This window comes from Coregonus clupeaformis, chromosome 17 (assembly GCF_020615455.1).
Source record: "Coregonus clupeaformis isolate EN_2021a chromosome 17, ASM2061545v1, whole genome shotgun sequence".
Lineage (NCBI taxonomy): Eukaryota > Metazoa > Chordata > Actinopteri > Salmoniformes > Salmonidae > Coregonus > Coregonus clupeaformis.
This window is the reverse complement of record NC_059208.1, coordinates 32675205-32796982: the sequence shown is the minus strand read 5'-3', so window position 1 is coordinate 32796982 and position 121778 is coordinate 32675205. Positions and strand designations below refer to the sequence as shown.

The 121778-nt window shown below is 42.9% G+C and overlaps 4 protein-coding genes across 10 annotated transcripts; 1 reads left to right on the top strand and 3 right to left on the bottom strand.

Annotated features, from left to right (window-relative positions):
* Positions 1 to 13261: 13261 nt before the first annotated feature.
* LOC121586265 (riboflavin transporter 2-like) lies at positions 13262 to 44901 on the bottom strand. 2 transcript variants are annotated; one of them, XM_041902833.2, is made up of 5 exons: positions 43796 to 44901; positions 41051 to 42091; positions 40744 to 40867; positions 36771 to 36923; positions 13262 to 13580 (listed from the first exon to the last, which is right to left on the bottom strand). In XM_041902833.2, the coding sequence occupies exons 2-5, from the start codon at positions 42046 to 42048 to the stop codon at positions 13548 to 13550; spliced, it is 1308 nt and encodes a 435-aa protein (XP_041758767.1). In that variant the 5' UTR covers positions 42049 to 42091; positions 43796 to 44901; the 3' UTR covers positions 13262 to 13547. The 2 variants fall into 2 exon arrangements, with proteins under 2 accessions (XP_041758767.1, XP_041758765.1); XM_041902831.2 differs by lacking the exon at positions 13262 to 13580 and having other exon boundaries at positions 35883 to 36923.
* A 1845-nt stretch (positions 44902 to 46746) lies between these two features.
* Positions 46747 to 52293, bottom strand: LOC121586266 (solute carrier family 52, riboflavin transporter, member 2). The gene is made up of 4 exons (XM_041902834.2): positions 52023 to 52293; positions 50951 to 51809; positions 50583 to 50706; positions 46747 to 47300 (listed from the first exon to the last, which is right to left on the bottom strand). The coding sequence occupies exons 1-4, from the start codon at positions 52150 to 52152 to the stop codon at positions 47091 to 47093; spliced, it is 1323 nt and encodes a 440-aa protein (XP_041758768.1). The 5' UTR covers positions 52153 to 52293; the 3' UTR covers positions 46747 to 47090.
* A 13016-nt stretch (positions 52294 to 65309) lies between these two features.
* LOC121586263 lies at positions 65310 to 74646 on the bottom strand. Of its 4 annotated transcripts, none has more exons than XM_041902823.1 (3): positions 74486 to 74646; positions 73997 to 74133; positions 65310 to 68228 (listed from the first exon to the last, which is right to left on the bottom strand). In XM_041902823.1, exons 2-3 carry the CDS (start codon positions 74061 to 74063, stop codon positions 65476 to 65478), a joined length of 2820 nt encoding a protein of 939 aa, XP_041758757.1. In that variant the 5' UTR covers positions 74064 to 74133; positions 74486 to 74646; the 3' UTR covers positions 65310 to 65475. The 4 variants fall into 4 exon arrangements, with proteins under 4 accessions (XP_041758757.1, XP_041758759.1, XP_041758760.1 ...); XM_041902825.1 differs by having other exon boundaries at positions 73997 to 74102; XM_041902826.2 differs by lacking the exon at positions 74486 to 74646 and adding an exon at positions 73763 to 73870 and having other exon boundaries at positions 73997 to 74085.
* On the top strand, positions 74054 to 111393 carry fbxl6 (F-box and leucine-rich repeat protein 6). 3 transcript variants are annotated; one of them, XM_045226281.1, is made up of 11 exons: positions 74054 to 74118; positions 91382 to 91951; positions 92165 to 92323; positions 92649 to 92712; positions 93026 to 93157; positions 94279 to 94386; positions 100704 to 100817; positions 101083 to 101314; positions 101553 to 101796; positions 102249 to 102264; positions 110994 to 111393. In XM_045226281.1, exons 2-11 carry the CDS (start codon positions 91452 to 91454, stop codon positions 111105 to 111107), a joined length of 1683 nt encoding a protein of 560 aa, XP_045082216.1. In that variant the 5' UTR covers positions 74054 to 74118; positions 91382 to 91451; the 3' UTR covers positions 111108 to 111393. The 3 variants fall into 3 exon arrangements, with proteins under 3 accessions (XP_045082216.1, XP_045082215.1, XP_045082217.1); XM_045226280.1 differs by lacking the exon at positions 74054 to 74118 and adding an exon at positions 90979 to 91044; XM_045226282.1 differs by lacking the exons at positions 74054 to 74118; positions 94279 to 94386 and adding an exon at positions 90979 to 91044.
* The last annotated feature ends 10385 nt before the right edge of the window (positions 111394 to 121778 follow it).

Sequence of the window (121778 nt, the reverse complement as noted above, 5' to 3'; positions counted from 1 at the left end):
TGATTCCTCACCGTTCTCATGATCATTGCAACTCCACGAGGGGAGATCTTGCATGGAGCCCCAGGCCGAGGGAGATTGACAGTTATTTTGTGTTTCTTCCATTTGCGAATAATCGCACCAACTGTTGTCACCTTCTCACCAAGCTGCTTGGCGATGGTCTTGTAACCCATTCCAGCCATGTGTAGGTCTACAATCTTGTCCCTGACATCCTTGGAGAGCTCTTTGGTCTTGGCCATGGTGGAGAGTTTGGAATCTGATTGATTGATTGCTTCTGTGGACAGGTGTCTTTTATACAGGTAACAAGCTGAGATTAGGAGTAAGAGTGTGCTCCTAATCTCAGCTCGTTACCTGTATAAAAGACACCTGGGAGCCAGAAATCTTTCTGATTGAGAGGGGGTCAAATACTTATTTCCCTCATTAAAATGCAAATCAATTCATAACATTTTTGACATGCGTTTTTCTGGATTTTTTTGTTGTAATTCTATCACTCACTGTTCAAATAAACCTACCATTAAAATGATAGACTGATCATTTCTTTGTCAGTGGGCAAATGTACAAAATCAGCAGGGGATCAAATACTTTTTTCCCTCACTGTATAATACACTACAATTTATAGTATTTTAAGATTCAGTTTGTAAAATGCACTATAGCTAGACTGAATACATGCGAAATAATCTTTGCTTGATTTTATTATTAGCTAGCACAAGTTCCCTTATTAGAACTGCATTTATTTATGTGTATTTATATTAAGTCTTAATCCATGAATTTAAAGGAAATGAACAAAGCCATAGAGCCATGTTTACTGAAAAGGTGACTATTATATTGTTCAGATATGCAGATTAATTGTTCAAATCTTATTTTGTGAGCTCCAATTCTGCTTCATGTATTGTCAATAATAAATACAGTTTATTTCGAATTCTACAGCTATCATCTCAGTTATTTGCATCGAATATTACGTTCACGTTGTTTAGCTTTTAGAGAGTTATATTTAGTTCATTAATAAAACACTCATAGTTAAATTAGTAAGATATATATATATATACAGTACCAGTCAAAAGTTTGGACACACCAACTCACTCCAGGGTTTTTCTTTATTTTACTATTTTCCACATTGTAGAATAGTAGTGAAGACATCAAAACTATGAATTAACACATATGGAATCATGTAGTAACCAAAAAAGTGTTAAACAAATCAAAATATATTTTATATTTGAGATTCTTCAAAGTAGCCACCCTTTGCCTTGATGACAGCTTTGCACACTCTTGACATTCTCTCAACCAGCTTCATGAGGTAGTGCATTTCAATTAACAGGTGTGCCTTCTTAAAAGTTAATTTGTGGAATTTCTTTCCTTCTTAATGCGTTTGAGCCAATCAGTTGTGTTGTGACAAGGTAGGGGTGGTATACAGAAGATAGCCCTATTTGGTAAAAGACCAAGTCCATATTATGGCAAGAACAGATCAAATAAGCAAAGAGAAACGACAGTCCATCATTACTTTAAGACATGAAGGTCAGTCAATACGGAACATTTCAAGAACTTTGACAGTTTCTTCAAGTGCAGTCGCAAAAACCATGAAGCGCTATGATGAAACTGGCTCTCATGAGAACCGCCACAGGAAAGGAAGACCCAGAGTTACCTCTGATGCAGAGGATAAGTCAATTAGAGTTACCAGCCTCAGAAATTGCAGCCCAAATAAGTATTCACAGAGTTCAAGTAACAGACACAGCTCAACATCAACTGTTTAGATGAGACTGTGTGAATCAGGCCTTCATGGTCGAATTGCTGCAAAGAAAACACTACTAAAGGACACCAATAATAATAAGAAACTTGCTTGGGCCAAGAAACACGAGCAATTAGACCGGTGGAAATGTGTCCTTTGGTCTGGAGTCCAAATTAGAGATTTTTGGTTCCAACCGCCGTGTCTTTGTGAGACGCGGTGTGGATGACTGGATGATATCCGCATTTGTATTTCCCAGCGTAAAGCATGGAGGAGGAGGTGTGGGGGTGCTTTGCTGGTGACACTGTCTGATTTATTTAGATTTCAAGGCACGCTTAAGCAGCATGGCTACCACAGCATTCTGCAGTGATACGCCATCCCATCTGGTTTGGGTTTAGTGGGATTATCATTTGTTTTTCAACAGGACAATGACCCAACACACCTCCAGGCTGTGTAAGGGCTATTTGACCAAGAAGGAGATTGATGTAGTGCTGCATCAGATGACATGACCTCCACAATCCCCCGACCTCAACCAAATTGAGATGGTTCGGGATGAGTTGGACCGCAGAGTGAAGGAAAAGCAGCCAACAAGTGCTCAGCATATGTGGGAACTCCTTTAAGACTGTTGGAAAAGCATTCCAGGTGAAGCTGGTTGAGAGAATGCCAAAAGTGTGCAAAGTTGTCATCAAGGCAAAGGGTGGCTATTTGAAGAATCTCAAATATAAAATGTATTTTGATTTGTTTAACACTTTTTTTGGTTACTACATGATTCCATATGTGTTATTTCATAGTGTTGTAGTCTTCACTATTACAGTGAGTGAAAAAAGTATTTGATTCGCTGCTGATTTTGTACGTTTGCCCACTGACAAAGAAATTATCAGTCTATCATTTTAATGGTAGGTTTATTTGAACAGTGAGAGACAGAATAGCAACAAAAAAATCCAGAAAAACGCATGTCAAAAATGTTATAAATTGATTTGCATTTTAATGAGGGAAATAAGTATTTGACCCCTCTGCAAAACATGACTTAGTATTTGGTGGCTGGCTAGGCCACTCCAGGACCTTAATGTGCTTCTTCTTGAGCCACTCCTTTGTTGCCTTGGCCGTGTGTTTTGGGTCATTGTCATGCTGGAATACCCATCCACGACCCATTTTCAATGCCCTGGCTGAGGGAAGGAGGTTCTCACCCAAGAAGGCCCCGTCCATCGTCCCTTTGATGTGGTGAAGTTGTCCTGTCCCCTTAGCAGAAAAACACCCCCAAAGCATAATGTTTCCACCTCCATGTTTGACGGTGGGGATGGTGTTCTTGGGGTCGTAGGCAGCATTCCTCCTCCTCCAAACACGGCGAGTTGAATTGATGGCAAAGAGCTCCATTTTGGTCTCATCTGACCACAACACTTTCACCCAGTTCTCCTCTGAATCATTCAGATGTCCATTGGCAAACTTCAGAAGGCCCTGTATATGTGCTTTCTTGAGCAGGGGGACCTTGCGGGCGCTGCAGAATTTCAGTCCTTCACGGCGTAGTGTGTTACCAATTGTTTTCTTGGTGACTATGGTCCCAGCTGCCTTGAGATCATTGACAAGATCCTCGCGTGTAGTTCTGGGCTGATTCTTCACCGTTCTCATGATCATTGCAACTCCACGAGGTGAGATCTTGCATGGAGCCCCAGGCCGAGGGAGATTGACAGTTATTTTGTGTTTCTTCCATTTGCGAATAATCGCACCAACTGTTGTCACCTTCTCACCAAGCTGCTTGGCGATGGTCTTGTAGCTCATTCCAGCCTTGTGTAGGTCTACAATCTTGTCCCTGACATCCTTGGAGAGCTCTTTGGTCTTGGCCATGGTGGAGAGTTTGGAATCTGATTGATTGATTGCTTCTGTGGACAGGTGTCTTTTATACAAGTAACAAACTGAGATTAGGAGTGTGCTCCTAATCTCAGCTCGTTACCTGTATAAAAGACACCTGGGAGCCAGAAATCTTTCTGATTGAGAGGGGGTCAAATACTTATTTCCCTCATTAAAATGCAAATCAATTTATAACATTTTGACATGCGTTTTCTGGATTTTTCTGTTGTTATTCTGTCTCTCACTGTTCAAATAAACCTACCATTAAAATTATAGACTGATCATTTCTTTGTCAGTGGGCAAACGTACAAAATCAGCAGGGGATCAAATACTTTTTTCCCCTCACTGTATATATATATATATATACAGTGGGGGAAAAAAGTATTTAGTCAGCCACCAATTGTGCATGTTCTCCCACTTAAAAAGATGAGAGAGGCCTGTAATTTTCATCATAGGTACACGTCAACTATGTCAGACAAAATGAGGAAAAAAAATCCACATACTCACATTGTAGGATTTTTAATTAATTTATTTGCAAATTATGATGGAAAATAAGTATTTGGTCAAAAACAAAAGTTTCTCAATACTTTGTTATATACCCTTTGTTGGCAATGACACAGGTCAAACGTTTTCTGTAAGTCTTCACAAGGTTTTCACACACTGTTGCTGGTATTTTGGCCCATTCCTCCATGCAGATCTCCTCTAGAGCAGTGATGTTTTGGGGCTGTCGCTGGGCAACACGGACTTTCAACTCCCTCCAACGATTTTCTATGGGGTTGAGATCTGGAGACTGGTTAGGCCACTCCAGGACCTTCAAATGCTTCTTACGAAGCCACTCCTTCGTTGCCCGGGCGGTGTGTTTGGGATCATTGTCATGCTGAAAGACCCAGCCACGTTTCATCTTCAATGCCCTTGCTGATGGAAGGAGGTTTTCACTCAAAATGTCACGATACATGGCCCCATTCATTCTTTCCTTTACACGGATCAGTCGTCCTGGTCCCTTTGCAGAAAAACAGCCCCAAAGCATGATGTTTCCACCCCCATGCTTCACAGTAGGTATGGTGTTCTTTGGATGCAACTCAGCATTCTTTGTCCTCCAAACACGACAAGTTGAGTTTTTACCAAAAAGTTCTATTTTGGTTTCATCTGACCATATGACATTCTCCCAATCCTCTTCTGGATCATCCAAATGCACTCTAGCAAACTTAAGACGGGCCTGGACATGTACTGGCTTAAGCAGGGGGACACGTCTGGCACTGCAGGATTTGAGTCCCTGGCGGCGTAGTGTGTTACTGATGGTAGGCTTTATTACTTTGGTCCCAGCTCTCTGCAGGTCATTCACTAGGTCCCCCCGTGTGGTTCTGGGATTTTTGCTCACCGTTCTTGTGATCATTTTGACCCCACGGGGTGAGATCTTGCCTTGAGCCCCAGATCGAGGGAGATTATCAGTGGTCTTGTATGTCTTCCATTTCCTAATAATTGCTCCCACAGTTGATTTCTTCAAACCAAGCTGCTTACCTATTGCAGATTCAGTCTTCCCAGCCTGGTGCAGGTCTACCATTTTGTTTCTGGTGTCGTTTGACAGCTCTTTGGTCTTGGCCATAGTGGAGTTTGGAGTGTGACTGTTTGAGGTTGTGGACAGGTGTCTTTTATACTGATAACAAGTTCAAACAGGTGCCATTAATACAGGTAACGAGTGGAGGACAGAGGAGCCTCTTAAAGAAGAAGTTACAGGTCTGTGAGAGCCAGAAATCTTGCTTGTTTGTAGTTGACCAAATACTTATTTTCCACCATAATTTGCAAATAAATTCATTAAAAATCCTACAATGTGATTTTCTGGAATTTTCTTTCTCAATTTGTCTGTCATAGTTGACGTGTACCTATGATGAAAATTACAGGCCTCTCTCATCTTTTTAAGTGGGAGAACTTGCACAATTGGTGGCTGACTAAATACTTTTTTCCCCCACTGTATATATATATATATATACACACACATATATATATTCATTGCTCTTACTGTAAAAAAGTTGGGGATGGAGGCTGATAGAAAGATCTGAGTTTGTTTTAATGAGGCCTCTTAAATCAATACAAAAATGATTTAGTCTTATTAGGGATTCTTAGGGAATGAGGGATGAAGCAACATCCTCTTGTCAGTCAGTCTTGTCACCTCTCTGCCAGTGCTTTGTCTGTACTATCACTCTGAGACAGAATCCTAACTGAATCATAACCATGGTAACAATATGGCTGGGCTGGGCTCTTCTGGCTCAGGATGGTCTGTCTAGTCAAGTCTTTAAAAAACATGGTTTCTTTCATGTCCATCCTCTCTTTCACTTGAAGTTAAATGGACACTTGAAGAGGTTTGTTCCAAAATGCTAAATACATTTTTCACATTTGTGTCTTTTCATCAGAAATCACCTCCATGTGTGTGTAAAATATTACTCTCAGATTCTTTATTCATAGATTTTAGAACGCTATATATCAATTGTTTAGCAGAATGGAATGTTTGTATCCTGTATATTTGACTGTCGTATGTGGTTGTCTGATGAATGCACAACTGTAAGTCGCTCTGAATAAGAGCACCTGCTAAATGACTAAAATGTCAAATGTAAATATTTTCAATACAGATCTCATATTACTGTCTTGATTAATAAATTATTAATAAAAATATTGATGTCAGAAATGTATCATTTATACAGCTCTTTATTAAACATGTAGTTATTTATCACATTTGACTGTGTAAACCCTAGCAGTACTAATTATTCCTCTGTCTGTAATAGCTAATGCAATTTTGTACTGCTACAGTGTTAAATATAAAAATAAATGCATATTCCAAATTCACCGAACACCCCCACCTCTCTGTCATGGTTTAAACCAGTGACAGTTGATTCAGGTTCTTTCAATCGCATTAATCTCTCTACTCCGCCTGTCTGCCTCTCTCTCTGTCGGTCTTGAGCTTTCGCTAGCGAACTTGCAACATTGTTTCAACTTAGCCCTCACAGTTTCCCACGCCGATGAGCTAGGGACGGACACGACTGTGTTTGCATCCCGTATTTCACCCCCTTTTCAGATGTCCCGACTTTTAACAAAATAGGTCAATTTGTCAGCAAGACACATCAATTACTTCAGACTACAAGAGTCTAGGCCTAATGACAATCGTCAAATGTCATTACACTTTTTGGTGTTTTGTAACAGATGTCTCCTTGCCTTCATCAAATGGCAGGTGCACTGTTTTGATGCTGGAAATGCCTGGAAGTATTTTGGAGAGGACGAACTTGCGCAGGTAGCCTACTTTTTTAAGTGATTTGTTTGACAATCAGATGAAAACATCACGACTGGTTGTGACATTTTCAACCTCTCCCTGACCCAGTCTGTAATACCTACATGTTTCAAGCAGACCCCCGTAGTCCCTGTGCCCAAGAACGGCAAGGTAACCTGTCTAAATGACTATTGCCCCGTAAGCTAAGTACCCTGGGCCTGAACACCTCCCTCTGCAACTGGATCCTGGACTTCCTGACGGACCGCCCCCAGGTGGTGAGGGTAGGCAACAACACATCCGCCACGCTGACACTCAACACTGAAACCCTTCAGGGGTGTGTGCTTAGTCCCCTCCTATACTCCCTGTTCACCCAAGACTGCGTGGCCGCACACGACACCAACACCATCATTAAGTTTGCAGAAGACACGACGGTGGTAGGCCTGATCACCGACGACGATGAGAAAGCCTATAGGGAGGAGAATAGAGACCTGGCAGTGTGGTGCCAGGACAACAACCTCTCCCTCAACATCAGTAAGAAAAAGGAGCTGATTGTGGACTACAAGAAACGGAGGGCAAAGCACGCCCCCATTCACATTGACGGGTCTGTAGTGGAGCGGGTCGAGAGCTTCAAGTTCCTCGGTGTCCACTATCCTGGTCCGAACACACCAACACAGTCGAGAAGAGGGCACGACAACGCCTCTTCCCCCTCAGGGGGCTGTAAAGATACTCCAAAAGTTACACAGCTGCACCATTGACAGCATCTTGACCGGCTGCATCAACGCTTGGTATGGCAACTATTTGGCATCCAACCGTAAGGCGCTAAAGAGGGTAGTGCGTATGGCCCAGTACATTACTGGGGCCGAGCTCCCTGCCATCCAGGATCTCTATACTAGGCGGTGTCAGAAGAAGGCCCTAGAAATTGTCAAAGACTCCAGCCACCCAAGTCATAGACTGTTCTCTCTGCTACCACACAGCAAGCAGGGACAAAAAGGCTACTGAACAGCTTCTACCCCCAAGCCATAAGAATGCTGAACAGTTAATCAAATGACTATCCGGACTATTTGCATTGACCCCCTTTTTTTTGTTGCAGTGACTCTCTTGCACTGGCTCTATGCACTGGCTCTATTCTACTTGCACACACACATTTTACACTGACACTCCAACACACACACACACACACACATTAATGCATATTGACGCCACACAAACTTTCACACTCTTCACATACGCTGCTGCTACTTTGTTTATTATCTATCCTGATTGCCTAGTCACTTTTACCCCTACCTACACTGAGTGTACAAAACATTCCATGAAATAGACTGACCAGATGAATCCAGGTGAAAGCAATGATTTTTAAGCCTAGAGACAATTAAGACATGGATTGTGTATGTGTGCCATTCATAGGGTGAATGGGCAAGACAAAATATTTAAGTGCCTTTGAACTGGGTATGGTAGATGCACTGGTTTGAGTGTGTCAAGAGCTGCTGGGTTTCATGCTCAACAGTTTCCCGTGTGTATCAAGAATGGTCCACCACCCAAAGGACATCCAGCCAACTTGACACAACTGTGGGAAGCATTGGAGTCAACATGGGCGACAAATTGTGGCTATTCTGAGGGAAAAAGGGGGTGCAACTCAATATTAGGAAGGTGTTATTTAAGCAAAAATGCCTGAGGTGGTGGTATATGGCCAATATACCACGGCTAAGAGCTGTTCTTATGCATGACGCAACATGGAGTGCCTGGATACACCCCTTAGCCATGGTATATTGGCAATATACCACAAACCCAGAGGTGCCTTATCGCTATTATAAACTGGTTACCAACGTAATTAGAGCAGTAAAAATAAATGTTGTCATACCCATGGTATATGGTCTGATATACCATGGCTTTCAAACAATCAGCATTCAGGGCTCGAACATCCCAAGTTTATAATAATGTTTTGTACACTAAGTCTTGTGTTACTATTTCCTTTGTTTATTTGGCACATTCTTCTTGCTTTTTAGCTCTGCATTGTTGGGATAGGCTTGTAAGTAAGCGTTTCAAGGTAAAGTCTACACATGTTGTATTCGGCGCATGTGACAAACACAATTTGATTTGATTTGTTCATGCCACAATAAAAAGTAATACATGTTTGCCGTAAATATACAGTGCATTCGGAAAGCATTCAGACCCCTTGACTTTTTCCACATTTTGTTACGTTACAGCCTTATTCTAAAATGTATTAAATTAATATTTTTCCTCAGCAATCTACACGCAATACCCCATAATGACAAAGAGAAAACAGGTTTTTAGAAATGTTTGCACATTTATATAAATAAAAAAACTGAAATACCTTATTTAAGTATTCAGACCTTTTGCTATGAGACTCGAAATTGGGCTCCGGTGCATCCTGTTTCCATTGATCATCCTTGAGATGTTTCTACAACTTGATTGGAGTCCACCTGTGGTAAGTTCAATTGATTGGACATGATTTGGAAAGGCACACACTCTTGACAGTGCATGTCAGAGTAAAAACAAAGCCATGAGGTTGAAGGAATTGTCCGTAGAGTTCCGAGACAGGATTGTGTCGAGGCACAGACCTCGGGAGGGTACCAAAAAATGTCTGCAGCATTGAAGGTCCCCAAGAACACAGTTTCCTCCATCATTCTTAAATGGAAGAAGTTTGGAACCACCAAGACTCTTCCTAGAGCTGGCCGCCCGGCCAAACTGAGCAATCGGGGGAGAAGGGCCTTGGTCAGAGAGGTGACTCTGACCGATGGTGACTCTGACAGAGCTCCAGAGTTCCTCTGTGGAGATGGGAGAACCTTCCAGAAGCCCAACCTTCTCTGCAGCACTCCACCAATCAGGCCTTTATGGTAGAGTGGCCAGACGGAAGCCACTCCTCAGTAAAAGGCACATGACAGCCCGCTTGGAGTTTGCCAAAAGGCACCTAAAGAATCTCAGAACATGAGAAACAAGATTCTCTGATCTGATGAATCCAAGATTGAACTCTTTGGTCTGAATGCCAAGCGTCACGTCTGGAGGAAAACTGGCACCGTCCCTACGGTGAAGCATGGTGGTGGCAGCATCATGCTGAGGGGATGTTTTTCAGCGGCAGGGACTGGGAGGCTAGTCAGGATCGAGGCAAAGATGAACGGAGCAAAGTACAGAGAGATCCTTGATGAAAACCTGCTTCAGAGACATCAGGACCTCAGACTGTGGCAAAGGTTCACCTTCCAACAGGACAACGACCCTAAGCACACAGCCAAGACAACACAGGAGTGACTACGGGACAAGTCTCTGAATGTCCTTGAGTGACCCAGCCAGAGCCCGGACTTGAATCTGATTGAACATCTCTGGAGAGACCTGAAAATAGCTGTGCAACATCCAACCTGACCGAGCTTGAGAGGATCTGCAGAGAAGAATGGGAGAAACTTCCCAAATACAGGTGTGCCAAGCTTGTAGCGTCATACCCAAGAAGACTCGAGGCTGTAACCGCTTCCAAAGGTGCTTCAACAAAAGTACTGAGCAAAGGGTCTAAATACTTCTTATTTGTAATACATTTGCAAAAATATCTAAAAACCTGTTTTTGCTTTGTTATTATGGGGTATTGTGTAACAAGTTAATCAATTTTAGAATAAGGCTGTAATGTAACAAAATGTGGAAAAAGTCAAGGGGTCGGAATATTTTCTGAATGCACTTTAGTAATTTACTCTCAACTGTTTTAATTGTCCTTAGAGTCCCTAACAACTCTCAATAAGTATTTCTGGTACTTTCACTTGCCATGTTGATCTTTTGATGGTTTGTTCTTCACTCTGGGCTGCTTGCGTCAGAGCTGTGCTTTTAGCCCCTTCAACAGTGTCTGTCATGACTGCCTGTTGCTGGTCCCCTTAGAACAGTGTTTCCCAAACTCAGTCCTGGGGACCCTAAGGGGTGAACCTTTTGGTTTTTGCCCTAACATTACACAGCTGATTCAGATCATCCAAGCTTGATGATTAATGGATGATTATTTCAGCTGTGTAGTGCTAGGGCAAAAACCAAAAACGTGCACCACTTGGGGTCCCAAGGACCGAGTTTGGGAAACCCTGCCTTAGAAGATCACAATGATTTATCCGTAGAACAGTGCCATCTTCTGTTTGTACGTTGTATGACCTTGGCTGTACTTCCGTGATCACTGTTCCTTTTTGTGTCCATATGTTTGTTTTGTCTTTGTACCTCACGTTGTCACCTGGTTGGAGTTCAGGTAGGTTTCTTGGCCCTCTGTAGTACTTTTGCTTTGTTTTCTGTTGTTCCTTGAACTTCCTCACTTTCTCTCCCTCTTTCAAATTATCAAGGAACCTACCAGGTACAACCCTAAATCTGTAAACATGGGCACCCTCATAGATATAATCCTGACTAATTTACCCTATAAATACACCTCCGCTGTCTTCAACCAGGATCTCAGCGATCACTGCCTCATTGCCTGCATCTGTAATGGGTCCGCGGTCAAACGACCACCCCTCATCACTGTCAAACGCTCCCTAAAACACTTCAGCGAGCAGGCCTTTCTAATTGACCTGGCCCGGGTATCCTGGATGGATATTGACCTCATTCCGTCAGTAGAGGATGCCTGGTTATTCTTTAAAAGTGCTTTCCTCTCCATCTTAAATAAGCATGCCCCATTCAAAAAATTCAGAACTAAGAACAGATATAGCCCCTGGTTCACCCCAGACTTGACTGCCCTTGACCAGCACAAATACATACTGTGACGTACTGCATTTGCATTGAACAGCCCCCACGATAAGCAACTTTTCAGGGAAGTCAGGAACCAATATACACAATCAGTTAGGAAAGCAAAGGCTAGCTTTTTCAAACAGAAATTTGCATCCTGTAGCACTAACTCAAAAAGTTTTGGGACACTGTAAAGTCCATGGAGAATAAGAGCACCTCCTCCCAGCTGCCCACTGCACTGAGGCTAGGAAACACTGTCACCACCGATAAATCTACGATAATCAAGAATTTCAACAAGCATTTTGCCATGGCTGGCCATGCTTTTCACCTGGCTACCCCTACCCCGGCCACCAGCTCTGCACCCTCCGCTGCAACTTGCCCCCTCCAGACAATCTGGACCCTTTCTTTCTAAAATTATACGCCGAGAGGGGCAGGAACAGGCCGGGCCGGGCTGGCAACGCGCACCATCAACTTAGTGCGGGGAGCAGGAACAGGCCGGGCCGGGCTGGCGACGCGCACCATTAGCTTGGTGCGGGGAGCAGGAACAGGCCGGGCCGGGCTGGCGACGCGCACCATTAGCTTGGTGCGGGGAGCAGGACCAGGCCGGGCCGGGCTGGCGACGCGCACCATTAGCTTGGTGCAGGGAGCAGGAACAGGCCGGGCCGGGCTGGCGACGCGCACCATTAGCTTGGTGCGGGGAGCAGGAACAGGCCGGGCCGGGCTGGCGACGCGCACCATTGGCTTGGTGCGGGGAGCAGGAACAGGCCAGGCCGGGCTGGCGACGCGCACCGTAGGCTTGGTGCGAGGGGCAGGAACAGGCCGGGCCGGGCCGGGCTGGCGACGCGCACCATCAACTTAGTGCGGGGAGCAGGAACGGGCCGGACCGGATTGGTGACGCACACCACTTGCTTGGTGTGAGGAGCGGGACTGGGTTTCTTCATAACCCTCCGCTCCCTCAGCTGCCTACACAGTTCCTCTCGCCGTGCCTCTACTCTCACCTTCTCCCTTATCGCCTCCAGTAGCTCCACCCTCTGAACCGCTAACTCCTCCTCCCTCTGGACCAATAGCCCCCTTAACCTGGTGGCCTCCTCACCCAACCTCCCAATACGCCCTGTAGCTGCCTCCTGCTTCCCCGTCGCCCATGCCGTGTGCCCCCCCCTAAAAAATGTTTGGGGTTGCCTCTCGTCCGTCCGACGACGACACTGTTGACGCCGTTGCTCCTCTCTCCGTCGCGCCTCCACCGTCTCCTTCCATGGACGGCGATCCATCCCGGCCTGGATTTCCTCCCAGGTCCAGGACCCCTGCCCGTCCAATATCTGCTCCCACGTCCAGGCTGCCTGCTCCTGGACACGCTGCTTGGTCCTGGTATGGTGGGATCTTCTGTCACGATCGTCGAAGGAGGAGGACCAAGGCGCAGCGTGATGAACGAACATACTTTATTATCAATAGTGATAACAAGAACAAAACAACAAACGATAACGACACGTGAAGTCCTTGGCTACAAAATACAACCAACACGGAACACGGAACAAGATCCCACAACTACTGTGGGAAAACAGCCTGTTTAAATGTGGTTCCCAATCAGAGAAAACCAGCAACAGCTGACACTCGTTGCCTCTGATTGAGAACCACTCTGGCCAACATAGAAAATACAACAACTAGATAACTCACATAGAACACAAACACATAGAATTTACACACCCTGGCTCAACATATAGAGTCCCCAGAGCCAGGGTGTGACAATTAGGAGGAAACTCACAAAAAAAAGAATTGTCTGCAAGACAATAATATTCAATTGTCCTGTTGGCAAGGTAATCATTCACAGAGTCCTTTAACAAATACATTTACATAATTTAGCAGTGACCAGCTGTTCCACACCGTTATATGTCTCACATAGATAACCACTAGAGAGTATGTTCTGACAGCCTGCCGGTAGTGAGGAATTCTTCTTCAGTTCCACTGGTTGATAAGGACGTCTCTAATGAACACTTCACCAGTGATCTTGTATCATTTCAGGTACAGGCATTTGGTCAAGGGATATTACTGCAGCTTCAGACGATAGATTCTCATAACCTGTAATGAAAGTAAACATGTCTGGTTTCAAGAGAAATTGATATTTCACTTAGATTTCCCTAACTAAGCATGTTTCCCGATTATCAGGAAAAAGTGGACATTTCACCTAGATATCATTAATATGATGACTGCGGTGTACAACAGAAGCTTATCAGGTTATGATCATCTTACTGTGCTTCTTCACCCGACATTGGCCCATGACTACTAATCAATCAGTTCTTTATTCTCCAGGCTCCACTTTGTCATCAAAATTGACAACCTTACAATGAGTGACATGTATCCACCGTGATTTTCCCTGAACTTTCACTGCTGACCTCGTTATGAGCAAAACTTGTTACGGACCTTCCCATTTTGGCCCTAATTTTGTGTCTGTTACGTATTTCTTTACCATCACCCACTACGTCATGTCCCCCCTCGGGACTTATGCCCCACACCTCTTTTACTTGGCTGTCTGCTTCCCAAACTGCATTAGAAAGTTGTATGCAATAGTTAAGCATTGTGTCACTCATAAAGTGTACGTCTGCCTTTCTTAAATCTAATGTGCCTGGTAGTGACATGGGTCGACCTGTGACGACCTCAAACGGACTTAACCCTGTAGTTTTGTTATGTGTTGGCCGTATACTACAGAAGACCGTAGGCAATGCATCCGGCCTTGCTATCCCTTCTTGATGCATCTTCGAAAGTCTCTCTTTCACCACTCTATTTGTGTGTTCTACCTGACCACTCGATCGAGGATGGTAAGGGCAGTGTAGTTGCCAGTCTATGTTCAGAAGAGGAGCTACCTCCTGACACACTTTTCCTGTGAAATGAGTGACTTGGTCGGAATCTAATTGTTCCGGAAATCCCCATCTGGGAATGATTTCTCTAATCAGAATTTTAGCTGTGTGTTGTGCGGTTCCTTTGTTGGTAGGGTAGGCTTCAACCCATCGTGAGAAATGATCAACAACAACCAGCACATCTTCCTGTCCTTTACATTTGGGCAGCATGATGTAGTCTAGCTGTAGATGTCTGAAGGGTCCCGGTGGGGCAGGCGCTTGTCGTATGTGTACTTTCACTCGTCCCTTGGTGTTGTTTTCCATACAAATGTTGCAATTCGCCACAACAGCCTCAGCCTCTTTCCGCACACCAGAATTTCACCATTTGCCCATAAAACGATAAACTATCTTGTCTACACCAAGGTGTCCCAAAGAGTGGATCTGTGTCACCAAATAGGGTAAGAGTGCATTTGGCGCTACACATCTCAGGTTGTATTTCCACACACCTTCTTGATTGAGTTTGCACCCTGCAGCCATCCATTCCCACACTTCATATTTTGGTGCACTGCTCTGCATGTCTCTAATGTGTTGCAATGTATCCAAGGTGTATTTCCTAATCCGTTTAGGTGACAGAGGTGTTCTCTTGGCAGCCCCCTTGGCAGCTCTGTCAGCCAGATCATAACCTTTACTCTTGTCTGTAAAGATTTTTCCATGTGCTTTCATTTTTTAAATCGCAACTTGTCTAGGTAACTGGAGAGCATTCAGTAGAGCCATCACCTCTGGTCCATTCTTCACAGCAGCTCCCAGTGATGTCATGAATCCTCTGTTTTTCTATATTTTCCCAAAATCATGGGTAACACCGAAAGTATACCTTGAGTCTGTGTAGATATTAGCTGTTTTTCCTTCAGCATGTTTGCATGCTTCTGTCAAAGCCACCAATTCCGCCACCTGTGCGGATGTTCCTGCAGGTAACGTGCCTGTCACTATCACATTGTCCGTTGTAGTAACTGCCCAGCCTGCCTTCCTCACACCCCCTCCACAATTCTTGAACCGTCTGTGTATAAGATTAATTCAGGGTTTTCCAACGGATGACTGTTAATAAACCCATCAGAGAGCTGATCCAAAACCAACTCACAACAGTTGTGTTCAAGTAATGTGGTATCTGGAGGAAGCATCAGAGTAGCTGGATTACATGGTGTGCCACGTTGTATGATGATGTTAGGAGCCTCCAACACAGTTGACCACTTGTTCCAACGAGCAGCGGTGATGAATGAATGATGTGTATGAACAGCATGTGGAAACTTGATGGTAAGATGTTGGTCGAGAACAAGCGATGCCACCATCGACACAGCGACATAAGCATAACAAAGACTAACAACTGTAACCCATCATAAGGATGTAGATTGTAGAGTTTGTTGTATCGCTTGGAATGTTCCCACGTCTTCATACCCACGTCTCGAGGATGCTTCAAAGTCTTTGACCATTCATCCAACTGATTTGGAGATGCTGATTTGTGTGTGATTACTGTCACCGGAGGTTTGTCTTAACTCTCTTTAACAGCCTATGTTCTGGTTGGCCTAAGAAATTGTTTGTCACCGCTGTCAGAAAATGTTGACTCAAACACAGGCAGTGCTGACCAGATGCTTGAAACCCGATCTTCCTTTCGCAACTCAGTGTGAGGGTAGATTGAGGGAACAAAGAGCCCACAGGTGGGTGCCAAGTCTGCGTTTTCTACCCTTACATTCTGTAATTGTTAATTTCGTCCTTTAAAGTTTGTATTTGTTCACCAAGAGCTCTCAAACTCTCTTTATCTCTCTACATTGTCCTATCATGATTATCTCGTTGAAATGTATCATCTTGTTTCCTGACTTTGGCTAATACAGTTAAAGACCATTGTGTCTTTGTCAATGAGTTAGACATTTTCTTTATTTACCCCAAGCTTTTTGTATATCAGACAGATTCCATGTTCCATCTTTGTCAACAATGACAGAATATGTATTTATTATCTCCTGCCTACACTTCTCTACTTTGAAATTGTTATTGATATCACTGGCCCGTGAATTTCATATATTATTCATGTTCACATCCGGAGCAGCTGTCCCGCCCTTTTCCAGAGTGGTTTTCTCACTTAAAAATGCCATTGCATTAACTTCAAAAGTTATTTATTTAACCCCAAAATATATATATACAGTACCAGTCAAAGGTTTGGACACACCTACTCATTCAAGGGATTTTCTTTGTTTTTACATTGTAGAATAACAGTGAAGACATCAAAACTATGAAATAACACATATGGAAACATGTAGTAACCAAAAAAGTGTTAAACAAATCAAAATATATTTAATATTTTAGATTCTTCAAATAGCCACCCTTTGCCTTGATGACAGCTTTGCACACTCTTGGCATTCTCTCAACCAGCTTTATGAGGTAGTCACCTGGAATGCATTTCAATTAACAGGTGTGCCTTCTTAAAAGTTAATTTGTGGAATTACTTTCCTTCTTGATGCGTTTCAGCCAATCAGTTGTGTTGTGACAAGGTAGGGGGGTATACAGAAGATAACCCTATTTGGTAAAAGAACAAGTCCATATTATGGCAAGAACAGCTCAAATAAGCAAAGAGAAACAACAGTCCATCATTACTTTAAGACATGAAGGTCAGTCAATACAGAACATTTCAAGAACATTTAAAGTTTCAAGTGCAGTCGCAAAAAACATGAAGCGCTATGATGAAACTGGCTCTCATAAGGACCGCCACAGGAATGGAAGACCCAGCGTTACCTCTGCTGCAGAGGATAAGTTCATTAGAGTTACCAGCCTCAGAAATTGCAGCCCAAATAAATGCTTCACAGAGTTCAAGTAACAGACACATCTCAACATCAACTGGTCAGAGGAGACTGTGTGAATCAGGCCTTCATGGTTGAATTGCTGCAAAGAAACCATTACTAAAGGACACCAATAATAATAAGAGACTTCCTTGGGCCAAGAAACACGAGCAATGGACATTAGACCCGTGGATATTTGACCTTTGGTCTGGAGTCCAAATTGGAGATTTTTGGTTCCGACCGCCATGTCTTTGTGAGACGCGGTGTGGGTGAACGGATGATCGCCGCATGTGTATTTCCCACCGTAAAGCATGGAGGAGGAGGTCTTATGGTCTGTGATTTATTTAGAATTCAAGGCACACTTAACCAGCACTGCCACCTCATCAGGAGCATGCCCAGGCGTTGTAGGGAGGTCATACAGGCACGTGGAGGCCATACACACTACTGAGCTTCATTTTGACTTGTTTTAAGGACATTACATCAAAGTTGGATCAGCCTGTAGTGTGGTTTTCCACTTTAATTTTGAGGGTGACTCCAAATCCAGACCTCCATGGGTTGATACATTTGATTTCCATTGATAATTTTTGTGTGATTTTGTTGTCAGCACATTCAACTATGTAAAGAAAAAAGTATTTAATAAGATTATTTCATTCATTCAGATCTAGGATCTGTTATTTTAGTGTTCCCTTTATTTTTTTGAGCAGTGTATTTATAACCCCTTGAGGACTCAAACCTCTATCTTATAGAACACACATTGTTTCTGTAGGGCCTGGTTACCCATAAAAAATGTGTGTTTACTTTATAAGCTCGTTGAGGACTCGAACCTCCTGAAACATGTGTTCACTTCAAAAGCTTGTTGAGAACTCGAACCTCCTAAAACTTCTGTTCACTTCAAAAGCTTGTTAAAGACTTACAAGGCTTACATTACCCAAAATTGCTACTCAACTAGCAACTCACTTCTATGCAACAAGATGGTTTCACTCCCTTAATCAATTATGGCTTATTTTAACTGAGAGGGCTTTTACAAAGGACTCAAACCTTTAACAAAGGACTCAAACCCCTATACATCATATATACAGTTGAAGTCGGAAGTTTACATACACTTAGGTTGGTGTCATTAAAACTCGTTTCTTAACCACTCCACAAATGTCTTGTTAACAAACTATAGTTTTGGCAAGTCGGATAGGACATCTACTTTGTGCATGACACAAGTAATTTTTCCAACAATTATTTACAGACAGATTATTTCACTTATAATTCACTGTATCACAATTCCAGTAGGTCAGAAGTTTACATACACTAAGTTGACTGTGCCTTTAAACAGCTTGGAAAATTCCATAAAATGATGTCATGGCTTTAGAAGCTTCTGATAGGCTAATTTACATAATTTGAGTCAATTGGAGGTGTGCCTGTGGATGTATTTCAAGGCCTACCTTCAAACTCAGTGCCTCTTTGCGTGACATCATGGGAAAATCAAAAGGAATCAGCCAAGACCTCAGAAAAAAAATTGTAGACCTCCACAAGTCTGGTTCATCCTTGGGAGCAATTTCCAAATGCCTGAAGGTACCACGTTCATCTGTACAAACAATAGTATGCAAGTATAAACACCATGGGACCACGCAGCCGTCATACCGCTTAGGAAGGAGACGCGTTCTGTCTCCTAGAGATGAACGTACTTTGGTGCGAAAAGTGCAAATCAATCCCAGAACAACAGCAAAGGACCTTGTGAAGATGCTGGAGGAAACAGGTACAAAAGTATCTATATCCACAGTAAAACGAGTCCTATATCGACATAACCTGAAAGGCCGCTCAGCAAGGAAGAACCCAATGCTCCAAAACCGCCATAAAAAAGACAGACTACGGTTTACAACTGCACATGGGGACAAAGATCGTACTTTTTGGAGAAATGTCCTCTGGTCTGATGAAACAAAAATATAACTGTTTGGCCATATTGATCATCTTTATGTTTGGAGGAAAAAGGGGGATGCTTGCAAGCCGAAGAACACCATCCCAACCGTGAAGCACGGGGGTGGCAGCATCATGCTGTGGAGGTGCTTTGCTGCAGGAGGGACTGGTGCACTTCACAAAATAGATGGCATCATGAGGAAGGACAATTATGTGGATATATTGAAGTAACATCAAGACATTAGTCAGGAAGTTAAAGCTTGGTCGCAAATGGGTCTTCCAAATAGACAATGACCCCAAGCACACTTCCAAAGTTGTGGCAACATGGCTTAAGGACAACAAAGTCAAAGTATTGGAGTGGCCATCACAAAGCCCTGACCTCAATCCTATAGAAAATGTGTGGGCAGAACTGAAAATGCGTGTGCGAGCAAGGAGGCCTACATACCTGACTCCGTTACACCAGCTCTGTCAGGAGTAATGGGCCAAAATTCATCCAACTTATTGTGGGAAGCTTGTGGAAGGCTACGCGAAACTTTTAACCCAAGCTAAACAATTTAAAGGCAATGCTACCAAATACTAATTGAGTGTTTGTAAACTTCTGACCCACTTGGAATGTGATGAAAGAAATAAAAGCTGAAATAAATCATTCTCTCTACTATTATTCTGACATTTCACATTCTTAAAATAAAGTGGTGATCCTAACTGACCTAAAACAGGGAATTTTTACTATGATTAAATGTGAGGAATTGTGAAAAACTGAGTTTAAATGTATTTGGCTAAGGTGTATGTAAACTTCCGACTTCAACTGTACATATCACTCATTGCATGCACTTATTTCAACCTGATTTGGGTCTTTTAGATGATATAGGTCTAGACTCACCCAGCAATTATGCCATCAATCAGGAGATTAAGAACTGAATCCCGAAGTGGGTTGAGCACAGCCCTCTCTCTTACCCCTGGATCAACACAGAGTTGAGTTTTTAATTGTTGTTGGTCAAGACCAATTCATCCAGGTCACGGCAACAAGTGTTAGCAGTTTTTGTTATTCTTCAATAAAGCAAATCAGTGGGAGAAAAATACATTTATTCAAAGAGAACAAATCATAGTTGTTATGCTGGAAAGTAGATGGCAGATGTTCATTCTTCCCTGTCCTCAATGCTTCTCCACTGAACAAAGAGACAGGATGTAGTTTATAGCCTCAAGCCTAGCATGTGGCTGACCATTTAGAATTCCTTGCAATAAAATTGGGCCAATGGCCAAACCCCCAAGTATCCCGTTTCAGGCTCAATGTATAGACAATTTGGACCAATGAGAACTTGCCACATGTAGCTATGAGTCCCTGGTTGGAACTCCTACACAGATTCTAAACAGATGTTGAACTGAAAAACAACTATTTCCATTGATCGTTAATTCACTCTTGACCTTTAGTCCTCTGCGATGTGTATTTATCTCTGAATGTTCTTACACCTAGTCTAGCCTGCACATCCTTGGGTACTACGATGAATGACAATGTGTGCACAGGTGTTCTTGTATGACACTTTGGCAATGCACTTCCCTTTAACTGGATTCTCAGCACCTGCATAACCTGTCACTTTAACTTCATGCATTTTCGGTCTTGGCCTAGTACTCTTAAACTCAGTCTCTGATATCACATTCATCTGTGCGCCTATATCCAGTTCAAATTGAATAATGCTGTCATTCACCTGTAGAGAAAGAATCCAATCCTTCTGTTTCCAGTTTTTTCAGATACAGCATCCACATAGAACTCATCTAGTTCATTTTCACTCACTTTCCCTTGATTCTAACAACAAGGAGCATAGTGGTTATTTTTGTTGCATGTCTTGCCGTATGCTGGACATTCTTTTAGAAGATGTTGTGTTACACAACGACCACATGCATTTTGGATGTCATTTTCCATCCCATTTTAATTATTGGCTGGTCACTCGCCTTTTTTCACATAGCCACTCTTTTTGTTTCTGTGCGTGTCATGTTTTTTTCATTGCATCCAAGGTGCAACTACCATCACCAAACAGTTATTTTGCCTGTCTCCTGGTATACAGTAAGTTTCAAACTTCCCTCATATTGCCGTTAACTTCAGTCTATCTTCCTCTTCAGCAAATTCAAAGTTATTGTACACATCCAATGCCCCTCCACGACATGTAAGAACACTGACACTTTCATCTTTTCACATCAGCTTAAATCTCAGCTAGGTACAGTTCAAAACGTTGTTTGAATCTTTTCCAATTTTCAGCTCCATTGCCAGTAAACTGAAGTTTTGGCGGTGGATGTAAACCTTCAATTTTCAACTCGTTATCTTCGTTTCCCAGGTATGTAACAATGTTTTTAATCTTCTTATTAGCAGAGATGACTGTTACGCTAGCTAGCATCACTTTACGTAGCCTAGCATTGATGCCCCAATAGCATCCTACAGTCATGTCTATCCAGTTTGTGGCTTTGTTGGGTTGTTTACTGTATTTCTCCGTCCTTTCGGTTTATTCTCTTCCATTCAATCACTTCTGACATCATGTGTTATTAGGGTTCAACGAATACACCATAATGAAAGAGAATGAATGTTTACTGAAATAATATAGTTTTTACATCTTGTCGGGAGGCACATATTCATACAACTCTCTATCACATTCAATGAGCAGCCCTCCTGCGCATGCGTTATCCTGCTCAGGCATGGTAATCAAACACTATTTGCTTATTTCATTACAATTGGAGACAGAGAAAGTTGGGGTAGCCTGTAATTAAGACATTCGAGAGTGCCCATTAATGCAAGTTAAAAGGCTGTATGTACAATTAAAATTCTGCATAATGGCAGAGCATTTCATAAACTTTACTATGGGAAAGTTGATATGTTGACAGTTCATGAAGCCAAGGGAAGCCAGGCTTCCCCAAATATTTGACCAATACAAAAAATATAAATTATAAAATTATTTATCTTTCGTCTCTCTCTATGTTTTCATAATTCTTTGTCAATTTGCAAGTAAGTGGCTGAATCTCACCGGAGAAATCATCAGAGCGAGGGAAACAGCGCCCCTCTGTCTCAGTATTTGTAGCCCATGTATCTGATGCTGTCTGGACCAAAGGAGTATAACATGCCGCCGTAGCGTTTGATTGATTCATGCCAGCAAGCATTTGGCCTCCCTTGATAATTTTTAAAAATAAAATAATCAGCCAATCAGCATTGAGTGGGCTCAACTGTGGGTTGTCCTGGTGCAGCAAAACGCTCCCCAAGGGAGGCCAGTTTGTATTTGGCTTCAGACCAATCAACTCACTTCCTAAGCAAAACCTAATTTTCATAAAAACGTGTCTGTTTCTGGTCTACTTGTGTTGATGTCCTGCAGTAACTAGCTTGCTAAATCGTCCCTTTCCTAAGCCATGGATGGAGATTTGGACTTGTGGTTTTGACTTAATTCTCTGTACAGGCCAATGATTATGATGGCGATTCTGATCTAACCATAAATTAATATGTTGTGCCACTGTCCTGAGACGATTGAAGTTCAACATGGAGCGTAGTAGGCTCACGTTAACTAGCTAGCTAGCTAACTTAGATAGTTCTGTGGTTCATTGTTGCCCATGCGAGTAAATTAGGCTATCAAGCATTTTAGCTAGGTAGCCTATGACAACAAAAACTCAAAGTGTACTGTATGACAGAGCCATAGACCGTTTTGCCAACATGAAAGAGAGGAGGATGGCATTGGCGTTCAACTAGTCTACAAGAGTCCCAAAAATGGTCCTACTTGCACGCACGCAAGCACACACACACATACAGAAATCAGGACAGCCACATGATATTTAGCAACATTGGTTGGACTAAATTGTTTTAGGTATCTTTAAGTTTGTTTTCAGTGTATTAAACTAAGCATATATAGCCTTGTTGATTTGATGATGTTTAAATGTTTAAGTTGAAATGGTGCTGGAATAGCGGAGGCAGTGATCCTGTTGTCTTTGTGCTGACTTGTGGTAACTCTGTGGTTCTAAAGCAGTAGTTGTTTAGTAAACTGTCGAAAACATTAACTTGCTTGACCATGCTGCAGGTGATATAACAGTTTGTTACATGCAATATTTGCTTTGTGGACTTCACTGGACAGATGTTGCTCTCCGGTTTTGTGATGAAACAAATGTATATGTAGTTGAATTTATTTCGCCAGTATGACTGTTATCTTTTTGTTGTCACGGCCTTATTGTATATCACAGTGGCGTAGGAACGAATGGGTTAAAAAGCAAACATAGGTTGTAATATGGATTTATTTTTTACTGGCTTGGCTTGGCTTCCTCAGTGATTTTACCCACGCACCATTACTGTATGTTGATATGTTTCAGTTTGCTGCCATATGACTGGTTTCACATTTCTCTCCAGCGATTCTAAGTTAAAATAGATCTAAAACAAGTGTCATTTGTATTTACAATTCCCTTATCCAAACGTATTACTTATTTACCTAGCTCTTATCAAGTTGTAAATTACAGTGCATGGAGAATGGTGCTAATTCTATCGAAAATAATGAAGTATATGCCTTTTCCACTTGGAAGCGGTAGGTTCGCTAGACCTTATTTATGGTTTCCTCGCACGTGAAGATGGCGGAATTATTAGGGAATTAAGTCAAAGTAAGAATACGGCGTATCTGTAGACACATCTCCACCACACCTTCATTTGTTCCATCTCCACCCCAAACCCAGCTCTCACAGTCTCACTGCAGAATTAGACGTTAATTCGCGTACTCCAAACCTCACATTTTTAAGTGTTTTTGTTGCTCTGTATTATTCCATTTCTCCAAATGTCAAATTTCTAACTTAAGGGTTAAGTTTAGGCACTCATTCCGAATGGTTAAGGTAAGGGTTAAGGTTTGGGATAGGGTTCAAACCAAAAATTCAAAAAACAGTGTCCACAACCGGGATCGAACACACAACCTTCTGATCCAGAGTCAAGGGATTAAGCCCATACACCACAACACCCTAGCCTACTTGATTGCAATAGCGCTCACTCTTACCCCTAGCGGCCGGTTTTGAAGGCATTTCCCGACGTCCTCAGAGCATGGATAGATGTCCGATTTCAATGTCAATCTTGAACGACCTGGCTTAAATTCAAGGTCAGAATAGCATAGAGACAAAAGTGCATTAAAGGGAATTATGTTCCATTTAATGCACTCAGGTCGGAATCGGGAAAACGCTGTCTGGGTATTTATATAGGTGGCTGTATCTATAGGTGGCTGTGATGATTGCATAATGTGCAGGTGGACATACATTTTACATAACGTTGTTTGAAGAGTCCAATGAGTATCCTACATGCACACACATACAGTGAGGGAAAAAAGTATTTGATCCCCTGCTGATTTTGTACGTTTGCCCACTGACAAAGACATGATCAGTCTATAATTTTAATGGTAGGTTTATTTGAACAGTGAGAGACAGAATAACAACAAATAATCCAGAAAAACACATGTCAGAAATGTTATAAATTGATTTGCATTTTAATGAGGGAAATAAGTATTTGACCCCTCTGCAAAACATGACTTAGTACTTGGTGGCAAAACCCTTGTTGGCAATCACAGAGGTCAGACGTTTCTTGTAGTTGGCCACCAGGTTTGCACACATCTCAGGAGGGATTTTGTTCCACTCCTATTGGCAGATCTTCTCCAAGTCATTAAGGTTTCGAGGCTGACGTTTGGCAACTCGAACCTTCAGCTCCCTTCACAGATTTTCTATGGGATTAAGGTCTGGAGACTGGCTAGGCCACTCCAGGACCTTAATGTGCTTCTTCTTGAGCCACTCCTTTGTTGCCTTGGCCGTGAGTTTTGGGTCATTGTCATGCTGGAATACCCATCCATGACCCATTTTCAATGCCCTGGCTGAGGGAAGGAGGTTCTCACCCAAGATTTGACGGTACATGGCCCCGTCCATCGTTCCTTTGATGCGGTGAAGTTGTCCTGTCCTCTTAGCAGAAAAACACCCCCAACGCATGATGTTTCCACCTCCATGTTTGAAGGTGGGGATGGTGTTCTTGGGGTCATAGGCACGGCGAGTTGAGTTGATGCCAAAGAGCTCGATTTTGGTCTCATCTGACCACAACACTTTCACCCAGTTCTCCTCTGAATCATTCAGATGTTCATTGGCAAACTTCAGACGGCCCTGTATATGTGCTTTCTTGAGTAGGGGGACCTTGCGGGCGCTGCAGGATTTCAGTCCTTGTGTTTCTTCCATTTGCAAATAATCGCACCAACTGTTGTCACCTTCTCACCAAGCTGCTTGCCGATGGTCTTGTAGCCCATTCCAGCCTTGTGTAGGTCTACAATCTTGTCCCTGACATCCTTGGAGAGCTCTTTGGTCTTGGCCATGGTGAAGAGTTTGGAATGTGATTGATTGATTGCTTCTGTGGACAGGTGTCTTTTATACAGGTAACAAGCTGAGATTAGGAGCACTCCCTTTAAGAGTGTGCTCCTAATCTCAGCTCGTTACCTGTATAAAAGACACCTGGGAGCCAGAAATCTTTCTGATTGAGAGGGGGTCAAATACTTATTTCCCTCATTAAAATGCAAATCAATTTATAAAAATGTTTACATGCGTTTTTCTGGATTTTGTTGTTATTCTGTCTCTCACTGTTCAAATAAACCTACCATTAAAATTATAGACTGATCATTTCTTTGTCAGTGGGCAAACGTACAAAATCAGCAGGGGATCAAATACTTTTTTCCCTCACTGTATGTCGAAAACACCCACATGCACCCACACGCGCATGCACGCAATTATAGGCTCTCAGATTCAAATCAATCAATTAAAAAAGGTACAAATACTACAATGTAGAAAATAGTAAAAATAAAGAAAAACCCTTGAATGAGTAGGTGTGTCCAAACTTTTGACTGGTACTGTATAGTTATTAGATATTCTAATATGATTTGACACAAGCTTAACAAAGCACATTGTTATATGCATTCGTATGTCTATTGAAATCCCAAAGTGGTTTTCATGTTTTCTGTTTATCTGTATTTATGCAAGCCTGACATCTGCTGTACACATTCTATAACTGCAAGCAAATATTTGGAACATTTTGCTGAATAGGCAAATTAATGGCAAGAAAATACATACAAAAAATGGTAGACCATGCACTATAGAACAAAGATTTTGCTTTCACTTTAATCTCTTCCACTACAACTTTCACCAAACCCTGTCTGCTATGGAAATCATCTGTGATGATTGTGTATTGTGCAGGTGGACATACATTTTACATAACACCTGATGTTTAAAGAATGCAATGAGTGTGCACCCTTCTGTCTACTGATCAGGTTCCTCATAATACACAGAGGTGGTTGATGGGATAGTAAAATCAGGCCCTCTCTGGCCCTGGCTTGTAGGCTTTGCCTGGCTGCCCCTTGCAGCTGTCTGAAACTGACACCTGATGAGTAAGGAAATAAGGTGTCAATAATGTTCTGTTAATAAATTGGAGCTACACTTCGACCCGTCTGCAGAGCTCCTCTACAGCAGCACAGGGAACTTGGTATGCATGTACACTACCAGTCAAAAGTTTTGTCATTTTGTCTGTCATAGTTGACGTGTACCTATGATGAAAATTACAGGCCTCTCTCATCTTTTTAAGTGGGAGAACTTGCACAATTGGTGGCTGACTAAATACTTTTTTTTCCCCACTGTATACTACCGGTCAAAAGTTTTAGAACACCTACTCATTCAAGGGTTTTTCTTTATTTTTACTAGTTTCTACATTGTAGAATAATAGTGAAGACATCAAAACTATGAAATAACACATATGGAATCATGTAGTAACCAAGAAAGTGTTCAACAAATCAAAATATATTTTATATTCTTCAAATAGCCACCTTTTGCCTGGATGACAGCTTTCCACACTCTTGGCATTCTCTCAACCACCTTCATGAGGTCATCACCTGGAATGCATTTCAATTAACAGGTGTGCCTTCTTAAAAGTTAATTTGTGGAATTGATTTCCTTCTTAATGCGTTTAAGCCAATCAGTTGTGTTGTGACAAGGTAGGGGGGGTATACAGAAGATAGCCCTATTTGGTAAAAGACCAAGTCCATATTATGGCAAGAACAGCTCAAATCATTCTAACTAAATCACAGAATGTGTCATCAGCAAAGCACCCTCACACCATAACACCTCCTCCTCCATGCTTTACGGTGGGAAATACACATGAGGAAATCATCCGTTCACCCACACCGCGTCTCACAAAGACACGGCCGTTGGAACCAAAAATCTCCAATTTGGACTCCAGACCAAAGGACACATTTCCACCAGTCTAATGTCCATTGCTCGTGTTTCTTGGCCCAAACAAGTCTCTTCTTCTTATTGGTGTCCTTTACTAGTGGTTTCTTTGCAGCAATTCGACCATGAAGGCCTGATTCACACAGTCTCCTCTGAACAGTTGATGTTGAGATGTGTCTGTTACTTGAACTCTGTGAAGCATTTATTTGGGCTGCAATTTCTGAGGCTGGTAACTAATGAACTTATCCTCTGCAGCAGAGGTAACTCTGGGTCTTTCATGAGAGCCAGTTTCATCATAGCGCTTGATGTTTTTTGCGACTGCACTTGAAGAAACTTATAAAGTTCTTGTCATTTTCCGTATTGATTGACCTTCATGTCTTAAAGAAGTGATGGATTCTCGTTTCTCTTTGCTTATTTGAGCTGTTCTTGCCATAACATGGACTTGGTATTTTACCAAATAGGGTTATCTTCAGTTTAACACTTTTTTGGTTACGACATCAATTCCATATGTGTTATTTCATAGTTTTGATGTCTTCACTATTATTCTACAATGTAGAAAATAGTAAAAATAAAGAAAACCCCTTGAATGAGTAGGTGTTCTAAAACTTTTGACCGGTAGTATACAGTGGGGGAAAAAAAGTATTTAGTCAGCCACCAATTGTGCAAGTTCTCCCACTTAAAAAGATGAGAGAGGCCTGTAATTTTCATCATAGGTACACGTCAACTATGACAGACAAAATGAGAAAAAAAATTCCAGAAAATCACATTGTAGGATTTTTTATGAATTTATTTGCAAATTATGGTGGAAAATAAGTATTTGGTCAATAACAAAAGTTTCAGTACTTTCAATACTTTGTTATATACCCTTTGTTGGCAATGACACAGGTCAAACGTTTTCTGTAAGTCTTCACAAGGTTTTCACACACTGTTGCTGGTATTTTGGCCCATTCCTCCATGCAGATCTCCTCTAGAGCAGTGATGTTTTGGGGCTGTCGCTGGGCAACACGGACTTTCAACTCCCTCCAAAGATCTATGGGATTGAGATCTGGAGACTGGCTAGGCCACTCCAGGACCTTGAAATGCTTCTTACGAAGCCACTCCTTCGTTGCCCGGGCGGTGTGTTTGGGATCATTGTCATGCTGAAAGACCCAGCCACGTTTTGTCTTCAATGCCCTTGCTGATGGAATGAGGTTTTCACTCAAAATCTCACGATACATGGCCCCATTCATTCTTTCCTTTACACGGATCAATCGTCCTGGTCCCTTTGCAGAAAAACAGCCCCAAAGCATGATGTTTCCACCCCCATGCTTCACAGTAGGTATGGTGTTCTTTGGATGCAACTCAGCATTCTTTGTCCTCCAAACACGACGAGTTGAGTTTTTACCAAAAAGTTATATTTTGGTTTCATCTGACCATATGACATTCTCCCAATCCTCTTCTGGATCATCCAAATGCACTCTAGCAAACTTCAGACGGGCCTGGACATGTACTGGCTTAAGCAGGGGGACACATCTGGCACTGCAGGATTTGAGTCCCTGGCGGCGTAGTGTGTTACTGATGGTAGGCTTTGTTACTTTGGTCCCAACTCTCTGCAGGTCATTCACTAGGTCCCCCCGTGTGGTTCTGGGATTTTTGCTCACCGTTCTTGTGATCATTTTGACCCCACGGGGTGAGATCTTGCGTGGAGCCCCAGATCGAGGGAGATTATCAGTGGTCTTGTATGTCTTCCATTTCCTAATAATTGCTCCCACAGTTGATTTCTTCAAACCAAGCTGCTTACCTCTGTAACTCAGCTGGTAGAGCACGGCGCTTGAAACGCCAAGGTAGTGGGTTCGATCCCCGGGACCACCCATACACAAAAAAATGTATGCACGCATGACTGTAAGTCGCTTTGGATAAAAGCGTCTGCTAAATGGCATATTATATTATTATTACCTATTGCAGATTCAGTCTTCCCAGCCTGGTGCAGGTCTACAATTTTGTTTCTGGTGTCCTTTGACAGCTCTTTGGTCTTAGCCATAGTGGAGTTTGGAGTGTGACTGTTTGAGGTTGTGGACAGGTGTCTTTTATATAAGATAACAAGTTCAAACAGGTGCCATTAATAAAGGTAACGAGTGGAGGAAGAGGAGCCTCTTAAAGAAGTTACAGGTCTGTGAGAGCCAGAAATCTTGCTTGCTTGAGGTGACCAAATACTTATTTTCCACCATAATTAGCAAATAAATTCATTAAAAATCCTACAATGTGATTTTCTGGAAATTTTTTTCTCAATTTGTCTGTCAAAGTTGACGTGTACCTATGATGAAAATTACAGGCCTCTCTCATCTTTTTAAGGGGGAGAACTTGCACAATTGGTGGCTGACTAAATACTTTTTTTCCCCACTGTACATATATTTAATTAGTATTTAGTAGACCTGGGGCCTTATTTATAAAACATTCATACTCAGATATTTTACCGTAAATTGTGTGTACAAGGAAAATCCACAGCAACAATCGTTATACGTTTAGATTTTGAATGAAATGTGTAGACCAGCAGTGTACACCAGCAGTTCCCAACCTTTTCCGTTCCGGGGACCACCAAATCACAGTCAAAAGCTCGAGAACCACCATTTGCGGAATATCAGATTTATTTTTACATTACATGTCTTGGTAGTCAAATTTCATCCATTTTAGCAGTGAATGTAACAAATTAAAGACCTATTATTTTTATTATACAAAGTAATGTACAATTGCTTATAATACATTTATTTTTGGAAGAGAAAACGTTTTTTTAAAACACACCGGTGTGTAAACCACAATTTCTGATATTTAAAAAAATAAGCGTATGCAGAAAGATATGCGATTGGTACATCAATTTTTTGACTTTAAAATGTATGTTATATACCCATTGATTCTTAAAGAATATAACTCATAAATGAACTTAGTTCAACTCTCGTTCCCTATGAGAACCCAAAATATACGTAGCTCTGTCTATACATTATTTGAGAGTGGTTACATTTCTCCAACTCCATCCCTCAGCTGTTTACCAAAACAGTGGTGGGTTCAACCTCTGAGTTGAACTGCAGATTGCCTTTTTAATGTTTTCGGGGGATTTTATTAGGGCATTTATGTTTGGATATTCGCTTATAGGGGGACCCATTAATTTATGTTTTATCTGTATGGAGCGCTATGTGGCATTGACACGCCCCACAACCTACCCATCGCTGAAAAAGTACAGGTTTACAGAGGTGTGCAATGTGGCTGTGTGGGTTCTAGTATTGCCAATTGGCCTGGCAAAGAGATTCTTAGATATGTATGAGAATGTATGGGTTGTACAGTGGGGAAAAAAGTATTTAGTCAGCCACCAATTGTGCAAGTTCTCCCACTTAAAAAGATGAGAGAGGCCTGTAATTTTCATCATAGGTACACGTCAACTTTGACAGACAAATTGAGAATTTTATTTCCAGAAAATCACATTGTAGGATTGTTAATGAATTTATTTGCAAATTATGGTGGAAAATAAGTATTTGGTCACCTACAAACAAGCAAGATTTCTGGCTCTCACAGACCTGTAACTTCTTCTTTAAGAGGCTCCTCTGTCCTCCACTCGTTACCTGTATTAATGGCACCTGTTTGAACTTGTTATCAGTATAAAAGACACCTGTCCACAACCTCAAACAGTCACACTCCAAACTCCACTATGGCCAAGACCAAAGAGCTGTCAAAGGACACCAGAAACAAAATTGTAGACCTGCACCAGGCTGGGAAGACTGAATCTGCAATAGGTAAGCAGCTTGGTTTGAAGAAATCAACTGTGGGAGCAATTATTAGGAAATGGAAGACATACAAGACCACTGATAATCTCCCTCGATCTAGGGCTCCACGCAAGATCTCACCCCGTGGGGCCAAAATGATCACAAGAACGGTGAGCAAAAATCCCAGAACCACACGGGGGGACCTAGTGAATGACCTGCAGAGAGCTGGGACCAAAGTAATAAAGCCTACCATCAGTAACACACTACGCCGCCAGGGACTCAAATCCTGCAGTGCCAAACGTGTCCCCCTGCTTAAGCCAGTACATGGCCAGGCCCGTCTGAAGTTTGCTAGAGTGCATTTGGATGATCCAGAAGAGGATTGGGAGAATGTCATATGGTCAGATGAAACCAAAATATAACTTTTTGGTAAAAACTCAACTCGTCGTGTTTGGAGGACAAAGAATGCTGAGTTGCATCCAAAGAACACCATACCTACTGTGAAGCATGGGGGGTGGAAACATCATGCGTTGGGGCTGTTTTTCTGCAAAGGGACCAGGACGACTGATCCGTGTAAAGGAAAAGAATGAATGGGGCCATGTATTGTGAGATTTTGAGTGAAAACCTCCTTCCATCAGCAAGGGCATTGAAGATGAAACGTGGCTGGGTCTTTCAGCATGACAATGATCCCAAACACACCGCCCGGCAACGAAGGAGTGGCTTCGTAAGAAGCATTTCCAAGGTCCTGGAGTGGCCTAGCCAGTCTCCAGATCTCAACCCCATAGAAAATCTTTGGAGGGAGTTGAAAGTCCATGTTGCCCAGCGACAGCCCCAAAACATCACTGCTCTAGAGGAGATCTGCATGGAGGAATGGGCCAAAATACCAGCAACAGTGTGTGAAAACCTTGTGAAGACTTACAGAAAACGTTTGACCTGTGTCATTGCCAACAAAGGGTATATAACAAAGTATTGAGAAACTTTTGTTATTGACCAAATACTTATTTTCCACCATAATTTGCAAATAAATTCATAAAAAATCCTACAATGTGATTTTCTGGAAATAAAATTCTCATTTTGTCTGTCATAGTTGACGTGTACCTATGATGAAAATTACAGGCCTCTCTCATCTTTTTAAGTGGGAGAACATGCACAATTGGTGGCTGACTAAATACTTTTTTTCCCCACTGTATGTGGGATTGTGAATTTCCTTGTTATATCGATGTGGTGGTGCAATATGACTATTATATTTGCTGTAAAGAAATCAGGACCAGGGAAAGATGATGCACCCAACCAAAAAGCGTGCCTGTAGAACTGTCCGCATAACTAATATGGTTGTACATTTGTGTTAGAACCCTGCAACTATTTTACTGGCCTTAAAGTCAAATCATCCAGAAAACCTTTTCAACTGTTTAGTTGTTCCTATGCATGTGTTCATGCTATCCTGCTGTTTACTCAAGGAAAACTGTTTGCCTGTTCAAAATAAAAAGTTGAATAATATAGGTGGCAATAGCCTACTCTAGTCTTTTGATGTGAACTAGAAAATGTGAAGAACCGAGATTTGGTAGAGAAAATTGAATAGAGAAAATGTGGTAATTAGGGTACTAACTGCATTGTTGGTTAAGGGCTTGTAAGTAAGCATTTCACTGTTGTATTTGGCGCATGTGACAAATAAAATTTGATTTGATTTGATACTCTGACCTTTTGATTGTGATCTAGAAGATATCTAGAATTTAGTTCTCTTTTTGAATAATGAACTTTGTGGCCTTTTATGGATCTGTATAGCCTAAACATTTTAGTTGACTGTCCATGGATATGTAAAGCTAAACACTTAAATAGCCACTGCAATATATTTATTTAATTGTAATAGGTTTACATTATAGCACAATACATTACAATACAGGGCGGTATGTGTGCATGTTTGTTCCAGTGCGCCTGTTTTGCGCACTAGACTGGTTACGCTGGATTACGGAATAAACTCTGTATACTGTGATTTACCCTCCTGCGCCTGACTCCTTCAAATCACGCATCACGCATCACAGAATCTCCCACCAACTATGGAGTCAGCGGGAGAGGAGCGCATGCCTGGATTCGTGGCACGGGTCCAGGAGCATTCAACAATGCTAGCCAGCTTGGGAGAAGCGATGGATCAGGTTCTCCAATGCCTGGAGAGGAGAGGACCCGATCTGTCAAGACCAGCTGGGCAACCGGATCCAGCCGCCCACACCCCAGCACCCAGAGGGATCCATATATCCCGACCAAGGGAGTTCGACGGGAAAGCTGCTCTCTGCCAAGGATTCCTCCTCCAACTGGAACTCTACTTCTCCAGCATCAGGCCGGCCCCATCGGAGCGGGAGAAGGTGTCCGCCCTCGTCTCCTGCCTCTCAGGGAAAGCCCTGGAGTGGGCCAACGCGGTCTGGAATGAAGGAGGAGCCGTGTTGGACAACTACAGGGAGTTCGCTCGCCTCTTTCGGGCTGTCTTCGATCACCCGCCCGAAGGTCGAGAGGCGGGGGAGCGGCTGGTCCTCCTGAGGCAGGGGACAAGGACTGCGCAGGACTTCGCCTTGGAGTTTCGGACTCTAGCAGCTGGGTCCGGGTGGAACGAGCGGGCCCTTATCGACCACTTCCGGTGCCATCTGCGGAAGGACGTCCGAAGGGAGCTAGCCTGCCGGGACACCATGTTGTCCTTCACGCAACCGGTGGACATGGCCACACTATCATACATCCCGGGTATGAAGAACGTGAAGGCAGACACATTGTCATGGCTGTATGACACAGAGGAGAGGCCCTGAGACAACACCCCGATACTCCCGGCCTCCTGCAATGTGGCACCGGTAGAATGGGCGATGGACGCGGATATAGAACAGGCGTTACGCACAGAGCCATCTCCACCTCAGTGTCCAGCTGGGCTGCAGTACGTGCCTGCTCTTATCCATGATCGTCTGATCTACTGAGCACACACATCACCCTCCTCTGGTCACCCAGGTATTGGTCGTACAGTGCGCTGCCTGACCGGAATGTACTGGTGGCCTAACTTGGCTAAGGACGTGAGGGTGTATGTCTCCTCCTGCTCGGTGTGCGCCCAGAGTAAGGCACCTAGGCACCTCCCAGCAGGTAAGTTACAACCTTTACCAGTTCCACAACGACCATGATCTCACCTGAGTGTTGCTTTCCTTACCGATCTTCCCCTCTCCCAAGGTAACACCACCATCCTGGTCGTTGTGGACCGCTTTTCCAAGGCCTGTCACCTCCTTCCTCTGCCCGGTCTCCCCATGGCCCTGCAGACTGCGGAGGCCCTGTTTACACACGTCTTCCGGCACTACGGGGTACCAGAGGATATAGTGTCTGACCGGGGTCCCCAGTTCACATCCAAGGTCTGGAAGGCGTTCATGGAACGTCTGGGGGTCTCGGTCAGCCTGACCTCTGGTTTCCACCCCAAGTCTAATGGGCAGGTGGAACGGGTAAATCAGGATGTGGGTAGGTTCCTGCGGTCCTACTGCCAGGACCGACCGGGGGAGTGGTCGCTGTTCTTGCCATGGGCCGAATATGCCCAGAACTCTCTCAGGTCACTCCAATGTGTTTTAGGTTACCAACCGGTTCTGGCACCGTGGCACCAGAGCCTGACCGAGGCTCCTGCGGTGGATGACTGGTTTCGGCGCGCGGACGAGACGTGGGGACGCTGCCCACGTCCACCTCCAACGCGCCATGCGTCATCAGAAGGCCAACGCTGACCGCCACCGCAGTGAGGCCCCGGTCTTCGTACCGGGTGATCGGGTCTGGCTCTCGACCCGGAATCTGCCCCTTCGCCTGCCCTGCCGGAAGCTGAGCCCACGGTTTGTGGGGCCGTTGAAAGTCCTGAGGAGAATCAACGAGGTTACCTATAGGTTATTACTCCCCCATGATTACCGTATTAACCCCTCGTTTCATGTATCTCTCCTCAGGCCGGTGGTGGCTGGTCCGCTCCAGGAGTCTGAGGTGCAGGAGGTCCCTCCGCCTCCTCTGGACATCGAGGGGGCCCCGGCGTACTCCGACCGTTCCATCCTGGATTCGAGGCGTCGGGTGGGGGGCCTTCAGTACCTCGTGGAGTGGGAGGGGTACGGTCCGGAGGAACGGTACTGGTGAGGGATATCCTCGATCCCTCCCTGTTGCGGGATTTCCACCGTCGTCATCCGGCTCACCCTGCTCCGTGTCCTACTGGCCGTCCCCGAGGCCGGGGTCGGCGCGCTGCTGGAGCTGCGCGTGAAGGGGGGCGGGGTACTGTCACGACTTCCTCCGAAGCTGCCTCCCCTCCTTGTTCGGGCAGGCTTCGGCGTTCGTCGTCACCGGCCTTCTAGCCAATGCCGCTCCATATCTCATCATTCCTTTTGTCTTGTCAATTACACACACCTGGTTCATATTCCCCTCATTAGTATGTGTTTAAGTGTTCCCTCTGCCCCCTTGTCCTTGTGGGTGATTGTTCTTTGTGAGGATTAGTAGCTCGGTTGAACTAAGTATTTTGTATTGCCGGGGTATTTTCCCCGTGTGCATGTTTGTTCCAGTGCGCCTGTTTTGCGCACTGGACTGGTTACGCTGGATTACGGAATAAACTCTGTATACTGTGATTTACCTGACTCCTTCAAATCACGCATCACAGGGGCGCTGGGGTCCTTGTTGTTTTTTAAGGAACTCAGTCCAGCTTTAAAAACTTACTCTTGAAAGTTGTAATAGCAGAATGCACAAGGTGCAATTTCGAAATTGGGTGGTGCATCATCAGTTCCTCTTATAATGATAGTCATTGCATACCTTAGAGAGTTATTTATAACTTGTCAGAAATAGCCCATGTCAGCAAAACAATTTTTTATTTAGGTTTTTTAGCCCATAGATAGTAATTTTTTTAGACACTCAAATATCACATGAATACACATTAGACATGGCAAAATGTATAGAATATCAAGAGAATTTGCTTTAAAAGTGCAACATTTTCTTTGCACCCCATGACAAAATGTGTAGAATAGCAGGAAATAAGCTGTGGGCGCAGGAGGGTGTGGGATATTCCCCAATGCTGGAAGGGGGGCCCCGAGTGAAACAGTTTGGGAACCCCTGTGCTAAATGACCAAATGTTAAATGTTAAAATTGCTACATAATCACTGAATTCCTATGAAAGATTATCCACTGTGAGAATGGTCCATTCAAGACTCTCCCCATAACTCTTGTCAAGTCCAAACTGTCAGACATTAGATCTGTCAACATTAGATTAGGGCTACCATAATAGTTGACATAGTTAATCACAAGTCCATTTATTCAATGGCGTCTGCTACAAAAAGGCTTTTATCTTCCGGAAAGCTGAATGTTCTTTCTCTTTACCTGGTATGTGCTACTCTATGAATGTGCTTACTCTCTGCCTGATATTATTTGCATGCACTGACAAAAGCCCCTAATTTTACTATCCACAAGCTGCTAGTGTAAAGTGAAAAGAGGCTCTGATGGTAGCTTATCAAATAGCACCAATGTTCCATGACAAGATATTTGGAGGGTGTAAATCACCCTGAACCTTATATACGGTATACTTACTATGACGAGTTGGCTGAATTCTGTTCACCTCACTGGTTAGTTGTTCAATTGCATTTTACTAATAAAGTACACATGCTTCAGAGGAATTAATCAAATATGTTTTTCTCAGAATATGCCTGGATCATCGTTGTTTAGCATAATTTAAGGGCACTTTGTGTTACATGGGTCTCCTGATAAAAATAAACTATACACACTGACCAAGGGAAACATGGTGACGGCACCCATCAAGGAGCCCAACTGCACCACTGCTCCACACCACACGAGAGCACTGTGGCCCTCATCACGGAGGATCACTCCAATGATCACCTTAACATAGGACAAAGTGAGGACGAAGAGGATCCAGGAGCCCACCTGAGAAAAGGGACAAGTATAACATTTACTTATTCAATCCATTGTAATCTTTACAATATACTGTATGTGTAATAATTATTTCCATGAGATGTAGAGTCCTCTATGTTATGCTTTCATCTGTAGCATATAACTACAGTGGGGTCCGAAATGATTGACACCCTTGATAAAGATGAGCAATAATGACTGTATAAAATAAATAATCCACATACTGAGCTATATGGGTTGTTGTTTTTTAAAGGGGAAATTATCATATTTTATACTAATACAATTGCTCAGAGAATGAGATTTTGTTTAACAATTAATACATTTGTTTCTCAAAAGGTAGGTGTCAAAATGATTGACATCCTTAAAGATTCTTATAAATAAAGTAGTCAAAAGTTTAGTATTTGGTCCCATATTCCTAGCACGCAATGACTACATCAAAATTGTGACTATACACACTTGTTGGATCTATTTGCAGTTAGTTTTGGCTGTGTTCTATTTTGTGCCCAATAGAAATGAATAGTTAATAATATATTGTGTCATTTTGGATTCACTTTTATTGTAAATAGGAATAGAATATAAACACTTCTACATTAAATGTGGATGTTACCATGATTACGGATAATCCTGAATTAATTGTGAATAATCAATGAGAAAGTTAGATGGTCAAAGGTCACACCCCCAATACATGCTAACCTCTCAGCATGAGGGGGGAGGTTAGCATGTCTTTTTTTTTGGATCAGCTTAATATTGCAGATAGATTGTATCTTCTATCAATGTAATTGTCTGCATCACTTCCAATCCCCCATATTTTTTATATATATACTCCCCTTTATTACTTTTCAACCCTGCCATCCTTTCCCTACTTGGAGTAAATTAGTGAACAACAATGCTCAGGCCTCTACTTCCGGTCTATACTTACTATCTACTCCTTATGGACACAGTTCATTTTACAATAATTCTATTATATATATATACAGTGAGGGAAAAAAGTATTTGATCCCCTGCTTATTTTGTATGTTTGCCCACTGACAAAGACGTGATCAGTCTATAATTTTAATGGTAGGTTTATTTGAACAGTGAGAGACAGAATAACAACAAAAAAATGAAGAAAAACGCAAGTCAAAAATGTTATAAATTGATTTGCATTTTAAAGAGGGAAATAAGTATTTGACCCCTCTGCAAAACATGACTTAGTACTTGGTGGCAAAACCCTTGTTGCCAATCACAGAGGTCAGACGTTTCTTGTAGTTGGCCACCAGGTTTGCACAATCTCAGGAGGGATTTTGTTCCACTCCTCTTTGCAGATCTTCTCCAAGTCATTAAGGTTTCGAGGCTGACGTTTGGCAACTCGAACCTTCAGCTCCCTCCACAGATTTTCTATGGGATTAAGGCCTGGAGACTGGCTAGGCCATTCCAGGACCTTAATGTGCTTCTTCTTGAGCCACTCCTTTGTTGCCTTGGCCGTGTGTTTTGGGTCATTGTCATGCTGGAATACCCATCCACGACCCATTTTCAATGCCCTGGCTGAGGGAAGGAGGTTCTCACCCAAGATTTGATGGTACATGGCCCCATCCATCCTCCCTTTGATGCGGTGAAGTTGTCATGTCCCCTTAGCAGAAAAACACCACCAAAGCATAATGTTTCCACCTCCATGTTTGACGGTGGAGATGGTGATCTTGGGGTCATAGGCAGCATTCCTCCTCCTCCAAACACAGCGAGTTGAGTTGATGCCAAAGAGCTCGATTTTGGTCTCATCTGACCACAACACTTTCACACAGTTCTCCTCTGAATCATTCAGATGTTCATTGGCAAACTTCAGACGGGCCTGTATATGTGCTTTCTTGAGCAGGGGGACCTTGCGGGCGCTGCAGGATTTCAGTCCTTCACGGTGTAATGTGTTACCAATTGTTTTCTTGGTGACTATGGTCCCAGCTGCCTTGAGATCATTGACAAGATCCTCCCATGTAGTTCTGGGCTGATTCCTCACTGTTCTCATGATCATTGCAACTCCACGATGTGAGATCTTGCATGGAGCCCCAGGCCGAGGGAGATTGTCAGTTCTTTTGTGTTTCTTCCATTTGCGAATAATCGCACCAACTGTTGTCACCTTCTCACCAAGCTGCTTGGCGATGGTCTTGTAGAACATTCCAGCCTTGTGTAGGTCTGCAATCTTGTCCCTGACATCCTTGGAGAGCTCTTTGGTCTTGGCCATGGTGGAGAGTTTGGAATCTGATTGATTGATTGCTTCTGTGTACAGGTGTCTTTTATACAGGTAACAAGCTGAGATTAGGAGCACTCCCTTTAAGAGTGTGCTCCTAATCTCAGCTCGTTACCTATATTAAAGACACCTGGGAGCCAGAAATCTTTCTGATTGAGAGGGGGTCAAATACTTATTTCCCTCATTAAAATGCAAATCAATTTATAACATTTTTGACATGCGTTTTTCTGGATTTTGTTGTTGTTATTCTGTCTCTCACTGTTCAAATAAACCTACCATTAAAATTATAGACTGATAATTTCTTTGTCAGTGGGCAAACGTACAAAATCAGCAGGGGATCAAATACTTTTTTCCCCTCACTGTATATATATATATATATATATATATATATCATTTATTTTTTTGCTCCTGAACTTCTTCTACTCTCAACCTCTCCGATCATTTTCATGATGTCCATCCGGTTTTATATAATAATTTAAATTGAAAGATTCTAATTTTTGAATCCGGTGTCGTTTTGCGTGTCAGTTCATAAACACTATGCCATGGGATCGGTACGTCAAAGATCTCTTCCCAACTATTTTGCAATCTATATGGGACGGCTGTCAATCCTTTGGTCCTTAAGTGAAACTGATATACTTTTTTATTTATCACAGTTTTCCTTAACCAATTATGTTATTTAATGCAAGGCCGACAGACAAGTTCCTTACTTTCTCCCCTTTCCACTTTCCTCTTCCACTTTTGCGGTAAGGCTGCAATTATTTGGTTGTAATTTTGGGTAGAGCAGACATTTCCATATGTTTTTGTTAGCTGCATGTGCGACATAACTCCACCAGTCCTCTGTAGCTCAGCTGGTAGAGCACGGCGCTTGTAACGCCAAGGTAGTGGGTTCGATCCCCGGGACCACCCATACACAAAAATTTATGCACGCATGACTGTAAGTCGCTTTGGATAAAAGCGTCTGCTAAATGGCATATTATTATTATTATATCATTTACGAAGATTATACCTTTTTTAAACATTCTGTCAAAAAATAAAGGTTTTTTGTCAATTAGTATATTTGAATTTAACCACAATATTTGTTGCATTATTTGTTCTGTCGTTTCTGGAGGATTAAATTGAAATTGCAACCAACTTTCTATGGCTTGTTTTAGAAATAGTGATATTTGGGAGATGATTTCCTTTTCAAATAACTGCAAATGAGTTGTTGTAATCTGAATAAAGGGAAAAAGGCCTTTCTTGAACATTGGGTGAGACAATCTTACTAATTTGCTTGAGAACCAGTTCGGATTTAAGTATAACTTTTGTATGACTGAAGCTTTTAGTGATAGGTCTAATGCTTTAATATTTAATAATTTCTGTCCTCCGAATTCATATTAATTATATAAATGTGCCCTTTTAATTTTGTCTGGCTTGCCGTTCCAAATAAAATTGAATATTTTTTTCTCATATAATTTAACGTCTTGGGGGTATGATCTTTGAACCTTTTTTTTGCCTACAATATACAGTAACTAAGTATTTGAATTATTTATTTTATAGTCATTATTGTGCATCTTTATCAAGGGTGTCAATAATTTCCGACCACACTGTACATTATGAATTTATGTTGTGGAAACTTACAATGAGGAAGGTTCCTGAGGTTTCGTTGACCAGCAGAGGACATGGACTCAGCACTGCCATGCCTATGATGTAGGCTCCAACCCCACTGCCAACCACCGTGAGAGCCCCCAACAGCAATAAGGACCTGTAAAAGGATGACAGTAACATTATCAGTATTAGTGGGTTAGGAGGTGCAGTTGAATAAAAGTCCCATTTTGTTTGCCATAAAATAAGCCTACAAATAGGCCTACATATATTACGTTGATAATGTGTAAATTAAATAACGATTCATTCATATTTATTGGAAATACATTTGAACAAAACTGACCTTGTTGGGAAAAACATGGCAATGAAGCAGGCTAGAGGGTTGGACACTGCAGCCATGGTGGCTGATAAGTGGTAGGCACTGTTTCCATAGGGCAGACAAGAGTAGGACTGCACTGAGGGAAGCACAACGTTAGTCAGGCCATTGACCCAGGCCAGGATGAAGAACATGTACAGCACCTGTATCCAGCTGTACGTCCCGGTCCAAAAGTTGCTTTTGGGCTTGATATCAGACTGTTTGATCATGGGCTTCTGCTCTGTCGGGTTCTTCTGAGCTGCCTCGCCTTTCTCCAGCACCCCGTTAGGGTAGCGAGCATTTGGGCGTTCCCGGGCAACGGCAGGGTGGTAGTTCAGCAGGATGAAGGCTCCCAGGCACACCAACATCATGGCACTGAGGAAGAAGAAGAACACCTCAGCTGAGAAGTTGGCCGGCTGGTAGTGGGCCTGCAGTTCGTAGCTAACACTAACTGAGCCAGTGTCATTTATCATCCGAGTGCTGTTGTTACAGTGGACCACCCCCACCCCCTGGATCAGGGCTACCAGGGCGGGTAGCAGGCCACTGACGCCCTCCCCCACGAAGTAGGTGGTGAGGTACTGGGGCTTCAGACGCATCATGAAGGGCAGGAAGGTGACAGAGGAGGTGCAGTCCACAGTGGAGAGGAAGAAGGTAAGGAGGAGGAGGGCCACGCTGCGTGGGACGCCCACCACCACCAGCGTCTCCTTCCAGAAGAAGGCCAGGAGAAAGCTGGCCACCATGCCCAGGGAGATGATCACATAGATGACCACTGTCTCGTTGAGCGCCCTGGGGCGGAAGCGGTGCATGAGGGTGATGAACAGGGGCCCCACGTTGGCCATCTGGATGAGGACGGATAGGTAGGATGGCAGGTACCAACCCTCTGGGATCTGGGGCACGATGAGAGGCAGCTCTACCCATAGTCCATTGATAGACACCCAGGAGCCCATGCCAAACAGGCAGGCCAATATATGGATGAAAAGTGACATTGTGAATCTGGGTGCTGAACACTGGTGTGCTCGCAAATGGGTTCTAGAATGAGATAGAAATAAATGAGTTAGGGCAGTACAAAATACAATGAAATGATCACATTAGATTATATTTATACTTTGTCTGTTATTCACAGAAATGTACTTTGCATATAGAAAAAAGCAATGTGTTCTAATGTTGAATTGATGCAACACTTGAGGTATAAGAGTAGAATGCCAAATCCACAACAATGGCCCACACAAACACGTGTCTCGACCACATCTAGTTGAAAACGAGACATTGTCTCACTCACCCCGTGCAGCTGGTAAGGAATACTCCTTCCAGGTTAGTGACTTATTCCTGTGTTTACTCAATGATTGCTCGGGTATGTGACATTTAGTACCCCCATAATCTAAAAAGTCTACTTAAAATCTAAGTGCATTTACTTTCTCTACTGAAAGTGCAGGCTATTGGTTGAAATGCAGGTAAACACACTAATGGCTTAAAACATAACCATGATGTTATTGGTTAAAATGCAGGCTTGTAGCACTTCAGTAAACATTATCATGATGTCTATGGTGGTTGGGAACCATTGTCCCTTTACCATACATTAACCATAAAAGTTATAAAATCGTGTTAGTCATCCGATGCGGACCCCGCACATTTCACCTTAGTTTAATCCCTTTTCAGCTAAGCAAATACCAAACATTCTTTCCTGGTAGTTATTAGTCAGCTGAATATATTTAGGAGCCAAGTGGCTCAACTCATTGAGAAAAGAGTCTACTTCTGGTAATGTAAAAAAAATACATGCCAAATGATTTCCCAGTATCTTTTAAGACAGGATTCAATCTCAGGTGTGTTATAGAGCTGTCTAGTGCGCTGTTCTATAACATGCTTTGGATTGAATCTCGGCCTTACATAAATACATTTTAAAACGTTGGGTTTTGTAACCGAGGGTCCAGTGTCGTCTGAATGTGTGTTGATTTTGGCCACTTAAACCTGCAGTGTCATCTGGGAGGTGATTCTTATCAGTTGAAGCTCTCTACTAAAGATGACAATGTCGAATTCTTACAGATTTTTACAAGGCTTCAGATGTGAAGTAACAAATGATTATGTAAAAAATGCATTAGTGGAAATCACTTTCTGATGCTTTCAATACTGAAAGACCTGCCCAATATACCTTGTGACAAAGTTAATTGGACACTGGACACTGTCAGGGTTGCATTTCCTTACTCTACTTAAAATATCACCATGAAGCAGCCTAAAGGTAACATGTGTTACTTATACTGTAAAAGTATTGTATAACTACTATGAAAACATCTGAGCAGGATATTGTTTATTGACAAGGAAACCAGCTTGCTGCAGTGTCTTTGATCTGGTACAAAAACAACTCAAAGGAATGGAAAACAATTATAGGAAATTACTTTATGTTACAGCGTGTCCTCTAAGTTAAATATAAGGTGTGATGAAAGCAAGACATTGAAACAGATGTCCCAGACTTTTATGTCAGCAGAAATAACATTTTCAGGTAAAAATTTTCAATTTTACCTAAAAGTCCAAAAAAGTAGACTACACGTCATATATGAAAAAGCATGTATCATAACCATAAATAACACATTTTTCTAAATATATTCCGTCTATTTGAATTATATTTTACACCTTTGCAAGTACACAAAGTAAACCAAAAAAGAGTAAAGATTGTTCACTTCATTTTTTGAAAGTTAACAGTAAGAAGAGGATATTATGCATCCGTGCACATATACTCACGTTGGGTAGACAGCAGGGAGTTCAGTCAGAGGTTCTGCAAAGCAGAGAAGCCAAAGTCCAATGCATTGAGTCTTGCAGTGAGGGATTCCTCTGAGGGAACCTGGGGATTATAGCCCCATTCCTTGGTGGGTGTGCTTTTGTCAACCAACCAAGACACGTTTGAGCTGATATTTCATCCACAGTTGTTCCCTCAATATGGACATTTGAGGACATGTTTCACTGAGACATCACATGTAATGGTTTACAAGAATTACACCAACACCAAGAATTTCATTATTTATTTTCAACTTATGGCTGAGTATCTAAGCATTTCTCTAATTCTCCCTAAGGAGATCAAGCAAACTAGCGAAGCTGGAAGATGGAAATACAGTAGAACTAGCTATAAGGCTTAGAAAGTTTTGTTGTTCCGATATACACAAATTCCATCCATTTCTCCAGAGCTCAAATTAGTTTTAAAATGGTTTGATCTTTAACTTTTGTTGAGGTAATACTTAATTACTTTACTTTTCACTCATTTCACTTCCTCGTCAGTTCACAAACTGCTTTGCAGAGGAAGTTCAATTGGTGATGGATCTTGAAATGTAATCTATAACTCCAGTAACAGGTGAAATATTTACCAAAGCAATAAAGCATGCCAGACAGTGCTTTCACTTTATCGTCATAGTGACGTCTACTGGAATGTTGACCAAACTACACTAAGGACTAAGCAAAACTGTCCTGAATGTAACAAAACAGATCGGAATAAAATTCCATAGGAAAACATTATACATAATGAATTACTCAAATAATTAATGATAATTTAGGCCAAAAGACCATCCTGGTTAAATCGCACGTCAAATGCTCATTCATATACCTCAATAAGAACTCTTCTGTAACATTTCCTGAGAATGCATAGGAACAGGATGAGACCTGTGCTTTGCATTAGGGCTTTGTTCACCCATAACAATGCAACTCTTGTGAAGAGGAGTAATAATGAGTCTCAAGAGGCAACAGAAAACCTGCTACCTCCACCCTTCCGGTCATTTGAGCCAAGTACTAACTACTTTGCCATATGGTCAAACCTTACAAAACAAATAGCTATTGGTTGGAAGTTAAAATTGCAAATCTCATAGAAAAATGAATCAACCTCGATGATTCAATCTCAGAGTAGGTGACATGCATTATGTGGTGATTCAACATCACATTCTGAGGAACAAAAAGTTACAGTATAGATTTAACACTCCTATCTTTTATTGGTTTTCCAAACATCCCCAACTTTTGATGTCAATTGATTTTGAATCACCAGATCTGAAAGGCAGACAGTCAAAAGGATTGTTAATACAGCGATCTAAACATAATTAGCTGATTGTCAACCAAATATGACCTAAGGCAGGAAAGAAAGATTACAAACGGCCACATTTTTTAAAATCGAAATGTAAATCAGTGCCTGAAAAACTAGTTAAATCTTCCATTTCACATTAAAAACCATTATATACAAATGTTGTCATATAGTAAATGTATAGTAAAATATTGTCGCCATCTGATGAAAAGCTAACTCAATTTTTTACAATTTTTATTTTTATTATACATTTATTGAAAGCAGTAACTTCCCTCAATGTACATTTCATGACTAGGGCCAAGAAAGTGTATTCAAAATAGCTTGATGTTTCATAATTTACTTCAACATTACCGAAATGTTTTAGATCGCAAGATAACATTTCATTTAACTGAAGGAAGGCTTACATTTGGCATTGCATTTGGTATGGTTAAGAATTCAAAAAATGGTCATCAAAAAGGATTCAACACCAAATTACATGGATGATGATATGCAACAGGAGACGAAGGCATTAGTAGAAATAAATGACAACATTGTGTATGGAGAAATAATCTGGAGGGGAAATAAACTAGTAATTGTTCCTAATTATCAGGACAACACAAAATAAGCTTCAACTATAAATCTCTCTGGAATGATGATTCTGACATGGCAGACAATGATATACGAAGTGGCAGACATGAGGGATATATAAATATCTCCTAGAACAGGCAAATTCAAAACATGGACCTCAAAGCCAGTTCCACTGCTGATTTTCATTCTTCCCCTCTAATCAAGGACTGATTTAGACCTGGGACACCAGGTGAGTGCAGGTAATTATGAGGTAGAACAGAAAAACAGCAGTACTCCAGGCTTGGATTAAAATACCCCTGTACTAGAATTGTTATTTAGCTTTAGGATAGGCATTTGTATTTAAAAACTGTTGCGTTAAACAGCAAATGTGCCTACTCTGGTCTTCGCACGTGCCAACAGCTGGCCGATACAGTGCGGGCAGGCTGTGCTGGTAGGCTAGTCTACATGACATTATTATGGATAAGAGCGATAATCTGTTTATTTGTCAAACGGCATTCAAGCATCGATCATCATGTCACCAGAATAAGACCATTGCTATTTATTGGAAAGGAGCATCAAGATTCCCTTGAACTTGAACCACCCTGTGAAATTCATAATTTATTTAATCTGTAGCCTAATAAACTGCACGGTTTCCCCGAGATGTAGTGGGAGGACCACACACCACATAGTCGCACGACTCCCAAGTTTATTTCGATATGATGATTATGTCAATATTTGCGCATAAAGGCGTTTCCGCTGCCATTTCTCGCATTCATTTTACAGACACAAAAATATCCCACCATGTCGAACTAACAAATAATCTGTCAGCATTTATAAAATTGTACCGAAATGTCTTGTTTCCATCACAACTGTCACATATTTTTTTTATATGGTATGACTTTATTCCCATGAAAGCTGTGGATGGAAACGTGGTTATTGAGTTTCATAGGGCCACATTCCCAGTTGAAGATTAAGCCCTGTCCAGGACTAAAAAGCATTCTCTGGAGATTCTCCATTGAGCATGCTTTTTAGTCGAGGGCTGGGCTTATTCTGTGTCTGGGAAACTGGCCATTCATGTGTTTGTTTCTTACTCCTAAGGCCTGGGGACAACCAAACTGGATGAATGGGTGTTATTGATTCAGTCCCTGAGTAAACCAGTAATAGCAGTTCCTTCAGCAAACCAAGAAACTAGATCAAGAATTGTAAAAATAATTTTTAAAAGCCCTTGCGGCACTGCATCACAGGCACTTACATCCCCTTAGCCAGTACACAGCAACTCAATGCTCCCATTACCCCGGGAATGCCTTTCCTCAGCCCTCACAGAACCCCCCCCATCAACCCAACAACAGCCCTTCTACTGAGCCAGGAAATGATATTCCATCTTCCATCCCTGACGTGATCACCCAGCTAGCTATGGTTCCTGGTGCCTAACTAACTGCAGTTGTCCACGCAGTCCTGAGACCTGTCAAACATGTGGTAGATGCTGACCAGGGGGAACATGGAGAGGGCTCCTATGAGTGAGCCAGCCTGGATGAAGACACCGCACCACAGCAAGGCAGCATGGCCAGCCTCGTGGAGCAGAGTCCCGATCACTACCTTCAGGTAAGAGAACAGGCCCGTGAAGATGATCCAGGACACCACCTGTGCAGAAACAGACAACTGTCAGTGTGTAAATCGTTCGGGTTACAGATACTCTAAATATGCTACACATTGTGTTGATCACACCAGACCTGGGTTCAAATACTATATTAATTACTTTCATATACATTTTAAAGTAAGTATTTTGATTTTTTTCTTTGAAAATACAAGTAGTTGAATATTGGAATGTATTTTGGAATGTATTTAAAAATATACTTGGAAAGTATTAGCATGTATTTTCAAATACAAATATTAAAATACTCCAATTTGATATCAGGTCTGTTTGGTCCTAGGGTTATTGGAAATAATGTATTTGGAAACAATTATTTGAAAATAGTTTCAAATAGCAGGCTATACTCCAGAGTGGCGCAGTGGTCTCTGTGTCTGTGCCACTAGAGATCCTGGTTCGAATCCAGGCTCTGTCGTAGCCGGCCGCGACCGGGAGACCCATGGGGCGGCGCACAATTGGCCCAGTGTCGTCCAGGGTAGGGGAGGGAATGGCCGGCAGGGATGTAGCTCAGTTGGTAGAGCATGGTGTTTGCAACGCCAGGGTTGTGGGTTCGATTCCCACAGGGGGCCAGTATGAAAAAATAAATACAATAATAATAATGTATGTACTCACTAACTGTAAGTCGCTCTGGATAAGAGCGTCTGCTAAATGACTAAAATGTAAATGTAAAAATGTATAGACAATTATATAAAAAATACTTTAAAATACAGTGGGGGAAAAAAGTATTTAGTCAGCCACCAATTGTGCAAGTTCTCCCACTTAAAAAGACGAGGCCTGTAATTTTCATCATAGGTACACGTCAACGATTTTTTTTCTCCAGAAAATCACATTGTAGATCTTTTAATGAATTTATTTGCAAATTATGGTGGAAAATAAGTATTTGGTCAATAACAAAAGTTTCTCAATACTTTGTTATATACCCTTTGTTGGCAATGACACAGGTCAAACGTTTTCTGTAAGTCTTCACAAGGTTTTCACACACTGTTGTTGGTATTTTGGCCCATTCCTCCATGCAGATCTCCTGTAGAGCAGTGATGTTTTGGGGCTGTCGCTGGGCAACACGGACTTTCAACTCCCTCCAAAGATTTTCTATGGGGTTGAGATCTGGAGACTGGCTAGGCCACTCCAGGACCTTGAAATGCTTCTTACGAAGCCACTCCTTCGTTGCCCGGGCGGTGTGTTTGGGATCATTGTCATGCTGAAAGACCCAGCCACGTTTCATCTTCAATGCCCTTGCTGATGGAAGGAGGTTTTCACTCAAAATCTCACGATACATGGCCCCATTCATTCTTTCCTTTACACGGATCAGTCGTCCTGGTCCCTTTGCAGAAAAACAGCCCCAAAGCATGATGTTTCCTTCCCCATGCTTCACAGTAGGTATGGTGTTCTTTGGATGCAACTCAGCATTCTTTGTCCTCCAAACACGACGAGTTGAGTTTTTACCAAAAAGTTCTATTTTGGTTTCATCTGACCATATGACATTCTCCCAATCCTCTTCTGGATCATCCAAATGCACTCTAGCAAACTTCAGACAGGCCTGGACATGTACTGGCTTAAGCAGGGGGACACGTCTGGCACTGCAGGATTTGAGTCCCTGGCGGCGTAGTGTGTTACTGATGGTAGGCTTTGTTACTTTGGTCCCAGCTCTCTGCAGGTCATTCACTAGGTCCCTCCGTGTGGTTCTGGGATTTTTGCTCACCGTTCTTGTGATCATTTTGACCCCACGGGGTGAGATCTTGCGTGGAGCCCCAGATCGAGGGAGATTATCAGTGGTCTTGTATGTCTTCCATTTGTAGTGTCTGAGGGTCTATGATTTTGCTGACGTTTGCAAAAAGTGTGTTAGAGGAACTTGGCTCTGCTTGCGGAAACATCTGGAAAGCATTACTACATAGGCTTCTTGGAATAGAGGATATGTGGAAAGCCAGGGATTGGTTTATTAAAATCACGCCATATTATGTCACATAGGATATAAATACCATGTCTTAAACAAAGGACTGGGAGAATAGCATATTACAGATCGGGTCCGGCTGTTCTTCAGATATTCTGCAGATGTCTGTAAATTGACGCTAAAACTCTTTGGATACAATAAACCTTTATAACCAAAGTACAGCGTCAGCGGATCTTCTTATCATCACAGCATTATCAGCGTCGTTGTCTTTACACCACACATTTCCTAATAATTGCTCCCACAGTTGATTTCTTCAAACCAAGCTGCTTACCTATTGCAGATTCAGTCTTCCCAGCCTGGTGCAGGTCTACAATTTTGTTTCTGGTGTCCTTTGACAGCTCTTTGGTCTTGGCCATAGTGGAGTTTGGAGTGTGACTGTTTGAGGTTGTGGACAGGTGTCTTTTATACTGATAACAAGTTCAAACAGGTGCCATTAATACAGGTAACGAGTGGAGGACAGAGGAGCCTCTTAAAGAAGAAGTTACAGGTCTGTGAGAGCCAGAAATCTTGCTTGTTTGTAGGTGACCAAATACTTATTTTCCACCATAATTTGCAAATAAATTCATTAAAAATCCTACAATGTGATTTTCTGGATTTTATTTCCTCAATTTGTCTGTCATAGTTGACGTGTACCTATGATGAAAATTACAGGCCTCTCTCATCTTTTTAAGTGGGAGAACTTGCACAATTGGTGGCTGACTAAATACTTTTTCCCCCCACTGTACAAATAGTTGATTTGGCACCACATTATTTGAAAACACTCAAATACACAGAATATAAGTATTTAAATGACAAATACTTAAAATACAAATGTATTTCAACTCAGGTCTGGATCACATTACACAACACATTGGCAACCCAGCCAGTGAATGCACTTCAAGACATAAACAAAAGTTATTTAATTATCAATAGTAGCCTCAATCAATAGGTTGTAGTGAACAAGGTCCACAATGATAGCACTGATAGGCCTAGTAAGTACTCCTGAGTGGCGCAGTGGTCTAAGGCACTGCATCGCAGTGCTAACTGTGCCACTAGAGATCCTGTTTCGAATCCAGGCTCTGTCGCAGCCGGCCGCGACCGGGAGACTCATGGGCGGCGCACAATTGGCCCAGCGTCGTCCAGGGTAGGGGAGGGAATGGCCGGCAGGGATGTAGCTCAGTTGATAGAGCATGGCGTTTGCAAAGCCAGGGTTGTGGGTTCGTTTCCCACGGGGGGCCAGTATAAAAAATATGTATTCACTAACTGTAAGTCGCTCTGGATAAGAGCGTCTGCTAAATGACTAAAATGTAAATGTAGTAGTTAATAGATTATGGTTGAAATGACTTACCACCAAGGATACACCAGCAGGGTTCCCCAAGAGAGGAGGGCAGGGGCTGAGCACTGCAAGAGCCATGAGGTAGGCTGCAAAGACCCCACCTGCTACAGACATGAAACCAAGACCCACAGATGATCTGCAATACAGACAGGAAAAACACACCCAGAAGTAATATCACCTGATTCAACATTAATAAACCATGTACAATTATTCCAAACCATATCTAGGCCTACAGTCCGTCCATATTTACATTATAATATTCATACAGCAATATGAATATTTATATCAATCAATTACTGTACATGAGGGTGCAACACACATTAACTGTGGTATAGGCCTACACACTAATCATGCAGTGTAACTCAGTCATATCCACTCACCTGCAGAGGACAAACATGGACACAAAGCAGGCTAGTGGGTTTGCAATGTTGCCAAGGACCACAGAGAGGTGATAGGTCATGGTGCCATAGGGCAGACAGGAGAAGCTCTGGACAGAGGGAAGGACTCCGTTGGTCAGGGCGTTGGAAACACCTAGTAGCACCAGCAGGTAGATGTTGCGTGGCGTCCAGAAGGTTTGGACCGGGGCTGCTTTCTCCAAATCCACCTGGTCCTCAGACACCGGTGTTCCTCCATTCTGGAGCGGGTGGGTCTCCTCCCCATTATCCTTTGTCGTCACCATCTCAGGCTCTGGGGTGTCCTCCTGTAATGCTGGCTCTGTTATTTCTCTACGCGTCAAAGCCATGAAGCAGAGGGCTGAGATTGTCAGCATTACAAACAGGAACCAAAAGAAGTCCTGGGCAGGGAAGTTTTCTTCCAGGTAGTGCGGCTGTACCGTGCCATTCTCCATTTTGCACTCCAATTTCCCCACACCCTGCCCCAAAGCCACAACACATGGGAACAGGGCACTGAGCCCCTGGCCAACAAAGAATGTGCGGATGTATTGAGGGGGGTAGCGGAACATGAAGGGCAAGAAGGTGACATTGGACGTACAGCAAACCAGAGCCAAAACGAACGTGAGCAGCAGATATGGTACTGATCTCACTTCCCCTGCCACAGTGGCCACCTGTGACCAAAAGATGGCTAGGAAGATTGATGCCACCACTGCTAGAACCTGGATACAGTGGATGACCAGGCGCTCGTTTAACTGTCCTGGGGCACAGTGGTGCATTATGGTCACAGCAATCGGACCTATATTCCCAAAGGCTATCAGTACTGACAGATAGACTGGCAGGATCCACCCTACATATAGAAAACAATGGTCAGTGTCAATCAGAATACACTGCCTGATTAAGCTACTGTCTTTTAGCCTAGACTTCATGGAACAGTTTCTGTATTCAATAATAATACTGTAAAAGGACAAAACAATAGTATTTATTATAGAATGCTATAAATGAAGAGGGTACCATGCATTGACAATGAGAGAACATAAAAAAAGAAAACTCAGGTACTGACCTTCAGGCAGAACGTTGACAACGACGGGTAGCTCAACCCAGAGACAGTTCACTGAAATCCAGGAGCCCATTCCGAAGAGAGCCACAAGGACGTGAGTACAAGCGGCACTGTTCCACCAAGTCCCCGCCATTTAGCCGTTCTGACGAAGAAGACAGATAAGATTTACGTTATGTATCGTTTCAAAAGTGGGGCAGATGACATATGGGCACGTGTCCTTTCTTATGAAAACATCAGCCGGCAGGATGGTTAGGTAAAATGCGTCCGATTTAAAAAAAACAAATATTATTCTTCTTCGGGTTTATCAGCAGTTGGCATTCAACGTTACGGTGCATTACCGCCACCTACTGTACTGAAGTGTGGGCCAGACACAGGGAGAAACTAAACCCTACCTGCCAGCCTCGTTGCTCTTAAAAAACATCACAAAATATTTGAGACTACATCTAATGACGTTCTACTCAATATACTCTAAACTAATTTCCTGTATCCCCTTCTCCCTCATACTAGATCTCATCCTCTCTTTCCCTCTGATACTGCCCACACTGTAGCAATACATGCTCCACGGTCTCTGTTTCCTGACAATAATCACACTTACCTGTTGGATGCTTTCCTATCACATTTAATGTCTTATTCAACTGGCTGTGTCCCACCCTTAATCTTATAAAAATAGCCTCCTCTCTTCTGTCCCTTCCTGCCATCCTCCCCTCCCCAACTTTCCTCTGTACTTAATAAATGCCTTCCCTTATTATCTCTATTCCACTGCTCCTGCCATCTCTGCACCATCACTTTATATATCAGGCTTTATGCCTCTGCCTTGCTCATTGAAACTACAACATCAACATCCCCACTACTAAGTGCTTGTTTAGCCAGTTCATCTACTGCCTCGTTCCCCTCCACCCCCACATGGGCTGGGACCCAAGTAAATCTTATCTGTATACCTATCTATTTAATTCTGCCATGGTTTTGTAGCACCTCATAAAGCAGGTCTTGTCTGCTACGTGAGCTAAAGGACTGGAGACTCATTAACAATGCACATGAATCAGAGCAAATAACTACTCTGTCTTGTCAGCTCCGCCGTATATACAGCCAGATTATCTGTAATACGTTTCCTGACTTCCACCCCACATTCCATCACCATAGCAGCACCCACCCGTAGTCTGCGCTCCAGCAGGTATATCTCACTGGTCATCCCCAAAGCCAACACCTCCTTTGGCCGCCATTCCTTCCAGTTCTCTGCTGCCAATGACTGGAATGAATTGCAAAAATCTCTGAAGCTGGAGACTCTTATCTCCCTCACTAACTTTAAGCATCAGTTGTCAGAGCACCTTCCCGATCACTGCACCTGTACACAGCCCATCTGAAATTAGCCCACCCAACAGGGGCGGCCTGTTCAATAGGGCGATATGGGCGACGCACTGCCAAACGGGAAAAGGAAGGGATTTTTTTTCTAATCAATTATATCACGGCAACAGTAGTTATCAGTGTTGTAATCTATACGTCTGATCTGCCACAGTGCCACACTGCCACTAAATGTCGAATCAGGCTAAAGTCGTGCTTCAAATGGCTCCCCCCCCTTTTGGGGCGATTTCAGTCAGGTTGAAAATCGCCCAGAAGTCTGTCATAGACTCCCATGTAAAATCTATTTTTTCAAATTTCAGAGCCTTCAATACAATCTCAATGGGTGTCTGTGGGCTTGCACTTACGCGCTTTCGTCATACGTTACGTAACCATGAACGTAACTGAGAAAAGAGCGGATTGTTTGAAAGAAGTTCCTTTTTGTCGGGCGAACAAATGAAGATAAATTGGCAACGAAACAATTAGGACCTCCCAGACCAAATTTAATAATTCAACAGGTTTCTACTAAAGGCGGAAAGTCCTACACCCGAGGATTTTCCAAAAATTGGTACTGAACGAAAAAAGACATTGCCACTCACTCAACTGGATGAGGGATACAGGCTAGCTGTCCGCCGCCACAACGATGAGGTTAGTGTTGATAATCACAAGTTTACTGGAGAACTGAGACCAAGTAGAGACTTTGGACAGGGTGGATATGGTATAATAAAGGCAGTTTATTCAGAGGTAAAGATATCTGGAATCGCGTTCACGGACCCGTTCGTCAAACTCTTAGGGAGCTATAAATTAAGCCCCATTACTTACCATATCAGATAAGAGAAATTGCTGCAGCTACATATATTTTACATCCTGGCCCTACATAGTTCACTATTTGCATCACTTACCAAAATATTACATGTGGTCATATATGCTTGGAAAGTGGAGATGCCATAGAACGTCAAAAAAGTAAACATTGCTGGAGACACATTGCCGTTTTGGAGAAGACATCGCGTTTGCTAGCGAAGAGATTTGTTGTGGCAAATGAACTTGGGCTGGGAATTGCCAGGAACCTCACGATAAGATATATGCATCAGCATTGCGAGTCTCATGATTCTATACGTATTGCGATTCGATACTGTGATTTTATTGCGCACCATATGTCTGTTGCAGAGGGATCAGAAAGCCATGAGAACGAGTTTTGATCAGTCATGGAAATAAAAGTGCTGAAAACAAATTGGCTCCCAATGTGAAAAGATTGAGAACAAGCTATGAAGGAACAATAATGGTGTTTTGGTGCAGGTACAGCCAACTAGCGCTAAAATATTGCGATATTGTCAATACAGTATATCGTAAAGTATCACTATGTAACTCGATTTCTTTCACCCCAATCCCTCAAATTAACGGTAAATAACTGAATTGTTTGCCCCACATTTAGCTAAGATGATTAGCTAGCCAGCTAAAATGTTTTATTTAGTTAGCAGTCGCATCTACAATAGTTTACTGTCAATAACATGTCTCCAAAAATGACGTGGTGTCTCCAATTGTGTTGACATTTTACAATTGCGATGCGCATCCATGAGTATCCACTTTCTGTAGCTCAGCTGGTAGAGCATGGTGCTTGTAACGCCAAGGTAGTGGGTTCGATCCCGGGACCACCCATACACAAAAATGTATGCACGCATGACTGTAAGTCGCTTTGGATAAAAGCGTCTGCTAAATGGCATATTATTATTATTATTATTATTATCTGAAGAGAGCCCCGAAACATTGTGTGCAGACATTTTATGCAATAAATGAAGTAGGTTGAATCTAGTAGTTCTGATCTTCTGATTGGTCCTGATGAGTTGGGCGAGGTCCCCTCCAGGCTACTGTCACTGTTGCATTGGCTCTGAGTCGGGTTCTCTGTCTTCAAATGTTCAGCCTAAGAGAGGGGATTTTTGTGTGTGTGTGTGTGTGTGTGTGTTTAACAGTGATGATGATGTGTGTGTGTGTGTGTGTGTGTGTGTGTTTAACAGTGATGATGTGTGTGTCCTCAGAGCAAGAACTCGTGAGTTGGAAGAACAGAGGCCTATGGCGTGGGTGTTGTCCTTGGCCTCCTGCTGACAAGGCTGACAAGATAGGACCCTTTTGTCCATTGTTATTGGATAGGAACAGAACTTATAACCAGCTCCTGACCTAAATAGATCTTAGCACAACATTTTACTCAACATATCATATTCCATATTCACTATAACAAATATATTTACTACGACATTAGCAAGAACCGCCACATCCTCAGCCGGCTAATCCAGTGTGTGAAGTTTTGCGGAGTGTTTGAGTTAGCTTTGCGAGGCAAAGATGAAACTGAGGGCTCCACCAACCCTGGTAAGCCAACACTTTTGAGATCAGTCAATAAATGCTTCTGGTATTGACTTATATGCTGCCCCTGTCTTCATGTTGTTGCTGGACATATCTTTTTTAAAATGTGTGTAGGTCACCTAAATCATCAGAAAAATTGCCCCTCCTGAGAATTTTTTCAGGAGCCGCCACTGCCACCCAACTACCTCATCCCTATATTGTTATTTATTTTGCTATTTTGCACCCCAGTATCTCTATTTGCACATCATCTCTTGCACATCTATCATTCCAGTGTTAATACTAATTGTAATTATTTTGCACTATAGCCTATTTATTGCCTTACCTCCATAACTTGCTACATTTGCACACACTGTATATATATTTTCTGTTGTATTTTTTGACTTTGTTTTTTTTACCCCATATGTAACTCTGTGTTGTTGTTTTTATCGCACTGCTTTGCTTTATCTTGGCCAGGTCGCAGTTGTAAATGAGAACTTGTTCTCAACTGGCTTACCTGGTTAAATAAAGGTGAAATAAAATAAAATAAAATAAATTCCTGCACTACAAATGCTGACCCAGTACATCCTGTCCTTGGATCTTTTGAACCATCTGTGTAAATGGCCACAAAATCCTGATACACAGTTTCCAGACATCTCTTAAACAAATCAGATGGATCAACACCCTCCCTATCTTTCTGTAGTCTCTCCAACACTTCTAGATCAACTACTGGAGGCGGGTGTAGCCATGGTGGATTTACAGGAATAACTACCGTTAGACTAAACTCCCTTCCACCCACCCAAAGCTCGTGTTCTGTCTTTGCTCATGTTCCCAGCATGCCTGTAAAATCCCTTTCGCAGCATGAGACACCCCTTGTCCTTGTAGGTTGACCCAATAATTCATTGCCAGCTGCTGTCTCCTAATCGGCATTGACATATCCCCCCATCTCCACCTGTAATGCAGCCACTGGGGACGTCCGAAACGCCCCACTACATATTCTGAGTCCTTGCCCCTGTATGACATCTAGCCTTTCCAGTGAGGTCCGGGCCTCCGAACCATATGCTATACTGCCATAGTCTATTACAGATCGGATCAATGCAACATACATGGTCTTCAATGAGGAACGCCCAGCCCCCCAGTCCTTCCCCGTCAGACAGCGCATCACATTTAGCACCTTCTTACACTTTCCACCACTCTCTCAATGTGTTCTGCCCAGGTCAGTCTAGTGTCAAAGTATACCCCAAGGAACCTGAAGGCCCCCACCCTCTCCAAGTTTCTCCAATATAACCTCAAGCATACCTCATCTCCCACCTTCCTCCTGGTAAAGAACACAGTTTTCTCTACAGAGAACGTGAATCCCCACATTAATGCCCACCACTCTACCTCATCAATTGCTTCCTGTACCTTCCTGACTATGTATGGCACATTTCTTCCCCTCTTCCATAAGGCCCCATCATCTGCAAATAACGAGCTCCCTATATCCGGCTGTACCTGAGAGTAAACATCATTGATCATGATTATTGAGAACAACAGAGGACTAATCATGCTCCCCTGTGGTGTACCGTTATCCACCAAGTAGCTGCCAGATAAAAATACTTCTCCACCCTCACCTGGATAGACCTTCCAAACAGGAAATCCTTTATCCAGTTGTACGTTCTTCCTCCTACCCACATAATATCAAGCTTGATTAACAACCCCTCCTTCCACATCATATCATACGCCTTCTCCACATAAAAAAAACCCAGCTACAACAGTCTCCTTGTTCACCTGAGCCTTCCTGACCACTGGATCCACAGTTCCCCTACCCTTCCTGAACCCACTGATGTGGCGATACTAGCCCTCTGCTCTCCAGGAAGTAAGTTAGCCTCTCTGTAATCATGCGTTCCATAATCTTACATACATGTGATGTTAAAGCTATTGGCCGATAGCTTGTTGGCCTCGTTGGATCCTTCCCGTGCTTCCGGATTGGTACCACTACTGCCTCCTTCCAACTGCCTGGTAGTTTCCCCTCCTCCCACACTCTGTTGTACAACACCAATACCTTATCCAGTGCCTCATCACTAAGATGGGCCAACATAACATAGCACACCTAATCTTTCCAAGGTGAAGTTAACCGAGCCTTACCTATTGCTCTTTTCACCTCTGCCATGGTAAATCGTGCATTCAACGCATCATTTACATCCTCCCTCCTATCCAGCACTCCAGGACGCTCCTCTCTCGTGTTCTCTCTCCCCCTCTGCCACTCCTCTGACAGATTTGCGGACAAATGCTTTGGCCATCATCTCTGCTTTCTCCTCATCTGTTACTGCCACATCCCCCCCACTCATCAACACTGGATAATCCCACTCCCTTCTGACCCCACTCATCCTCTTAATCATCCCCCACACTTCTCCCACAGGTGTCGCCCTTCCAATGGTGTCACAGCACCGACGCCAACATGACCTCTTTGCGTGACGGCTAGTTCTCCTCACCAGAGCCTGGGCCTGCTTATACTGAATCACATGTTGGAAGTTAAGCGTCCTTTTCATTACTCTAAATGCCCTGTTCCTACTCCTCACCATTGCCCCACATTCCTCTGTCCACCATGGAACTGCTTTCCTCCTCCTCCTCCCTGAACTCTTAGGTATAGCCTCAGTAGCTGCCCCCCACTAATGCTGTTCTCACCCAGTTATTCATACTATCCACATCCCCTCTCATATCCACCCGAGCCATCACCTGCTCACTCAGCTCCTGAAACTGATCCCACCTTGCCCTTCTAAACACCCACCTGCCTACTCCATCCACTGACACCTCCTCCTCCCTCCGGCCTACTGTGCATACAATGGGGTAATGATCACTCCCTACTGTCGACTCCCATACCTCCCACTCACATATTCCTGCCATCGCACTAGATACCAGAGTGAGGTCCAAGGCAGACTCTTTCCCTGTGGCTACATCAATCCTGGTCCCTTGGCCATCATTTGAAGAGTAGATTACTCTCCTCCCCTTACCATGTGGCCATTCAGAACGCTTCTAGGGATTGTGAAGACAGGCATTGCTGCACTTCAGAGGCAAAATACAGTGCATGCGATTTAGTTTGATGCGCATGGCACCGGAAAAGTGCAGCACATTTCCCTAGGCAGAGTGAACACTGATCCACCCGCTCGGTGCTTCGATTTAGTGTGCTGGTGTGAATATCGAGTGCACTGATTCGTATCAGGTTTACTCAACAAAATGTGGTCCGAGCATTTGTAAATGAAATTGTATTTTTGTACTAGGGTCTTCATAAATTCACTGACATCTTTGACTACAACTGCATTACAGCTTGTATGTCTAATACACCTTCCATTGTCTTACAAATAAAGCATTTCATAATAATGAACTAATTGACCTACTGGGCTATATAACCACATAAACAAACCCTTCAGAATGTCACATGATCCCTATCATAATATTCAGAAGTGAGAGTTTATACAGTTAAAGGGGCAATCTGCGATTGGTGCATCGATTTGAATTAAATTAATGCTAGCCATTGATTCTTGAATAATTTAACCTATTAATGCCTCATGACCTTAGTTCAACTGTCGTACCCTACCAGAACCCATAATAAGCTTGTTTTACTCAATTGTTTGTAAACAACATAATTTTAAACAAACACTAAAGCCTCAAAACATGACTAAAACTATCATTTTGATCTCATGCGTGGTCAGTCTGTATCCATAGCTCAGTCTATGAATTTGAGCGTGGTTACATTTTTCCAAAACAGTGGCAGGTTGAGCTTTGTTAATATCTGAACAGCAGATTGCCCCTTTAATGTCACACTGGGTAAATACATTGAATATACCCACTGTGCACCCTCAAAACAAATGTTTAAATGTTCATTCAATACTTTTAAGTATCCCAATATATCACAGGTTGTGTAAAGATAAATGGCATCTCAGTGTAAAACTGTCAAACCTTACATCTGGAAATTCTAATCAAATGTTATTTGCCACATGCGCCGAATACAACAGATGTAGACCTTACAGTGAAACGCTTACTTACAAACCCTTAACCAACAATGCAGTTTTAAGAAAAATAAGTGTTAAGTAAAAAAATAGATAAGTAAAAAATAATTAAGAAAAAATAATTAAAGAGCAGCAGTAAAATAAAATAACAGTAGGGAGGCTATATACAGGGGTTACCGGTACAGAGTCAATGTGCGGGGGCACAGGTTAGTCGGAGGTAATATGTACCTGTGGGTAGAGTTAAAGTGACCATGCATAGATAAACAGAAAGTAGCAGCAGCATAAAAGAGGGGGTGGGGTGTGGGGAACAATGTAAATAGTCTGGGTAGCAATGGTTAGCTGTTCAGGAGTCTTATGGCTTGGGGGTAGAAGCTGTTAAGAAGCCTTTTGGACCTAGACTTAGCGCTCCGGTACCGCTTGCCATGCGGCTGGAGTCTTTGACAATTTTTAGGGCCTTCCTCTGACACTGCCTGGTATAGAGGTCTTGGATGGCAGGAAGCTTGGCCCCAGTGATGTACTGGGCCTTACGCGCTACCCTCTGTAGTGCCTTGCGGTTGGAGGTCGAGCAGCTGCCATACCAGGCAGTGATGCAACCAGTCAGGATGCTCTCAATGGTGCAGCTGTAGAACTTTGAGGATCTGAGGACCCATACCAAATCTCTTCAGTCTCCTGAGGGGGAATAGGCTTTGTCGTGCCCTCTTCACGACTGTCTTGGTGTGTTTGGACCAATTAGTTTGTTGGTGTTGTGGACTCCAAGGAACTTGAAGCTCTCAACCTGTTCCACTACAGCCCTGTCGATTAGAATGGGAGCGTGCTCAGTCCTCTTTTTATCTCTGTAGTCCACAATCATCTCCTTTGTCTTGATCACGTTGAGGGAGAGGTTGTTATCCTGGCACCACACGGCCAGGTGTCTGACCACCTCCCTATAGGCGGTCTCATCGACGTCAGTGATCAGGCCTACCACTGTTGTGTCGTCGGCAAACTTAATGATGGTGTTGGAGTTGTGCCTGGACATGCAGTCATAGGTGAACAGGGAGTACAGGAGGGGACTGAGCACGCACCCCTGAGGGAACCCCATGTTGAGGATCAGCGTGGCAGATGTGTTGTTACCTACCCTTACCACCTGGGGGCGGCCCGTCAGGAAGTCCAGGATCCAGTTGCAGAGGGAGATATTTAGTCCCAGGGTCCTTAGCTTAGTGATGCGCTTTGAGGGCACTATGTTGTTGAACGCTGAGCTACAGTCAATGAATAGCATTCTCACATAGGTGTTCCTCTTGTCCAGGTGGGAAAGGGCAGTGTGGAGTGCAATAGAGATTGCATCACCTGTGGATCTGTATGCAAATTGGAGTGGGTCTAGGGTTTCTGGGATAATGGTGTTGATGTGAGCCATGACCAGCCTTTCAAAGCACTTCATGACTACAGACGTGAGTGCTACGGGTCGGTAGTCATTTAGCCAGGTTATCTCTGTGTTCTTGGGCACAGGGACTATGTTGGTCTGCTTGAAACATGTTGGTATTACAGACTCAGTCAGGGACATGTTGAAAATGTCAGTGAAGACACGTGTCAGTTGGTCAGCGCATGCTCGGAGTACGCGTCCTGGTAATCCGTCTGGCCCTGTGGCCTTGTGAATGTTGACCTGCTTAAAAGTCTTGCTCACATCGGCTACGGAGAGCGTGCTCACATAGTCATCCGGAACAGCTGATGCTCTCATGCATGCTCCAGTGTTGCCTGCCTCGAAGCGAGCATAGAAGTGATTTAGCTCGTCTGGTAGGCTCGTGTCACTGGGCAGCTCGCGGCTTTGCTTCCCGTTGAAGTGTGTAATCGTTTGCAAGCCCTGCCACATACGACGAGCGTCAAGAGAAATTGTGGCCTAATAACAAAAAAAAATCCACAATGTTGATTTTTGGGGCAGTAACTTCCAGCACCACAAACAAGATAAGCTTGGTAGTGTGTGTGTGAGTTAACTATTCTATTAAGTTAGCTATAGCGTGGTAGACAGAACAAATGTAATGTAGAGTAGTTTTATTAGGCTATATACACTATAAATGCATGCGGTTAGCCTTATTTCATCAGGTCAATACTTATTGGCACCAATTGCTAGGTTTCCATCCAATTGGCGACAGATTCATGCCAATATTCTATGCTGAAAAGAAATATAAAAATGCAACAATTTCAAAGATTTTACTGAGTTACAGTTCATATAAGGAAATCAGTCAATTGAAAATTAGTTAGGCCCTACTCTATGGATTTCACATGACTGGGAATACAGATATGCATCTGTTGGTCACAAATACCGTAAAAAAAAATGGTAGGGGCTTGGATCAGAAAACCAGTCTCTGGTGACCACAATTTGCCTCATGCAGCGCAACATCTCCTTCGCATAGAGTTGATCAGGCTGTTGATTGTGGCCTGTGGAATGTTGTCCCACTCCTCTTCAATGGCTGTGCGAAGTTGATGGATATTGGCGGGAACTGGAACACGCTTTCGTACGCGTCGAGCCAGAGCATCCCAAACATGCTCAAAGGATGACATTTCTGGTGAGTATGCAGGCCATGGAAGTACTGGGACATTTTCAGCTTGCAGGAATTGTGTACAGATCCTTGCAACATGGGGCTGTGCATTATAATGCCGAAACATGAGGTGATGGCGCTGGATGAATTGCATGCCAGTGGGCCTCAGGATCTCGTTACGGTATCTGTTCATTCAAATTACCATAGATAAATTGCAGTTGTGTTCATTGTCCGTACACAACGTTGACATCAGCAAACCGCTCGCCCCCACGATGCTATACACACCGTCTGCCCGGTACAGTTGAAACCGGGATTCATCCGTGAAGAGCACACTTCTCCAGTGGCCATCATTTGCCTACTGAAAGTCGGTTACGAAGCCGAACTGCAGTCAGGTCAAGACCCTGGCGAGGACGACGAGCACGCAGATGAGCTTCCCTGTTTCTGACAGTTTGTGCAGAAATTATTCGGTTGTGCAAACCCACAGTTTCATCAGCTGTCCGGGTGGCTGGTCTCAGATGATCCCGCAAGTGAAGAAGCTGGATGTGGAGGTCCTGGGCTGGTGTGGTTACATGTGGTCTGCGGTTGAGAGGCCGTTTGGGAGTACGGCCAAATTCTCTAAAACGATGTTGGAGGCAGCTTATGGTAGAGAACTGAACATCCAATTTTCGGGCAACAGCTCTGGTGGACATTCCTGCAGTCAGCATGCCAATTGCACGCTCCCTCAAAACTTCAGACATCTGTGGCATTGTGTTGTGTGACAAAACTGCAGATTTTAGAGTGGCCTTTTATTGTCCCCAGTACAAGGTGCACTTGTGTAATGATCATGCTGTTTAATCAGCTTCTTGATATGCCATACCTGTCAGGTGGATGGATTGTCTTGGCAAAAGAGAAATGCTCACTAATAGGGATGTAAACTAATTTCTGAACAACATTTTAGAGAAATAAGCTTTTTGGGCATCTGGACAATTTCTGGGATCTTTTATTTCAGCTCATGAAACATGGGACCAACACTTCACGTTACATTTTAGTTCAGTATATAATCCGCATAAAGAAAATGTGCATTTACACCAAGCTGAATTGTTGCGGATAAAAACAGTCCGTGATGTAGTGCACACAAAATGTACTCTCGTAAGTTTTCATGTACCAAATAAAAATTGAATGTTCAATGTGTTTCCATCGCATTTTCAACTCTACCGATAGTTTTGTCACTAAAACTGTTGTGTTAAATAGCAATCGTGCCTACACTGGTCTTGGCACATGCACTCTAGCCAACAGCTCGCAGATCCAATCCGGGTAGGCTCTGCTGATAGGTTAGTCTACAACACATGAGATTATGGATAAGAGCAGGAATATTTTTATGTCAAACGGCAGTCAAGCATAGATTATGTCACCAGAATAAGACCCTCTACATTTTATTGGAAAGGAGTATCAAGCTCATATCGTGCACTTTCACCACCCTGTGAAGTTCATCATAACTTATTTCATATGTAGCCTAATAAACTGCATGGTTTCCCCGAGTCGTAGTGGGAGGAACACAGACCATGTCATCGCGACTCCAAGTTTACTTCGATATGATGGTTATATTAATATTTGCGAATAAAGGCATTTCCGACAACATTTCTCACATAATTAATTTTACTGACAAAAAGATCTCGTGTCGAACAAACAAATTATCTGTCGGCATTTATAAAATTGTACTGAAACTTCCTGTTTCCATCACAGCTGTCCTGATTTATTTGTAATACTGTACTTTACTCTCATAAAAACTGTGGATGGAAATGTGGTTATTGATAAAGATTAGCAAAAAATACTAAAATAAATATACTCAGCTATATTGTATGAAAAAAGGGGGGAAATATTTTATACTAATACAATTGCTCAGAAAAAGATTGTTTAACAAGTGATAATAAATCTAAACAAGATAGGGGTCAAGATTATTGGCACCCGTTTTCAATACTCTAGCACCCTCCCCTTGCGAGGATAACAACACAGCCTTTTTCTAAAATGTTTTATGAGATTGGATAACACTTGGGAAGGATCTTAAACCATTCCTCCATACACAAACTTTCTAGATCCTGGGGTTCAAGTCCGGAGACTGAGATGGCCATTGCAAAACATCTCAGTCTCCGGACTTGAACGCCATTGAAAACCTGTGGTTTGAATTGATGAGGGCAGTCCATAAGAGCAGACAAAGGATATCAAGGATCTGGGAAGATTCTGTATGGAGGAATGGTCCAAGATCCCTTCCAACGTGTTCTCCAAAGTCTTTTTTTATTATGGACTTGACCGTATGTGCATGTATATCAATTAACGTTTTGACAAAATGGAAAGTATACAAATCTTTATTATCTTGTTTGCATTCCATCCTCTCTTTCCAGGTACAAAATATAAATCTAGGTGAAATCATACTAAAACAATTTCACCACATTTGATTGGAATCAAAGCAGAAATATTGATGACTTTTTTCAACAAATGTAAAAAATTGAGGGGGCGATAAAAATTGACAGATGACAGAAACATGTAACTTACAATTAATACAGGAGTTGCAACACACGTGATAATGTCTGTTCAGATTAAACATCAAACATAAAATGTTATGATGGTGCAAACTTGTCACACATTTCCCACAAAAAAATAAAATAAAAAACTTCCCTGCCTAAAATGGCTTATTGCATATAGGACCAACCAATACCATTGGGATGGGTGATGTATTGGGCATGTACCATTTACAAAACAGCAATGACAGTCATCAGCAATCAATAGGCTCTGTCAAACACAGGGAAGTTGCTTTACTTGCTTTTGCTCAAATATATATTGGTGACATATCAAGCTGGCCTCAACCCATACGATTTTGGCGACGCTAGCATTCCTAAAGACGGGTTAGCTGACAACATCACGAAAACGATGCGTGCGCTTCAAAGGGGCAGAAGACTTATTGTTCTGGATGGCCAGATAGCTAGCAACAATGACAAGAAACTGCCATGTGGTGAATTGTAAGCTCGTTTCAGCTCATTTGATCTTGTTCTAGATACCATACCATGCCTTGTTTTGAAGTGTTTTGACTGATGTCTACTATATGCTAATATGGCTCAAATTTGCTAGCTAGCAAGCTAACCAACAGCTGTAACGATGTATTTGAGAGACAAGTGCTCATTGAGAAACATTGTTTTCAATAAACATAGACAAAATATAGTTTACATGTTATCAGTCTAAGAAAACCGTCTGTTTTTCCCCATAGTTGCACATGCGTCGGTTTTGTTGCGAACAACCAACCCGTCTAACTTCCTACAATATCTAGTGAAATTCATCAAAGTTACCTCTGTAGCTCTGGTAGGAAACAATGTTTTTGTTTCCACCTAAGTCAATACTTCTTTGACCCTTTCCCAAATCCCCTTTGTTGCTTTCATAGTCGACACTCTGACCAGATTGAGCATCAGCAGGGGTTGTAGTGACATTTTCATGCTCGCTCTGTTGTTCATTGTGCTCGTTGGCTTTGCGCTCATTCTCTTGTCCAGAGGCTGAGACATCATCCAAACTACACGCTTCGCCAGGCAACACACTGTTCAGCTTTGAGATCATGTCTGCGAGTGAAAAACCAATATGATTCAGGCTTGGGTCTCTGGAGTCCAGGACCAGTTTTTGGTAACTGATCTCACAGCGGATTGCTTCGCGTTTTTGAGCATGGCTTGTCCCATCCAATCGGGCCAATAGTCTGTCAACATCTTGCTTGCAGTTGCAAGGTCCTCCGTTTTTTGCGACAGCAGCGATGACCGCGTTTCTGTTTGTTTCGTCTTGCAGACGCTGGTCCTTTGTCACTGGACCAGGATCTTTTCTCGGACGTCCTACTGGCCTCTTCTGGGCCTTGCTTTGGTCAAGATACTTTTTCTTGGAAGGAGGGGAGTACTCTTCTCTTGGAACAGTGTCAGAGGTTTTCCTCTCTGCATTTGTTGCACCAGCAGGAGAACCACCTTCAGATGGAATGGAGTGGCCCTCTGGTTCTTCGTTGTTACTTGATGCAAGATTCGTAAGTTGATCTGGCCTCTTCCTTTTGTATGGGTAGGCATGACCAAAGGGGTATTCGGCCATCAAGACGGAAAATGTGCAGGTTGTCAGCTTTGTGGAAATTTCCAGACGGGGGTTGTGACAATGTGCGCCTCCAGGCAAAAAATCACTCAAATTGACCTCAGTGACAGCCGCAATCACTTTCACCATCTTCTGAAGACAGACCCTGATCAGGTCAACATGTATGTGTCCCGAGCCGGTTGTGAAGTACGAAAAAACCCCATCAAAAGTCTTCTCTTGCAGAGGCAACTGGAGAAACACATTTGCAATGGTATCTGGCTCAAGGAGGCCTGAGGCATCCTTAGCCCACTCAAGCAGTTTTTGGTAGAGGCAGAGTATATACTGGCTAAAAAGTGAGTACTCTCCTCCGCTCTTCAAAAGTTGCCAGTAAGGACCCAGGATTTTGCAATAGACAATGGCGAGAACGCATACAAGTGACTGTATGACATCATCATTGGCATCATCAGTAACACTCTCCAGAATGACATTGGGGCATTCATCGTTGTTCAGTAAGAGCAGGTCGGAAAAGAAAAGGGCAATCTCACCATAATGGTGAATGAGACCTGCTGCTGCTTCAAAGTAGTTATTGAATCGATTTGAGCGGTTGACTGTCAGTTTGGAGGGATTGTTCTTCTCTTCACAGAAAGCTATCCAGTGTTTTCTGTAGTTCTGCTTTGATGCAGCACGAGGACTCAAGACATCACAGGCCATGTGGATGTAGCGTGACGTAGAACTTTCAGAAAAGTTCACAAATCTTCGGAATTTCGGGTTCCTGTCACGGCCTAGTTTTTCTCCAGTAGACTGCATGATCTCGTTTTCGAAGCTCATCATCTGCTGTTCAATTGCGTCATGAATGTCAACAAGAAAATGGGCATTGTAGTGTAGAAAACGCAAGGGTGATGCCATGGAATGTTGATCTTTAAGAGATGCAACTTTCTCTTCAAAGAATTTCATGGCTACATTTTCTTTACATGTTAGAGTGTACTGGTTCTTGAGAAGATCAAGGGAAACTTGTTTGGAAGCATCAGTTTTCCCACCATACACGCTTGACAGTTTTTGGACCGAGAGCATGGCGATGTCAAGCAGTGTGAGGGCTTCTCCTTTGCTTGCATCAGGATTCTCTATCAGATCGAGAGTGTTTTGGTTCATCGCATGATGACTTTCTTCAGTTGGAGACTCGTATTCTTCTTTCACTTTCACCTGAGAGTAAGATTCCCACACACCCTCTTCGTTTGGTGTTATGGCAAAAGTCTCACTTTCTTCTTTGAAGATTTTCACCACTGGCTTATCAAGTTTTGACAAAAAGCCTCTTTTCTTTCTTCCTCTTTTGCCTGATTTCTTTCCGTCAGTTGGGTCTTTAACAAGTTCAAATGGACTTTGAAGGAAGGTTTCCATCTGAGCATTTCTTCTATGTCTGGTTGTTTGGTAATTGCGGTAATGTAGTCTGAATTTCTTTAACTTTGCCTGAAGGACTTTGCTAGCTTTCTGGATGTTACCATCACTACAGAACTCTGGGTCAAATTGACGTAGCCAAGACACCAAGACAATGGGGTCAATTTTCTCCCTGATGACGAAGTTACTCAACTCAAGTATCAAACCATTTGTGACCTCAATAGACTCTGCTTGTTCAGAAAAATCTGTCATTTCCAAAAGATCAGCTCTACCAACGCCAATGCTGTCACATATTGGGCCAACTAATTCAAAGTTAACATTTGACTCAAGGAAGGCTTGTCTTGCATCTCCATTCAAACTTAAAGTTGTTGCAATGCCTCTTTCAATCAGACAACGAAAGTCTGCAGACTGATACATTGGGAAAATCTTTTGAAGCCAGTCTACCACTGCCCCCCAGGAGAGTTGGTTGTCTTCTCTCAGAAGTCCGACTTGGATCAGAAGTCTGTTTCTACATGGTTTTTTGTTTAGATTCAATGCTTCCCCAGTCTGAGATCCCATGTAGTCTGCAACAAGCTTATCGAAGTTGTCATCCCCTGAAAGAAATGTTGAGTTATATTAGAACAGCAAATACTAAAATACAGATTCCAAAAGATAGTTCCTTAAAGTAGTGGTTCACTCCAAAATCAAAGATCGTAAGACTTAGGGGTGGGCGATTTGGCCTGCATTTATCAGTGTTCTGCAGAGCTGAACTTCATGAGAATACACTGAAAGTAACCAGGAAGTAGTGACTGCCCCTCAGCCATGTAATTATTCAACTTCAGTACTTTTTTTGAATGGGTCTTCAATGCGCAAAAACGTAGCGCATTTTGGTCTACATGAGCAAAAACTTCATAAAAAAGGCATGTGGTAGAAGTAAATTCATCCACAAACACACATACATATATACATACACAACCAGTCAAAAGTTTGAACACACCTACTCATTCAAGGGTTTTTCTTTATTTGTACTATTTTTACATTGTAGAATAAGAGTGAAGACATCAAAACTATGACATAACACATATGGAATCATGTAGTAACCAAGAAAGTGTTAAACAAATCAAAATATATTTTATATTCTTCAAATAGCCACCCTTTGCCTTGATGACAGCTTTGCACACTCTTGGCATTCACTCAATCAGCTTCATGAGGTAGTCTCGTGGAATGCATTTTAATTAACAGGTGTGCTGTCTTAAAAGTTAACTTTCCTTCTTAATGCGTTTGAGCCAATCAGTTGTGTTGTGACAAGGTAGGGAGGGTATACACAAGATAGCCATATTTGGTAAAAGACCAAGTCCATATTATGGGAAGAACAGCTCAAATAAGCAAAGAGAAACGACAGTCCATCATTACCTTAAGACATGAAGGTCAGTCAATACGGAAAATTTCAAGAACTTTGAAAGTTCTTTCAAGTGCAGTCGCAAAAACCATCAAACGCTATGATGAAAATGGCTCTAATGAGCTCCCGAGTGGCGCAGTGGTCTAAGGCACTGCATCTCAGTGCTTGAGGCGTCACTGCAGACCCCCGGTTTGATTCCAGGCTGTATCACAACCGGCCGTGATTGGGAGTCCCATAGGGCGGCGCACAATTGGCCCAGCGTCGTCCGGGTTTGGCCGTCATTGTAAATAAGAATTTGTTCTTAACAGACTTAAATAAAAGGTTAAAAAAATAAAAATGAGGACCACCACAGGAATGGAAGACCTAGAGTTACCTCTGCTGCAGAGAATAAGTTAACTAGAGTTACCAGCCTCAGAAATTGCAGCCCAAATAAATGCTTCACAGAGTTCAATTAACAGACAAATCTCAACATCAACTGTTCAGAGGGGACTGTGTGAAATCAGGCCTTCATGGTCGAATTGCTACTACTAAAGGACACCTACTACTAAAGGATTGCTACTACTAAAGGACACCAATAATAAGAAGAGACCTGCTTGGGCCAAGAAACACGATGGACATTAGACCGGTGGAAATGTGTCCTTTGGTCTGGAGTCCAAATTGAAGATTTTTGGTTCCAACCGCCATGTCTTGTGAGACGCGGTGTGGGTGAACGGATGATCTCCGCATGTGTATTTCCCACCGTAAAGCATGGAGGAGGTCGTCTTATGGTGTGGGGGTGCTTTGCTGGTGACACTGTCTGATTTATTTAGAATTCAAGGCACACTTAACCAGCATGGCTACAATAGCATTCTACATCAATAAGCCATCACATCTGGTTTGGGCTTAGTGGGACTATCGCTTTTCAACAGGACAATGAAACAAACCCACCTCCAGGCTGTGTAAGGGCTATTTTACCAAGAAGGAGAGTGATGAAGTGCTGCATCAGATGACCTGGCCTCCACAATCCCCTGACCTTAACCCAATTAAGATGGTTTGGGATGAGTTGGACTGCAGAGTGAAGGAAAATCAGTCAACAAGTGCTCAGCATATGAGGGAACTCCAAGACTGTTGGAAAAGCATTCCAGGTGAAGCTGGTTGAGAGAATGCCAAGAGTGTGCAAAGCTATCATCAAGGCTGGCTATTTGAAGAATATAAAATACATTGTGATTTATTTGGCACTTCTTTGGTTACTACATGATTCCATATGTGTTATTTCATAGTTGATGTCTTCACTATTATGATACAATGTAAAAAAATAGTAAAAATAAAGAAAAGCCCTTGAATGAGTAGGTGTCCAAACTTTTGACTGGTACTGCATATACAGTGGTAAAAAAAAGTATTTGATCCCCTGCTGATTTTGTACATTTGCCCACTGACAAAGAAATGATCAGTCTATAATTTAAAGTAGGTTTATTTGAACAGTGAGAGACAGAATAACAAAAAAATCCAGAAAAACGCATGTCAAAAATGTTATAAATTGATTTGCAATTTAATGAGGGAAATAAGTATTTGACCCCCTCTCAATCAGAAAGATTTCTGGCTCCCAGGTGTCTTTTATACAGGCAACGAGCTGAGATTAGGAGCACACTCTTAAAGGGAGTGCTCCTAATCTCAGCTTGTTACCTGTATAAAAGACACCTGTCCACAGATTCCAAACTCTCCACCATGGCCAAGACCAAAGAGTTCTCCAAGGATGTCAGGGACAAGATTGTAGACCTACACAAGGCTGGAATGGGCTACAAGACCATCGCCAAGCAGCTTGGTGAGAAGGTGACAACAGTTGTTGCGATTATTCGCAAATGGAAGAAACACAAAATAACTGTCAATCTCCCTCGGCCTGGGGCTCCATGCAAGATCTCACCTCGTGGAGTTGCAATGATCATGAGAACGGTGAGGAATCAGCCCAGAACTACACAGGAGGATCTTGTCAATGATCTCAAGGCAGCTGGGACCATAGTCACCAAGAAAACAATTGGTAACACTACGCCGTGAAGGACTGAAATCCTGCAGCGCCCGCAAGGTCCCCTTGCTCAAGAAAGCACATATACATGCCCGTCTGAAGTTTGCCAATGAACATCTGAATGATTCAGAGGAGAACTGGGTGAAAGTGTTGTGGTCAGATGAGACCAAAATGGAGCTCTTTGGCATAGACTCAACTCGCCGTGTTTGGAGGAGGAGGAATGCTGCCTATGACCCCAAGAACACCATCCCCACCATCAAACATGGAGGTGGAAACATTATGCTTTGGGGGGACAGGACAACTTCACCGCATCAAAGGGACGATGGACGGGGCCATGTACCGTCAAATCTTGGGTGAGAACCTCCTTCCCTCAGCCAGGGCATTGAAAATGGGTCGTGGATGGGTATTCCAGCATGAAAATGACCCAAAACATACGGCGAAGGCAACAAAGGAGTGGCTCAAGAAGAAGCACATTAAGGTCCTGGAGTGGCCTAGCCAGTTTCCAGACCTTAATCCCATAGAAAATCAGTGGAGGGAGCTGAATGTTCGAGTTGCCAAACGTCAGCCTCGAAACCTTAATGACTTGGAGAAGATCTGCAAAGAGGAGTGGGACAAAATCCCTCCTGAGATGTGTGCAAACCTGGTGGCCAACTACAAGAAACGTCTGACTTCTGTGATTGCCAACAAGGGTTTTGCCACCAAGTACTAAGTCATGTTTTGCAGAGGGGTCAAATACTTATTTCCCTCATTAAAATTCAAATCAATTCATAACATTTTTGACATGCGTTTTTCTGGATTTTGTTGTTGTTATTCTTTCTCTCACTGTTCAAATAAACCTACCATTAAAATTATAGACTGATTATTTCTTTGTCAGTGGGCAAACGTACAAAATCAGCAGGGGATCAAATACTTTTTTCCCTCACTGTATATACACTGCTCAAAAAAATAAAGGGAACACTTAAACAACACGTCCTAGATCTGAATGAATGAAATAATCTTATTAAATACTTTTTTCTTTACATAGTTGAAATGCGGACAACAAAATCACAAAAATTATCAATGGAAATCAAATGTATCAACCCATGGAGGTCTGGATTTGGAGTCACCCTCAAAATTAAAGTGGAAAACCACACTACAGGCTGATCCAACTTTGATATAATGTCCTTAAAACAAGTCAAAATGAGGCTCAGTAGTGTGTGTGACCTCCATGTGCCTGTATGACCTCCCTACAATGCCTGGGCATGCTCCTGATGAGGTGGCGGATGGTCTCCTGAGGGATCTCCTCCCAGACCTGGACTAAAGCATCCGCCAACTCCTGGACAGTCTGTGGTGCAACGTGGCATTGGTGGATGGAGCGAGACATGACGTCCCATATGTGCTCAATTGGATTCAGGTCTGGGGAACGGGCGGGCCAGTCCATAGCATCAATGCCTTCCTCTTGCAGGAACTGCTGACACACTCCAGCCACATGAGGCCTAGCATTGTCTTGCATTAGGAGGAACCCAGGGCCAACCGCACCAGCATATGGTCTCACAAGGGGTCTGAGGATCTCATCTCGGTACCTAATGGCAGTCAGGCTACCTCTGGCGAGCACATGGAGGGCTGTGCGGCCCCCCAAAGAAATGCCACCCCACACCATGACTGACCCACCGCCAAACCGGTCATGCAGCAGAACGTTCTCCACGGCGTCTCCAGACTCTGTCACGTCTGTCACATGTGCTCAGTGAGAACCTGCTTTCATCTGTGAAGAGCACAGGGCGCCAGTGGCGAATTTGCCAATCTTGGTGTTCTCTGGCAAATGCCAAACGTCCTGCACGGTGTTGGGCTGTAAGCACAACCCCCACCTGTGGACGTCGGGCCCTCATACCACCCTCATGGAGTCTGTTTCTGACCGTTTGAGCAGACACATGCACATTTGTGGCCTGCTGGAGGTCATTTTGCAGGGCTCTGGCAGTGCTCCTCCTGCTCTTCCTTGCACAAAGGCAGAGGTAGCGGTCCTGCTGCTGGGTTGTTGCCCTCCTACGGCCTCCTCCACGTCTCCTGATGTACTGGCCTGTCTCCTGGTAGCGCCTCCATTCTCTGGACACTACGCTGACAGACACAGCAAACCTTCTTGCCACAGCTCGCATTAATGTGCCATCCTGGATGAGCTGCACTACCTGAGCCACTTGTGTGGGTTGTAGACTCCGTCTCATGCTACCACTAGAGTGAAAGCACCGCCAGCATTCAAAAGTGACCAAAACATCAGCCAGGAAGCATAGGAACTGATTAGTGGTCTGTGGTCACCACCTGCAGAACCACTTCTTTATTGGGGGTGTCTTGCTAATTGCCTATAATTTCCACCTGTTGTCTATTCCATTTGCACAACAGCATGTGAAATGTATTGTCAATCAGTGTTGCTTCCTAAGTGGACAGTTTGATTTCACAGAAGTGTGATTGACTTGGAGTTACATTGTGTTGTTTAAGTGTTCCCTTTATTTTTTGAGCAGTATATATATATAATACACACACACACTTAATTGACCGTATTTTCATGAATGTGATGATATCTTGGTAGCCCATTCAAATCAGCAAGGGAAACTAGGTAAAGCGGAATTGGCCATCACTTTCACAGCGAATTATCAGTGAAAGAAAGGCTACAACAAACAGTGCAGTTTTGAATTCTGTGTCGTTAACAGGACTGTGGGAAAACACTGCCCAACAGGCGGGGCCGAATGACACTGTCTACAGGTGTACGGCTAGCTAGTTACCTTTGTCGCCCCTGACCCTTCTTCTGTGGGGTTTATCGGCGGCTGGCATCCAACTTTATTTTTGCATTAACGCCACCTACTGTATTGGAGCGCCCTCGCCTGTCCTAGCTTAAAAATGGACCAATAGAAGTATGAAGAGGGATTCCTGCAGATGCCCCGAATTGAAGGCCGCAATTGCACATGCAGTTTGTCTTCAGCTAGATAGCTAAATGCAACTGATAAATCCATACTCACTCAGGTCAGCAGCATCAATACTGGCAGCATTTGGACCGCTCAGAGTGAAGTCCTGTTCTTCCTCCATGATGTCTCAAGATAGATTTGGAGGCAGGTATTCAAACATCTGGAGGAACACCGAGGTAACTGGCACCTTTCTATGGAGTCGTGAATATGAGCTCGGTCCAACGAGCAAAATAGCTAGTTACCAAGCTGTTGACCAAGCTATCTAACTGGCTACATAGCCAGCAAACAATGCTAGCGCTGCAAGCTAAAGCGGCAATTGAATGGGCTCACCTACTTAGCTGGAACGATATGGTTAACTAGGAAAATAGCGTTCTATAAAATAACTACTTAAAAGCTAGTTGGCTAACTAGCTAGGCTACATACAGCTAACTGTTAGCTAGCTACCTAGAAATATATTTGCGATTCTATTCTCTTGTATGAAAGCGAACATATTTTTCTGCATAACTGCACTTCAAACATACAACTTAATACAAAGCCGCTTACCGCGTTTCTCCTTTTTTATTGAAATACTTGGGCGGCAGACTCCTCAAACGTTTTCATGAGTTTCAGAGGCAATGCTAGTAGCACCGCTGCTGTGTTTGTTTCCTCCACAGATTTGGCTAGGGATATCATCCCTATGTCAGTCCCATTATGGCGTATGTGAATCAGCGTCTCCTCAGAAACACAAAATAAGTACTTCCGTGTCACCGAATTTCGTACATTTTCTAAATAAAAGTCACCCACGGAATAGTAGAAACGTGTCAATAACCTCTATTTATTCATGATATATTACAAATATATTCAGGATATATTTGTTCATATTTAAGTGACATTTGGCTAATTAGGAAAGGGGGATTCTGGGGAACATTTAGACGCAAGACTACTTGCAATATAGCCTGACAAGTCATTGGCTTTTAACACATTGGTAAGGCAATAGCCATCTACTAGACATTTTAAAAGTGCTTTTTACTAAACACAAGTCATCATGACTTACAATAAAGGTAAATTTGGGGACTGTCTGTGTATTTTAATTGTGCTAAAAATAGCCCACATTAAGAAACAAGGTTCATGAAATCGATAACTTGCTAGTAACAGATTACATTCATATTCTGACCATCTCTGAAACTTACTTAGGTAATACCTTTGATGATACAGTGGTACCAATACATGATTATAACATCTACAGAAAATACAGAAATGCCAATGGGGCGGTGTTGCGGTCTATATTCAGAGCCACATTCATGTAAAGCTTAGATAGTGTGTCATGTTAAATGCTGTTGAAGTAATATGGCTACAGGTTCATCTGCCTCACCTAAAGCCCATGCTTGTGGGAAGCTGCTATGGGTGACCTAAATATTTACTGGCTTTCATCAAGCTGCCCACTCAAGAAAAAGCTTCAAACTGTAACCAGTGCCTGCAACCTGGTTCAGGTTATCAGTCAACCTACCAGGGTATTTACAAACAGCACAGGAATGAAATCATCCACATGTATTGATCACATCTTTACTAACACTGAAGAAATCGGCTTTAAAGCAGTATCCAAATCCGTCAGATATAGTGATCACAATACAGTAGCCATATCTAGGAAAAACAAAGTTCCAAAGGCTGGGCTAATATAGTGTGTACGAGGTCATACAATACGTTTTGTAGTGATTCCTATGTTGATGTAAATCATATTTGCTGGTCTGTGGTGTGTAATGAGGAGCAACCAGACACTGCACTTGACACATTTATGAAATTGCTTATTCCAGTTATTAATAAGCATGCACCCATTACATTTTTTTATGGGATGAGGCAAAAGGAATGGCAAATAAGTCTGGCTGCACAACCGACTGGCAAAAGTACTGCAAATTGAGAAATCATGTGACTAAACGGAACAAAAAGAAGAAGAAACTGTACTATGAAACAAAGATCAATTATATAAAGAATGATAGTAAAAAGCTTTGGAGCACCTTAAATGACATTTTGGACAAAAAGGCAAACTCAGCTCCATCATTCAATGAATCAGATGGCTCATTCATCACAAAACCCACTGATATTGCCAAGTACTTTAATGCTTTTTTTCATTGGCAAGATTAGCAAACTTAGGCATGACAGCCACAAATGCCGAACCTACACATCCAAGTATAACTGACCAAATTATGAAAGACAATCATTGTCATTTTGAATTCCGTAAAGTGAGTGTGGAAGAGGTGAAAAAAATATTGTTATCTATCAACAATGACAAGCCACCTGGGTCTGACAACTTGGATGGAAAATTACTGAGGATAATGTTGGATGATATTGCCACTCCTATTTGCCATGTCTACAAAAAGGTGTGTGCCCTCAGCCCTGGAGGGAAGCAAAAGTAATTCCGCTACCCAAGAATAGAGTTATCTGTCTAACAGAGGGTGTTCTTTAAGTATGCCCAACCGGCCTCACAACCGCATACCACATGTAACCACGCCAGCCCAGGACCTCCACATCCGGCTTCTTCACCTGCGGGATCATCTGAGACCAGCCACCCGGACAGCTGATGAAACTGTGGTTTGCACAACAGAATAATTTCTGCACAAACTGTCAGAAACCATCTCAGGGAAGCACATCTGCATGCTCGTCTTCCTCACCATGGTCTTGACCTGACTGCAGTTCGGCGTCGTAACAGACTTCAGTGGGCAAATGTTCACCATCGATGGCCACTGGCACGATGGAGAAGTGTGACTACCAGTGACTGACATAACAAGATAAAACTGCTTATGCACAACCAAATTTCAAAATTGAACCTTGTGTATTCTGCCAGTTGCCCATCCATGGTCTAGGCCTACACTGTTCAATGGAGAGAGTGTGTGCTGCAAGCCTACAACACAACAACAAGGGGCACCGTGTCCTTCGCTCCCGCTTTCTGCAATTAGGAGAGGAAAGTAACTAGATCAGGGGTGATAAAAGACCTGTATTTATGCGAAATATGTTTGAAAAGGGTATTTTGTTTTTAAATGATATTGTAAATTGGAACGGTAGAGTTATTTATTTCATGGAGTTATCAGAATTTTATGGGAAGGTCTACTCAATCCAAAATTACAACCAATTGATTACAGCATTACCCCAAAAATGGAGGAGGCAGGTGGCAGCGGGAGGAGGTAGAGAACTGATCTGTCTGCCCAATATAAAGGATCAAAACTGGCGGAGGAAAAAGGACTGGGTGGGGGCAAAATATACTTCTCCCTTTATATGGGCAAAGAAACTCAAAAGGGGTGATAATATAAATTATGAGTAATTTTTATTTATTTTTTTATTTTTATTTTTTAGGGGGTAGATCAGCTTTAATATTGCAGATAGATTGTGACTTCCGTCAATGTAATTGTCTGCATCACTTCCAATCCCCCATATGTTTTTTTTTCTTCTCGCAAATATATATATACAGTGAGGGAAAAAAGTATTTGATCTCCTGGTGATTTTGTACGTTTGCCTACTGTCAAAGAAATGATCAGTCTATAATTTTAATGGTAGGTTTATTTGAACAGTGAGAGACAGAATAACAACAAAAAAATCCAGAAAAACGCATGTCAAAAATGTTATAAATTGATTTGCATTTTAATGAGGGAAATAAGTATTTGACCCCCTCTCAATCAGAAAGGTAACAAGCTGAGATTAGGAGCAAACTCTTAAAGGGAGTGCTCCTAATCTCAGCTTGTTACCTGTATAAAATACACCTGTCCACAGAAGCAATCAATCAATCAGATTCCGAACTCTTCACCGTGGCTTTGGTGGTGTTTTTCTGCTAAGGGGACAGAACAACTTCACCGTATCAAAGGGACGATGGACGGGGCCATGTACCGTCAAATCTTGGGTGAAAACCTCCTTCCCTCAGCCAGGGCATTGAAAATGGGTTGTGGATGGGTATTCCAGCATGACGATGACCCAAAACACACGGCCAAGGCAACAAAGGAGTGGCTCAAGAAGAAGCACATTAAGGTCCTGGAGTGGCCTAGCCAGTCTCCAGACCTTAATCCCATAGAAAATCTGTGGAGGGAGCTGAAGGTTCGAGTTGCCAAACGTCAGCCTTGAAACCTTAATGACTTGGAGAAGATCTGCAAAGAGGAGTGGAACAAAATCCCTCCTGAGATGTTTGCAAACCTGGTGGCCAACTACAAGAAATGTCTGACCTCTGTGATTGCCAACAAGGGTTTTGCCACCAAGTACTAAGTCATGTTTTGCAGAGGGGTCAAATACTTATTTCCCTCATTAAAATGCAAATCAATTGATACATTTTTTTACATGTGTTTTTCTGGATTTTGTTGTTGTTATTCTGTCTCACTGTTCAAATATACCTACCATTAAAATTATAGACTGATCATGTCTTTGTCAGTGGGCAAACAACATACAAAATCAGCAGGGGATCAAATACTTTTTTCCCCCGCTGTACATATAAATACACATACACACACATATACAGTGGGGGAAAAAAGTATTTAGTCAGCCACCAATTGTGCAAGTTCTCCCACTTAAAAAGATGAGAGAGGCCTGTAATTTTCATCATAGGTACACGTCAACTATGACAGACAAATTGAGAATTTTTTTTCTCCAGAAAATCACATTGTAGGATTTTTAATGAATTTATTTGCAAATTATGGTGGAAAATAAGTATTTGGTCACCTACAAACAAGCAAGATTTCTGGCTCTCACAGACCTGTAACTTCTTCTTTAAGAGGCTCCTCTGTCCTCCACTCGTTACCTGTATTAATGGCACCTGTTTGAACTTGTTATCAGTATAAAATACACTTGTCCACAACCTCAAACAGTCACACTCCAAACTCCACTATGGCCAAGACCAAAGAGCTGTCAAAGGACACCAAAAACAAAATTGTAGACCTGCACCAGGCTGGGAAGACTGAATCTGCAATAGGTAAGCAGCTTGGTTTGAAGAAATCAACTGTGGGAGCAATTATTAGGAAATGGAAGACATACAAGACCACTGATAAACACCCTCGATCTGGGGCTCCACGCAAGATCTCACCCCGTGGGGTCAAAATGAACACAAGAACGGTGAGCAAAAATCCCAGAACCACACGGGGGGACCTAGTGAATGACCTGCAGAGAGCTGGGACCAAAGTAACAAAGCCTACCATCAGTAACACACTACGCCGCCAGGGACTCAAATCCTGCAGTGCCAGACGTGTCCCCTTGCTTAAGCCAGTACATGTCCAGGCCCGTCTGAAGTTTGCTAGAGTGCATTTGGTTGATCCAGAAGAGGATTGGGAGAATGTCATATGGTCAGATGAAACCAAAATATAACTTTTTGGTAAAAACTCAACTCGTCGTGTTTGGAGGACAAAGAATGCTGAGTTGCATCCAAAGAACACCATACCTACTGTGAAGCATGGGGGTGGAAGCATCATGTTTTGTGGCTGTTTTTCTGCAAAGGGACCAGGACGACTGATCCGTGTAAAGGAAAGAATGAATGGGGCCATGTATTGTGAGATTTTGAGTGAAAACCTCCTTCCATCAGTAAGGGCATTGAAGATGAAACGTGGCTGGGTCTTTCAGCATGACAATGATCCCAAACACACCGCCCGGGCAACGAAGGAGTGGCTTCGTAAGAAGCATTTCAAGGTCCTGGAGTGGCCTAGCCAGTCTCCAGATCTCAACCCCATAGAAAATCTTTGGAGGGAGTTGAAAGTCTGTGTTGCCCAGCGACAGCCCCAAAACATCACTGCTCTAGAGGAGATCTGCATGGAGGAATGGGCCAAAATACCAGCAACAGTGTGTGAAAAACTTGTGAAGACTTACAGAAAACGTTTGACCTGTGTCATTGCCAACAAAGGGTATATAACAAAGTATTGAGAAACTTTTGCTGTTGACCAAATACTTATTTTCCACCATAATTTGCAAATAAATTCATAAAAAATCCTACAATGTGATTTTCTGGATTTTTTTTTCTCATTTTGTCTGTCATAGTTGACGTGTACCTATGATGAAAATTACAGGCCTCTCTCATCTTTTTAAGTGGGAGAACTTGCACAATTGGTGGCTGACTAAATACTTTTTTCCCCCACTGTACATAACCTTTTAAAAAAAATATTTCCCTTTATTACTTTCCAACCCCACCACCGCTTTCCTAATTAGATTAAACTAGTGAACAACAATGCTTAGGCCTCTACTTCCAGTTTATACATACTATATACATATTATGGACACAGTCAATTTTACAATAATTATATTTTGTTTGTTTTTACTCCTGAACTTCCTCTACCCTCAACCTCTCCGATCATTTTCATGATGTCCATCCAGTTTGCTTATATATGCCATATCTTTCTAAATGTGCTCTTTCACAAAAGCTCTCAACTTATAACCTGCAGTTGAAGTCGGAAGTTTACATACACCTTAGCCAAATACATTTAAACTCAGTTTTTCAAAATTCGTGACATTTAATCCTAGTAAGAATTCCCTGTCTTAGGTCAGTTAGGATCACCACTTTATTTTAAGAATGTGCAATGTCAGAATAATAGTAGAGTGATTTCTTTCAGCTTTTATTTCTTTCATCACATTCCCAGTGGGTCAGAAGTTTACATACACTCAATTAGTATTTGGTAGCATTGCCTTTAAATTGTTTAACTTCGGTCAAACGTTTCGGGAAGCCTTCCACAAGCTTCCCACAATAAATTGGGTGAATTTTGGCCCATTCCTCCTGACAGAGCTGGTGTAACTGAGTCAGGTATGCAGGCCTCTTTGCTCGCACATGCTTTTTCAGTTCTGCCCACACATTTTCTATAGGATTGAGGTCAGGACTTTGTGATGGCCACTCCAATACCTTGACTTTGTTGTCCTTAAACCATTTTGCCACAACTTTGGAAGTATGCTTGGGGTCATTGTCCATTTGGAAGACCCATTTGCGACCAAGCTTTAACTTCCTGACTGATGTCTTGAGATGTTGCTTCAATATATCCACATAATTTTCCTTCCTGATGCCATCTATTTTGTGAAGTGCACCAGTCCCTCCTGCAGCAAAGCACCCCCACAGCATGATGCTGCCACCCCCGTGCTTCACAGTTGGGATGGTGTTCTTCGGCTTGCAAGCAACCCCCTTTTTCCTCCAAACATAACGATGGTCATTATGGCCAAACAATTCTATTTTTGTTTCATCAGACCAGAGGACATTTCTCAGAAAAGTACGATCTTTGTCCCATGTGCAGTTGCAAACAGTAGTCTGGCTTTTTTATGGCGGTTTTGGTGTACTGGATTCTTCCTTGCTGAGCGGCCTTTCAGGTTATGTCGATATAGGACTTGTTTTACTGTGGATATAGATACTTTTGCACCGGTTTCCTCCAGCATCTTCACAGGGTCCTTTGCTGTTGTTCTGGGATTGATTTGCCCTTTTCGCACCAAAGTACGTTCATCTCTAGGAGACAGAACGCGTCTCCTTCCTGAGCGGTATGACAGCTGCGTGGTCCCATGGTGTTTATACTTGTGTACTATTGTTTGTACAGATGAACGTGGTACCTTCAGGCATTTGGAAATTGCTCCCAAGGATGAACCAGACTTGTGGAGGTCTACAATTTTTTTTTCTGAGGTCTTGGCTGATTTCTTTTGATTTTCCCATAATGTCAAGCAAAGAGGCACTGAGTTTGAAGGTAGGCCTTGAAATACATCCACAGGTACACCTCAAATTGACTCAAATTATGTCAATTAGCCTATCAGAAGCTTCTAAAGACATGACATAATTTTCTGGAATTTTTCAAGCTGTTTAAAGGCACAGTCAACTTAGTGTATGTAAACTCTGACCCACTGCAATTGTGATACAGTGAATTATAAGTGAAATAATCTGTCTGTAAACAATTGTTGGAAAAATTAATTGTGTCATGCACAAAGTAGATGTCCTAACTGACTTGCCAAAACTATAATTTGTTAACAAGAAATTTGTGGAGTGGTTGAAAAACAAGTTTTAATGACTCCAACCTAAGTGTATGTAACTTCCGACTTCAACTGTATATACTTATTATGGACACATTATGCTTTACATTAGTTATCTTGTTGTTATTAGCTGTTTGTTATTAGTCCCATCCTCCAACTTCATTCAACACCACCCATCTATCTCTTAACACCATCCATATTGGATTTCTATTTGCCATATATTTTTCAACTGTACTGTGATGTTGTACAAAAGTTCTGAACCTTTCTATTCTCATTGTTTCTACAGATTGTAAATTGAAAATAAACATTTTTGCTAAAAGTATTATTATATAATTGATCGATTGACTATGACTTTTCAGATAACCCAGTAGTGCTATCTGCAGGGTTAGCTCCAGGTAAATATTGCAATCCTTTAGCCATTCCTGGACCTGTGTCCAAAAACAAGCTACAAATGGACAAAACCAAAACAAATCATCTAATGATTCTGTCTCTTCGCAGCAAAATCTGCAGAGCTGGGAAGATTGTATCCCCCATACAGTGAGGGGAAAAAAGTATTTGATCCCTTGCTGATTTTGTACGTTTGCCACTGACAAAGAAATGATCAGTCTATAATTTTAATGGTAGGTATATTTGAACAGTGAGAGACAAAATAACAACAAAAAAATCCAGAAATACTTATGTCAAAAATGTTATAAATTAATTTGCATTTTAATTAGGGAAATAAGTATTTGACCCCTCTGCAAAACATGATTTAGTACTTGGTGGCAAAACCCTTGGTGGCAATCACAGAGGTCAGACGTTTCTTGTAGTTGGCCACCAGGTTTGCACACATCTCAGGAGGGGTTTTGTCCCACTCCTCTTTGCAGATCTTCTCCAAGTCATTAAGGTTTCGAGGCTGACGTTTGGCAACTCGAACCTTCAGCTCCCTCCACAGATTTTCTATGGGATTAAGGTCTGGAGACTGGCTAGGCCACTCCAGGACCTTAATGTGCTTCTTCTTGAGCCACTCCTTTGTTGCCTTGGCCGTGTGATTTGGGTCATTGTCATGCTGGAATACCCATCCACGACCCATTTTCAATGCCCTGGCTGAGGGAAGGAGGTTCTCACCCAAGATTTGACGGTACATGGCCCCGTCCATCGTCCCTTTGATGCGGTGAAGTTGTCCTGTCCCCTTAGCAGAAAAACACCCTCAAAGCATAATGTTTCCACCTCCATGTTTGACGGTGGGGATGGTGTTCTTGGGGTCATAGGCAGCATTCCTCCTCCTCCAAACACGGCGAGTTGAGTTGATGCCAAAGAGCTCGATTTTGGTCTCATCTGACCAAAACACTTTCACCCAGTTCTCCTCTGAATCATTCAGATGTTCATTGGCAAACTTCAGACGGCCCTGTACAGTGGGGAGAACAAGTATTTGATACACTGCTGATTTTGCAGGTTTTCCTACTTACAAAGCATGTAGAGGTCTGTAATTTTTATCATAGGTACACTTCAACTGTGAGAGACGGAATCTAAAACAAAAATCCAGAAAATCACATTGTATGATTTTTAAGTAATTCATTTGCATTTTATTGCATGACATAAGTATTTGATACATCAGAAAAGCAGAACTTATTATTTGGTACAGAAACCTTTGTTTGCAATTACAGAGATCATACGTTTCCTGTAGGTCTTGACCAGGTTTGCACACACTGCAGTAGGGATTTTGGCCCACTCCTCCATACAGACCCTCTCCAGATCCTTCAGGTTTCGGGGCTGTCGCTGGGCAATACGGACTTTAAGCTCCCTCCAAAGATTTTCTATTGGGTTCAGGTCTGGAGACTGGCTAGGCCACTCCAGGACCTTGAGATGCTTCTTACGGAGCCACTCCTTAGTTGCCCTGGCTGTGTGTTTCGGGTCGTTGTCATGCTGGAAGACCCAGCCACGACCCATCTTCAATGCTCTCACTGAGGGAAGGAAGTTGTTGGCCAAGATCTCGCGATACATGGCCCCATCCATCCTCCCCTCAATACGGTGCAGTCGTCCTGTCCCCTTTGCAGAAAAGCATCCCCAAAGAATGATGTTTCCACCTCTGAGCTTCACGGTTGGGATGGTGTTCTTGGGGTTGTACTCATCCTTCTTCTTCCTCCAAACACGGCGAGTGGAGTTTAGACCAAAAAGCTCTATTTTTGTCTCATCAGACCACATTACCTTCTCCCATTCCTCCTCTGGATCATCCAGATGGTCATTGTCAAACTTCAGACGAGCCTGGACATGCGCTGGCTTGAGCAGTGGGACCTTGCGTGCGCTGCAGGATTTTAATCCATGACGGCGTAGTGTGTTACTAATGGTTTTCTTTGAGACTGTGGTCCCAGCTCTCTTCAGGTCATTGACCAGGTCCTGCTGTGTAGTTCTGGGCTGATCCCTCACCTTCCTCATGATCATTGATGCCCCACGAGGTGAGATCTTGCATGGAGCCCCAGACCAAGGGTGATTGACCGTCATCTTGAACTTCTTCCATTTTCTAATAATTGCGCCAACAGTTGTTGACTTCTCACCAAGCTGCTTGCCTATTGTCCTGTAGCCCATCCCAGCCTTGTGCAGGTCTACAATTGTATCCCTGATGTCCTTACACAGCTCTCTGGTCTTGGCCATTGTGGAGAGGTTGGAGTCTGTTTGAGTGTGTGGACAGGTGTCTTTTTATACAGGTAACGAGTTCAAACAGGTGCAGTTAATACAGGTAATGAGTGGAGAACAGGAGGGCTTCTTAAAGAAAAACTAACAGGTCTGTGAGAGCCGGAATTCTTACTGGTTGGTAGGTGATCAAATACTTATGTCATGCAATAAAATGCAAATTAATTACTTAAAAATCATACAATGTGATTTTCTGGATTTTTGTTTTAGATTCCGTCTCTCACAGTTGAAGTGTACCTATGATAAAAATTACAGACCTCTATATGCTTTGTAAGTAGGAAAACCTGCAAAATCGGCAGTGTATCAAATACTTGTTCTCCCCACTGTATATGTATGTATATGTATGTATGTATATATATATATATATATATATATAATGATTTGTGTGTGTGTGTGTGTGTATATACAGTTGAAGTCAGAAGTTTACATACACTTAGGTTGGAGTCATTAAAAGCATTCACCCTATAGCCAGTGGGATAACCACTTTACACTTTGGGGCGGGGGGTTAGAAGGAATACTTTATCCTATCCCAGGTATTCCTTAAAGAGGTGGGGTTTCAAATGTCTCCGGAAGGTGGTGAGTGACTCCGCTGTCCTGGCGTCGTGAGGGAGCTTGTTCCACCATTGGGGTGCCAGAGCAGCGAACAGTTTTGACTGGGCTGAGCGGGAGCTATGCTTCCGCAGAGGAAGGAGCCAGCAGGCCAGAGGTGGATGAACGCAATGCCCTCGTTTGGGTGTAGGGACTGATCAGAGCCTGAAGGTACAGAGGTGCCGTTCCCCTCACTGCTCCATAGGCAAGCACCATGGTCTTGTAGCGGATGCGAGCTTCAACTGGAAGCCAGTGGAGTGTGCGGAGGAGGGGGGTGACGTGAGAGAACTTGGGAAGGTTGAACACCAGACGGGCTGCGGCATTCTGGATGAGTTGTAGGGGTTTAATGGCACAGGCAGGGAGGCCAGCCAACAGCGAGTTGCAGTAGTCCAGACGGGAGATGACAAGTGCCTGGATTAGGACCTGTGCCGCTTCCTGTGTAAGGCAGGGTCGTACTCTCCGAATGTTGTAGAGCATGAACCTGCAGGAGCGGGTCACCGCCTTGATGTTGGCGGAGAACGACAGGGTGTTGTCCAGGGTCACGCCTAGGCTCTTCGCACTCTGGGAGGAGGACACAGCGGAGTTGTCAACCGTGATGGCGAGATCATGGAACGGGCAGTCCTTCCCCGGGAGGAAGAGCAGCTCCGTCTTGCCAGGGTTCAGCTTGAGGTGGTGATCCGTCATCCATACTGATATGTCTGCCAGACATGCAGAGATGCGATTCGCCACCTGGTTATCAGAAGGGGGAAAGGAGAAGATTAGTTGTGTATCGTCAGCGTAGCAATGATAGGAAAGGCCATGTGAGGATATGACAGAGCCAAGTGACTTGGTGTATAGGGAGAAAAGGAGAGGGCCTAGAACTGAGCCCTGGGGGACACCAGTGGTGAGAGCACGTGGTGCGGAGACAGCTTCTCGCCACGCCACTTGGTAGGAGCGACCGGTCAAGTAGGACGCAATCCAGGAGTGAGCCGCGCCGGAGATGCCCAGCTCGGAGAGGGTGGAGAGGAGGATCTGATGGTTCACAGTATCAAAGGCAGCAGACAGGTCTAGAAGGACAAGAGCAGAGGAGAGAGAGTTAGCTTTAGCAGTGCGGAGAGTCTCCGTGACACAGAGAAGAGCAGTCTCAGTTGAATGACCAGTCCTGAAACCTGATTGGTTTGGATCAAGAAGGTCATTCTGAGAGAGATAGCAAGAGAGTTGGCTAAAGACGGCACGCTCAATAGTTTTGGAAAGAAAAGAAAGAAGGGATACTGGTCTGTAGTTGTTGACATCAGTGGGGTCGAGTGTTGGTTTTTTGAGAAGGGGAGCAACTCTCGCTCTCTTGAAGACGGAAGGGACATGGCCAGCGGTCAAGGATGAGTTGATCAGCGAGGTGAGGTAGGGGAGAAGGTCACCGGAGATGGTCTGGAGAAGGGAGGAGGGGATGGGGTCAAGCGGGCAGGTTGTTGGGCGGCCTGCAGTCACAAGTCGCAGGATTTTATCTGGAGAGAGAGGGGAGAAAGAAGTCAAAGCATAGGGTGAGCATTTCTCATTTTCCAAAATAATCCATCCACCTGACAGGTGTGGCATATCAAGAAGCTTATTAAACTGTGTAAGGCAGGGTCGTACTCTCCGAATGTTGTAGAGCATGAACCTGCAGGAGCGGGTCACCGCCTTGATGTTGGCGGAGAACGACAGGGTGTTGTCCAGGGTCACGCCTAGGCTCTTCGCACTCTGGGAGGAGGACACAGCGGAGTTGTCAACCGTGATGGCGAGATCATGGAACGGGCAGTCCTTCCCCGGGAGGAAGAGCAGCTCCGTCTTGCCAGGGTTCAGCTTGAGGTGGTGATCCGTCATCCATACTGATATGTCTGCCAGACATGCAGAGATGCGATTCGCCACCTGGTTATCAGAAGGGGGAAAGGAGAAGATTGGTGGTGAGCCTAACTGACCTAAAACATTTAATTTTTTACTAGGATTAAATGTCAGGAATTGTGAAAAACTGAGTTTAAATGTATTTGAGTTTAAATGTAAAATTCAGACTTCAACTGTATATATGTGTGTGTGTGTATATATATGTTTTGCCCCACCAGATGTACATGCTAAAATCGCCACTGGTGTTGTGTAACAAAATAGCACATTTTTTTATTGGCCTTTTATTGTCCCCAGCACAAGGTGCACCTGTGTAATGATTATACTGTTTAATAAGCTTCTTGATATGCCACACCTGTCAGGTGGATGGATTATTTTGGAAAATGAGAAATGCTCACTAACAGGGATGTTAACATTTGTGCACAAAATATGAGAGAAATAAGCTTTTTATGAGTATGGAACATTTCTGGGATATTTTATTTCAGCTCATGAAACATGTGACCAACACTTTACATGTTGCATTTATATTTGAGTTCAGTGTAGCTAGCTGTGAAGGGCTCATCAGGACTACTGACTGAACTGAACTGACTGACCTGAATCCGTTAGCAAAGAAGTAACCTAAGATAGACCAGACCCTTGCCTTTTGGCTGATCCATTTGTTTTTCAGGATGGGTGAAAAAAACGTTGGGTATAGTGGAATCGGTGAGGGTAACCAGAAGTTGTCTAGTGATAATTGTTTGTTTCTGTTGGTCAGAGGGAGAAGGTGCTCAGAGTTAAACAAATGGGGGAAAGAATTGTGAATTGTTTCGCTCTCAAGAAAAGGGCGCCATTGAAAGGAATGATTACTGGGATAGCAGTAAATGTAAATGTTGACCAACTGAAGGGGAAGATTCCCGGTATTTATGATGCTCGTCGTTTGGTGCGACGCAAACAAGGTGGTGAGAGTGGGGAAACAGAAGAGTCATTGTCTGTTCTTTTGAGTTTTGAAGTTGAGTCTTTACCTGACAAAGTGAAGTTAGGATATGTAAGTTATCCTGTACAAGCTTATATGCCAAATACATTACGATGTTACAGGTGTCAAACTTATGGGCATGTGGCAGTAGTGTGTAGGAGGGAGGTTCCAAGGTGTGAGAAGTGTGCAGAAGGGCATGAGACAAAGGAATGTGTAGCATTGGGGAAAGTAGTGGTATGTGCTAATTGTAGGGGTGCCCATGGCGCTGGGGATCAGAAATATACTGTGTGAGAGAGGCAGGTTGAGGTTTCCAGGGTAAGCGTAGTGAAGAAGTTGTCATATGCTGAGGCATTGAAGAAAGTAGAGGAAGATGGGTCAAGGGGGAGGAGTGGTGAGAGTAGTAGATATGTACCAATACAGAGGGATAGGCCAACAAGTGATATGTTTCAGTAAGATTGGATTTTTAGCATTTATAGCTATGGTTATTAATTGTACTGCAGGGATGGAACGTAAGTCGAAGAAAATTGAGGTTGTGGTGGCAGCTGCAGAGAGGTATTTGGGTGTGCAAGACGACATCAGAAGAGTTACAGGGAGTGTTAAGTGGTGAAGACCATGGTGCTTGCCTACGGAGCTGTGAGGGGAACGGCACCTCCTTACCTTCAGGCTCTGATCAGTCGCTACACCCAAACGAGGGCATTGCGTTCTTCCACCTCTGGCCTGCTGGTCCCCCTACCTCTGCGGAAGCACAGTTTCCTCTCAGCCCAGTCAAAACTGTTCGCTGCTCTGGCACCCCAATGGTGGAACAAGCTCCCTCACGACGCCAGGACAGCGGAGTCACTGACCACCTTCCGGAGACACTTGAAACCCTACCTCTTTAAGGAATACCTGGGATAGTATAAAAGTAATCCTTCTATCAATCCCCCCCCCAAAAAAAATTAATAATAATAATAATAAATAAATAAATCAAATAAAACACATTTAAAATATATACAGTGGGGAGAACAAGTATGTGATACACTGCCGATTTTGCAGGTTTTCCTACTTACAAAGCATGTAGAGGTCTGTAATTTTTTATCATAGGTACTCTTCAACTGTGAGAGACGGAATCTAAAACAAAAATCCAGAAAATCACATTGTATGATTTTTAAGTAATTAATTTGCATTTTATTGCATGACATAAGTATTTGATCACCTACCAACCTGTAAGAATTCCGGCTCTCACAGACCTGTTAGTTTTTCTTTAAGAAGCCCTCCTGTTCTCCACTCATTACCTGTATTAACTGCACCTGTTTGAACTCGTTACCTGTATAAAAGACACCTGTCCACACACTCAATTAAACAGACTCCAACCTCTCCACAATGGCCAAGACCAGAGAGCTGTGTAAGGACATCAGGGATAAAATTGTAGACCTGCACAAAGCTGGGATGGGCTACAGGACAATAGGCAAGCAGCTTGGTGAGAAGGCAACAACTGTTGGCGCAATTATTAGAAAATGGAAGAAGTTCAAGATGACGGTCAATCACCCTCGGTCTGGGGCTCCATGCAAGATCTCACCTCGTGGGGCATCAATGATCATGAGGAAGGTGAGGGATCAGCCCAGAACTACACAGCAGGACCTGGTCAATGACCTGAAGAGAGCTGGGACCACAGTCTCAAAGAAAACCATTAGTAACACACTACGCCGTCATGGATTAAAATCCTGCAGCACATGCAAGGTCCCCCTGCTCAAGCCAGCGCATGTCCAGGCCCGTCTGAAGTTTGCCAATAACCATCTGGATGATCCAGAGGAGGAATGGGAGAAGGTCATGTGGTCTGATGAGACAAAAATATAGCTTTTTGGTCTAAACTCCACTCCCCGTGTTTGGAGGAAGAAGAAGGATGAGTACAACCCCAAGAACACCATCCCAACCGTGAAGCATGGAAATGGAAACATCATTCTTTGGGGATGTTTTTCTGCAAAGGGGACAGGACGACTGTACCGTATTGAGGGGAGGATGGATGGGGCCATGTATCACGAGATCTTGGCCAACAACCTCCTTCCCTCAGTAAGAGCATTGAAGATGGGTCGTGGCTGGATCTTCCAGCATGACAACGACCCGAAACACACAGCCAGGGCAACTAAGGAGTGGCTCCATAAGAAGCATCTCAAGGTCCTGGAGTGGCCTAGCCAGTCTCCAGACCTGAATCCAATAGAAAATCTTTGGAGGGAGCTGAAAGTCCGTATTGCCCAGCGACAGCCCCGAAACCTGAAGGATCTTTAGAAGGTCTGTATGGAGGAGTGGGCCAAAATCCCTGCTGCAGTGTGTGCAAAACTGGTTAAGACCAACAGGAAATGTATGATCTCTGTAATTGCAAACAAAGGTTTCTGTACCAAATATTAAGTTCTGCTTTTCTGATGTATCAAATACTTATGTCATGCCATAAAATGCAAAATAATTACTTAAAAATCATACAATGTGATTTTCTGGATTTTTGTTTTAGATTCCGTCTCTCACAGTTGAAGTGTACCTATGATAAAAATTACAGACCTCTACATGCTTTGTAAGTAGGAAAACCTGCAAAATCGGCAGTGTATCAAATACCTGTTCTCCCCACTGTGTATATATATATATATATATATATATATATCAAATAATAAAAAAATTCAACATTTGAAAGAAATTTTAAAAAAGAAAAAAAAGATGATAAATTTGAAATAAAAAAAATTGTGTAAAGTGGTTGTCCCACTGGCTATCATAAGGTGAATGCACCAATTTATAAGTCGCTCTGGATAAGAGCGTCTGCTAAATGACGTAAATGTAATGTCCCGTCATTTCAGGTTGAGGGCATGTGGTAGGAATGAATATATTTAAATAGTTGAGTAGGGTGGTGTTAATTATTAATAATATTTGTGAGTGTAGTGTTAGATGGTAGGGTATTTCTTTATTTTATTTTTCAAGCAAAATATAAGGGAGTTGTACTCCAGTCTAGTAGGTGGCGGTAATGCAACAAATTGGATCCCAGTAGTTTTGAAGCTCGGATGTCGGAGATTTCTAAGTTCCCAGTTGTTTTGAACGCGGTAGTAGTCTCGACTCTCGCTGCGCGACCAACGTAATCAATTTGGGCACCAGGCGTGTACGTATAGCTTCTACCTTATTGTTTACAATTAGTCTAGTTAACTACTCCACGGCATGCCTTGTTGGATTAATTGTAGTAAAACTAGATGGTGTAGCTCATTTTAAATGATGATACATTTATTCAGCTATGTCCACTAAATATTGGTTATTGAAATTTGTAGCTTACTAGCTTTGCGGTTATGTTCAGCTAGCCAACGTTAGCTAGCTAGCTAATCGTTTCTGCTGTTGGTTCTACAAAAGGTTTCTATCTAACCCTGCAATGATTGGCATTGCTTTTGGCTAGCTAAATAAACAATATTACTTTCATTATTATTTTTTATTTTTTACATTTACAGATTTCTGGAAGATAAGTGAAGTTAGGAAACGTCCAGTGTTTGTGTAGACAAGGTGAAGATTGAGGACGAGATGGAAGATGGTACACCTGTAGGACTATCTGTGGGAATTGCAGACGCTGACAATGCTCCCTCAAGCTCATCAGGAGCATCAACAAGAAAGAGGAAGTCTGATGTGCTCAGAAATGCTAAGCCCAAGAAGAAAACGAAGCCCAAAGTCAGCCGCCCCCCAAGGCTTGGCTACACTGTTGAACAGGGAGAGGATATGCTTCTGATCATATCGAATACAAATCAGTATGATAACATATGGCGGCCGAACGCGAAAAGAAAAAAGAAAAAGAAAATCCTTAAAGGAAAAGCCAAAGTCACTCAGGCAAAGAAGAAGAATACAGTTTTTCCAAAGGGTAAAGCCACAAAGAAGCCACTGATCAAGAGAGGTGAACTGGAGCCCACACTGCAACACCACCAAGATGAGGGCTTTGACAGCTGGGGTCAGAGTTTACCAGTGGAAGTGTTAGTTAATATTTTCAAGATGGTAGTTCACCAAGATGGTGCAGTACCATTCCTGTGCAGGTAATGCAATGTTTAATGTAGCCTGCCCTTCTCATGTTGCATTTCATCGGTGCCTCTGTCTCATTTCTCATAAATTGGAGATTGTAGACATAAAACTTAGATTAAATAAACAATCCTGCTCAATACAAGCTGTAATCAACATAGAAACTATCTGACCTATCTGAGCTAACTGATATTTAAACATGTTATTTTATTTTCTGTTCACTGTTTTAGGGTGGCTAGGGTGTGCCACCTATGGAATGCTGCTGCAGCCAGTCCTGCTCTGTGGCGCAGTGTGTCCGTGGGTTACTGCTGGTTGGAACCTGGTAAAACCCACTTACCTAAAACAGAACTGAAGATCAGGAACACTGTAAGCTGGCTTGCACAGAACAGGTCAGTACTATTTGGGAAAATTGCAAACAGAATAACATAGTTTCAGACACTGTGGGGAACTCTGTATGTAGGCCTACTAAGTAAAATGTGGATTGTATAGGCTAGTTCTGGGGTTTCATGGACACTGATTAAGCCTAGTCATGGACTAAAAAGCACTTTCAGTCCAGGGCATAATTTGTGTCCATGAAACAGACTGACCCATAGAGTAAATGTATTCTAAGCCCTAACAACAATTTAGTAATGTGAAAAAGGAACATTAACTGACTATTAACTATGCCTGTATAAATAAGTAATAATGGTACATTTCTCTTATTTTGTTTTGAAGATTCTCCCAACTAAGAGACTTTTCTCTTAATCACTGGAAAAATAATGTTGACCATGTTGTGGAGGTAAATTCTAATCTACAGAATACAAATGTAATGTTAGTGTTTGTTTTGCCCTTTAATGCCACAATGAGGCTAATGTTTGTGTTCCCTGATACCTGTTCAAAAAACATTTATTGGATCCATGCACCTTACTAATGTAGACTAAGTGTAAGGAATAGTTTGACATAGAAAGGAAAGCTATCGCTGTTAATTTTTTGATAATAACTTCATACCATGAAAGTCAGTATGACATTAGCAGAAGTTATTATTTCCTGTTGAAGTCTGATTGTGTTTCAGGTTTTCTTTATTGATTAACATCCCACTGTTTACCTAACAGGTTGTGTCCCAGTCCTGCCCCCAACTCCGATCACTCAAGCTGTCATACTGTACAGGCGTGACTGAGAAGGCCTTTCAGAGCCTCAGTGGCAGCTGTCGGTCACTGGATAGCATTAATGTCCAGTACTCTGAGGTAGGCCAAAGAGCATGTCAATGGACATAATGATGGTTCACTCACACTATAGCACACAAAGGTCAAAATACTGCACCATAGTAGGCCAGAGACGGTGCCTTCCGAAAGTATTCACGCCCCTTGACTTTTTCCACATTTTGTTGTTTTACAGCAGGGGTTCCCAAACGTTTTTGGCCCGCGACCCCATTTTGATATAAATAAATAAATAAATAAATGGGAACCCCACCATGTAAAATATATACAAGTGATGTAATACCTTTCTGATTTCAGTCACTTCAAACCTAACTTCCTTCAGATAGTTTTTTTTCTCCTCAATTGGGGCTATGACTGTATTACAAATCAGTCTAACGGTACTTTTGAAAGTATTTACATCTGAAGGTAGTGTAGTTTGAAGTGACTTAAATCAGAATCGGAAAGGTATTGGGAAGTTCAGAAAATTATCAGGAAATGTTGTATGATCTTCTGTGTAGAAAATAACACATGTTCTTTTCCCCCCCAGTCTGATTTAGTGACTGGTCTTGTCCACTCTGTTCTAATGAGTCCTGCGCGGCTTGTGGGTATTGTAGAGGGAACATCACACATGCATTTTCCTGAGAGTCCTATCTTTCAGTGATATGGTCATAATCTTTTTTTGCTTAAACCGTTCAAAGGATAGAGCCGCATTTGTAGGAAGAAAACAGAAACCACTCTGTTTATTACAACCACGTCTAGCGGCTACTTGAGGTTACTAACGTAACCCCGGTTCTATGAACCAAGCATGTTTGTTTGGGGGGCGAGTTTCTCTCGCGACCCCTAGTTTGGGAAACGCTGTGTTACAGCCTGAATTTAAAATAGATTACGTTTAGATATTGTGTCATTGGCCTACACACAATACTGGGTGAGAGAAAAAAATCAATTTAATCCATTTTGAATTCAGGCTGTAACACAACAAAAGGTGGAATAAGTCAAGGGGCATGAATACTTTCAGAAGGTACTGTACATGACAGTGGATGAGCTTATTATATACACTGCTGCCTATTGATTGTATCACTTTTCATTAGACATACCATCTTCAAAGTAGATATAACTTCTTTGTGCAATATTAAATGCCTAAAATTCTATACTTTCTCTTGTTGCTGTAGTTTCAGGTTGAAGGGCTTGTCACCTTCTTGGAATCATATGGCATTCAAATTAGACAGATTTTGTTCACCCATGGGCCCAGGAATGACCGGCTTCTCACTGCTATCTCTGTAAGTGCTATTTTAATTCATACAGTATTTCAGATTACTTCCGTATAATTGAGACTTCAGAAAGTGTTTGTACCCCTTTAGCTTTTTCCACATTTTGTGTTAAAGCCTGAATTTAAAATGGATTAAATTGAGATGTTGTGTCTCTGGCCTACACACTATACTCCATAATGTCAAAGTGGAATTATGTTTTTAGAAATTGACAAATTAATAGAAAATGAAAAGCTGAAATGTCTTCAGTCATTAAGTATTCAACCACTTTGTTATGGCATGCCTAAATAAGTTCAGGAGTAAAAATGTGCTTAATAAGTTGCATGGACTCACTTTGTGTGCACTAATAGTGTTTAACATAATTTTTTTTTAAGGACTACGTCATCTCTGTACCCCACACAGACAATTATCTGTAAGGTCCCTCAGTCGAGCAGTTAATTTCAAACAGAGATTCAACCACAAAGACCAGGGAAGTTTTCCAATGCCTGGCAAATAAGGGCACCTATTGGTAGATGGGTAAAAAAATAAAAAAAATAATGCTGCCAAGGCAGCAGCTACTCTTCCTGGAGTCCAGCAAAATTAAGGCAGTTATATATTTAAAAAAACGAACAAAAAAAAACATTACAATACATTCACAACAGACTTCACAACATATTATGTGTGTGCCCTCAGGCCCCTACTCTACTACCACATATCTACAACACAAAATCCATGTGTACGTGTGTATATAGTCTGTATGTTATCGTGTGTTTGTATGCATGTGTCTGTGCCTATGTTTGTGTTGCTTCACAGTCCCCGCTGTTCCATAAGGTGTATTTTTATGTTTTTTAAACCACATTTTACTGCTTGCATGAGTTACTTGATGTGGAATAGAGTACCATGTAGTCATGGCTCTATGTAGTACTCTGCGCCTCCCATAGTCTGTGCTGGACTTGGGGACTGTGAAGAGACCTCTGGTGGCATGTCTTGTGGGGTATGCATGGGTGTCCAAGCTGTGTGCCAGTAGTTCAAACAGACAGCTCGGTGCATTCAACATGTCAATACCTCTCACCGTCAGGGATGCAAACTAGTCACCTTTCGGCGAAATTTGCCGTTTTGAATCCAAAATAGGTAACCTAGGTGATTTGTGTAGATCCGATGATACGTTTTTTTTGTTGGGGTGGGGGCAGGTCACTACTGGCTGTAAGCGAACGAGTGATGCACGTTTGGGGCAATATTGGCTGTATCCAAGGCTCAGCCAATCGTTCACATATCTGCAGAATGCAGCACACGACTGAAGAGAGACAACCAACATGCTAGTTACAGCATCAGCACGCTCTCTAGAAAGACAGCGGATAGTGGAAAGGCAGTTTGCCAGTTACAGCAGCAGCGCGGCCCCTGGACAACAACGAAGAGGTACATTTGAAGTCGGAAGTTTACATACACCTTAGCCAAATACATTTAAACTCAGTTTTTCACAATTCCTGACATTTAATCCTAGTAAAAATTCCCTGTTTTAGGTCAGTTAGGCTCACCACTTTATTTTAAGAATGTGAAATGTCAGAATAATAGTAGAGAGAATGATTTATTTCAGCTTTTATTTCTTTCATCACATTCCCAGTGGGTCAGAAGTTTACATACACTCAATTAGTATTTGGTAGCATTGCCTTTAAATTGTTTAACTTGGGTCAAAGGTTTCGGGTAGCCTTCCACAAGCTTCCCACAATAAATTGGGTGAATTTTGGCCCATTCCCCCTGACAGAGCTGGTGTAACTGAGTCAGGTTTGTAGGCCTCCTTGCTCGCACACGCTTTTTCAGTTCTGCCCACAAATTTTCTATAGGATTGAGGTCAGGTCTTTGTGATGGCCACTCCAATACCTTGACTTTGTTGTCCTTAAGCCATTTTGCCACAACTTTGGAAGTATGCTTGGGGTCATTGTACATTTGGAAGACCCATTTGCGACCAAGCTTTAACTTCCTGACTGATGTCTTGAGATGTTGCTTCAATATATCCACAAAATGTGGATGGTGTTCTTCGGCTTGCAAGCATACCCCTTTTTCCTCCAAACATAACGATGGTCATTATGGCCAAACAGTTCTATTTCTGTTTCATCAGACCAGAGGACATTTCTCCAAAAAGTACAATCTTTGTCCCCATGTGCAGTTGCAAACCGTAGTCTGGCTTTTTTATGGCGGTTTTGGAGCAGTGGCTTCTTCCTTGCTGAGCGTCCTTTCAGGTTATGTCGATATAGGACTCGTTTTACTGTGGATATAGATACTTTTGTACCTGTTTCCTCCAGCATCTTCACAAGGTATTTTGCTGTTCTGTGATTGATTTGCACTTTTCGCACCAAAGTACGTTCATCTCTAGGAGACAGAATTCGTCTCCTTCCTGAGCGGTATGACGGCTGCGTGGTCCCATGGTGTTTATACTTGCATACTATTGTTTGTACAGATGAACGTGGTACCGTCAGGTGTTTGGAAATTGCTCCCAAGGATGAACCAGACTTGTGGAGGTCTGCAATGTTTTTTCTGATGTCTTGGTTGATTTATTTTGATTTTCCCATGATGTCAAGCAAAGAGGCACTGAGTTTGAAGGTAGGCCTTGAAATACATCCACAGGTACACCTCCAATTGACTCAAACGATGTCAATTAGCCTATCACAAGCTTCTAAAGCCATGACATCATTTCCTGGAATTTTCCAAGCTGTTTAAAGGCACAGTCAACTTAGTGCATGTAAACTTCTGACCCACCGGAATTGTGATACAGTGAATTATAAGTTAAATAATCTGTCTGTAAACAATTGTTGGAAAAATTACTTGTCATGCACAAAGTAGATGTCCTAACTGACTTGCCAAAACTATAGTTTGTTAACAAGAAATGTGTGGAGTGGTTGAAAAACGAGGTTTAATGACTCCAACCTAAGTGTATGTAAACTTCCGACTTCAACTGTAGGTGAGAAGCCTGGGGACGGAGGTGAGAAGTTGATGAAGCGTACTACATGAGCTGTAACCGAAAAACAACTGGCATTTGGAAAGTTTGAGGTGAGGGAGCAAGTGTGGTGGAACAAGAATTGTTAGCATTGTTAAGTATCCTGCTAGTTCGATTGAATTATCCATTAGCTAGGTACCTAGCTAACGAACTAACTACTATCTATGAACTAATGTTTTCCCTCTACAGTACGTGGTTCATTTTCAGAATGAGAGAATTAGGCGAAAATGAGGCGTTGCTTGTTAAACAAGTGGATTCAGGGATGAAGTGTAGCTGGAGCTGGGCCTGGTTTAAGCTGGATGCCACTTTAGAGGTGAAAGGAACACCACACACTTTACCTCTTTCTCACTTTTTGAATACAGTGGATAAAAAGGGGTATGCCAGGTGTACTCTCTGCCTGAAAGAGATAAATTATGCCAACAAAGGGTCTCATGTAGAACAGATGTCCACAGGCAGAAAGTGTACAATGTAATAACGTGCAGTGTAGCCCAAAGCTATTGCTTTTGTTGTGTTGAACTTTACATACAGTTGTGTGTGAGTGAGGGGGGATTCTTTTAGTTTTTACTGAGTGAACGTTATTTTTGCACACATATAGCCTTGTGCACTTGATCGATGTCTTCTATAGTGGCCACTATAATCATAGCCACTATAATAGAGAAAAAATAGAAGGCCAGTTTGTTTAATTGTATTTCTATTTTAAGATGTTTTTTTCCCAAGTGCAATATTTAGATGTGTGTGGTCAAGCGTTATATTATAAAGCCTGTCATGGCTAACTGCAATATTAATGTATTGTTTTTTCTCTGGACTTGAGTGTTGTTTGCAGTAAAGTCTAGGCAACAAATTGGATTGCTTTCCTTACATTTATTAGCTGTGTGTTAGGTTCACATTAACCACTTTTTATTTTACACACTGACTGATCATGTAGATCATATTCTTTGTTGTTTAATTAGTTAAAACCTGCATTTCAAGAAGGGATCCAGCCTAAGTAACTAGAAATTAGCATTTTAAAGCTGATATTTATTTAAATAAAAATTGTATCCCCCCTAGCAAGGATTTTTTTTGCGTGTTTCAGTGCAAAAGAAAGTGTCACCTTTTCACAATGAGGCCAATGGTGACTTTAAAACAGTTAGTGTTTAATGGCTGTGATAGGAGAAAACGGAGGATGGATCAACAACGTTTTAGTTACTCCACAATGCTAACCTAAATGACAGAGTGAAAAGAAGGAAGCCTGAATAAAAAACATTCCAAAACGTGTCCTGTTTGCAATAAGGCACTAAAGTAAAACTGCAAAAAGTGGCAAATAAATTTACTTTATGTACTGAATCCAACACAACACATCACGGAGTACCACTCTTTATATTTTCAAGCAAGTTGGGGGCTGCATCATGTTATGGGTATGCTTGTCCATTGGCAAGGACTAGGGAGTTTTTTTTAGGATATAAGTAAACGGAATAGAGCTAAGCACAGGCAAAATCCTAAAACACGAGGCCAAATATACACTGAGTGTACAAAACATTATGAACACCTGCTCTTTAAATGACATTCACAGACCAGGTGAAAGCTATGGTCCCTTATTGATGTCCCTTGTTACAGTGCATTCGGAAAGTATTCAGACCCCTTCACTTTTTCAACATTTTGTTATGTTACAGCCTTATTCTAAAATAGATTAAATAAATAAAAATCTTCAATCTACACACAATACCCCATAATGACGAAGCAAAAACAGGTTTGTAGAAATGATAGCCAAAAAAAAGACAACTGAAATACCTTATTTATAGAAGTATTCAGACCCTTTGCTATGAGACTCGAAATAGAGCTCAGGTGCATCCTGTTTGAATTGATCATCCATGATGTTTCTACAACTTGATTGGAGTCCACTTGTGGTAAATTCAATTGATTGGACATGATTTGGAAAGGCACACACCTGTCTATATAAGGTCCCACAGTTGACAGTGCATGTCAGAGCAAAAACCAAGCCATGAGGTCGAAGGAATTGTCCGTAGAGCTCCGAGACAGGATTGTGTCGAGGCACAGATCTGGGGAAGGGTACCAAAAGCAGCATTGAATGTCCACAAGAACACAGTGGCCTCCATCTTTCTTAAATTGAAGAAGTTTGGAACCACCAAGACTCTTCCTAGAGCTGATCGCCCGGCCAAACTGAGCAATCGGGGGAGAAGGGCCTTGGTCAGGAAGGTGACCAAGAACCCGATGGTCACTCTGACAGAGCTCCAGAGTTCCTCTGTGGAGATGGGAGAACCTTCCAGAAGGACAACCATCTCTGCAGCACTCCACCAATCAGGCCTTTATGGTAGAGTGGCCAGACGGAAGCCACTCCTCAGTAAAAGGCACATGACAGCCTGCTTGTAGTGCAATCTTTCAAATCCACACACCGCCATCTCACGACTGAAATATTTAGCCTGAATGCCAAGCGTCACGTCTGGAGGAAACCAGGCACCGCTCATCACCGGGCCAAACCATCCCTATGGTGAAACATGGTTGTGGCAGCATAATGCTGTGGGGATGTTTTTCAGTGGCAGGGACTGGGAGACTAGACAGGATTGAGGGAAAGATGAACAGAGCAAAGTACCGAGAGATCCTTGATTAAAACCTGCTCCAGAACAATTTCATGCATTTTAGATTAAGGCTGTAATGTAACAAAATGTGGAAAAAGTGAAGGGGTCTGAATACTTTCCGAATGTACTGTAAATCGCCTTCTTGAGGCACAGATTGCAACTGGTGGAATCATCGATCCAGTGTACAGTCATAGAGTGCCTTTAGTGGTGGCATACCAGAGAGGATACTTTTAGGTAATTGACTCAATATTAGGAAGGTGTTCTTCATATTCTGTACACTCAGTGTACACTGGAGTTGCTTACCAAGACGATATTTAATTTTCCTGAGTGGCCTAGTTACAGTTTTGACTTAAATCGGCTTGAAAATCTATGGCAAGACTGAAATGGCTTTCTAGCAATGATCAACAACCAACTTGTACACTCCAAGTGTGCAAAGCTCTTAGAGACTTACCCAGAAAGACTCACAGCTATAATCACTGCCAAAGGTGATTCTACCATGTATTACACTCAGGGGGGGATTAATACTTATGTAATCAAGATATATTAGTGTTTTATTTCTCATTCATTCTTTACAAATGTTAGAAGTTTTCTTCCACTTGTACAGAGTATTTTGTGTAGATCGTTGACAAAAAAATGACAAATCCATTTTAACCCCACCTTGTAACACAACAAAAGGTGGTAAAAGTCAAGGGGTGTGAATACTTTCTGAAGGCACTGTATTTAAATTATCGCTGCCCTCAATTAATATTAAAATATATGTCCCATACTGTATGTTGTTTTACTAGAGAGGATGCTGCCCAGAGTTGCAATTGCTGGAAATCAACACAAAGCTGGACAGTGGAAATTGCCATCTTCCAATCTGCATTCAAGCTTTGCAAAATGGCTGTCCTAAACTGCAGGTATTTAATCTTTATGCAGTTGCTTATTATAATGACATTTTTTTTATTTTAGTCATTTAGCAGACTCTTATCCAGAGTGACTTAGAGCATTAATCTTAAAATAGCAAGATGGGACAACCGCATAGTAAGTATACTTTTCCTCAAATTAGCTATCAGCAAAGTCAGAGCTAGAAGGGGGAGGTTATCTTATTGAAATTGCTTTTTATTTGTTTTGTGAGGGAACAAACACATTGCTGACCTTGATTTATTTTCTCTTGTGGCTCAGACTTTCCGGATGCTGAATGTCATTCCGATGCCTAAAATGACTCGTAATGGGTCGGGTTCCACATCTGGCTTCCCTTTACTGGAGGAGCTGTGTATGGCCACCACAGCTGTTTCCTTCATGACTGACCAAGACTTGGCAAAGATTGTCTACGACTCCCCTAAACTGCGTGTGCTGGACCTGAGAGGTTGTTCCCGGATCACAGCAGCCGGGCTCTCTTCTCTACCATGTGACGGTACAGTATATCCAGACATACCCATCCATTGTTGATGCTATGGATGGCCTTTTAAACAAACAATCAAATGCTCTATTTGGCCAAGTCTGTTGCTACCCTCTTGGTCAGTTATCAATGATTACATTGGTTCATGTCTACAATGTAAACTCATATGCTTCAAATATCAATGATTACATATGTTCACGATTACATTGATTACATTACATGCTACTATACTCTGTGCTGTGTTTTTTATTAGAGCTTGAGTGTCTGTACTGGGGACTGTACTTTAGCAGCAATGTCACAGTATCGTTGTCCAAGAAGGGAATTCACCTGCTGACCCAGAAATGGAGTGGCACCTTGCAGGAGCTAGACCTTGCCAACCAGCTCTTCTCTGAAGAGGACATGGAGATTGCCTTGGGCCATCTAGCTCAGGGAACCGGAGCAGACCCCATACGTTCTCTCAATCTTAGTGGGACCAAGGTCACAACACCTGCCCTCCGGTAGGCAACACATTGGTCTTCTTTTCAACATAAAACTCACTGTGAAATGGAATAGCCAATACATGTATTGTTTGCACAATACCTTTCTTATTAGGATTGTTATCAGAACAGATGCAAGTATTTGTGAAATAAAGTATTTGAATTTCTCTACCTAGATAAAAAAGGTCACAAGTAGGGGCAGCACATCAGTGGTGTAGTGGAGGTTAAGCGCACGTAAACGCCGTGTGCACACCTTTCTTATTTTGCACGAGTGTGCACCCACCTTTTATGGAAACATTTATTGAAACTAAGTATAGGGAGTGTTACTTTACTCACCTCGAACAACGATCAGTGTTTACCCACTGTTTTTTTTTTACCTCTACATCACTGCAGCACATGCTATATCAGGATGCAATGTGATTTACCTAGTTTGGCTTAAACTGGAGATAAAATGTATTTTCTTTGTTTTGCAGGTTAGTTATAGGCCAGTCTATGTTACACCCCTGAAAAAGGGGAGAAATAATCACGAACGTGACGCAGTTATGTTTCCTCACTGACAAATTTAGTGTAATGATTTTACAAAAATACCACATTTTACAGAACAACAGATCTACAGGAACCAGAGATTTGTAGGGTACAAAGCTTATTCAAGTCACAACAGCATAAACTGTAATTCACTAAAACATATACAAATGTTTCAATATAACTGTCAAACACAAAGTAGCTTTAGCTCAGTAACCCATAACTACATTTATCAACCATGTCAACAAAGTATTCGAAACACATTATACAAATAACCCCAAATATTATATTAACAACGCACATACTCATTCACAATTAGCATAAAATGGCAGCTACTCTCAGTACGAAGCTATCGCTGCAACCAAGCAGATTACAGTCACACACGCACCTAATAACTCTCTTCAACTTAACTCTAACTTCCTCAAGATGTTACTAACACATACCTTAAACTCTCTTCACAGGTTAGCAAGTTATTACATTCAAATTAACTCGTTTCATATCAATAACGTACCTGAAAAAGGGGAGAAATAATCACGAACGTGACGCAGTTATGTTTCCTCACTGACAAATTTAGTGTAATGAGAAAAAGACCGCGATTCCCCCAGGAAGTTGGGTGGAGACCAGAGCAATCGATCTCAGGCTCATAGATTAAGAGCATTTAGTAGATCACAGATGAACACTTTTACCCTTAAATTAGGCACCACAAACTAAAGTAGTCAATATAACATTTACACATTCCTCTTACAATATTAACCCTTTGACTCTTGACGGATTTTAAACACATTTATGCATTTTATCAATCTCTATGAAGTAGTACTGGATGCATTATCTTTTTAACCTTAGATATTTTAAGATCCTTACATACCATGAACTTACTAATACTTTTTAGTGTATAACAGGCTATGAATATGTCCTTTAACCTGTCACACTCTCCCCGACAAAATAAATGTTGTCCCAACATTACCAACATTATCTTCTTAAACAGTCTATAAGCACTGGACGTAGAAAATCCTCTTCTGTAAGCTAGTCCTTGAGCAGAGGTCAAAGTTCACAGTTCAAATAGAACCAAGAAGTTATATTCACAGTCCATATCTGTTGACCAGCTGTATAAACAGTCCATAAGCAGTCTTTTCTCATACTATTGTCAACAGTCCATCAGTTTTAATGATCTCTATGCATAGTCTGCTAATTGTCTCGTGAAAGTCTGTGAAATCAGTCAGTAGTCCATGGTCAAACATGTCAACTCTGTCTGTGGCCTCAAGTTTGCTGGAAGTCCATACATGTAGGGTGGCTGAAGGTAATATCCCTGTAGTGATGGCAGCCATGGAACCAGTCCTGGTGCAGGGTAGACAGGGAACAACTGTGGCTGTGGCTGGATACTGTAGCAGGAAGGGATACCAAGCTGATCATAGGTGATACGTCTTGGAGGGTGTCTCTCTCTTTGTGGCAGCTGGTAAGCTGGTTCCTCCGGGTTCAGCAGCAGCAGTTAATGAAGGAAAGGCACTTAGTGGACGATCATCCAGCACATTTTCAGCAGGCAAGTTCATCTCCTCAGCAGGCAGTTCTTTAACTGTTGTTTTCTCCTCCAGCTGATTTTCAACAAGCGGCTGTGCTGGTAGCATATCAGGAACTGGCACCGCAACTGTTTGTTTCACTGGTGGGGGCCTGTTTTCCGACTCTCTCGCTGGTTCAGCATACCTCTCAGGCACTGTAGGAAATGTGGGGACCTGTAGCGGCTCATGATGAAGGTCATATTCATCCCCGCTGTCTTCATCAGAATCTAGAGGCTGTGATCCAGGCTGATGTCTCTTTTTCTTACTTTTGTCATCTTTAGTCATTTCTGGTTGTCTCTCAAAAGGTAAGTGGTCACAGGACATGAGCAGGTTTCTGTGCAGGACCCGGGAGCGTCCCCTACCCTTTTCTGGTCTCAACTCATAAATCGGCAGGTCTGAACCCATTTGTCTCACTACTGTGTGAATTTGATCTTCCCAATAGTTACGGAGTTTGCCTGGTCCTCCTCTTGGTGTCAGGTTTTTTAATCAGAACTCGCTCGCCAGGCTGTAGCACTGAACTCCTAACTTTAGTGTCATAGTACTTTTTACTTCTTTCAGCAGCTTTCTGAGCATTTTCATTTGCAATGGCGTATGCTTCTTCCATTCCTCGTTTCCAGTTCTCCACGTAGTCTCGCTGGTTACTGGAACCTGCCTCTGTGCACAATCCAAAGAACATATCAACTGGAAGCCTGGGTGATCTCCCAAACAGAAGATAAAATGGTGAATAGCCAGTCACTTCGCAACGGGTGCAGTTATATGCATAAACCAGTTTGTTTAGAGACTCCTTCCAGTTTGACTTTTGTGTCTCAGTTAGTGTCTTTAGCATTTGCAACAATGTTCTGTTCATTCGTTCCACTTGACCGTTCCCCATCGGGTGGTAGGGTGTTGTTCTGGACCCCGCCATGCCACTGAGTTTCTTTAACTGATGGAACAACTGATTTTCGAATTCTCCCCCTTGGTCATGGTGGATGCGGAGGGGAACCCAAACTTCAGGGCAAAGTCATTGAAGATGAGATTTGCAGCAGTTTTTCCTGACTTTGATGTGGTGGCGTAGGCTTGAGTGTAACGTGTAAAATGATCAACAATCACGAGGATGTACTCATATCCCCCTTTGCATCTGTCGAGATGGAGGAAATCTATACATACCAGTTCAAATGGCTGTGTTGTCACAATGTTTGTCAGAGGAGCTCTTGTTTCATGGCCTGGCTTTTTCTGCTTGACACAGCTACAAGTTTTAGTCACATAGTGCTCAATGTCAGATTGCATATAAGGCCAGAAGAAGCGGTCACGTACTAGTGATACAGTGCGGTCAGTACCTTGGTGTCCCATGTTATTGTGCAACTCTTCCATCACTTTACCTTTGTACTGCTCTGGTAGAACTAACTGCTTGCGGGCTGTAGTGATTCTGTACAGAATACCATCACTGTCGATTGTCAATTTGTCCCATTCTCTGAATAGGCATTTTGTCTTTGGACTGAATTCCTTTTGCTCTTTAACTGGCGGTTTGGAACCAGACAGCTTGAAATCGAGCACAGGACGGATGACCGGATCAGACTCTTGTGCCTCTCTTATCCCCTCTTTTGGGATCGAGCTGATTGTTGCTGTAGTTGTCTCACCTTCAGCTGATACTGACATAGATGCAGCTGAAATTGACCAAGGCACAAAAGGCTCTTTCTGTACCTCTACTGCTTGTATAGTGGCGGCAATGGTGTCTGGTGGAAGCTCCTCAGAACACTCTCTCATCAGTGACTCTACATCCAGTGGCATCCTCGACAAAGCATCTGCATCACCGTTCTCTCTGCCTGGCCTGTACTTTATTGTAAAGTGGAAATCAGCCAATTCTGCAACCCACCTGGAAGTGGTTGCGTTCAGTTTTGCAGTAGACAGAATGTAGCTCAGCGGGTTGTTATCACTGTATACAGTGAAGGTCGGAGCATAGTACAAATAATCATGGAACTTATCAGTGATTGCCCATTTTAGAGCTAGAAATTCTAGCTTGCCAGAGTGGTAGTGATAGTTCTTCTCAGCTGCTGTTAAGGTTCGAGAGCCATAAGCAATGACCCTAAGCTTCCCATCTTGCTCTTGATAAAGAACTGCTCCCAAGCCTTGGTGTGACGCATCAGTGTGTACAACAAATGGCTGAGTGAAGTCAGGGAAACCTAAGACTGGTGGGTGAAGCAGACACTCAATCAGCTGTTCAAGTGCCTGTTGATGCTGGTCAGTCCACAGGATTGGCTTGTTTGAGGGCACCACATGACTTACTTTCTTTGTTTTTGCTTTCCGTGGGTGGTCAGGTAATTTCTCTGAATCTGCTTTCAGGAGGTCATACAGACAGCTGGCCCTCCTAGAAAAGTCTTTGATGTACTGTCTGTAGTAAGTGAGTAAACCAAGCATTTTTTCTGAGCTGGCCCACAGTCTGTGGTCTGATCTCTTTCAATGCTCTTACTGCTTCAAAATCGGCTGGGTCAACTTTGCTGCCGTCTGCAGACACTATTCTGCCCAAATAACGGACCTGGGGTTTAAAGAGATCACACTTACTTGGCTTGAGTTTGATGCCATACTCTCTGAGACGCTGCAAAACCTTTTGCACATCATTCACATGGCTGTCGAAAGTTTTACTGAAAACTAGCGTGTCGTCCAGATAAGGAATGCAGATGTTGTCCCGGAGCCCTTCCAAACATTCCTCCATACAACGCTGAAAAGCTGCAGGAGCGTTCATGAGGCCGAATGGCATACGTATCCACTCATAGAGTCCCCATGGGGTCACAAATGCTGTCAGTGATCTGCTTTCTTCAGAGATGAACCCTTGGTGATATGCTTTTCCCTGATCTAAAAGGGAGAACCAGGAATTACCACCTAAACTGTCCATGATGTCCTGGACCCGAGGGATGGGCTGGCGGTCGGGATGTGTCTTTCTGTTCAGGTCTCTGTAATCTATACACAACCGGAGGGTCCCGTCCCTTCTTCCTAACGCACACGACAGGTGAAGAATATGAAGAGTTTGACTTCCTAACCCAACCCTGGGCTATGAGGTCATGAAGGTAACCCTTCATCTCCTGATACAGTGGCCTGGGCACTGACATGTATGTGCGCTTGACTGGTTCAGAGTCCTTTAGAGAAATAGTCATTTTCAATCGTTCAATGCAGCCAATGTCATTGTCTGATCTGGAGAAGGAGTGACACTCTTCTCTAAGCATTTTCCTAACAACCTCTCTCTGTTCTTCGGTTAGGTGACTTAAACCTACTGGTGGATCCCACTGTTCAGTAGCAGTACATGGAGTTTGAACACTAGTGTGATTCACTGTGGCTGGGGTGACAGCTTTTTCAAAGACTTGGGCAGGTAACACAGTCATAATGGTTTGTACTGTACCGATTATGGTGCGTCCTAGCAGGGCAATGTCGTGGTCAGTGGGGTTAGAGACATCAAGCATGACAACTGGAAAAACACCTTTCTTAACTCTGACTAGTGTGTCAAAGAACTCAAGTTCATCTGGCCACTGCGGGTTCAGGTCTGGCTGGAAGAGCATTGTCATGTCATCTTTGAAAGGCTGGGAAGCTACCCGGCACTCAATCTGAATGCTACTGTGTTTTGGTACAGCAACCTTCTCTTTCTTGGTCTTCACTGCGTATTCATCTGTCTGTTCTGCGCTAACAGCCTGTATAAAAGCCCTCACCTTATTTCTTTTGAGGCTTGGGAAAGCTTTTTTCACTGTACTGTACCGTTTAGTCTTTTCGGTCATTGTCAGGATGTGCTCAATAACATTGAAACCTATGATGGGATGAGATAGGTGACAGCCTTTCATTACCAGCACTGGGATGATCAGTTCCTTCGTTTGGTCAGTTTCAGAGGCTAGCCGAAAAGTTGTTTCAATCCATCCCAGGTACGGCATTTCAGTCCCATTTGCTGCCGTCAATCTTAGATCATCAGGTGAGTCCAGAATTTCTGAAACATCCCTCAGCCTTGCGTTTGGGAGAGATTCCGCTTTCCATCGTTCATCAATGACCGATACCTGAGAGCCTGTGTCCCATAGAGCTTGGAGGTGGTGGCGATTCAGGTGACACTCAACAAGGCACTGTCTACCGACTAGCGAGGTGACCTTATGGGGGTGGCAACCTTGAGCTAGGGATGGTAAAGAGTGGGCATTTTCTTCTGTACAGGAAAGCTTTTCACAGGTAGAGTCAATTTTCAGGTGAGTGCATTTTTCCTTATGTTTAGTCCAATGTTGGTTTTGACATCCTTTGGAACAGTACAGTGTCTCTTTACATGATGAACATTGTTTCAGGTTCTCAAATGACTCTTCTCTGGCACAATTTGCACATTTCTGGGACTTTTTGGTAGCTATGGTTAACACTTGTCCCTCAGCGGTAACCCTTCCCCGTTTAAAGGGGCCTCTTTGGATGGTCTGACTCCCCGGATTTTACATCCAGCTTGAAAATGTTCTCCACTCCCACATCGGAAGCAGTGTGTGCAGCGTGCATCTGTTCTGGCCTGCTGGCAGACAAAACACCTCCTTGGAGCTTGAGCAGAGCGGTTGGTATACAGGTTAGGTGCATATTGATACTGCGCAGGGTCAGGTGCATGGGGCTGACTGTAGTTGCTGTAATACTGCTGCTGGGAAACAGGTGGCTGGGGTTCCCTATCTGGCCTCCTAACTGGAAGTGGGGCATGGGCATAAGGCGATGACTGAAACATAGGCTGCTGTAATGTCTCCTTAATCTGAGCAATCTCTGCACTGAGACCTTTTAGGGAAGCTACACCTGTCTTAAGTTCAGCTAACTCTGTTAACAGTTCTGCGGGTATCTTAGCTTTGGCTTCCTTCACAGGACACTTTGCAGATGGCGTATCTTCTAACTGGACTACACTTACAGTTGTAGCAGGCTGTGGGGCATTAAAACGCTTTTTGTTTCGTCTTTCTAACTCATTAGCACAAGCAATGTTAAGCTTCTCTAGCAAAACCTCATCTGATGTTTCGCTATCAAGCAGGAGAGGCTGCATGTCTATCCTGATACTGTCACTCTGGAGACCTGTAAGGACTGTGTGTAAACACATGCGCTGGACTAGGGCAGGGTCATACTAAGCCCTGATTCTGACTCCTGGGACGCAAATAGTACTTTCTGCCTCAAATCTAAGACGCGCATCAGGAAGCTTTGAGGGGTCTCCTTGCTATGCTGTGCTTCTGAAGCTAGCTGTTTGTAAAGCTCTGTTGCACTCTTCTCTTGGAAGTGGGAACGCAGGATGCATCTAAGTGTGGGAAGAGTTAGCTGGGGTTTACCTTCCAAGTAGCTGCGTAGCTGTGAGCCTGGAGAAATAGCCCTGATTACTGCGTCTACTATTTCTACCTCAGGATAGCCTCTGTTAAGTCCATTCTCAATCTGATGGGCAAGGCTGGAAAAAGTCAGTTTATCTTTCTGGCCCGGTTCACCTATCTGACCAGAAATTTTTAACTCTTTGCGCCAGTATGAGCCGGGCTGTGCACTGGGTGAGAGCTGCATGCTCCTCTGAAGATGGGCAGGGGGTTGGGGCTGGCGCAGAGAATCACTGGCTTGGTCTGCAGTACTCTGCTCAGTTCCCACCCCTTGTTGTGGGGTTACAGTTCTCAGTCCCTCTATTCTGTGATGTGTTCTGGCTGTTTCAATATCATGGTCAGTTTGCCCTGTCTTGCTATCTATGCCACTGATCATCTCTGTCATTTTGTCTTTAAGTAACAATAATTCCGACATGCCGCCATCTTCTAACTCTGCAACTTCCTCTCTTTCAAGGAACATCATAATGTGAGTCATCAGTGATATGCGGGATTTGTCTTGAACATCTCTTCTCTGTTCGCCTGATATGTCAAGGAAATCACATACGTCTAGTAACTTGTCTTTAGTCAGGGTGTGCAATTCTCCTACTACCTCTTCCTGTAGTTCTTCCAAGGCGGTTGTCATGTTGACAGGACAGGAGGAACCTTTACTGTGCAGGAGTTGACTCTGAATTAGGTGGTCCTTACTGTCTCTGATGGTCTCTCAACGGCCTCAGTTGACACGTACTTAACCCCCAACTTCCAGCTCCCCTCGAACAGCAACACTTTCCTCACTGCAGCCTGCCTGGGTTGTTATGTAGGGATTTAGCTGGCTCGGAATTCAGCGACCAGGATGTGGAAGCCGGACATCTGAGCAGCAATCTCAGCGGAGCCTCCAAAATGTTACACCCCTGAAAAAGGGGGAGAAATAATCACGAACGTGACGCAGTTATGTTTCCTCACTGACAAATTTAGTGTAATGATTTTACAAAAAATACCACATTTTACAGAACAACAGATCTACAGGAACCAGAGATTTGTAGGGTACAAAGCTTATTCAAGTCACAACAGCATAAACTGTAATTCACTAAAACATATACAAATGTTTCAATATAACTGTCAAACACAAAGTAGCTTTAGCTCAGTAACCCATAACTACATTTATCAACCATGTCAACAAAGTATTCGAAACACATTATACAAATAACCCCAAATATTATATTAACAACGCACATACTCATTCACAATTAGCATAAAATGGCAGCTACTCTCAGTACGAAAGCTATCGCTGCAACCAAGCAGATTACAGTCACACACGCACCTAATAACTCTCTTCAACTTAACTCTAACTTCCTCAAGATGTTACTAACACATACCTTAAACTCTCTTCACAGGTTAGCAAGTTATTACATTCAAATTAACTCGTTTCATATCAATAACGTACCTGAAAAAGGGGAGAAATAATCACGAACGTGACGCAGTTATGTTTCCTCACTGACAAATTTAGTGTAATGAGAAAAAGACCGCGATTCCCCCAGGAAGTTGGGTGGAGACCAGAGCAATCGATCTCAGGCTCATAGATTAAGAGCATTTAGTAGATCACAGATGAACACTTTTACCCTTAAATTAGGCACCACAAACTAAAGTAGTCAATATAACATTTACACATTCCTCTTACAATATTAACCCTTTGACTCTTGGACGGATTTTAAACACATTTATGCATTTTATCAATCTCTATGAAGTAGTACTGGATGCATTATCTTTTAACCTTAGATATTTTAAGATCCTTACATACCATGAACTTACTAATACTTTTTAGTGTATAACAGGCTATGAATATGTCCTTTAACCTGTCACATCTACAGCACTCAATTACTTAAACTTGTCGTCCTGCCGTTACCTTCCAAGAGGTCTGAAGAAACTGTATCGTGGCCAAGAAGAAATTCACCAGCTGCTGGACAAATTAGAGTAATCTATTTGTCCAGTTATTTGTTCAAAGAATGCCTGCAAAAAGACAGTCTTCAAACCAATCATAAAAGTGAATATGAATCCCCCCCCACCCAATAGCTTAGCTTCTTTAAAACATGAATACTAGTGAATACATGTTTTTTGATGTTTTACCATGACCACTCAAACCACAATTTGTCTTCTTTGTCATATTTTTGAAACTGTATGTTTGTATTATGATTTTATACTTCGTTCTCTTTACATGACTTCAATGCTCTAAGCTGATGTTTAATAAAATATGGTTTTATATACCTTGCTAAATACATCTCAAATTCCGTATTACTATTGAGAAAATGTGAATAACCTTGTGTACTTATTTGTGGACTGTGTGAATCAGGCCTTCATGGTCGAATTGCTGCAAAGAAACCACTACTAAAGGACACCAATAAGAAGAAGAGACCTGCTTGGGCCAAGAAACACGAGCAATGGACATTAGACCGGTGGAAATGTGTCCGTTGGTCTGGAGTCCAAATTGGAGATTTTTGGTTCAAACCGCCATGTCTTTTTGAGACGCGGTGTGGGTGAACGGATGATCTCTGCATGTGTTGTTCCCACCGTAAAGCATGGAGGAGGAGGTGTTATGGTGTGGGGGTGCTTTTTGCTGGTGACACTGATTTATTTAGAATTCAAGGCCCACTTAACCAGCATGGCTACCACAGCATTCTGCAGCGATACGCCATCCCATCTGGTTTGGGCTTAGTGGGACTATCATTTGTTTTTCAACAGGACAATGACCCAACACACGTCCAGGCTGTGTAAAGGCAATTTGACCAAGAAGGTGAGTGATGGAGTGCTGCATCAGATTACCTGGCCTCCACAATCCCCTGACCTCAACCAAATTGAGATGGTTTGGGAGGAGTCGGACCGCAGAGTGAAGGAAAAGCAGCCAACAAGTGCTCAGAATATGTGGGAACTCCTTCAAAACTGTTGGAAAAGCATTCCAGGTGAAGCTGGTTGAGAGAATGCCAAGAGTGTCCAAAGCTGTCATCAAGGCAAAGGGTGGCTATTTGAAGAATCGCAAATATAATTTATACTGCAGCACAAGCTCTCTCCTCAGTGATATATTTTTGAGTAGATGAGATCACATAGAGACACTTTCTGTCCTTGGAATTTGCCTCCGGCCTTAGTTGTTGTCATAGACTTTAGGATGGTCTTGGTTTGAAGAAGTAAAACTCTCCTTTCTTGACGATGATGAGTAAGCTAAGGCCAGTATCTGGGTCTCACACACCTCTCCACAAGATGCAGGTATGTGAGGTTCCCTTGTGTGTTGGGGTCAAAAAAGCCCTTGTTGTCAGGGTTATCGAGGATCTGGTTCGTCTCTTCATCAAAGTATCCTCTCTGGTGCGCCACCTGTACAGGCACTCTATGACTATACCCTGGATCAATGATTCCACCAGTTGCAATCTGTGCTACAACTAGGCAAATTCTGTGGTCCTTGACAATTAGTTCCTTTTTCAAGGCCTTGAACAAGGAAATAGTGTTTCCTGTATATTGATCTTTGTATCCAGTGACTGCCCTCTCTGCTGAAAGCAGATTGTTCTTCCACTCATTCCAACCACACCTTGAGCTGCTGCCTCTTTGACAGAGAGCTTCTTGTTCATCACTGGGTCAATGACAAATCCAATGGCAGCCTGAGCCTCGAGCAGTACAACAGAGGTTCCAGGAGTCAGAAGACCTTTGGATTTGGCATCGTAGATGCTGATGGTCTGTTTGGTGGACTGAACCTACACGCCTGCAATGCTGTTAGTTCCCTCCAAGTACTTGCGTACTGAGTCCATTTCACTCACTTGATTCACTGTGACTTTTCCTGTATTGAGATCTTCGTAGAGTTTCATGTCAATGATTTTGGATTCAAGCAGCTCTCCAGCTGTGACATCCTTCCTGATACCAATGAAAGCTTGTCTCTTTAGTTGTTGTGGTAATGGTTGTTTGCTCTGACTTAGTCTCATGTGGTGTGCATTTTGTCACTGAAGATGTTGTGGTTGTTGTGGTGGTAGTCTTTTGCTGAATGATTGTTAGTATAATCTCCATGAATCATTCAATAGTGATTGCTCCAGATTTATGCTGCTGCACAATCTCTCTCCTTCTCTCCTCAGTGATTTATTTTGAGTAGAGGAGATCCCATAGAGACGCCTTCTGTCCTTGGAATTTACCTACGACTTACAGTGGCTTGCGAAAGGATTCACCCCCCTTGCATTTTTCCTATTTTGTTGCCTTACAACCTGGAATTAAAATGGGGGTTTGTATCATTTGATTTACACAACATGCCTACCACTTTGAAGATGCAAAATATGTTTTATTGTGAAACAAACAAGAAGTAAGTCAAAAAAACTGAACTTGAGAGTCCATAACTATTCACTCCCCCAAAGTCAATACTTTGTAAAGCCACCTTTTGCAGCAATTACAGCTGTACGTCTCTTGGGGTATGTCTCTATAAGCTTGGCACATCTAGCCACTGGGATTTTTGCCCATTCTTCAAGGCAAAACTGCTCCAGCTCCGTCAAATTGGATGGGTTCCGCTGGCAGCAATATTTAAGTCATACCACAGATTCTCAATTGGATTGAGGTCTGGGCTTTGACAAGGCCATGCCAAGACATTTAAATGTTTCCCCTTAAACCACTCGAGTGTTGCTTTAGCAGTATGCTTAGGGTCATTGTCCTGCTGGAAGGTGAACCTCCATCCCTGTCTCAAATCTCTGGAAGACTGAAACAGGTTTCCCTCAAGAATTTCCCTGTATTTAGCGCCATCCATCATTCCTTCAATTCTGACCAGTTTCCCAGTCCCTGCCGATGAAAAACATCCCCACAGCATGACGCTGCCACCACCATGCTTTACTGTGGGGATGGTGTTCTCGGGGTGATGAGAGGTGTTGGGTTTGCGCCAGACATAGCGTTTTCCTTGATGGCCAAAAAGCTCAATTTTAGTCTCATCTGACCAGAGTACCCTCTTCTATATGTTTAGGAAGTCTCCTTATTTTGTTCTTTAAGCAATGGCTTTTTTCTTGCCACTCTTCCATAAAGCCCAGCTCTGTGGAGTGTATGGCTTAAAGTGGTCCTATGGACAGATACTCCAGTCTCCGCTGTGGAGCTTTGCAGCTCCTTCAGGGTTGTCTTTGGTCTCTTTGTTGCCTCTCTGATTAATGCTCTCCTTGCCTGGTCCGTGAGTTTTGGTGGGCGGCCCTCTCTTGGCAGGTTTGTTGTGGTGCCCCATGCATGGGATGTTCAAAGTTTCTGATATTTCTTTATAACTAAACCCTGATCTGTACTTCTCCACAACTTTGTACCTGACCGGTTTGGAGAGCTCCTTGGTCTTCATGGTGCCGCTTGCTTGGTGGTGCTCCTTGCTTAGTGGTGTTGCAGACTCTGGGGCCTTTCAGAACAGGTGTATATACACTGAGATCATGAGACAGATCATGTGACACTTAGATTGCACACGTGGACTATATTTAACTAATTATGTGACTTCTGAAGGTAACTGGTTGCACCAGATCTTATTTATGGGCTTCATAGCAAAGGGGGTGAATACATATGCACGCACCACTTTTCTGTTATTATTTTTGTATAATTTTTTGAAAGACGTTTTTTTCATTTCACTTCACCAATTTGGACTATTTTGTGTATGTCCATTACATGAAATCCAAATAAAAATCAATTTAAATTACAGGTTGTAATGCAACAAAATAGGAAAAACGCCAAGGGGGATGAATACTTTTGCAAGGCACTGTAGTTGTTGTCGAAGACTTTAAGAGGGTCTTGGTTTGCTCATCAATGAACAAGTAAAACTCTCCTTTCTTGACGATGACGTGTAAGCTAAGGCCAGTATCTGGGTCTCTCACACAGCTCTCCACAAGCTGCAGGTAGGTGAGGTTATCTTGTGTGTTGGGGTCAAAAAAGCCATTAGGGTCATCGAGGATCTGGTTAATTTCCTCATCAAAGTATCCTCTCTGGTACGCCACCTCTACAGGCACTCTGCTGAAAGCAGTTTGTTCTTCCACTCGTTTCCAACCACACCTTGAGCTGCTGCCTCTTCTACAGAGAGCTTCTTGTTCTTCACTGGGTCAATGACAAATCCAGTTCCAGGAGTCAGTATATCTTTGGTTTTGGCCTCAAATGCACATTATCTTTTTGGGGGACTCAATTCTTACTCCTGCAATGCAGTTTGTCGCCCCAAGGTACTTTTGAATAGATTCCATTTTACCAACAGTCTCTTCAGTAACTTCTCCATGGATAATCTGAGTGAAGAGTTCCTTTGAGATGATTCTTGACTCATACAACTCACTTGCTGGAACCTGCTTCCTCAGTCCTTTGAACTTTCTTTGTTTTGATGTCACTTCCTGTATTATTATGATGACTATTTCTATTATCTCTTCCATTGTCAATGATCTTGTCTTGTATTGCTTCAAGAGCTGCTCTCTCTTTAGTTTTGAAATATTTTCAGAGAGTAACACATCCCAGAGTGACACTTGTTTGCCTTCAAATTGACCTGCATTGATGACCACAGTTTTGTCTTTGAATGCCTGCTCTGTTTCTTCATCTGTATGAAACTCACTTCCACCTTCTCCATGTAGCGATAGAAGTAAAAGTCCTGTCTGAGAATCCTTTTTACACTTCTCTCTTAGCTGAAGGTATGTTAGGTTTTCCTTGGTGCTGGGGTCAAAGAATCCTTTCGTGCCATCATTTGGATTGGACATTATTTCATTTGTTTCTTCATCAAGGTAGCCTTTTATCTTGGCAACATGAACAGGTATCCTGTGGCTGTGGACTGGGTCAATTATTCCCCCTGTTGCAATTTGTGCTTCTAGCAGACGCATCCCATGGCCTTTCTCGATCAGATCTTTTTTCATGGCTTCAAATAAAGATATTGTGGCGTCTGTGTATGGATCTACATATCCAGTGACTGCTCGTTCAGCTGAAAGTAGTTTTTCATGTATTTCTAGTCCAATTAGTCGTTCTCTTGCAGCCTCATCAACAGATAGATATTTGTTCTTGGTTGGATCGATGAGAAACCCTGTTGCAGCCTGAGCCTTAAGCAGTACCAGTGCAATACAAGGTGTTAGCAAATCTTGCATATTTGCCTCATAAATGCTAATTACTTTTTTGGATGGAAGAATCCAGTGCCAGCAACACTTCCTGTACCCCTTATGTATTGCTCACAGATTCCAGTTCGGCCACTTGTTCAAGAGTTACTTTTCCTTCCTCCAAACTCTTGAAGGTACTGGCTTCAATTATTCTTGATTCCAATAGTTGTTTTGCAGAGACCGGCTTTCTCAGACCTATTGTTGTTTTCAGAGTTAAATTTTTCTCCAGTTTTGTAATGGTGAAAATTACCAAAGTGATGATTACTTGTATGGTTATCGTCTTTGTTCTGTATTTATCAAGGAACTGGAGTCTCTGATCATCAGTAAAGTATCCAGAGTGAATCAAATCCCAAAGAGATACTTTCTTTCCTGAATAACACCCCACTGAAATGCTAACAGATGTATTTTCAAACTCCTGTTTCATCTCAGCATCTGAGTACATTTTCTCAGGTTTCTCCTGTGTTTTAGCTTTGTCCATCAGTTGCAGAAGAAACAGACCCGTCTCTGGGTCCTTTATGCACTGCTCCATCATTTCCATGTTAGTCAAGTTTGCTTGTGTCCTTGGGTCAAAGAATCCATTGGTGTCATCACTAAGATTTGTCAGGTTGTGATTAAGCTCTGCATGAAAGTATCCCTCTCTGTATGCAACTTCAAGGGGCAAATGAAGACACCTCAATGGGTCGATGATGCCACCTGTTGTAATCTGAGCTTCAAGTAAATGAATGCCATGCTGCTGCAGGATCAGATCTTTTTTCATGGCTTGGAAGAGTGAGATCTTTTTATCAGCGCAGGGGTCTTTGTAGCCTTCTCTGCTGATAAGAGATTTTTGTACAGTTCTGGGCCAATTACCTTCTGTTTCAGAGCCTGGTCCACAGTCAGTTTCTGGTTCTGAAGAGGGTCAATGATGAAGCCTGTGGCAGCTTGTGCTTCCAGAAACGAGAGGGCAGTACCAGGAGTCAGGATGCCCTTTTTCTTGGCCTCATAGATGCTCAGTTTTTGATTAAAGGGTTGGAGTATCTCCCCGGCTACATAGCTGTTTCCTCTCAGATACAGTGCCTTGCAAAAGTATTCTTCCCCGTTGGCATTTTTCCTATTTTGTTGCATTACAGCCTGTAATTTAAATGGATTTTTTATTTGGATTTCATGTAATGGACATACACAAAATAGTCCAAATTGGTGAAGTGAAATGAAAAAAATAACTTGTTTCAAAAAATTCTACAAAATAAATAACGGAAAAGTGGTGCGTGCATATGTATTCACCCCCTTTGCTTTGAAGCCCCTAAAGAAGATCTGGTGCAACCAATTACCCTCAGAAGTCACATAATTAGTTAAATAAAGTCCACCTGTGTGCAATCTAAGTGTCACATGATCAGTCACATGTGTGTATATATACACCTGTTCTGAAAGGCCCCAGAGTCTGCAACACCACAGATCAAGGGGCACCACCAAGCAAGCGGCACCATGAAAACCAAGGAGCTCTCCAAACAGGTCAGGGACAAAGTTGTGGAAAAGTACAGATCAGGGTTGGGTTATAAAAAAATATCAGAAACTATGAACATCCCACGGAGCACCATTAAATCCATTATTAAAAAATGGAAAGAATATGGCACCACAACAAACCTGCCAAGAGAGGGCCGCCCACCAAAATTCACAGACCAGGCAAGGAGGGCATTAATCAGAGAGGCAACAAAGAGACCAAAGATAACCCTGAAGGAGCTGCAAAGCTCCACAGCGGAGATTGGAGTATATGTCCATAGGACCACGTTAAGCCATACACTTCTCAGAGCTGGGCTTTATGGAAGAGTGGCCAGAAAAAAGCCATTGCTTAAAGAAAAAAATTGTCAAACATGTTTTGTGTTCGCCAAAAGCCATGTGGGAGACTCCCCAAACATATGGAAGAAGGTACTCTGGTCAGATGAGACTAAAATTGAGCTTTTTGTCCATCAAGAAAAACGCCTTGTCTGGCGCAAACCCAACACCTCTCATCACCCCGAGAACACCATCCCCACAGTGAAGCATGGTGGTGGCAGCATCATGCTGTGGAGATGTTTTTCATTGGCAGGGACCTGGAAACTGGTCAGAATTAAAGGAATGATGGATGGCGCTTTCAGTCTTCCAGAGATTTGAGACTGGGACAGAGGTTCACCTTCCAGCAGGACAATGACCCTAAGCATACTGCTAAAGCAACACTCGAGTGGTTTAAGGGGAAACATTTAAATGTCTTGGAATGGCCTAGTCAAAGCCCAAACCTCAATCCAATTGACAATTTGTTGTATGACTTAAAGATTGCTGTACACCAGCGGAACCCATCCAACTTGAAGGAGCTGGAGCAGTTTTGCCTTGAAGAATGGGCAAAAATCCCAGTGGCTAGATGTGCCAAGTTTATAGAGACATACCCCAAGAGACTTGCAGCTGTAATTGCTGCAAAAAGTGTCTCTACAAAGTATTGACTTTGGGGGGGTGAATAGTTATGCACGCTCAAGTTTTCAGTTTTTTTGTCTTATTTCTTGTTTCACCCCCAAAAATATTTTGCATCTTCAAAGTGGTAGGCATGTTGTGTAAATCAAATGATACAAACCCCCCAAAAAATCAATTTTAATTCCAGGTTGTAAGGCAACAAAATAGGAAAAATGCCAAGGGGGGTGAACACTTTCGCAAGCCATTGTAGGTTCTAACAGTGTCTATCTTCATTATATCCTTGCTCGTCAGTTTCCCTTCAATCAGACTTTTGTATGTATTTTCTTCCACTGTTTCCAACCTCAAAAGGTCCACAACAGAAACATTCCCCCTCAGACCCTCAAAGTTCAGACCAGCTTGCCACTTTATCTCCTTGCTTTCAATGATTTCCAGGATAATTACAATAATTTCCTCAATTGTGATCATCCTTGACTTGTACAGTTTTAATAACTCCTGCCTTTTGTCCTCACACAAATATTCAGAGTTGATGAGATCCCAGAGTGTTACATGCTTGCAGCCGAACCTGCCATACATAACAGTGGCTTGCTGGCTAAGATAACTTCATATACCGGTAACATTATTTGATAAGTGGTTAGATGGCGTTATCTATTTCCCAAACTTTGGTTTACTTTAATTTAGCTGTAAGCTAAAGCTCTCTCTCGCTCTCCTCCAACACTACTCACTCTGCCCCTACTCAGATGGTAATGCGCCGTCGCAACCTTCGCTCTCTCTCTCCCGCTACTCTCTCCTCTTCCATCCTATCATCTCTTCCCTCTGCTCAATCCTTCTCCCTCCAATCTCCTGATTCTGCCTCCTCAACCCTCCTCTCCTCCCTTTCTGCATCCTTTGACTCTCTATGTCCCCTATCCTCCCGGCCGGCTCGGTCCTACCCTCCAGCTCCGTGGCTTGATGACTCATTGCGAGCTCACAGAACAGGGCTCCGGGCAGCCGAGCGGAAATGGAGGAAAACTAGACTCCCTGCGGACCTGGCATCTTTTCACTCCCTCCTCTACATTTTCTTCATCTGTTTCTGCTGCTAAGGCCACTTTCTACCACTCTAAATTCCAAGCATCTGCCTCCAACCCTAGGAAGCTCTTTGCCACCTTCTCCTCCCTGCTGAATCCCCCCCTCCTCCCTCTCTGTGGATGACTTTGTCAACCATTTTGAAAAGAAGGTTGGCGACATCTGATCCTCGTTTGTTAAAGTCAAATGACACTGCTGGTCCTGCTCACACTGCCCTACCCTATGCTTTGACTTCTTTCTCCCCTCTCTCTCCAGATAAAATCTTGCGACTTGTGACGGCCGGCCGCCCAACAACCTGCCCGCTTGACCCTATCCCCTCCTCTCTTCTCCAGACCATCTCCGGTGACCTTCTCCCTTACCTCACCTCGCTGATCAACTCATCCTTGACCGCTGGCTATGTCCCTTCCGTCTTCAAGAGAGCGAGAGTTGCACCGCTTCTCAAAAAAAACACTCGATCCCTCTGATGTCAACAACTACAGACCAGTATCCCTTCTTTCTTTTCTCTCCAAAACTCTTGAGCGTGCCGTCTTTAGCCAACTCTCTTGCTATCTCTCTCAGAATGACCTTCTTGATCCAAACCAGTCAGGTTTCAAGACTGGTCATTCAACTGAGACTGCTCTTCTCTGTGTCACGGAGGCTCTCCGCACTGCTAAAGCTAACTCTCTCTCCTCTGCTCTTGTCCTTCTAGACCTGTCTGCTGCCTTTGATACTGTGAACCATCAGATCCTCCTCTCCACCCTCTCCGAGCTGGGCATCTCCGGCGCGGCTCACTCTTGGATTGCGTCCTACCTGACCGGTCGCTCCTACCAAGTGGCGTGGCGAGAAGCTGTCTCTGCACCACATGCTCTCACTGGTGTCCCCCAGGGCTCAGTTCTAGGCCCTCTCCTATTCTCGCTATACACCAAGTCACTTGGGTCTGTCATATCCTCACATGGCCTCTCCTATCATTGCTACGCAGACGACACACAACTAATCTTCTCCTTTCCCCCTTCTGATAAACAGGTGGCGAATCGCATCTCTGCATGTCTGGCAGACATATCAGTGTGGATGACGGATCACCACCTCAAGCTGAACCTTGGCAAGACGGAGCTGCTCTTCCTCCCGGGGAAGGACTGCCCGTTCCATGATCTCGCCATCACGGTTGACAACTCCGTTGTGTCCTCCTCCCAGAGTGCGAAGAGCCTTGGCGTGACCCTGGACAACACCCTGTCGTTCTCCGCTAACATCAAGGCGGTGACCCGATCCTGTAGGTTCATGCTCTACAACAATCGGAGAGTACGACCCTGCCTTACACAGGAAGCGGCACAGGTCCTAATCCAGGCACTTGTCATCTCCCGTCTGGATTACTGCAACTCGCTGTTGGCTGGGCTCCCTGCCTGTGCCATTAAACCCCTACAACTCATCCAGAATGCCGCAGCCCGTCTGGTGTTCAACCTTCCCAAGTTCTCTCACGTCACCCCGCTCCTCCGCACACTCCACTGGCTTCCAGTTGAAGCTTGCATCTGCTACAAGACCATGGTGCTTGCCTACGGAGCTGTGAGGGGAACGGCACCTCCGTACCTTCAGGCTCTGATCAGTCCCTACACCCAAACGAGGGCATTGCGTTCATCCACCTCTGGCCTGCTGGCTCCCCTACCTCTGCGGCCTCCCGAGTGGCGCAGTGGTCTAAGGCACTGCATCGCAGTGCTAGCTGTGCCACTAGAGATTCTGATTCGAATCCAGGCTCTGTCGTAGCTGGCCGCGACCGGGAGACCCATGGGGCGGCGCACAATTGGCCCAGCGTCGTCCAGGGTAGGGGATGGAATGGCCGACAGGGATGTAGCTCAGTTGGTAGAGCATGGCGTTTGCAACGCCAGGGTTGTGGGTTCGATTCCCACAGGGGGCCAGTATGATTTTTTTTTATAATAATGTGTGCACTCACGAACTGTAAGTCGCTCTGGATAAGAGCGTCTGCTAAATGACTAAAATGTAAAATGTAAATGTAAGCACAGCTCCCGCTCAGCCCAGTCAAAACTGTTCGCTGCTCTGGCACCCCAATGGTGGAACAAGCTCCCTCACGACGCATTGTAAAGTGGTTA

Excerpts from the sequence above, each read along its gene's own strand:
- LOC121586265 (XM_041902831.2), bottom strand. The coding sequence starts at position 42,048 with ATGTCACTTTTCATCCATATATTGGCCTGCCTGTTTGGCATGGGCTCC. Across the intron at positions 40,868-41,050 it reads GCCATGTTTTTCCCAACAAG|GTCCTTATTGCTGTTGGGGG; the intron begins GTCAGTTTTGTT and ends ATCCTTTTACAG. Across the intron at positions 36,924-40,743 it reads CCTCAGGAACCTTCCTCATT|GTGGGCTCCTGGATCCTCTT; the intron begins GTAAGTTTCCAC and ends CCCTTTTCTCAG.
- LOC121586266 (XM_041902834.2), bottom strand. The coding sequence starts at position 52,152 with ATGGCGGGGACTTGGTGGAACAGTGCCGCTTGTACTCACGTCCTTGTG. Across the intron at positions 50,707-50,950 it reads TCCATGTTTGTCCTCTGCAG|ATCATCTGTGGGTCTTGGTT; the intron begins GTGAGTGGATAT and ends TCTGTATTGCAG. Across the intron at positions 47,301-50,582 it reads CTGCTGGTGTATCCTTGGTG|GTGGTGTCCTGGATCATCTT; the intron begins GTAAGTCATTTC and ends GTTTCTGCACAG.
- LOC121586263 (XM_041902823.1), bottom strand. The coding sequence starts at position 74,063 with ATGGAGGAAGAACAGGACTTCACTCTGAGCGGTCCAAATGCTGCCAGT. Across the intron at positions 68,229-73,996 it reads TATTGATGCTGCTGACCTGA|GGGATGACAACTTCGATAAG; the intron begins GTGAGTATGGAT and ends CATTTCTTTCAG.
- fbxl6 (XM_045226281.1), top strand. The coding sequence starts at position 91,452 with ATGGAAGATGGTACACCTGTAGGACTATCTGTGGGAATTGCAGACGCT. Across the intron at positions 94,387-100,703 it reads GGCTTCTCACTGCTATCTCT|AGAGGATGCTGCCCAGAGTT; the intron begins GTAAGTGCTATT and ends TTGTTTTACTAG. Across the intron at positions 100,818-101,082 it reads ATGGCTGTCCTAAACTGCAG|ACTTTCCGGATGCTGAATGT; the intron begins GTATTTAATCTT and ends CTTGTGGCTCAG.